Below are 144,179 nucleotides of genomic sequence, written 5' to 3'. Positions count from 1 at the left end.
AGCAGCTCCAAGCGACAAGTCTAATAGATTTCCTCAATCAATTTGCAGAGGCAGAAGATATTATCCTGAAGAGCATAATCTTATGAACTGTGATATGATAATAATGGCTTTTCTGTCTTATTGATCATCTGATACGTTCAGGCTTAGGGAGTAAATACAGAGAACAGTTGGTTTCCATCTGTTAGCTCACGCACATTGGATCACTCAATCTTACAGGACGGCACATTACATGAGAAACTCAGGGCTTGGGATGGAGTTCCTTTTACAGGTTATATATGAAATCAATTATGTTTTAAGGCATTTTACGCTCCGTTAGCCTCTTTTGTGGGTGGAATTTTGATGCAGGCTAATGAATAGCGCTCGAGGAATGTCAGTGGTGAGATTTGGCCAACGTGTCGCTTATTATACTGATGTGGCACCAGCAAAGAAGCGGTTGGTGTTTGTCTGTCTGACCCTTAGCTGAGATGATTTTCATGCTGGTTACACTTTTAATTAGAGAGATTATACTGTAATTGAGCTGCGAAGGGGCCGCCGCATCCCCCCGCTGCAGAGCGCGCAGTGCAGCTCAGGATACGTTGCCCCTGGAGACCACGGGGCAAATGCTCCAAATCCCCTCAAAGAAATATTCATGCCGAAGACAAAACGTAAAAAATGGGGGAAACAGAGAAATGGCCTTTGGAGAAGGGAGAAAAGCGAGGCACATGTAATTCCATGTGAAGTCTTGTACTTATTTCTATCAGGTGGCTTGTAAACTAACAGCTCCAGGGGGCAAAGAAGATGACAAATATTGTTCATAATGGTTGAAAACTAATGAAGCGTGAGATGCCAGCGAGAGCTTGGAGGGGGCCAGGGGCGATCTCACTCTGTTGTTTGTGTCCCTCCCGTTTTCTTTACACCCCCCTCCTTTTCTGCTGCTCTCGAGAGCCGTCTCCCTCCTGTTCTTCAGCTCCTTTCCTTCATATGCAGTGTTTCTCTCTTTCAGCAGACTGCTGTATAGAGCATGGGGCACAACAAGTGAATGGAGCATGCTCTAGACAGCAGGGATTCGCTTGCTACCAAACAAAAACCATGAAGTTTTTTTATTATTATGATTAATGTGGCACCATCATCTTTCCATTGGGATTTTTCAAAAATGACAATTGTGTCATCATTTACGTACCTTAATTAATGCATTTCTTTTTCTTTGCAGAATGCAAATGTTTTTGGCCACACTATGAATAAAGTCCAAAACAAAAAAAAACAAAAAAAGAAAAAAAGTCATGCATGTTTGGAATGAAATGAGGGTAACAGTAAATAATGGCAGAATTTTCATTTTAGAATGAACTTTCCCTTTAAAGAGCTTTAAAGGAATAATCACCCGCAATTGAACATTTGCTGAAAATTTATGCATCCCCAGGCCACTCAATATGTATGAATTTGTTTCTTTATTGGAAGAGATTTGGGGAAATTTAGCATTACTTGCTCACAAATGGATCCCCTGCAGTGAATGGTTGCCATCAGAATGAGAATTCAAACAGCTGATAAAAGCATCAATAATAAGTGATCCACACGACACCAGTCCATCAATTAATGTCTTGTGAAGTGAAAAGCTTTGTAATAAAGAAATTCATTAGAATGTTTTAACTTCAATCCCTTGCTTCCATCTAAAAAGTCCTATGACTATTATAGCTTCTTTATATATATATATATATATATATATATATATATATATATATATATACACACACAATAAATACAATAAATAAAATTCAGGAAGGAAATATGTACAGATCAAGTCCTGTTTACAAGTAAAACAGTCCAAAACTCTTCTAAACATATGTTGATAGAAGCATTATTATGGATTATTGTGATGTATTTATCAGCAGTCTGGACTGGACTGGACTGTTCTGATGGCACCCATTCACTGCAGAGGATTCATTGGTGAGAAAGTCATGTTATGCTACATTTTTAGAAAACTCTTCCAGTGGAGAAACAAATTCATCTAATATTCCTTTAAAAGATCTCATCCACAGTTGATTTTGAATCTAGAAATTTTGTAGAAAAAAAATGCATATATTGACATATGCTTAATTTGCTTCATGATGTTAAAATGGATGATTTCCTGTTGGACATTAACAGTAGGCTGTCAAGGAAAACATTATTCTATTGAAGATTCAGAAGGGATCTGTGGTCTGGCTCCTCAGCTCAGCTGCTTGCTCGCCTCCCTCACATTCTGACTCTTGATCAGTGAAAAACAGGATCCATCACAGTGGTGCTGAGACCTCAAACGATGTGCAGGGCAAGACGTGAGTCTGTCAGCTGCAGTACATAAGCTGTCATGGTAGACGAATTCTCCCATGAGAATTAAGCATCCCTCTAGTTAAAGTACTGCACACTAGCCTTTTGGTTCACTGTCTAGTGGAACAAATTTAAGGGTCAAGTGAAAATGTTGTACAGAACAAAGAACAAATCTTTTCATGAGCATTATCCGATCATATCAGTATAAATAATAATTGAGATGATTGGCATGTGTTAAGGAGGGTATTGCACTTTTCTTACCAGACTGTATTGCTTCACTTTACAATAATGTTGAATTTATGCAGTAGATATCTTAAGCAGTGAACAATAACTGAACAGTAATTTTAGGACATTTATAGATAATGTTTCTACATACAGACTAATACATTTTAAAAAGTTTACTAATACATTTAAGTATATTCATAAAAAAAGAATAATAAAATAAACACATCATTTTAAACCAAAAGTTGATATACAAAAAAAAAAAAAAAAAAAAAAAAAAAAAAAATATATATATATATATATATATATATATATATATATATATATATATATATATATATATATATATATATATAATATTTGAGCTAAATTAATACTTTTATTGCAAGTTTAATCAAAATCACAATTTTCATTTAAGTAATGATTGTTTTTGATACACTGTATATATATATATATATATATATATATATATATATATATATATATATATATATATATATAATCATATTTGTTTATTTATATTTTTTTTATTCTTTTTTTTTTTATCCTGAATTTCAGTTAATATCAATCAACCTGCAGTTGGGTTGTTTTGATTAAATAGTAATAACTACAAAAATACAGCTAGCTGACACAATAAAACATGAGAACACACACACACACACACACACACACACACACACACACACACACACACACACACACACACACACACACACACACACAAAACTCATTTATTATAATTAATTAATTAGAGTTATCTGTTTTTGCAAATAAACTTTTCATTCTTTGCCACCCCTACTTCATTATCAGAGTATTAATATAAGATTATATGTTCTATCATAGGGATTTTTAACTCTAATTAATTCATAGAATTTCTGGTTAACATTTGCTTAGTGTCACAAGGATTACACATCCCTGTGGCCCACAGCCTCTGCTCTTACAACTTGTGCCTTTTCTGGTTTCCACCCCCTACTGTTGCAGATTTTCAATTCACGCCTGCACTTTAAAAAAAAAAAAAAAAAAAAAAAAAACACTGCTCAATATGACAAAACAAAGCTGACTTTCACAATTCATTCAACTCTGCAGGCTTCAGATGCATGTGCAATGAGAGCTGCCTGTGTGTCTTGCACCTCAATAGCTAGGTGCATCGATTGACTGATTAATTCCATAATGTTTCATAGTTTTCTCAGAATAGACTTTGCGATGGACTTGCATTTGATATGATCTCACACAGCATTACAACGTTATGACAGGTTTTGTATTCTGTGTGGCTTAAAAATCTAATTGCATTATTTGGGTCTGGTTTCTTCAAAAAGTAATTGAATTATCTATCGGTACCTTAAGACAAAGAGAAATAGAAAAACTGTAATGCATTATTCATATTTTTTCCCTGGAAGCATATTAAGTAAAACAGACCACACCATGTTTATGATGGCCCTTTTTATCTGTAATTATGTATGAGCTTCTTGTTTCCAGAAAAAAATATAAATAAAAACCCACTGCAAAATGCTAGTTACTGCACGGTTTTACTTTTCATTCATCTGGAACTCTTAAATTACTCTAATCACACAAATTGGTGTTTGGTAATAAAGAAGATTGTGTAAAAGCTATTAAACCAAAACAGTGCTATACTATATGCTTTTGAGACATGATTGTGGCTTTAGCTTAACAGTGTTTAAGTGACAAATAAAGCATGCTTTGCCATTCATGAGAACTTCAAACCTTGCAGCACTGCCACATCCCAGTGAGCGACAGATAAACCACCGTATGAATACAAATGGAAGAGTTGCAACCACAAGGTTGATTACACTAATTTGATCTGCTATTCATAAACAGTTCTATCACACACTCTTGACAAATTGCTTTATAGAAGACAAGGGGGAAAAAAACACCTAAGCAATCAAAAAGCAAGCCACCTACACAATAGAATTGGAGCGCATAACAAAGGCTTATGCTACAGCTGGGTGATCCAAAAATACTGTGCATGTGTGTTTGTGTGATTCTTCATTGTCATGACTCAAGCTCGTCTTGCAGAGATGACAGAGTTTCTGCTTGAGGTCACGAATGAGTCAGAGCTCAAATGGTGAGCTGTTGGAGAAATATTTAACACAGATCTGAAGATCTGCAGCAGACTGACCAACAGCACAAATGACAGAAGAACCGCTAGTTTGAGGGTCAATGAGACGTACTCTAAAAGTGTATGATTGAGACACAGACCTGTGTGTCAAGATTAATAGGGTTTCATTAAATCAGATAATTTAACCTTTTTATCAACGAATTACCAATAATTATTAATACTGTGTACACATATATGGGCACTAGTAAGAACCATGGATTTCTGCCAGTAACTGAAAACACCTGGAAATAAATAAAATTGAATCTTGTCATTAGATCATATTAAATTTTAAAATACTTGTTATTAGAGTTATGTTTTAATTGATTACTTGATTGCATACTAATCACACCATTATACATTCATATATTCTTATTCTTATTTTTCATCTTTTAACTAAACTGTCCTTTCTAAATTCACAATTTTTCTAATTAACATGCAATGCAGGGATTCCCAAAACTTTATTTATTTATGTTTTTTTTTTTCAGCTGAACCTCTTTCACATAATTTATTAATGTGAAGCACCCTTAAGATTTTAAGGCAATACTATAATTAATAATTATTTTGTTTTTTTACACTCTTATAATTTGATTCTAAGCTTTTCATTTAACTCACAAACTCCCTGCAGTTCTTTCATGAACCCCATGAACCTTGATGCAATGTAATATTTAATCAACTTCATGAATTTAACCAAAACTAATGGAATATGTTTTCTTTTTGTTTGTATCTTTACATCAATATATTACAAGATTATCCTTAAATCAATACGTTGAATGAGTGAGGTCAGAAGTACACTTACCAAAAAAGTGTATATATATAAGGTTTTCTTTTTTTCTTACTTTTTTATTAAAGTAGTTCAAGTATATTTTTAAGTATAGACATACTTTATGTAGTAAGTATGCAAATATCAGTGCACTAGTACACTTGTAAGTGGACTATTTCAGTAATCCTCAGGACTACATTGGCCAAATGTATAGTAAATAAAAGTACACTTGTAAGTATACTTTAAGTATAAAAGTAGCAAACTTTTAGTACACAACTAGTTTACCTCTATGTTTTTAGTTTGTACTGAAACTACACTAAAAGTGGAAGTTAGTACACTTTGATGTATAGTCTCAGTAATCTACTAGTTCATTAATTTTATACTGCAAGTATACTTAAAAGATTTCTTTAAGTGAACTTTACATAATGTATTCTACTATGTCCCTATTTATTATTTAGTATATATGTTTTAGATGAAAATCTGAACATTCAAAACGTCAAAAAGAAAGAACAGGGTATCTGCTTGTAAACAATAAGATTTTATTCTAGCTTCATGCATTCTTTTTTATAAACACTTGGGTGTGGGTAAGTTCATTAAACAATTAAACAACAGTTTAAACTAAAAGCTGGAAAAAGTCTATGAATTGGATTCAGAATGAAAGGTAGATGGAGTCGATCAACACCCCAAAGCTTGACAATCATTATTACTTCTTTAGGGGTCAACAATTTGTTCTATGATGTTAGAGTTATGATGCTGTTTTTTGTCTGTTGATCATGTAAGATTATTGCTGCATCCAAAAACTTAGGCAGCTGACTTGCTGCCTCGCTGCCGTATGAGGCAATGACTTTGCAGGAAGCGTTTTTGCATGAAGGCACCTCATAAAACTGATTTTGGACAGACTTCTGAGGCAGCGTAACAGTTTAATGATCTACAACAAAATAGAACGAGTTTTTTTGATAACTAAAGAAATATTTAAATACTTTAATACTGATTTGTCACTAGAACTAACATCAAAACTACAAAAAGTTAGTCAGAAATATACATTTACACAAAAACTGACCACCATACGCAACTTTCAGATGCTAAATTTAGAGTATAAGTCAAGTATACTTAAACATCACTTTAAAGGAACACTCCACTATTTTTGAAAATAGGCCAATTTTCCAACTCCCCTACAGTTAAACAGTTGAGTTTGACCATTTTCGAATCCATTCAGCCGATCTCCAGGTCTGACGGTAGCACTTTAGCTGTAGCTTAGCAAAGATCATTTAATCTGATTAGACCGCATCTCGCTCAAAAATGACCAAAGAGTTCCTATTTAAAACTTCACTCTTCTGTACTAACATCTTGTACTGTATACATATATAATATGTAATATATATTACAATTATAATATATATATATATATATATATATATATATATATATATATATATATATATATATATATATATATATATATATATATATATATATTTATTTATATTATTTTTTTAGCACATTTATGCATTTTCACCATGCCATTTACCCATGAATGTGTTTTATTTGCAGGACATGCATTTAACCATACAATATAGCCATGGTAAGAGACACTTCAAGATAATCACTGTTCAGGCTTAAATGTAACATAGCTGCTATTACAATCTTAAATATTAAAGTTTTAAACATAATAATGATCTATCTAAATGCATTACTGAGGCTCTGCTTGCTTGGCTCTGGTAATAGAATTCGTCTTGATAGAACCTGGCTGAATGATGCATGAATATGGATTGGCAGGATTACAGATCAGAGTCATGCTTACAACCCAGGACACAGATAGCCGTAGATGTGATTTTTGCAACCTCATCCTGCCAGGAGTAATTCAGATTCAGAGTATAAATGCAGAAATCTATTTGCTATTCATAGTTCTTGTGGGCACCTTTGCCATCGATATCAGCTTGACAACTTTTTGGCGCTGTTACAGCCAAGGAGTCAGAAATGTCCCATAATTCTATCCTGCCCCTTTCGTTGACTTTATTAAGAACTACTATATAAGTCCTGCTTTTCATGACGCTGAGAGAAAAACATGAGTGCAGCAGTGTTCACATATATAGTACTGACAGTTGTTCTACAGCGCTGTTTTTGTTTGCAGCTGAGCTCTAGACAGATTAAGACAGCACACTTCCATTGTTAGAGAAGAGGAAGAACATGCTTCTGCATGAAAAAAAAGATTGCAATAATAATACTCAGTGCAATAACTGTGCTTCATATTTACCTGTTTAAACGCTATCCAGCACTTGTTGACATTACGTAGAGTTTGTCTATTTTAAATAACACTGTTTTTTGCTTCAGTGTCAGTGATTTTTGTGTGATATTGTGTTATGTTTTTCTACTATAAATTACATTTGTTTTTTGAAAACTACAACTTATGCTGTGCAAATTAGCATTAGTCACAAAGAGTCCTGTTGTTTCTTCCTATCCCACATTCTCACTCCCAAATCACATTTGGACACTTGGCAAGGATTCATTGGCATCACTTTTTAATGCACTAGATACCCCTTTAAGGTAATTTTTCAAGATGCGGGGAACCCCATTGCTTTCAAACTGAAAACCTTTGGTGGTGAAGGTCAAGAAATTAATCAAGAAATTCAATGAATAATACTGTCATTATGATATAATATGCTTTCAATTTGAACATCCATGAAAAATCTACATTTGCTTACACTATTTAGACATTTCTGAGCACCTAACCCTACCCCATAACCCCAAACATAAACATAAAACACAGGATATAACAGGCAGATGCAACTACAGTAGACACACTTTATTCAAAAATGACACATTTAAAATCTTTCAAGGCTAAACAATTGATTTATGTGAGGAACAGAGCCAAACACAATCACTATATACATATATGGGTTTAAAAATTATAATAATTTCTACCTGTACAAATGCATGCAAAAAATTAAAAATGGATCTGATGCATAAGGCTGACAATTAAAATCAATGAAGTTCCCTGCACCTAAAAAAAAAAAAAAAAAGAACAATAAAAGGGTATCCAGTGCATCAGAAACAGTGCATCTCACTGGGAGGCCCAATCCCAATTCTACCCCTTAGCCCTTCCCCTTTCCCCTACCCCTCTGTACCCCCCTGGTGTCTCAATTATCTTTTAGTTGGAGGGGTAGGGATAAGGGGAAGGGCCAGATAGCCCTTCAAACGAAAATATTTGGGACCACACTTCAAACGAAGGGGTATGAATTATCTCGGCAACATGGCTGCTACAGCGAACAAAAAGACACATAAATGTAAGCTTTTTGGCATAAATAAAGATTTTAACGAAAAGTAATCATTTGTTTTATGTCACATTCAATTGTGAGTTCATATTAACGGTCATGTTACTCAAAGAAAAGTTTGCAAAAAATCGCTAATATTTGCTGATGTCACATCATTACAGACTGCATGATAGTGCACAGCATATGTCTGATTATGGCGATAACCGACATAGACCTTGATAGGGGCTAATCACCCCAATAATTAGAAATCGCTAAACCATTTTCTCAAATATTGCCTATTTGAGAGAGAAAGAGAGAGAAATGGAAGTTGCGTGTATGCGCGTCTGTGCGTTTATCTTTTTAGAGTGAGTTTACTTAAAAACAGCGATTGTATCCTCTCGTCGCTGGAAAATATAATGTAGCGATTCAGTATTTAAACTGTATTTAATAAAAGTCGTGGGGCAACTTTGACAAGTTTATTTTCTCCTGGATGTGTGAGCTGCGCGATTTCCGATATGTGTGTGTGTGTGTGTCAGTAACCAGCTAATTAATACAAAACGATAATTAAAGGCTCTAATGCACACCAGTATATTTGTGTATTGTAAGAGCTAGAAGACGAATGATGACGTGTCCCAATCCTTAGGGGAATATTTTCACCCCTACCCCTTGACACTTTGTTTTAAGGGACAAAGGGAAGGGGTAGGGGAAGGGGAAGGGGTATAAAATAGAATTGGGATTGGGCCGGAGTGAAAATGTGTTGGTGGGCTGTGCATTATTGGAAATGTAAGCATCCATTTAAATTTAGTGTATTAATTTGTTTTGATAATCAAACACACTTAAAAAAAATCTAATTCTTTACATCAGTATTCCCAGATTCCATCCATTAGTTCTAAAAAGTAAAATAAACAAACAAATAAATGCCTTTATAGTCAAACAGCAAATAATTGTAATTATTGATTAAATAAATATTCATAAAACATATGCTATCAATAATAATACAAAAGTGTAGTTTTGAGTACATCAATCAAATTATAATGGCCATTTAGGATAACGATTTCATCCCTGATTCTATTTTGTAACATTGTACAACCTCCCAACTTGCGCAAGTGTATTTGAACACTGCATTTACAGTTCTCATGTCAAAAGAAGTCTTTGATGTTTCTACTTCCACTACTGTTTAAGCAAAATGAAGAGAAATTGTGTGAAGTTTTTGTGCATGACAAGCTAATGGTTGACTGTCTGTGCTACTGAGATATGGAATTTCTCAAAGTTCCTCTATTTAAAAATGATTCAGAAATTGTCTATGAAAGTCTCATCATTTTCTTTCATCCAATAAGGTCTGTAGAACAATCTGTTCAGGCTTTACTAAATACTGTTTTCCACTCATATAATATTGCTAAGCAGCTGAACGTATCGAGTGCATTAAGTAAAAGGCATCGTACAGGCATTTCAACATGGACTGATGGTGAATTGCCGTCTCCATTTTCGAAACCCTGAAAACAACCAGGCTGCACGCCAGACATTGTATTGTCTGATAGCAGATGTTTACAAGAATACTGAAACATCTTGACATGTCACAGCTATTTCATCATTTCTCTGTGTAGCTAAATCTGGCCAAGAATCACCTCCTGTGCCTGGAGAAACAGCCTGACAATGGAACTAATATATAAAGTCCTCCAATGAGAATGACAAACATGGAATATCAAATCTTGTGTACTGCCTCCACAAAAGGTGCGGCAAGGTCTGCGAGGAGCTCCAATGTGGCTAGATTGGAAGATTGGACAGGAGACTTGTTCAGAGCAAATTTACTGCCAAGATACTCAACAGAGGGCTTAAATTTGAGCGTGACGTGCCACAGATTTGCCAAGCAAATACCATTAGGTGTTGAGAATTAATTGCATCTTTTCAGGAGGGAGGATTTTCAAATGCAAATGTCAGCTCATTTTAGCAGGTAATACAAAACTGCCAGAAGGCACTCGGAACGCTGTCTCTCATCATTAAACCAAGCTGCCGGATTTATTCACATTCGCCCAGGATCTGCACTTCCCCAACAGCAGCCGCCGTGATCTCCCTTGTCATTTTCCATCCTTTTCCCAAACACGCTACTCTTACTAAATTGATTTAGCTCGCTCGCTCCCGACTCTTTGTGCTTCATCATTTAGAGCGATAAGTTTAATTTGTATGTTATCACATTAGGGGCCTTATTATCACCGCTTTTGGCAATTAGTTCACATAGTCAACGTGAAAAGACTGAATGGAGCACAATATTGCTTCGCTATAGAGCTCATGAAAAATTACACCAGTTCACCTGATAACTAAATTATGACCCGCATCAAACTATGAGCAATGCACATTGATGCCTGCACCTGATTAATAGATGTACCACATCTGTTTAGACATTGTGCATGAAGAATTCAACCACTGACAGTCACACTATTGGGTCGCTCTCCGAAAGATCAAGCCTTGACTGCTGGGACTGAGACAGTCGGAGCATTTTATCTGCCCTGGCTCACAGCCAGCGACACGCTACAGATTCATTTAGGAGTAATGGCTTAGCCAAAGCGTGTGTGCGTGCCCGAATAAGGGAGGGAGGAGCCCCTATGACTGGAGAGGAGAGCTATCAGTTTAATCTCCCTTTTCATCAGGAATCGATTAACTGGTCCAATAAAATTAATTACGTCCAGACTTCAGCGTAATTACCAACATGATGGCTGTCTCCCGAAATTTGGATTGAATTTCCTAGATACAAAGAGAAACGCAAATTAGAGGGGAACTGGAAATGAACATATATGTAATGTACTGATGGGAACGATACGGGGGCTTGGCCCACCCCAGCTGCAAGCCACACGAGGGACACTTACTGAATGTCTGAGAAAGTGACACACACTCGTTATCATATCAAAGCTGTCTTTTTCACCTGTAATCTATGCAAATGTCTATGTGATGTGACAAGCAGTGCTAGATGTTTGCACAATGCATTATCACAACAGCTGGTAAAAAAAAATCCTGATGTGGTACTGGATGGGGTTTATGCAAAAATGTTGATGATGTACTGATAAGCTGGTTTGATTTTGAAATTAATTATAAAATGAAGTGAATAATTGCATTTTAGGCTTTGTTCAAGCATAGGGTGAGAATGGGGCAAGATGAGCCTTTTTTAAACTTATATGGGTCTCAAAATAAGGGAAAAAGAGGCAGAAGTACAATGAAATTATCTAAAATAATTTCAGGATGTTTCCTATCATTTTAATTATAAGAATGTTTCTGTGAAAATGGATAAAAAAATATGGCTTCTAATATTAAACTGTTCCCATTGCTCATTTTTCCCCAGGTTTTATTTACACCATCTGGGTGTAAATTGACCATCTAACTGAATCTGATTCAAACCCATGTAAAATTTGAATGAGAATTTTACCTCTTATTTACCTTTTACAAACACTTGTAATTATTTATTTTATGAAATCTAACGTAAAATAAAACTAACCAAAGTTATAACCTTACCAATAACAGACTTAACAGAGAATTTGTTTAGTAAAATTAAATAAAAAACAAATTAATGAATGAATACATTTTACTGAAACTAAAACGTTTTAGTCAAAAGTTTCTTGGCATGGTAGCTTTTCTGCAATATCGAACAAGCTATCAGGGACTATAGGTGGAAACATTTAATATGATTATGATGTGGTGAAAAGTACGTTCTGAATTGTGTGTTCTTGGACCTCATTCATAAAATGATGACCCTCAAATTGATCATCTCTCAAATATGCGTACATGTGATTCATAAAATGAACATATGTACAGAAAACCTAAGTACGCCTCTCTTTCAGTTGTGAAATCTATGAATCGCAAATGATCTTGAACTTGCATGCAAATTAATGGTTTCTGCCTTGTAAATTACTCCTAATTAATGTCATTAACATGTGAAAGATCATCCAAATCATTTAATTTAGAACAGAGAGCTGCACGAACAGCTTATATTTATAAAACCTGCAGTACTCGAATAAGTGCAAAAGTCTGTACGTCTGCTCGTACCCTATCGTGACACTAAAGATCGTCAAGACGTCAAAGATTTAAGAGTACACACTCAATCAAATCTGAGTGCTTTATAAATGAGCTTTATAAAAGTATACAAATAAATGTAAATAAAAAATTAAATAAAATAAACAACAACATGAGTCCCACATTATATAGTGTCTGTAATACCTGTGTACTTAAATAGTAACTAGATGTGTATGTAGTATGTAACCACAGTGTAAATACACATTGGTACATAGGATCTACAGCTGTAATGTTTGTGTAACTAAACACGTAACAACCTACTGAATGGTGTGTGTAAGTACAAATGTGTATCAGGACATTGGGAACAAAATTTTTTGGTAATGAAAGTGTTACACTTTATTTTAGATGTATCATGTAATTACTCAGATGTTATACAGCAGCAGCCAGTAAGTTAGGCTTTACATATAAATTGTGGTTGGTGTCCAGAATGGTAAACTTTATATTGAGTGGACAGTTCCTGAGGAGTCACCATGTGAGTACACTGGCATTACAGTGGTGCACCAACTCAAGATCCAACTCCTCCCACTTTACATATCCCTAAACCTACCCATCTCCACCCCCTGAATCCCATTTTCACCCCAAACCTACCCATCTCCACCCCCTGAATCCGATTTCCCCCTAAACCTACCCATCGCCACCCCCTGAATCCCATTTCCACCCTTAAACCTACACATCTTTACCTCCTGGATCAAATTATTCCAATTACTCATATATATATAGATAATTCAAAATGTAGTTCTATAATTCCTGTTACACAAGTACTAAGTGAAGGGTTGCACTTTATTTTACAGTACGTGTACTAACATGTACTTATAGTGTACTTACAGTGTATTTATCTAAGAAAGTTCTGGTAATACAAGGTAACTACATGGGGTTGGGTTAGATTTAGGGGTAGGTTCAGGGTTAGTACCTAGTTATTACATAGTTATTGTAATAACTATAATAAGTACATAGTATGTACACGAGGAACAGAACTGTAAAATGAAGTGAAGTGAAAAAAAAAACATATTTGTACTTACACAAACCATCCTGAGGGTTGTTACTTGTGTGTAGTTACAGAAATATTACAGCTGTAGATACTATGTATCAATGTGTACATACTCTGTGGTTCCATACTACGTACAACTGTAGTTACTATGTAAGTACACAGGTATTAGCAACACCTAATATAAACTGGGACCAAAACATGTACAAACCAGTTACACCTATATGGTGTCCAGAAATGTAGTTACACTCTTAAAAATAAAGGTGCTTAAAAGGTTCTTCACAGCGATGCTATAGAAGAGCCATTTTTGGTTCCACAAAAAACCATTCGGTCAAAGATTCTTTAAAGAACCATCTCTTTATTTCCTTTTTTCGACACAAAGAACCTTTTGTGAAACAGAAAGGTTATGCAGATGTTAAAGGTTCTTTATGGAACTATTTGGTTCTTCTATGGCATCGTGAAGCACCTTTATTTTTAAGAGTGTATGTTGAAGTAATAAAGGGAATACTAAATAAAAACAGAGGGATATTTTAGCCATTTGTCACATAGATCTATTTTTCTCATAATAGTTCATGATAAAGAATGCTGTCAAGCTCCTAGCAAAGTATTATCAAGAAACCATACTAAAAGTCCATAAATGTACACTTTTCTCAGCTTTGCCATGTTGCAGGACATGGCCATATCATGTCGCCAACGGTTGTTGTTGCTCATGTTGCCAGCTCTCATAGAAAATGAATGAAGTCATGTCACACTGGAGACATGAAGGGGGCTAAAGGGGTTTGGAAAGAAGTTGAAAAATGGTCACATAAAACTAAATGATGACTGTTTTGGATTTAAGGAATCATTGATTACCATTATAAAATCCTATAAAAGTATGATCCAGCTTCATGAGTTCTCAGGCTAAAACAAAAGCGTTTTGTTTGAAAATATGTGGGTGGAGTCGATAGAGAAATTTTAGGGCACTTCTTACAGCTTGCCAGTAACAGCAATTATGGCACATGGAAATGATCACAGTTCAAGTGCATGAAACAATGCCATAATGCTGTGTTCCTGATTACATCTCTCAACAAAGCCTGTCCTGTTTGTTTATTCACACCAGATTTTGGACTGAAACAAGCAGTTTAATTCAAGACCACAAGCCACCATGTTTCTGTGAGTATATTCATTACATCAATGAGGAAGTTTAACCAAAGGGCTGCTGTTTATGGTCATAATTCACAACCACAAGCTGTCATGTAGGAGGCTGCTCATTATATAAATGTGTGAGTTAGACTGTAAGAGAGATCGTTGCAGACACCTGCAACAAAACCCTGTTAATTATATTTCTCCTGACAGGAGTGTAGGCTGCAACATCAAATTAAATTAATAGGTTTTAGAGCAAGCTGTGAAAACAGCAGGACAGGATCTCAGACATGGTCAACACACACCTACACCTGAAGGAGGCTCAACTTCATTCACTCTTCCCACAGCAAGTGTCAGCATTAGTACCGATATACAAAAGATCCAGATTTAGTGCTTTGCCCAGCAAAACAAAATTCCATTTTATAATGTGGGTTTGGGGTTATTCAGTCCTTGTTGACAAACAACACAACAACAATGTGTTTCGTAATTTGGGTTTTAGGTTATTCAGTCACTGTTTTATCTGACACGTATAGAACACCTAAAGCAAAAGTCCAGTTAAGTCTTTGTTTTTTCCTCTACAGGCTGCTACAGATTGCACATGCACAGTCAAGTGTTGCTGGATATACGAATGTGTTAGGACATGTGACCAGATACTGCTGTCAAAGAGGCATGCATAGACGCATGCATGCGCTCAGGCAGCTGATGATAAAATATTTGTCACACACACCATGCTCGAAATATAACAGTGACATGAGGATTAACCCGGGACAGCCAAATAAAACAAATATACTGTATTAATAATAATAATAACAACAATGAAAGTGAAAATGAAAATACAAATTAAAGTGAGACAGAACGTACTACTAACATGATTAACAGGACTGGACTTTTGGTATCTAAGCACATTTTAAAATAAAACTTTTTTATTTATTTATTGGTATTATTTAAATTTGTAATAGCAGCCATTTAGCATTTCATTCATCATTCATCACCATTACATTTGAAAGAATTTATATAATTTGACTTCGATCCAAAATTAGGCGTATGTTGAAACATCACACTTCACTGCCTACACTGAAACATATTTGGTGTAGAACCAAATTTTCATTTAGAAATTGATAGTATTTACAAAGAAAAGGCATGCGACACAAACATCTTTTTTTACATCTTCTCATTAGTTATTTAAATCTTATTTTCCATTGGAAAGTTCTAAACACATCTCTCAGTCACTTCATAATATTTACATAAATTCACAATTGTTCATACTCTGGTGTCGCCTAAAACAGCTCTGACACATTCAGCCATTACTAAAGACAAAGAAAGAGAAAAGATATATACAGTACACAATTATTTACATTAAATGCCATATTATACTGCCATTACAAGTGTTTGTTTAGAGTGTTCTATTTGAGTAAAGCACTCCTAATGTGTATCACAGAGGAGCAGAACCAGTGCAACACAAACAATTTCATGTTTTATAAAAAGGCAGTTCAGAGCCAGTTCTCTTCCTTTTTTCTTTTGTTCGTTTTTCCCCCCAAGCATGTTTACCATGGCTACAAAAGAGTGCAGTACTGCACACATCTAAACACAGACTTGTGAAAGCTGCTGTGGACGCCTGCCCCAAACACTGATGGAAATCAAAAAAGCCTTATGGCGCTTTCCCGCCTTTATGGTACATCATGTATTATGAGGTAATGAAAAAAAATAATATACAAAAAAAAGAAAGAATTCATGCCTCAAAGCTTGTAATAAAATGTTATGTGCATAATATTTTCCACTGAATATCAAGTTGAAGCAAAGGAAGGGTGAGCGATGTCAGTAATACACGCGGCCTACCAACATCCTATCCCTAGAGGTTACACTTGTCTTTTCTGATGTTGCTGTTGAGTTGCAAAGGCCCTACTCAATTTCAGCGAAACCATTTCGTGACCACAATGTCAAGAGACAGCCATTTACCATTTGCACGTTTCCGCAGCACCGTAGGCTTCAAATAGATGGATAGACAGAGAGCTGGGTTTGACAAGCTTTACATGTGTCGCCGTATTCAAAGCAGTAAGTTCATAGCATGATAGATGGCTTAAGACTATTACACAATGGGCATGTGTGCCATATTAAATGGAGCTTCCTATTGGGGCTTCACGAAATTGTTTTTTTTTTTTTCACACTCTGTGCCTGGTGCTCTGAGCCTGTTGACCTTCATTATTTAGCTTCATTCTAATATCCATTGTTGATCTCATGAGCGATGCAGCCCAACTGCCCAGAGGACCAATGCGAGTGTAGCCTTAGCTGTTCCCACCTCCCACAGCTAGGTTCAGTTTATAAGCACTCATTATCAGCATAACACATGCATGACTCAGATTAGTCAGTTCACGGTGACAACAACTTAAGACACAATTAATCCAAAGAAGCTGATGGGCTGTGCCAGAGGGATGACAGTTTAATGAAACGAGAGGGTGCGGCGATACATCTGTCTGAGCTTGTCTGGTCCAGTTCAGTGAGAGTGGCGCTCCTCCTTGAGTCAGGCACCTAGTTTTCACTCCTTTTATTTAGAGGCTTTAGGTAGGGCTGTTAACAGGGTTAGACCCTTTCATCCTCACGAGTCTGTCATCACCTTTTACTCCCTGTCTCTTCCTGCTGCTCTCCTGCGAGCTATCCTACTTCTAACAGAAGCGCTGTGCACATGCCTGCAATCACACACACACACACACACACACACACACAGGCTTTTGTAGACAGATGAATGTCTTGCACTAGTTGTCAAATGGAGCATCATGACTGCTTTGACCTTCATAAGAGAAAAAAAAATTACATCTAGGGAATACAAATCTAATGTAGCTTGTCCATTATTAATGACTCTATGCAGATACTCTTTAGTCTATGAGAACCCATGATGCAATGGGAATTGAACATATGTCCAAAATATCTTTAGTGTCTCGGGAGTGAATGGACACTTACAAAATATAACAATAACAAGTTCAAGTGCGTCCTTCTTGACAATGAGATATAATAACCATTAATTTAGAAATTAACCAAAACTTTACAACGAAGTAGCATCACAATATTCAGACCAACAGCATGATTATATCTTTGCATTTATATAACAGTAAGTTAAAGTAAGTTATTATTGGTTAACTAATATAGGAAGCAGCTGTTGATTTTTGTGCCACCAAATCAGAAAACAAAACAAAACAAAAACAAATTCAAGGCAGAAATGCTGCAACACACAGTAGTGGCAAATTATTTGGTTGAGTGAATTCTTTAAAGACTCACTCATAAAGACACTAGGTGTATCGCAGTTAATTATTTATAGTTAATTATTTAATTAATTATGCCTATTCTATGCTGTTTGGTAGTATAAATAGTGTGAGTAGTGCGTTCACACTGTAAATTCCACCAATATGAAGTGCACTTGAAATACCTGCATAATGCACTTAATTTACTGAAGTATGAATGTTTTTTTCTGAATTTGAGTGCGCACCCGCGAACCGTACCCAATCTACCTAAAAAAGTTTGTCTTGGGTACGATTCATCTAAACTTCAATACAATTTGCTTCTGATGTGAACACGATCAAACTAATGATGACATATGAATTGGTCAAACTGTGCATTTACACATATATTCTTATTCCTATGAAGCGTGACTGATGCGCTGTTGCTGAGAGAATTGACATCTCATTTCTGCTCGCAGAGAGTGACTCCTGTGTTCTTTCGAACATTTGCATTACAGTCATGAGTCATGACAAATAGATATTCTGTGTTGGCGCTTGAAATTAATCAGAATTTTTAAAATCCCAAGTGTGAAAATGAAGCGAGCAAGGATACATTCATTTTGCTGTCTTCTGCATAGTCGTTTTCCAGTAACACCGGCAAACAGCTGCCACTCTGATGAAGCTAAAGTACTGTGGTTCGGAACCCCCCCACCCCCACCAAAAAAAGGGGGAGCAATCAAATTAAGTGTCGGATTAGGCAATTGAATTAATTCAAAATGTGAAACGACCCTAAATGTTTAAATGGATAGTGTATACTGTGTCACTTTGGACACGACCACCTGTTTCATTCTTGAATGAATCAATGTTCAGAATTATTTGTTTCAGTGAATGATTTCCAAAACCAGTCAGTCACTTGTCGCCACCTACTGGCATAACGAATATAACTTTGAGAAAGGGTCAGTGGGAAAAATCCCACCACTAATGCACAGATTAACAGCCTTTTGAGAAGTGCAAACTCAGACAAGCAGACAGCCAAAAATAGTGTAAAGGACTGTATATCAGCACTCTAGGAAATCCGAAGACTGGAACGAACTGTTTTATGAAATAAGTTATATAATCAAAGTATGCCTTCATGAATAATACCTCAGTTGCAGGCAAAAGCCATATTTCTTCCATCATTCCTGGGCAGAGGAGCAGGATGCTAAATTTAGGTGGATGTTATTGATGGATGAGTCTTTATGCGTCTGGCCTCTGAAGACATGCCTGGGTTCGACACTGAACCAGTCGGTTAGCGCTGACCCACTTTCATTTCTTATTCCAATAAAACATTGTTATTATTATTACTAGCATCAGTATTATCTGCATAAATCATCTGCAGGGGACCCTGTGGCTGTCACAGACACATACCCCATCGAGTGATGTAGTGCTCCCCACAAAACAAAACATACAATGACCCACTTAGATATTCAACAAGAAGCCATTCTGCCTCAGTGTGAAACTGCAATTAAGTCAGGCCAATTCAGCAGATACAAGCCATCAGAGATTAAACAGATGCGGCCATGGCTGAGAGGTGCAAATGTTGTCATTCCAATTATGATTTCGCTCGAGCCATGGCAGAATTTGCAAGGCCTTTCTTATTCAACAATTAGAAGATTTTCTGACCAAATTATGAGCACTGTGGGCTACATTTGGTTTGAATATTAAATGCATTCCTAAAAGTGAAAATTAATTAAAGCTATATTTTAAAGAAATGGCAGTGTCTAATTTAAGGCCTAAAATCACCTCCTTTAAATTCGGTGTAATTTGTCATGTTTAAAAAAAAAAAAAAGTATAGCAGTGTTGTCAAGTAAAAAATACCTCACAGTTTTTTTTTTTTTCAGGGGATGCATCACTTCACCAGACTCTCATTAGCGAAGGAAACTGCCACACATTAATTAGTGACAGTTAGCATTAACATGAAAAGGAAAAAATCATTAATTAATACCAGAAATTATCCAAACCTCAGGAGATTTCTGTAACCTTACTAAGGTTTTAAATGTCTCCTTTCCTTTCTTTTTTTTTTCAGAAGCCACCCGGTCTTGTGATTTGCTGAAAATAGCAGTCTCCTTTCCTCATCCATCTACTCGTGATTAGTCATTTACGACAGCGAGCTGGATGAGCCACATGGCGTAATGAATGATGAACAAACTGTGTGGATACATGATTGGTGTTGTCGCTGATTGAGTGTCTTCACTACAACATCGCTGATTCTGTAAACAATAAAATAATTACTTTTGAGGATATTGACAGCACACATACAAAAATCCGGCACTTGTTTATAACATTGTTGATCTAGATGAACTGATCCAAATGGAAAACCAAAGTACTGTATGAGTTAAAGATTGTTGATTATCATCATTTTGGGGGTAATGCAAATGCATATGACTTCTGATAAAAAAAAAAAAAAAAAATCCCAATTAATAGTAAATCAAAGCATTTTTACTATAACTTGTTCTCTTAATAGCATATACATGTTTATATGTCTAACTAAGAGAAATGATTGTTTTCCCAGAACTCTCAGCCTCTCTAAGCTGCTGATGTGGTATAATGATCATGTTTGAGCAGTAATAGGAAGAATTTGGTTAGTGCACAAGAACACCTAGAATCAACTGGAGGTCAATGTCCAGATGCAGTGATTGAAGTGTGTAATATCTTGGCCATTAGCAGCACCAAACAGAATTGCTGTGTAAGAAACACAGAGTGTGAGAGTACAATAACATTACAAAAAAACATATAATTTTGTGTTTGTGTAGTTTATATTCACTACTTTGTTAGACAGGATTTATTACTGTCTAGCTAAGGGAGTTTAACTTGAGCTATGTGGCAGTTTAATTTGTTATCAATGACTGTGTCCCTGAAAGCTTTAATGTTTAAACCCATCGACAAAACAAAGGTTATTGTCCTCATCGCAGCTTCTTGTTGCTTAATGTTTTGTATTTTATCTCCACAAGACCCTGCTCACATTATTCCCGTTGTATTATTTTAATCCATCGTTACATGATTCATAAAAATAAACGTTTGCCTTCTTTTTCCCTTCTCTCAATTCAGAATATACAATTTTCATACAAATATGTCTATGATTCACATATTTTAGTAGGACAGCACATAATCATAACGGAGAAATGGAACGATTTTAGAATAACTCTGAATTCTAATAATTGTAGGTTGAAACTGTAAGCGAAACATATGTTTCAAGAAAAAACTTGAAAATGTTTGTTTTTATGAAACAAGCTTCTGGGAAAGTTAATGGTGGCCATTTATAGCTGAAGGACTCAACTAGGCGTCTTTGGCTTGAAAACTCATCTTTTTGGCCTTCTGTCCACACAAAGACTGCATTTTGTCCTGCAAAAGCTTTTTAAAGATGCTCTCCCTAATGGATTATTTAAAAAAAAACTGTGTTTTTGCATTGTATTGTGGACTGCATGTGAAAATGCAGGTAATTGGAAAGATGACATGCTCATTCATGCTTATTCAATCTTCATATTATAGTCCTGCAAGAAGACCAAAAAAATTACTTGCAATTGCCAATGTGCCAAAAACATGAGTGCAACTGCATTTTAGACTATGTGTAATAGCGATTGAGTGGCTTTGGACACTCAAGTAAGTGGCAAGATCGTTCACTAATAAAATGATTGTACAAGAAGAATAGCGACGTTTTCAAATGTATCTGGATTAATATAGACGCATGCGTTGAAATTCTAATGGAGCTCAATTATGCAATTCTATGGCAACACTATCTACGCCAAAGTGTTTGTGACTTGCAGACCTCGTGATTACAACTTGTGAGCTCAGGATGTTCTGAAAACTATTACTTGGACCATGTTAATCATTTGGTACGATGCACTTATTGTGTACATACATGTTTTCAACTTGTACTTATGTTTTAAAAATCTTTAATTAATTTCACATTCATAATTACACTGTTGACCCATCCCTTACACCTTAACCCACCCTTAAACATACCCATACCACCACACCTGTCCCTAACCACACTCATACTCCCACCTCGACAGCAGTGAAAGTGTTTTGCAATACAATATGAACACAATGTAAATTGTACTTACATTTTGATGTAAGTACATAGTAGTAAAGGCCACTTATTATAAAGTCAGACCAATAAGTAAAAAGAAAATCAAATGAAGATGTCACAACAGACCAGATGTGACACAATCACTGGATTCAGACTCTCTCGTTCCTTTCCAAAGTCTGTATGCTGCCTGCGGAGGCAGCGTTTTTTAGTTTTTGGCTGTGTTTGCTGACACCTGAGTATATGAAATGGGTTGATTAGTAGATCCAGGTGCAGTAGTAATCAATGGACATGCTCAGGTGCACTGTAACACAGGTGCAGTTCTTTTGTACGGATAACTAAAGCCAGGGCTTTCGGGTAGAAGGTAAAAGACATCCAGCTGGTCAGAGAGCAGTGTGTTGCTATAACAGGTGCTTTGACAATAGTGATATACAACATACCTGACTTATAAGAGGAGTCGAGGTTCAAACTGGTCACCAGCTACTGTGACAACCAGGACGTATATCAGGGTTACATTTGTGTTTGACTTAATGGGCAATCCCTGGTAATTTGCATCCTCGTCTAAATCATTAGTCGGGGCAATTAATCTTAATGGTTGACCTCATAAACTTAGCGTATGAACCACATTATGACTTTTCACAGTCGAAAGCATCGCACTCCATGTACTCTCTGACCCCTACTCGTCTATAATAATGGAGTGGCAATGAAATCAATTAATAGTCAAAATTAAATAAATAAGAACAAACCTCGTCCTGCGATCAAGCATGTGATCATTTTCATGTCTACCTTGGAGAGAACTATAAAGTCATGTACTCAGCAAGCATGCAAGCACGTCTCCGGAGGAGCCCGATTTACAAAATGGCATAAGATCAAACACAGAACTTGAGATGAGGTTCAAATGCATTAATTAGATATGAACTACAGAGCTTTCATTGAATATTCAACATCTCTCAGAAAAATTGTTGGAATTATTCAAGAACTTATTCATGGTTATGTCCCACTGATATTAGATGTACTTCTCAGAAATACAGAAGAGACAGTTCTCACAAAACGCACTTATGTTGAACATATTATACGACAGAGACATACATGACTGTCAGATATTAAATTTAGTTTTGGGCTGCGAATCACAGTCCAATCATCGCATCTCTTGACATGGTCTTTCTTTGGCCATTTGGGTCAGTCTGTGTAATGATCCACAAATACAGTCCTTTGAGCAAACTGACCGCTCTGTCGACCAACCACAAAGACAGTGCGAGTATTACCACAATGGTAGCTAAGACACACTGTATCTTTTCTTCTGTGTCCAGAAGAGAATGAGAGACACTCAATATTTCTTTATATCTGAATGAGAAGAATTAGCAGCTACACCACTGAGCTTCCATAATAGAAATAAAAACTAAATATATTTTTGGTCTGAACAGTTTTATTACATTCGAACTATACTTATCCTTAGACAAAAAGTGTCACTTGGAAGATTTTCTAAATATGTCAAATAATTTGAGTGTTAGAAAGCAGCATTGAAGTAAATATAATAGTATTTTCTTGTCAAATGTGCTCCGACAATTTTTATTAACAACTTTTAAGCATCTGTCCTATTACAGATTATTGAAAATTTCATTGCAGCAATGCCAGTGTGTGCTCTTGTATCAAAAAACGGTGTGTGATATCTCTCATCTCAATGGATAAAAGCAACTTCTAAATAAATAAATGTAATTATAAACTAACGCTGATTTCATCAGTGTTTAAGAAGGCTGAAAATCAGTTCTATATTTGTAAGTGAGTGTGTGTGTGTTTTTAAATCAGAACTATTCTCACAGTCTTCCGCCGATGCGAATGTTATATGTTTGATGACGTTGCAGGATGCTCCGAATTTTGTCAGGTGAAGTAAACCTCAACAGACATCCTGTGCTCAGTGAATATGGCTCAGAGAGTGAATACTGCATAGGGACCCTATGAGTCGGAATGCAGTTTCTGGCACTGTATTCATGTACACCATTACTAAATCTACAGCGTGAGACAAGACAGCATGATTGTTGAAGTCTGATTACAGAACAAATGATTTTATCAGTCTTTAGAAAAACAAGTACATACCTGTACAATGCCAGGGTTGTTATCTTAAGTTGTTATGTCTCTCTTGAGCTAATTTATTTTAGTGAATCAACACATCCAGCTTTCAGTTAGAGTATCTGTCTGGTTGTTCATTTGACAACAACTATTTACAATTTGCCAATGAAATATTTCTACAATAAGACTTATATATAATCACTGTAAAAATGCCTGTGATTTCAATGGTAAAAGACTGTAAAAGTGATACAGTAAAAACCTGTTAACTAGTTAACGGTATGTTCCCCTACTACAGTATGTACAACGAAAAACTGTTTTTGACATCTACGGTAGTATACCATTTGTGAAAAAGAATGTATAATAAGAGTGAGAAGACGTTATTCACTGTAATTTCCAGTGAATAACCGTAAATTGGCATTGCCACAATTCCTTGCGTTATTTTTCACATTTGATGTTCTTTCATTGAAATAACTATGTTTATTCTTTTTTTCTCATCAGTTGTGTACATTGGGGATGTATGTTGCATCTAATGTTGATAAATCAGTGTTCATTGCAATATTTTACTTTCATGTGTCTTATGATGTTGTTTATTGTGTGTGTGTGTGTGTGTGTGTATGCGTGTGTGTGTGTGAATGACACTGTGCATTGTCTACATATGTAATTATTTAAAAACTGCTTTTGATGTACTTTGGTTTCATGTGACTTTCTCATCATCACCTGCTTTTGGTGGTTGTCAGTGTATTACAAAGGTACAATATAGATTTCAGTACTTCCATAGTTTGGTATATTAATATTGTATCAGCTGATGCAATTACAGTATTTAAGTTAAATCTTTAAAACCTAAAATGTTGCTGTTGCATTTTTTACCGTAAATTTCACGGGATTATTTTACAATGTGGTGCAGTGATATTGTCCAGACATCCAAACTCATACACTGCATTTCAAATAGAACTTTTATGTGTAACTACAGCCCAAATATAATAACCGGCACTGGGCACTTTCTTTCAGTAAAGCACAGCCTGTAGTATTTGAAGCCTATCCCATTTGCTGCACTGGTTCCAGACGGTGCTTCTGAAAACTAAGCATGACTTCCTTCGATCTCTGTATACTCTCTCTTTCCCCTCTTCTCTCTTTTGGTTGTTTGTGCGATATGATGTGTTATTGAGATACTGAAGTGCAGGGAAGTAAATCTTGCCATGTGATAATGATCAGACTCCCAACCTAATATGACAGAGGGGGGCATGACAGGCAGCGTGTGTGTGAAGTGAGGGGTTGATGAAACCAAGTACTTCCTCTGCAGTCATACACTTCAATAAACAGATCAATAGTGTTGTATGAGCATCATCGAAAATGACATGCAGCCAAAAAAGCATTGTTGATTTTTCTGTTTACACGATGAGATGGTGATGCATCCAACATATGGTCGATGACCTTTGAAAGCGTGCCCACTAAAATATTAGTGTCTCCGACTCCAGCTCATGTTCCGCTAAAAATCTGGCACAACAAGGGGAGGCCGGTAGAGTTCAGCATGGTGACAGTTATATACGAGTGAATCATAACCACTTTAGGGAGTAATTTTCTCAACTTCGGCTTTAGCTGAGATTTCATTCTGCTGTCTTAATTGCCAAGCGGCACCACTTACATTAAGTGCACTGTGCCCTTGCCACAGTAGTGCTGAGGCCTAGTCACTCTGCGTGCATACAGGAACAGTTTGATTGCCATTGTTATTTCTGACTCTCTTTACCAACCCTGTATTCTGGCCACTACTTTGCTTGTGGTATAATCAGAGCTTCTGAGAAGTGCTTGGTAGACAGTATCATGCTGTGCGTGTTTTTGGGCATGTGCGCTTTCTTTTTCTCTCTCTTTCTTTCTCTTTTGCTCAGGTGCGCCTTTGGTTTGTCGAGGTTATCAGCACTCTCTGTTTACCCCCCTGCAGAACTGCATCTCCACCTCGATGCGACTGGCCTCAGCTTGCCAAAGACCATTACAGAGCCTAAGCTTCAATTTCTCTCAGTAAACACCTGAGACCGCAATGTGTTTATATTCCCAGCAGTGTGTCTAGTAGTCCTGGTTGTTGAGCTAAATGCTCCTCACGTTTAAACAGTCAACAGGGCTGTCAAATGTCTTCACGTTTTTGCAAAGACATCTTTTTTTTTACATGCAACTTTATGCAATGACAAGGACTTTCCATCAGCTTGTTGTGGTAAATCAATTTGCTGTGTGGTAAATACAAACCCGATTGTTTTCGAGTCAGACATACTGACAAGAGCGCCATTAATCTTGAGGCTGCCAGTGACTAAATGTGTGAGTAGCGAGCCGACAGTTTTGCAGGAATAGGTGCATTTTCTCCTCGCCATGTCAGAAGTAAGAAAGAAGGAAAGCCCTGCAATGGAAAATGAAGTTAGAATATGAGGAATGTAAGACCTAGGCAAGGCAAGGGCACTTAAAAACCTGGAATTCAATTTTTTTGGGACAGATCTCCCTTTTTCTTGACTTATTCTAATCCAATTTCTTTTATTCCAGCACGACGCTCTCGTTCCCTCTCTCCTTTTGTCATACACACATTAGCGTAGTGGCGTATGGAAGGCAGGGATTATGGAAAGTAATGATTTTTCAGGGCCTGATTTTCTCCCGCTGGAGTCCGAGAAGGAATTAACTGGCATGGGGTAGTACGGCGGCGAGGAGAAATACTTGCCTACAATGACAAGCGCCGGAGAGGTGACCGCATGGGGATTTCAGGACGTGATTGAATTGCGGCGTGTGAAAAACCTAATGGTGCACATTTTCTGTGTGAATGATCCCATAAATCCTGGGAAAGGATCCCAGGTAGAAAAACATGCCTGGCACGGACGAGCGCAGGATTGGATATTAATGCTGTAGTAATAAAGTGTGTCTTTCCTTCCAAAACCACTGTCCTTTCAAAGTGTGCAATCTTCTCATGATAAAGTAATGTCTATAAATCTGAGGGGAAAACATGCTGTTAAAGTGTTGATGTTGCTGTTGATCTTGTACTGCAGTGAGATGAGAGTGGGTCAATATGTAAGTCAGTTTCTGCCTCATATAAATATACAGTGCCCTCCATAAGTATTGGAACAGTAAAGACAAAATTGCTCTGTTTGCTGTGGAGTCAAGAAATCAGAAAATATGATTAAAAGAAGAATATGAGACAAAATTACAGAATATCACATTTTATTATCGGGTGATTCAACACAAAGATGTTTTACCAGCTAAGAAGATCAGCACTTTTAGAGTTTCATCTCCCTATCTTATCTGAGCATGAGTATTGGAAGAGTTGCCTCGCAAGTCTTTCTAAGTATTCAGCTGTGCCCTGTTGCATTCATTCTTCAGATATTAAAAGCAGGGAATTTGTCTTATCAGTTATATCCATTGCTTCCGCATTCTAAGTCTTATATTAGATGATGACACACACAAATGAGGATGAAGACGAGGAAGCAGACTCTGAAAGAAAAGCAAGCAATTTGGATGCTAAAAGAAAAGAGGAAGTCAATTAGAACTATAGGAAAAACAAAGGGCATGGCGAAATCAAGAGTTTGGAAACTACCGGCGACATCAGCAAACCAACGACGACATGATTGGCTGAGAAAACAACAGTAGTGAAAATGAACCCTAAAATACATGTCTTTAAAATCACCAACAACCTCCAAAAAGCTGGGGTGATGCTCTGTCAATCTACAGTCCCAATTTGTCACAGAATTACAGAAGCTGCACAGCAAGATGCAAACATCTGATCAGAACCAAAATTAGAAAGGCAAGATTCTTCACACATGTGAGTCAGTAGAGTTTTGGAACTGAGTTGATGGACCGATGAGACAAAGATTAATCTTTATCTAAGTTATTGGAAAGCAAATGTGTGGAGAAAAATGGGAACTACAAATGATCCTAAGCATACAACCTCTGTAACCATCTGTAAAGCTTGTTGGAGGTGGTGCCATGGCATGGGCATGCATGGCTGTCTCTAGAACAGGACCTCTTCATTTTAATGACGTAATGTATGATGGCAGTAGCCGAATGAATTTGGAAGGGTACAAAATCATCTTGGTTGCCAATATTCAAGACTCTTAAATGTTCATCCTTTTTGTCTCCATGCTCCTTCGTCTCCTAGTCTCTGCCACAGTACGGGAATCGTGACATAGCCAAGGTGACAAAAAGTAACGCCAAAAGAAACAATTACTTTCAACAACATTACTTTCCTTGAAAAGTAACTCAGTAACACAAATAGTTACTTTTTTATGGAGTAACACAATAGTGTAATTCACTACTTTTCAAAAAAAGTATAACTTTCCCCAACACTGACTGTGATTTTGTCTCGCAATGCGACTTAATGTCAGTTTAACATATGAATCTCACAATTTGTCCCGTTTAGTGAGTTTCAGCTGCTGAATCAGTCACATATTCTTATTCTAAGGCAACTTATTTATGTTGTATTTTTTTTTTAATTTTGTGTACATTTTGAGACTTTTTATTTAGAAAAAAAAGTTATATCTATAAAGATATGCATTTGTTGTTGTTTTTTTCAATTGCATTTTTATTTCTTGCAGTTGGCTCTGTTTCTCATAATTGTGACTTCTCACCATGTGACTTCATATCTCCCTTTCAACTATATCTCACAACATCCTATTTATACTCTGAGGCAGAAAAAGACTTCCACAGATCTCAGGCACAATATAGAGCGAGGGCCTATATATAGGGAAGAAAGGAAAGAGCTAGCTAATAATAGTTAAGTGCCCTTTATTTATCTGTCTAGGATACTTTTTATTAACTATGTCTTTATTATGATTTTTTCCTCAGAAAGGCTTTGCTCTTTTCCGACAGCTTCCTATGGCACCTTCTGAGTCGTAGGTGGAAGTGTGCGGTAAATCCTTTCCCTGGACTCACTATGCAGTCACTACTTTTTCTGTGAATTTAACAGGGAAACTTGGAATAGATAGTAAACTGAAAAATGCGAGAAAAAAAAAGAAGAAAAAAAAGTGATTTGAAAAAAAAAAGTCACCAATCAGTTTACAGGAATGTATCCGCATCACTGAAAGCATTACAGACCTAGCGTGATGCTATCAGATTTCCCCAGCGCTGGCAGTATGCTGGTTCTGTGTGAAGAATTAGGTCAGTGTGACCACAAAGGTTCATGTCTTTATTGCCACGGTGACTTTCCCCTGAGAATATTGCTAGCCATGCACTTCAGAGCATTAGCTAAACCCCCAGACAAGGCCAAACTGAACGCAGGTGGTGTCACAACTGTGCTGACAACATAGTCTTTTCCATCTGTTTTCAGGAAGAGCAACCGGAACATTCATTCTCTTAAAGCCACCTTACGCACTTCAAATGAGCATGAGATATTAAAAGCATTTTACAGCCCAATTAATTGCCTTCACATTGTAATAAGTACAAAATGTATCCCTCTGGATTTAGAGGGACCTAGTTAGCTGTTAAAACTAAAATTAAGCAAAGCTATTAGAAACAGTTCCAAAATTATCTTCAAACTGCACATTGAGTGAAATAAACCTAATTCTGATGAGTTCATATGGCTCAGGGAACAATGAAACTAAGTTTAAATCTCAAAATCAAAAGATATTTCCAAGAGCTGCCACTTAAGAAGCCTAATATGATCTCCGCATATGGTTTTCCTTCAGGGTTCCTTCAGGAAGCATTCACCCCTTGAACACAAGTAAAAAGGTTTCTTCCTTCAATAACAAAATAAATGTAAAAACACATTTATAAGTCTTTTTAAAGACTACTAAGGATGCCGTGGAAGCAAATCCTCCCTGGATTTCTTCATTCCTCCCAGCCAGGCAACTTCTAACAGAGCAGAGCATAAGAAACATACACCGCCAGTACTGTGGTAATGAGCACCCTTTCACTAGAGTGATTTCCGGTTGTTCACATGTTACTGTTGTCAGTTTATTTCTTGTAGTGTAGATGTTGCTGTCCGGGGCTTGACAAGGAAAGCAGTCCAGAATAGAGGGAACAATTTAAGAGTTTCTTAAACAGGAAGTTCAAGTGCTGAAACTTAACAGCTGTTCTACTGTGGAAGTCAGAGCACGACTCATTATCCAACTGTCTACCGAGAGCGTTGTTGGGGAATTATTGGCACTGGCATATCATTAACAAGGATGCTTCAGTGCAGTGCACTTCTGAAAGACACATTCATAAGGGCCTTCAGTCTTGCTGAATTCATCCTGCCTCTGCATGGACATGTACAGTACATATCAAAACTTGTTTACTGGTACCTATAAAATACGATACCATTCAAAAGTTTGTGGTCAGTATAAGTTTTTAATTTTCAAAGTAATACTTTTATTCAACAAGGATGCATTAAATTGATAAAAAAAATAATATAAAAGTTTGACATTTTAACAAGTTTTTGATGAATGTACAACATTTATCACAATTTCCACAAAATTTAGCAAAAACAAACAAACAAACAAAAAAATTGTGCAAAAAGTACAATTTTTCTGTATTTGCAATCATATAAATGATTGGTGAGCATAAGATACTTTATTCAAAAACACTGAAAAAAAAAAAAAAAAAAATCTTACTGACCCCAGAATTAATTTGAGGCAAGTATTAGAGACAAGATCACAGACAGACAGACACACGTTTGATTTTTTGAATTGTGGGGACTTTCCATAGACTTCTATTATTTTTATACTAACCAAACAATATTTTTTATCCCCTAAACCAACCCTAACCTAAATATACCCTTTACATAAAACCTGTTTGTATTATTACACTTTTAAAAATGATAAACATAATTTAATATTTGTAATATTTTCTTTTCATGTCATATTGCATTTTTTGTTTTTCAGGTTTTACTAGCATAAACAATTACACACACGCACAGTGGAGTTCATTAGTGTCACTTAGAAAATCTGGAATACTGTAGTTTAATTTAAAACTTAAGTGTTTAGGGTTTTGAAGTTTAAAGCAAATATTATGACAAAAAATAACCTGAACTATTTAATATTCTGCTTAATCTTTACAAGTAGGCTACTTTGTGTAATATATATATAAAAAAAAAAAAAAATCGATATTGGTATGCACATTTTAAAATACGTCTTTAAAATGTCACCATCATCGAAGATGAATTAGAAGCAGTAACACCTTTTGATTTTTTCTCATTTCAATAACAAATTATTTGTCCTTTCATGTAATTATGTTTCACAGATGTTTTCATTTGGGACCAGATACTACCACAACTCTGAGATTTGTGTGGAGTTGGATAACCTGTTCCAGCTGTTCAAATCAGCATGTTTTGTCAGTATTAATGCAAATAGAATCTTACCAACCCAAGCAACCAACGGCGAACCGAGCCTGTGTGAGTTTCAGGCAGACAGTGCACGGTCTGCTGGGAGTACTAACAATAAGAGCTCAGTCCCAACGGACCCTCAAGATGGCGGCATTAAGTCTGTGACCACACAGTGTACAATGTTACCAGGATGTTTCAGGGTTTTAGTCATTAACTCAAGGACTGAAAGCAGAACGGGTAATATTTAATTTGGAACTAATTATGCTTATAGTTTACATCAAATGTTTGTGGAGAAATTTAAGACAAAAAAGAAAGAACTCAAAGAGGCCAGTCACTGCAACCCAAATCATTTAATGCAAATTTCAAGAATATTGGAATCTGGTTTGCAACCGTCATAAGTGCATATCTGGTTGTAAAAAACAACAACAACAACAAAAAAAAAAACATGTTCAATATTATTGTAAGGGTTGTTGTGAGACTGACAGACTGACTTACTGTATGTTTACAATATTATCCTGACATTTTATTCTGAAACAATACAGAAAAATCTTTAAGCTTCAATATCTTTAGAGTAGAATATAGCAGAATAGTAGACAAGATAGTAGACTCTTTTACTCAATATTAATAACAGACATAGAATGTGACATAGCAAGCGAGTAAAATAAATAGTTTGCATAAACCATGTTGATCCACACCAAACACCAAAACATAAAAACCCAGCATATTACCTTTTATGAGTTCTTCTTGATTCATGAAATACAAATTATAAAGTAATAGACAGTGTAGGTTTTTTTTTATTTTTTTTTAAGATAATTATGTAGGTTATGTAGATAATTATAAGAAATTTGGATAAAAAATTTTTTGGTTTGTAACCAGCCTACCAGATTACTTTAAAGGTATTCCTTTGTTTATAAACCGGGAAAATGCATGCATAGATGTATTCAAATCTTATCTGATCATATCAATCAAAAAAATCATTCAAAATGAATCCTATCGTATTTGCAAATGCATTTAAAAAAAATGTTTTAAAAAGTACAATTTCTTTATCCCATGCAGTTAGAAAGTGTTATCTAAATGTGTGCAGTAAGACAGCGAAGACAGAATGTACCAGTAGCTGGGTAAGGGATAAAAACAATGACAGCAGTTGAAATGATTTTCCAAATGTAAACATCAGGCTTAGTCAGCTAAGTTCATATAAGCTTCATTATTGTGTCTGCTAGGCCCAGTTAAATGTCAGGTAGATTTCATTATGTCAGGATTGCTGACCATATTGCTTTGTAAGCCTAATAATAGCAAATAACAACAGATTGCTCTTTTTACGGATGTAGTTTCATTGCTTCATTTTCCCCCCACATCTGTTCTCCACAGACCTGCAAACACAAATTTGATTGTGAGCTGTATATTAACAGACACAGAATGTATTATTCATAATAATTATCATGTCTCCATAACAATCCATCTTCTTTGCAAACTTCCAGAATGGTTTTTGCGGCAGAATCTCTATTCAATTTATTGACTCATAAACTTGTACGTAATAATGAGTTAAGACTTAGTGCTATTTGAAGCCATCTGAGAGTATGATGCCACCTAAACATTGTACTTTTTATTTCATTTTTCTCTCTCTGTATACAGTTTTTGATATTTCATCATCCCCTTAGCACCCAGATAATGTCACCTACCCAGACTCATTGAAAAAAAAAGAAAAAGAAAAAAAGATCACATGCCTATGGCATAATTTCTGCAAAATGATATTATGTTGCACGTTTCATGACACATTTAAAATCAAATGTCCAGTGAATGGCTCTAAAAGCATGTCATTATATGTATCACGACAGTTCGGAAAGGAAATGCCCGATGAGTGGCACTGAAAGGTTAATTATCTATTGCGCTTGAAAACTAATGTGCCACCCACACTAAAAGTAACCGACAGTTTTAACAAAAGCAAAAGTGAGATAAAAAAAAAAAAAAAAAAAAAAACACTTGCTGAAGCAGCTATGAGATTTTATCTTGCATCTAGTCATTGAACTTTCAAATTGAGATGTGTGTTTCATGGGACTCTTATCTGGTTGCTTCGCATTGCAAGTTCAACACTGTACCAGGTGAGCTACCAAGCAAGTTTACCAAGTCGGAAATGCCATACAACATCAAAATGTATTACTTTAGAAACGCATACACAATGATAAATGGGTTTGATCTTGCTCAGTGGCCTTGTAATCATAATTTGTGCTAAAAGGAATAAAAATGTTGGTGTTTGCTTGCACTAATTTTCATTTCAACTGTAAACTGCAGTAAATTACATTTATAGGTATGTTTTTTGAGTTTTGAAAAAAGTCATATTAAGTAGGCCCATCCTTCTTCACTCTTGAGTGTGATCACTTGTCCTGCAGTTAAGCCAAACTCAGTAAGCTCCACTGCAGTGCCTGGGGCTGTAGTGGGATCTGCAGCCCAGGTCAGTGCATGAAAGTAGAGCAGAAAACAGTGAGAGATAGACAGGTACTTACACACCTGTTTGCAGAATAATCGTTAAGTGAGGAGCTGAGTGTAATGTTATGTGTGATGCTGAGTAGGCAGCCCCTTTAATTACACACTCTCCTGAGCATGTCATTCCCATTCCCTAAGCAGAGGCCAGTCTGCCCTTTATAGAGAGCACCTCCTGTACCTCTCCATGTCCTCACCTCAACCTCTGAGGCATATTGAAATGCAAACGCACACACTTGCCCAGAGACAGACGCACACATGGATAAATATGCAGACTTCTCCCACATTGCCCTTTATAATGACAGATTATATTAACTCCTTAGCTGCTAAAATTGAGCTTCCGTCTGAAAACTGACAGATCCACCAGCGCTTTTATTAAAGGATGTGTCTACAGAGCCTCTCTCAGGATTAATCTATAAAACATAACACAGCTGGATTAAAAGGTCTTTGTGAGCGCAGAGAAATGTGAGGGATATAAGGCACAAAGGCAGACACATATTACAAACTTCACACCACTTGGCTATTTGGATCCATTACATAGCTCTGCAGGAATACTTGATTCTGATTGGTCAGTTGCGGCATCAAGCGGTCAGATATTTCCTAATATTCGCTGTTGTCCATGGCAACACTGTGCATTAAACCACTTATTCTGTAATTTTAATTTGCATTGTATCATGTCTCTCATATCACGCCGCATACTGCCTGTGTCTAATATATATTATCGTAGTTGATTTGTTGCCAGTCTGACTGTTTTAGAGAGCACTGTAAACAGACAGTTTTTTTTTCTTTTTTTCTTTTTTGTCTAAGTGGATAATATACAAGTACAATTGTAAAATAATTGGGAAAAATCTATTTCACATAGCCATGCATGGGATAATGTACTGCACAGACAGTTTGTTATTATCACAAAAATTTATGGCAATGGGGTATTGAGGTTTTGAAATGTAAACTAAACTAAAATATGGAGCAGAGTACATTAAACCTGGCTCAATATATTACTTTAGGTCACCATCTCTAAAATGTGCACATTGTTGCATTTAGCCTATTAGTGGCACAGAACTTTTAAACTGAATGTGAACCAGCTGTTACCATTCACTTCTTTACCATGTTGAAAAAATCAATAATGAATGTGTACTTATATCCAGAAAACAAAATGCTTGCCAATATCTCTTCATCCCTGCACCACTCTATTCATAAACACCCAATTTAAAAAAAAATAATTAAAATGTTAACACTTAACTGCTAAAATATTGGTTATTCTCTCTTCAGGCTAATGGATTTAATTAGGATAATTTGCATCCATTCAGGTGGTTGCATACATATATGTAGCTCAAATTGCATACAAACACAAAAGTTCAGATATTTGAAAACTTTCAAAGCTCAAATTACTTCCCCAATTTAAAATTCAAATATTTCAACACATCCTAAGCTCAAATCAATCGAGAAATTCCACATATCCATATGGCCAGGACTCCATGCAGCTCCAGTACTACTTTAAGTGTACTCAAGGCTTTATGTGTTGTGTCGTATCCATTTCCAGAACAGTTAAATGTAAATATAAAGCACTCATCTGACATATTTTTGCACTCTTTCTGTGTTTATAAAGTGTATTTTGTGAACAATTTGAGGTAAACTTAGCCATGCCATTTAGATTAAGGAGATGCATTAAAGAGAGTCATTTGATTTGCCATGCACTTATTTATGTACAATATAACTAGCAACTAATTAGCCCTTTGTGGTAAAAACAGTTATTTGACCTCAAGCCTAATTAGCAGTGTTGCAAAGCATGTGATCAATTATATGTAAGTCAATCTTATATTTGGTAACCTTAGGTTATAACACAACACATGAACTGTACATGAGTCAACCTCTTCATTTATAGTTATTACTCACTTATTTGCAGGCACATTCCTTGGCAACTTATCTATTGTGATCGAAGAGAATAGCAAATATCACAATCAAAGCCGTTTTGTTATCTTTGCATTGGCTAGTCTAATTGTCAGTGTATTGAACTTGAGAACCCAATAAGTCCGACTTGAATGACTCCGTGAGACTGCTTTTGTGAACTAATTCATTGAAAAGGTCTATCTAAAAAGAATGAACATTGGACGTTTCTACTTCTTTCTTGAACATGGAGCGCAATAGTGAGTTTTGGTCTGTTTTTCACCCAAATCTACCTAATGACTTAAAGCTATGCCCATTTTTACAATATATTTGTTTTTGAACTGCATGGAAAAGCGAGACTGGCAAAGTCTTTAGAATTTCTTCGTTTGTGTTCCATGAGTCACAAGCTGTAAGTCACACGGGTTTAGAACGACATAAGGCTGAGTAAATAATGACAGAATTTTTATTTTGGGTGAACTATTCCTGTAATGGTAAGAATGTAATTGCTTGCTGGTAGTGCAGTGCAATTGAGAATAGATAGCTGCGGACAGCTTGTCTTCCTACTGTGATTGACATTTCCATTATAGCTAATTAGAGCTCTGCTGCTCAGACAGGTCTGGACAGATAGCATTACCTTCCTAATGATGAGACACTAAAACCACACCCAACCCACCAATCTAGAACAGATAAACAAAAGCACAAAATAAAAAAAGAGAGAGAAATGGATGAGCAGGGTGAAAACCCACCAATTTACAGTAATTTTTGAGTTGTCACTTGTGTGCCAGAATTGTTCTTCAACAGCTCATACTCTTAGCAAGAGCCTGTGCAGATAAGCAAATATTTACTGAACAAATTCTTGCAAATGTGCTAAACACTGACTTGATATTAAACTCTGAAATTAATCCAAAATGGTTAGTTAGAAGCAGAAATATAATTGGGTCCTGACAAATACTAATTAACACTATTCTGCACAAATCCACAAGATATTTACCAGTATACAGAGGATGCTGAAAAATTCTAATAGCATAAATGTTTGAACTATTAAGGCATTTCCATATCCTCTACTGGACATTCAGTGATGTTATTTATCATATTTGTGCTCTGTTCTTTCTAGCTTGCTGCCTTGCTGTCTACATAGGCACCATCCTAATTAAGATTAAACCTTTTACGTGACTTGAACTAGTTTTGCATGTTACTATGCTAATGAGACAATATAAAAATATGTTCCTGTGGCTTAGTAGTACATTGTGTTAGCAGCGCAAAAGGTTGTAGGTTCAATTTCCAAAGAACACACATACTGATTAAAAAAATTATAATAATTTATAGCCTGAATGCACTGTAAGTCGCTTTGGATAAAAGTGTCTGCTAAATGTATAAATGTAATATTAAAGATACTTGTACTGAATAATACATATATTATTAGTCGATATTACTGTAATTTAATCCACTGTTTTGGATAATTTTTCAAGCTTGTTGCAATGTATTCAGAGAAAGATAACAGACCAGAATCAGTTGCATTCTAAATGAGGTGAAATACAATATACTATGCCATATCTTATAGTTAAACTACATTTCTGTCATGACAACTCTCATCTCTGCAAGAGTTTAGCATGGTAATGTACATGATGATATTAATTTGTCTGGTCTTGTCATAATAGATCTGCAATGCTGCTGCTGTGGCAGAGCAAGAACCGGGGCTTGCTATTGCATATATATCCACAGACATTCTGCTGTGAGCATGTAGGAAATACTGTTGCTGCACATATAAGGCATTCATGTACATGAAGCCACACTGTAAGCAGATCAATAAAGGTGGAGCTGGGGAAGATGGAGGGTTCCTGTAGAATTCTGCAACTGCTACAGCAAGCACTAGCTGAGTATTTGAATGTTGCAAGCTCATTGGCTGCTAATGCAAAAAGAAACCAATCAGCTGCATCATGTGAATGATGATGTAATTACTTCAGATTGAGTTAGAACATATTGGCCTGCACCATGACAAATCTTTGTATGTGAGCTACATTTTTGAAAAAGTAAACTGCGCACAAAAAAAAGATAACAACATTGCACAATACATAAGTGAGCAATATATTGTGAATATATTAATATTATGTGCTTAAATCATTGACTGAGTGTTTGCTACAGCTACATTTTAGCATTTAAAATGTTAGACATATATTTCATGCAAAGCACTGTGTGTGCATACAGATTAGCAATGAACTAGCAAACATGTGCCACCAAAGAAGTTCAAGAATATGTTACTGAAATGCCAGTCATACCATTAAAATCAGTGACAAAGTCTGAAATTCACACTGAAGCAGAGGGGGAATAGCCAGCATAACCTTGATTGACAAAACACCTTTCCGGAGTTCAATTTCAGCAGAAAAGTTTCAGTCGCAGAACCTTCAGCACCACACTTTGTCAGACTAAATCCCATCTGAGCTGTAGGGACAGATTTAATAAGGCAGGGATCAGAGACACGGACTGACCGCCGCACGTGCCGCACGCGCCACAGGAGAGCTGAAACATGAGCGCTGTGAAAGTGGGATTATATTGGCCTGATGTTAAATAATGCATGTCATTATCTGACTACAGGGAGTGATTAAGAGCCGGTGTCTTGCCAAAACAGGACGTCCCTCTCCCTGCCGTCACCTCTGCCCCCTCGTCATCATAAATCACTTCCCAAATCTGATCATCCCTATGCACCCTTCATTATTTAAAAATGTTTATCATCGGGCACAGAGGGTGAAATGAGGTGAGTGCAGCGATGTGCACAGAAGGGCTCGAGCCCCCTTTCCCCTTTCAGTCCACAAACTCAAAGTGACCTTCCGGATAGCAAAAAAGATATACAATATATAAAACATAAATAATATAATATTAATATTTAGATTTATGTATAAATTATATATTATTATATAATTGAATATGTAATAACAAACCCATAATATGCCATAAATGCATAGTAATAGTAATAATAATAATGATAACAAGATTGAGATTCCTCGTTTGTACACGCACACAAATTTGTTCCAGCCCTCACTGCATTATCCGGATGAATCCGGATTATTTTGAATGGGGGCGCATGAGCAGCTGGTAATTAGCATAATACATGCCCAAATCATCTCCATATAAGGCATTTCTGCATAACCTGCCGTCTACAGCCATTTGCCACTCTCCTTATGATCAACAAAGCTGTATACTGCAAAGTGTAACATATAAACAGTTTATCGATTATTATGGTGCCATTTTTGCACCATTAGTCTCTTCCAGTGTCCAAGTCCAAATTCTGTGAAAAGATGAAATTTGTTTCCTACAAAGATTGTCACTTCAGATAAAAAGGTTGATGAGGTCAGAATGGAAGCAGCAGAGAAGAGAGAGGGTAAAGATGAACCTGTGAGCGAGGAAGAAGAGGTGAGAGAAAGTACAAGACGACAGATGAGACAGATGAGACAGGGGAAAAAATAAAAGATAACTGAGAAACGGGGAAAGGAAATGAAGAGAATGTGAATACTGAAGAAGGTTCTGAGCAACAGGTCCTGTGCCATCATTAAGACTTTCAAAAATAAATAGAGTACTGACTGAAAGAAATTGAGGAGGTGTAATAAAGGTGTAATAAATCACCAAAACCCCGCTTTACAGCTGATTCTAAAGATTTGATTGGTCATCTCAATCAGAGTGCTGATTGTCTACACAGCTCTGAAACAAATATTTACCCATATCCCTAACATTAACCTCAGCATATCCTGGCAGCATCCATGATTTATGACAGCGTGATTGAGTTGAAATCACAAATTAAATCAGCTGATTCACAAATCAGAAACAAAACACATAAGCAGCAAAACAATAAGAGTGGGAGACTCACCACACAATTGACTTAAGGTAAAGGTTAGCATGTTGCTAAATGAATGACTATGCTCTAAAAATATAGAGCACACACAAATAGTGAGTACATTTTTTTTCAAACACACAGACACACACAATCAGTGAAATGTTCAATAAAAATTACTACTTTCATTGAGCAAGGATATGTTAAAACGATTAAAGCAAAGATTTTATATTGATTCAAAACATCCCTATTTCAAATAAATGCTGTTCTTTTGAACTTTATATTCATTGAATCTTAAAAAAAAAATCACAGTATCATGATTTTCTTAAAAATACTAAGCAACAATGTTATTTTTTTTTCAACATTGCTTATAAAAAGAAATATAAGGCACCAAATCAGCATTTTAGAATGATTAATGAAGGACCGTGTGATACTGAAGACTACTTTGCCATCACAGAAACAAATTGCATATTCAAATAGAAAACAATTATTTTAAATTGTAATAATGTCTCATATTATTAATGTTTTTGCTGTACTTTTTGAGTTCAAATAAATGCAGATTTGGGGAACATAAGAGGCGTCTTTCAAAATCATTAAGCAAACCTTACAGATTGCAAACTTTTGCATGATTAGTAAGTAGAGCAAATGCGAGTTGTAACGGTGTAGAACGTTACTTGGTTTTGTATATTGTTTTTTGTTGTAAATGATGCATCTGGGACATGTTACCACTAGCAGCCGCTTGAGGGCGCTAGAGGTAATTGATTACCGGATATAAGCCCCGATCATAGACGAGCAAGTCAGATTCTTTGGTAGAGGGAAACCTCATGGTTGAGCTGATGGCTGGCTACCTTCTTTCTCACAAGTCCTGTTTGAGAACTGTTTAAGTTTACGCTCAAACAAGGACTTTTTTGGACCTTAGTGGACTCTTTGGACATTTGATACCTTTATTGTTCCATGCTGCATGTGTTCTCCTCATTTGAGCACTATTTACCACACAATCTTCTATAAGCAACCTTGGTTTGTTACTACAGATCTACAGTGCTGCTTATCTCCATTCCATTCTCACTGGTCTCATAACATTGCATCGTCCTCAAATAACCGTTTGGATCTTAATCATCTCATCAGCATCATCATCTGATTCATCTAACATTGAACTAACATGATAAGTTTCATTTATTATTGACTTTCCTTAAATGCTCATAAAAATGCTCAGTTATTCATGTTGATTATCTATCGTGCACTTGGGAATAAAACCAAAAAGAGAAACGTATTTGTTTGGTAAAGTGGTTTTATTATTAGTACCAGTCGAATTCTGTTGGACCCCTCAGAATGTATCATCTTACATTAAGGGAGGTGTTACAGAATGGCGCCCGAACAGGGACCCGCTTAAGCATTTGTGGGATTCCTTGTAATTAAAAATAAATTTCGACGGTACTGAAAACCCTTCACCAACAAATATTCCTAACAATCATCTGCTATGGAAGAAAGGGAACATATCTCAGATTTTTCTGATGTAGCTTTCATACAGCGAAGGGATCCGGTGGCAAATTTGATAGATACTTTTAGTGGACTCTTTGGACATTTGATACCTTTATTGTTCCATGCTGCACGTGTTCTCCTCATTTGAGCACTATTTACCACACAATCTTCTATAAGCAACCTCGGTTTGTTACTACAGATCTACAGTGCTGCTTATCTCCATTCCATTCTCACTGGTCTCACTGGATTATAACATTGCATCGTCCTCAAATAACCGTTTGGATCTTAATCATCTCATCAGCATCATCATCTGATTCATCTAACATTGAACTAACATGATAAGTTTCATTTATTATTGACTTTCCTTAAATGCTCATAAAAATGCTCAGTTATTCATGTTGATTATCTATCGTGCACTTGGGAATAAAACCAAAAAGAGAAACGTATTTGTTTGGTGAAGTGGTTTTATTATTAGTACCAGTCGAATTCTGTTGGACCCCTCAGAATGTATCATCTTACATTAAGGGAGGTGTTACAGAACTGCTAAGAGAAGGTGGAATCAAGAGAAAAGTGAGGAACAGAAGAAGAGCTCTACTGGTGAGAAAAGTCAGTCTAATCGCGTGATGCTGATTGATCCTGCTGTTGGCTCTCAGTGTGATAATGTACTGCAAGCACCCTTGATTTTAAATCATTCATTCTTCAATGCTGTCATTGATACGGGAGACACTTTTTCTTTGATGCAGCAGAAAGTATGGCAGAGACTAAAGAGAAAGGATGAGCTCTTGACCAGAAGTGATCAGACATTCATGCTTGCTAATGGCCAGAGTCAAAAAAACCCAAGGTAAAATACTCTGGGAATGTGAGATGTACGGATCAAAACATGAGGTCACATTCTATGTGATGAAGGATGAGGATTTGGCAGTACCTATCATCTTAGGTTTGAATTTCCTTAAAGAAGCCAAGGTCACCATCGATTTTAATACTTCACGTATATCTCTGCCTGATACTAACTCTAGTCATCCCATGAGTTTTAATAAGACGATCAAGCACCCTGCTGTACGATTTTATGCTGCCCAAGGAGAAGTTGAGTTGATGTGCAATGAGAAGTTGAAGTTAATCGACCAAGTCGTGGAAAACTCTCATGCTCCATTCGAGGTAAAGAGTCAATTGAAAGCTCTCCTGTATGATTGGCCTTCGGTATGCACCACAAATCTAGGACGTACAAGCCTGATCAAGCATGAGATTAAAACTATTGACGAACTTCCTATAAGAAAGAGACCGTACAGAGTCTCGAAAGTCAAGAATGATTTTATTGAAGAGCAAATTAAGGAGTTACTTCAATTAAAAATCATCAAACCTTCTACGTCTCCATGGGCCTCCCCGGTGGTAGTCGTAGATAAAAAAGATAAGGGATCTAGGATATGCATTGATTACCGAGGTCTGAATGCTAAAACACACCTTGACGCATACCCCATGCCTCAAATCACAGACATTCTGGATTCTCTCCAAGGAGCCAAAGTGTTTACCACGTTAGATTTAAAAAGTGGTTACTGGCAAGTCGAAATGGATCCTGCAAGTGTACAAAAGACTGCTTTCGTCACAGCTTCAGGTCTATATGAATTTCTATGTCTTCCTTTTGGCCTGAAAAATGCCGCTGCGTCATTCCAACGACTTATGGAACAAGTCTTAAGGGAGCATAAGAACATATGTTGCATGGTCTATATCGACGACATCATTATATACTCTCCAGACATCCAGTCTCACATGCACCATCTCAAGCAAGTGATCCAGAGTTTACACACCGCCGGTCTCACTCTTAACCTCACAAAATGTAAGTTCATTTGTCCTTCACTGGACTACCTCGGACACACCATCACTGCAGACGGAGTTAAGATGAATGCAGACAAAGTGGATGCGATCAAGACATTTCCTACACCTAAGAACTTAAAGGAGGTTCAGCAATTTCTGGGTCTTGCAGCTTGGTACCATCGTTTTATCCCTGATTTTTCTAGTAAAACAGCACCCTTGCATGCACTGAAGAAGAAAGAGGCAAAGTGGAATTGGACTGAAGAGTGCCAACGTTCATTTGAGCTGATTAAAGATGAACTTACTAAGGCACCGGTTTTAAACACACCTAACTTTGAATCTTCTTTTAAAGTACAGACTGACGCAAGCGATGTGGGTCTAGGAGCCGTGTTAACGCAGGAGGTGGATGGCCAGGAGAAAGTAATTGCCTACGCGTCACGATTGCTCAGAGGTGCTGAGAAAACGTATTCAACATCGGAAAAAGAGTGTCTTGCAGTAGTATGGGCTGTAGAGAAGTGGCACCATTACCTGGAGGGTAGAGCTTTCGAAGTGATCACAGATCATGCTTCCCTAGTCTGGCTATTCCAGCATCCAAAACCAACATCTAGACTGGAAAGATGGACTATAAGGCTACAGGGGTATCATTTTACTGTAAGGTACAGAAGAGGTCAATGTAATGTAGTGCCTGACGTATTGTCCAGGAGGTATGCAGTGGAGTCACCAGCAGTGGTGTTACATACACCAGCTAATTGCGGTTTTAATCCCGTCACGTGTGATCTACCAGTGGATTTGTCACAAATTGCAACAGAACAAAAACTAGACCCAGAGTGCCAAGAGTTGATGGTTAAAGCAGAGAACCAGAAATCCACTGATTTGAAGAGAACGCACTATGTTTTCAAGAACGCAGTTTTATTTAGGAGTGTACTAGACTCCAAAGAAGGCCAGAGATTCCAAGTTGTCATCCCGGCAAAGTTGAAGGAAGCAATTTTAACTTATGCACATGACAATCCTCTGAGTGGACACTTGGGCAAATTTAAGACACTGATGAGACTTTTAGAGTTCGCCTATTGGCCTTCAATTCGCACAGATGTATGGCAGCACTGCCGGAATTGTCAGAAATGTCAGCAACATAAGCCGACCAACTTAAAACCAGCTGGAGCCCTACAAAGTGTACCCCTAGTCGAGCCCGGTTATATGCTGGGAATGGACATCATGGGACCATTTCCCAGAAGCACCCGACAGAACGAATATCTGCTGGTTATAGTGGACTACTTCTCAAAATGGGTAGAAGTATTTCCCATGAGAGCTGCCAAATCTGCTACCATTGTGCGAATATTAAGAGAGGAAAATTTCACGAGATGGGGAACACCAGCTTTTATTGTGTCTGACAGAGGTACGCAATTCACTTCCAACATTCTTGACCAAGTATGTAAGCAATGGCACGTAACACAAAAACTCACCACGGCATATCATCCGCAGTCCAATCTCACGGAAAGAGTCAACCGGAACCTAAAAACGATGATTGCCACATATGTTGAACAAAACCACCGTACCTGGGATCAGTGGATTTATGAGTTCAGATTCGCTCTAAATACTGCATGGCACGAAAGCACAGATTATTCCCCTGCAGAGGTAGCTTTAGGCCGACAACTGAAAGGTCCTCTGCAGAGAGCCTTACAGATTCCTCCAGACCCTGATCAACCGTCATATAGTACCCTTGAACGCCAAAAAAGTTTGTATGAGTCAGTAAGGGAGAATGTTGAGAAAGCTCAAACTAAAAAAACAAGGTATTATGACTTGAGAAGAAGGACTCAGAACTTTGATGAGGGAGATTTAGTTTGGGTAAAAACTCATCCCCTCTCTCGAGCAGATGATGCCTTTATGGCAAAAATTTCTCCTAAATGGAAGGGCCCAGCCAGAGTGGAAAAAAAGCTAGGACCTGTTAATTACAAGGTGGCTATGTTGTCTGATCCGACTCAGATAGATACTTACCATACTCAGAATTTAAAAAATTTCCATTCCAATTCCAATTTTTGTATATTGTTTTTTGTTGTAAATGATGCATCTGGGACATGTTACCACTAGCAGCCGCTTGAGGGCGCTAGAGGTAATTGATTACCGGATATAAGCCCCGATCATAGACGAGCAAGTCAGATTCTTTGGTAGAGGGAAACCTCATGGTTGAGCTGATGGCTGGCTACCTTCTTTCTCACAAGTCCTGTTTGAGAACTGTTTAAGTTTATGCTCAAACAAGGACTTTTTTGGACCTTAGTGGACTCTTTGGACATTTGATACCTTTATTGTTCCATGCTGCACGTGTTCTCCTCATTTGAGCACTATTTACCACACAATCTTCTATAAGCAACCTTGGTTTGTTACTACAGATCTACAGTGCTGCTTATCTCCATTCCATTCTCACTGGTCTCACTGGATTATAACATTGCATCGTCCTCAAATAACCGTGTGGATCTTAATCATCTCATCAGCATCATCATCTGATTCATCTAACATGATAAGTTTCATTTATTATTGACTTTCCTTAAATGCTCATAAAAATGCTCAGTTATTCATGTTGATTATCTATCGTGCACTTGGGAATAAAACCAAAAAGAGAAACGTATTTGTTTGGTGAAGTGGTTTTATTATTAGTACCAGTCGAATTCTGTTTGACCCCTCAGAATGTATCATCTTACATTAAGGGAGGTGTTACAGAGTATTTCAGTATTTATCACAACTACTTGTTCAGTTCTGTGAGACTTTTCAAAAAATAGATACAAATATTTGATATTTGATATAAGATAAATTATTAAATACTGCAAAAGCAGAGTTTGCTATGTATGAGTATTAATTTATAACTTTTTAATCACCTTTTTCTCTATTTCCACCCCATAAGTCTGAGCACACCACTGAACAAGCGTACTGAAAAATGCAGAACTGAATGCTAGCGAAGGAAACAAGCACCTGAGTTCATCTGCACAAGATCTCCTGTAACTGTACACTACAGGAGACAGAGAGGCACACGAATACACAAGCTGCAACAAGCTGCCTGAGGCTTTTCATGTTTGAAGTTGTTGGAAATTGACAGGACTACTAATCAGAAGTGTGGTCAAGCTGTAGGAACAGCAGTCCGGCTGACAGCTCACAGAACTGTACGTGATGCTGTAGCTGGAGAGGAAAGGCAGAAAGCGGGTTTCCTGAGTGCATTCGACAATCTTTCGGCAGTGCCTGCGCCTCTCCAGCAGTGATCCGCCCCTACTGACTCAATAATGGAGATTTAGCATCTGACCTCAGGTTAGTCAATGCCTCGGGAGAAAAAATAATGGCTGCATCGCCATAGCTGTCTTAGCATTGCCTCCAGTGACAAAGTTTTCTTTCTAATTGGTACAAGGTGGGAGGAAGATTTGCAAGTTAACAAATCATCTGCTTGAAAACAACACGATCAATATTATTTGAGCAGAAAACAAAACAACAATCAGTTAATAGTTGTTTCAAATAACTGTAAAAATGTTTCACAAGGTCGATGCTTATAGATTACACATGCACACATCGCAGGGATCTTCTAGAACAGTGACTAGTGTCAGGCACGTGCACAGGTAGGGCTCAACCTGTGCAGAGCACATGCCCTTTTTGCCCTTACACTCCGAAGTGCCCTTTTTTTTTTGGTGGTGTTTTTTTTTAATTTTTTTTTATCAATGCTACTGGTCACCCTTTACGTCTGTCTGTCTGTTTTACAAATATTTAGCAAATGAAAGTTCTTAAAACGAGCTTGTGTAAATCTTATTCGATCCTCAAGCTGTCAGTAAGCTGATAACTCCGCCCCCTCTATATTCATTAAATCAACTGAAGTTCCACAGCAGCCGCACAGTAGACAACAGCTGAGCTGAACAAAGTTTTGCGAAGGGTAAATACATATCTTGTTGTTTTAATAAGTACTACTAAACACTATATCTATAAAGGCTCATATTTTATTTATTTGATGTCTGACTGACTCACTGACTGAGACATGTGGGACGTCGCCTGAGAGAGAGGGCTAGCATTTGCCATCTAGTCATAGCCAACACTTAAATAGCCTGTGCATACAGTTGCATTTCATCTTTTATAAAATGCTATTTTGGCCAAATGCATTTTACCACAGGAAAAACTGAGCGCTCCGTCTATATAGCTACAAAAACTAGTTTGTAACCTGTAACATTAGATGAAAATGTAATGTGATGCCGGCAGGGGCAGGCGCCGTCGCCGTTTTATTGACGGACAAAAAAAAAAAAAAAAAAAAAAAAATCACATTTGCTGGCCAAAAACAATATATTGATTAGCAATACAACAACATATAATTTTTGTTTCGTACTGGAACTTACACAAAGCGACGAGTGATCCTCGTCACCTACATAACTATATTTCTAATAAATTTCTTCTATGATTTATGATTGCTGATACACTTAATTTATTAACATTTAGGCTAATCACGTGATGGTATACTCTCCGCTCGTCCTCACATGTATAAAACGTTGTAAAACATGGTTTTACTACAGTAATGTAGTAAGTTAGTAACTAAAAAAAAATTACAGAAGATCACTGTGAAATCGTTATATTTTATCATGCAGAATGTAATTCATGATTCATTCCAAGGGTTCATTTATTTGATCCAAAATACAGCAAAATCAGTAATATTGTGTAATATTTTTACAATTTTAAATAACTGTTTTCTATTTGAATATATTTTAAAATGTGATTTTATTTTTGTTATCAAAGCTGAATTTTCAGCATCTTTACTCCAGTTCAGTTCTCTTCAGTGTCACGTGATCCTTCAGAAATGCTTTTCACTGCAACTGTAGTTTTCACACTTTTTATTTATTTTTTTATTGCTGGCTTATTTTAGGGAAAGTGTAGTGAATAAGAGACCTTCAAGAGACCAACATCCCTGGTCCACCACAGTGTCAAATTTTGCCAGGTACATGGCTCACAGAAGGTTGATGTTGTAATTAGGGTTAAAGAAGCCCTTAAAACCCTGTTTATCTATATTATCTAATTATCTAATATTATTATTATGGTTGTTATTAATCGTGAATAAATCTAAAGCTTTTGAGACTATTATTTTGTGTTATTGATGTTGTCATGAAGATGTGACCATTTCTTCCTTTTATGCAGGCTTACTAAATAATCTTGATATAAAAAAGGGAGGGGGGTGCCCTTTTTCAGTTTCAGCACATGCCCCTCAAAAGGTCTGTGCACGGCCCTGACTAGTGTGCAATCAGCAGAATATAATCAGTCCAGTAAAAATAGACAATAACATTCCATTACCCTCTGGAATGGTCTGCTTCATATAAGCAAATCATCAGCTGTATCAGACCATACACTCACCTTATTCAGTAGCATTGCATGACCATGCTTTCTGATTTGAAAGGGCACGCAAGAAAAACCACTAAGTATGATAATTTGAAGTCTAAGCGCCATTTCAGACCAATTTGACACAGAATTAATATCTATTGTCCTGCACTGCAAATCAATCATCTCAGCAGTGGTTACACCTGATATGAATCTACCATCCAACAGAGTTTAGTTGCAGCCTTGTTCAGGTGATGGTAATTTTAAGGTGTACTGGAGACTGATTAGCTTAGTTTTGGCAGGGGGTCAGGCTTTGGCTGGTTAATCATTTCAGCTTGTGCCCGATGCTAACTGAATATTTCTTGATTGATGGACATTCAAAAATAGCTGCGTATTCTATTTATACTGTATTAAATTATGCTAATCTAGATGTATTCCTAGTTTTTTTTTTTTTTTTTTTTTTTGGTTAGCATTAACTGGAGTTGTTCTTTCTGTCTGCATTTTTAAATCCTCCTGGTATGTTCAGTTTAAAAAAATAATTTGTGATGAAGCAGAAGTAGCATTAGATCTTTTCTGTATATTGTGACATACATCTGAAACAATGTAGGGATGGCCTTGTTTCAATTCATAGGTTGTTAATTGGATTTTGAGATGTGAGCATTGCATTTAAAAGTAGAGACGGATGGATGTCCGCTTGCAAGGGTGAGGTTAAAGATGACTACATGATGAGGCATATGTTACTAGAAAGAAGTCTGACATTTTCAACTGAAAACTGTCAGCAAATTATGTGAATATGTATATGGATGAATTAATCGTAATTAGATCAATAACTTGTATTTAGAAAATACACAAGGTGAAATTTATTTTCACGCCTACTTTAAGTGATTTTGGTTTGGCTTAAATAAACGTTAAGTGGCAATTTCGTATTTATCTCTCAGTCAAGATTTTAGCACTTAACGCAAAGCAAGCGCAATAGGTGTGTAATTGAGTTTTCATATTTTGTCATCCTCATGCTCCAACAGAATTATGGGAAATTGAGTGTGGTGTGATGGCACGTCTGTCTCCTCATAAAGATGTTATTTACACATTTCTCTTGTTTTGTATATTTCATCCTTCAGTCAATAGAGAATATATACATTGCAATAGAAGGTGTATTTTCCGTGAATTGTTGCAAGTGATATTAAACATACACAATGTTTTGTAATCTTTTGGTGTAATGAATTACAATTTCGAAAACACCCAAATACATTCGCGTGATCAGCATGTTTCACACTGAAATAACAACCTTGAGAATGCCACCAGAAGGTTCTTCTTTCTTCTGTCTTTTTCAGACTTTGGCTCGTGTTCCTCAAGACTTACAGAGCACCAGCAGAGAAAAGATTACGTCGTTCTTAGAGTTTCATTACAATGCAAGATCGGTTTAGCACTCTGGAGGATTACTGTGGCCCAAGCCAAATGTGGCAACCAGATAACATTTTAATACATTGTACTTTTTGTTTGCTTTCTCTTTTGCACTCTACCCCAATCCACTAGAACTGAAAACATCTAAATCCAAGGCAGGAGGTACATATGAAAAAGACGATGGGGGTTGAAAGTTATTTTATTTTATTTTTTTCTCAAGGATGGCACAATGTTAGTTCTGATAGAACATTTATTCATTTCCTGGAGGCTGATGGGGAATTCCCAGCTAATCCAGACTCTCATCCTACACAAAGCTCCACTCTTCCAGCTTATTCACCTCAGTCAGGAATAGACCATCCATGTCAACACTCATCCAGGAAGGAATATTACTACATAATGTAACTTGATTAAAATTACTTAATTCTTCTAAATATACGATGACACATTTTCATATCAAATGTATTTTTCATTTGAAACATATTGTCATTTCATTACAGCTTATACAAGTTAAATGGCAGAATAATATCAGGGCAAGTATGTAAGAGGTAACCATTATAAACACAGAAGGCCATTGTATACATGGCACTTTAAAAATTCTTATTCTGATTTGTTGGTTGCAGCATTCATCAGTCAAATATATTATTTTCTCATTTATTATTATTAGTAGTAGTTGTAGAAGTAGTAGTAGTAATGTACAAAAAGTCGTATTCATTTTATTTTTCAAAGCAAGCTATTCATGTATATGTATGAGACTTTTCGATTAATTAGCCACTGTGCAATGAAAAAAAAAATCATTCAGAAATTTCTAGTACATTTCACAAACAATTACAAAAAAGGGCAGGTAACAACTTGAATGAAACAATTTAAGTAGAAAAACTGAAAAACTATTTACTTTTAAAACACTCCAATAATGTTTGTTTTAATTGCATCTTAGAATCTGCTGTTAATGGTACAACTATCTGGTTTCATGATTACACTAATAAATAATATGATAACAAATACCAGTTTGCAACATCAAACAGTCTAACAGTTTTTTGTACAGCGGACACTGGAAGAAAGGCATTCAAGTTAATGGTTACTTGTTTGTACATTAAGAATAAAGTGCAAAAGGAGTGCAGTAAAAGGTCAAATTTGCACTACAAACCAGTGTGTTCATAAATAAAGGTGCCATAAAATGCAAAAATCATTTTTATAAGTTGTTTTAACTGTTCAGGTGTGTGGCTGCAGTGTGTGAAAACAACCAGCCTATGATGGTAAAAATCCACTCACTCAATGTTTTATAATTCCAAAAACTCATACACCGTCGTGACGAGTGGGGCGGGGCCGAGGGACGTGGGAGGAGCGAGGCCGGTGGAGTGATTGTAGATGAGCTACACCTGTTTGACCCACCGCTCTCGAGGCCCACGGAGGAGATGGAAGGATATAAAACTGGAGCGACGACAGTGAAGGACGAGAGAGAACCAGGCCTGGGCTTTTCATTTATTTTTTATTTTTCGTTTATTTTGTGATTATTAAAGTTTCGTTTTGATTGTCCGCCGGTTCCCGCCTCCTTCTTCCCGATGATTATGGAGATTTCATTATTACAACCGTCTCTCCACATGAGCAGTTCCAGACTATGATGACATAGTCGGTGAAAGTCCCACCTATTTGTGACACTCTCTGCCCTATTAGCATATACAAAGCCCTGAGTGAGAAGCTGCGGTCCGCCATTACTGTTCTCTTGCTTAGGTGTTGGAGGTACAATGTCAGCGCCAAAGAGCCATTAAAATTGTTGCGTTTAGGGATGCACCAATGAATATAGGAGTCTCCATAGACCCCTGAGGACATGGTTGTTAAAGGTACAGGTTGTAGGACTAGAGGCAGAACATTAGAGATATTGTTATTATTCAGCTGGACAAAATATATAGCCTAGTGGTTTTTGGATATTTTACTGCAAATATCTTATAAATTGTACCTTTAACTTTCATTTTCGAAGAAAATGTCCCTGAAATACCCCTATTCGGAAAAGTTCTATACGTTTGTGCTAACATTTTACACCGGAATTGACTGCCTCACAAATGAGGGTCATTAGAAGGGAGGCGGGAGCACCAGCTCATTTTCATTTAAAAGGGACATACACATAAACAGAGCATGTTGGCCCATACCCTTAAACATCTTCAAATATGACAATGCATGCACTGTCTTTGATTGAAATGATGTAGAAAAATAACATTGAAGCTAACCAGAGGGAAGAAAAAAAAAGAGGTCTCTTTACCATTTCAAATATTTCTCTAAGACAGAAATAAAGTTACCTTAAGATTAAATGGAAACTTTTGCTTGAGTCTCCTGCTTCGCAAACACTCTCACAATTTCTTCTTTAAAGCTTTAGAAAAGATCTCAACAACTTTACACAAGTTGCTCAGCTTTTTCTCCTGCACAAAAACTCGAGAGCTCTCCTATTTGTCTCCTCTAAATTTCAGAAAATTTAAATAAATATATTTAAATTTCTAAAAAATCATTTCTCCAGAAGTGCCTCAATATGAGCTCAAACATTTATTCCATAAGTCTCCTCTAAATTTCAGAAAATTTAAATAAATATATTTAAATTTCTAAAAAATCATTTCTCCAGAAGTGCCTCAATATGAGCTCAAACATTTATTCCATATAATATTTATTAATAATCAAATTAGTCAATTAATCATCAAGACTGAGTCATAAGCCATTTATGTGCCTTTCAACAAAGAAAGCTCCAGGTTTACATTTTCTGTAGATCAGTTTTGATTCAGGCATCACTATGCCCATCAACAAATTATGTGCCTAACTACATAAACATTGTCCTATAGAAAGTAACATGATCCTTATTCCTGCATAATTTCTCTCTCAGTATAGCCTGACTTGATGCACACTTTGTGAAGTTCTTGAGATCCCTTCTAAAGCATTACAGGAGACAAATATGAGACCTCCAAATTATTTAGCTTTAAAGAGAGAAATCTAAGCACAGTGTGTGATGTTCTTGAGATCTCTAATCTAAACTTTGGATGAAACATATGTCAGAGATCCAGAGTGTCTAACAGGAGAAAAATCTGAGCACAGTGTGTGATGTTGTTGAGATCTATTCTAAAGCTATAACGGAGACAAATGTCAGAGATCCTGAGTCACTAGCTAAGGAGAAAAATCTGAGCTCAGTGTGCGATGCTGTTGAGATCTTGTTTGAAACTTTGGAGGAGACAAATGTAATTCCATTCAATTCAATTCAAGTTTATTAGTATAGCGCTTTTTACAAAATAAATCGTTACAAAGCAACTTTACAGAAAATTATGTTTCTACAATATTTAGTAGTAGCTAGTAGTTTGTGCACATTTGACAGGATTTTAGAAAAAATAAAAATAATAATAATAATACAAGACGTAGTCAGCTAGACGATGAACTATCAATATTATTAAGTTATTATATGATTCAGTCACACATTTAGCAATAATTGTTAGTTCTGTTTGTTGATTCAAGGTTAGCATCATCTGGGGTCCTCTGAGGGTCAGCATCATCTCTTCTCAGGTGTTCTGGATCCAGACTGGAGCTTGTTTAAATCCTAGTTACCACGGGATGTAAATCCTGTGGCGAAACATAGAAACAAAATACAGACATCATTAGCATAGCTGCTGATCCAACAAAGTAAAATTAGTTTAACCCAAGCTAATGAATAAAAATGCACCTTTGAACAGATGCAACTACACTCACAATTAAAAAGATACATTATTCGAATGCTTGGCGAAAGAGATGTGTTTTTAATCTAGATTTAAACAGAGAGAGTGTGTCTGAACCCCGAACATTATCAGGAAGGCTATTCCAGAGTTTGGGAGCCAAATGTGAGAAAGCTCTACCTCCTTTAGTGGACTTTGCTATCCTAGGAACGACCAAAAGTCCAGCGTTTTGTGACCTTAGGGTGCGTGATGGGTTGTAACGTGGTAGAAGGCTAGTTAGGTACGCTGGAGCTAAACCATTTAGGGCCTTATAGGTAAGTAATGATAATTTGTAACTGATACGGAACTTAATAGGTAGCCAGTGCAGAGACTGTAAAATTGGGGTAATATGATCATATTTTCTTGACCTCGTAAGGACTCTAGCTGCTGCATTTTGGACTACCTGTAGCTTGTTTATTGAAGAAGCAGGACAACCACCTAGAAGTGCATTACAATAGTCCAGTCTAGAGGTCATGAATGCATGAACTAGCTTTTCTGCATCAGAAACAGTTAACATGTTTCGTAGCTTGGCAATGTTTCTAAGATGGAAGAATGCAGTTTTTGTAACATTGGAAATATGATTTTCAAAAGACAAATTGCTGTCTAATATGACACCCAGATTTCTGACTGTAGAGGAAGTAACAGTACATCCGTCTAGTTGCAGATTGTAATCTACAAGATTCTGTGTAGTGTTTTTTGGTCCAATAATTAGTATCTCTGTCTTATCCGAATTTAATTGGAGAAAATTGTGTGTCATCCAATCTTTTACATTTTTAACACACTCTGTTAGCTTAGATAATTGGGAAGTTTCATCTGGTCTCGTTGAGATATATAGCTGAGTATCATCAGCATAACAGTGGAAGCTAATTCCGTATTTTCTAATAATATTACCAAGGGGCAACATATATATTGAAAATAGAAGGGGACCTAGGACGGATCCTTGTGGCACTCCATATTTTACTGATGATAAATGAGATGACTCCCCATTTAAGTAAACAAAATGGTAGCGATCGGACAGGTAGGATCTAAACCATCTTAGAGCCTGCCCTTGAATACCTGTATAGTTTTGTAATCGATCTATGAGTATGTCATGATCTATGGTGTCGAACGCAGCACTAAGATCAAGTAAGACTAGAAATGAGATGCAGCCTTGGTCTGACGCAAGGAGCAGGTCATTTGTAATTTTAACAAGTGCAGTTTCTGTGCTATGGTGGGGCCTAAAACCTGACTGAAATTCTTCATACAGATCATTTTTATGCAGGAAGCTGCTCAATTGAGCAGAAACAACTTTCTCTAAAATTTTAGACATAAATGGAAGATTTGAAATAGGCCTATAATTTGCCAGTACACTAGGATCTAGTTTTGGTTTCTTAATAAGAGGCTTGATAACCGCCAGCTTGAATGGTTTTGGGACGTGTCCTAAAGTTAACGACGAGTTTATGATATTGAGAAGCGGTTCTTCGGCTACAGGTAACAGCTCTTTCAGTAATTTAGAGGGTAGAGGATCTAATAAACATGTTGTTGGTTTAGATACAGTGATAAGTTTATTTAGCTCTTCCTGTCCTATGGTTGTAAAGCACTGCAGTTTATCTTTGGGTGCGATGGATGAAACTGAAGTGTTAGACGCTGTAGAATCTACATTCGCTATTGTATTTCTAATGTTATCTATTTTATCAGTGAAGAAATTCATAAAGTCATTACTATTTAACATTGGTGGAATATTTGAATCAGGTGGCATCTGGTAATTTGTTAACTTAGCCACTGTGCTAAATAAAAACCTTGGATTGTTTTGGTTATTTTCAATGAGTTTGTGTATATGCTCTGCCCTAGCAGTTTTTAGAGCCTGTCTATAGCTGGACATACTGTTTTTCCATGCAATTCTAAAAACTTCTAAGTTAGTTTTTCTCCATTTGCGTTCAAGACTAGGAGTTAATTTCTTGAGAGAGTGAGTATTACTGTTATACCATGGTACAGTACGTTTTTCTCTAACTTTTTTCAATTTGATTGGGGCAACAGCTTCTAATGTATTAGAGAAAATAGTGCCCATGTTGTCAGTAATTTCGTCTAATTCGTGTGTATTTTTGGGTACAATTAGCAGTTGAGATAGATCAGGCAGGTTATTTGCAAATCTTTCTTTGGTGGCTGGAACAATAGTTCTGCCCAGACGGTAACGCTGCGACATATAGTTAATATCAGTTATACGCAGCATGCACGATACAAGGAAATGGTCTGTAATATCATCACTTGTAACACACTGGTGTCTGTTAACAAACTTATTTAGAGAAGGTGCTTAAGTTTTGAGCCATGTATTATATCTATGAATTAGGCTACAACTATTACTATCTTGTACCCTGCAATAAACATTTATTTATTTTATGAGAATCAGCCAAACATTTCGTCCAAAAAAAAAAAAAATCCTGATTTCTAAATATCGGCATCAACATCGGCCAGAAACAAAAACCATATTGGTTGAACTCTAGAAGCCAGACACATAAAATGTACAAATGACTGCACCCACACGGAAAAACTTATATGAATAGAATAATCCAGGCCCTCTCATTTGTGAAAACTACAAACACTATAAATAAAAATATTTGTAATGTTTTACAATAAATAGTAATTCAGTCTTTCTACTTAAATTTCCAGTTTCATTAAATGTTTCATTTGCCTCTTATTTGTAATTATTTGGGACATTTACTACCAATTTCTGACTGAAAATTGTTTCAGAGTAAATCCTACACCAATTTCAGTGTAGTTGTGTTTGTGTTCTGTCTTTTAGGAGCAAAAGTCAAAAATAGTTCTGTGGTTGTTGTACAAAAATATTTGACCTTGTTGAAATGCCTGAACTGACCAATCAAAATCAAGTACTCCATAGAGCATATATGTTCTCTTTTACAAAAAGAAAGAAAAGACAAAAGCAACAATACATTAAACGGATCTGGATTTTGGATTTCCTTGACAAACTTAGAATTTGGCAAGAATTCGTGTGACTCTATCGGCATTTCCCTCTGTGTGAACAAAAAAGGACAAGCGGGCAAATTCGTAGCCCTCGTCAATCCAAAAAACCTCAGAGAGGACTCTCGTCAGCCTTTCAAAGGCCTTTCATCCAGTGCTGTTATTCAAGGACCATTGTTATTGTCCTCCACTGCATTTCATGAAACACTTCCTGCTTACTAAATGGCATTCTCGCTCTAAGACAAAGCTGAATAAAGCGCTGATGTTCAGAAAAATGGGCCATGCTAGAGCATGGTGCGCTATGTAGAGTGGCGTTTAGCTTTAGAAATATTGCTAGAGAGCAACAAAAGATTCTAATTTCCCTGTGGCGTCGCAGAGAGTTTTCTTTTGTTTATGATGGATTGGCATCTCAGAGCGGCAGGACAGCGTTTGAATTATTAATAGTGGAAAACACATCAAATAATTGCTGTAATGTGTCATATTAAGCTCTGAGTGTTCCCAAAAACAAGTTTGCCCTTCTTATTTCAATGAGACTATCTGGGCATTCAGAGCCTCAGAACTCTCCGCTGAGCAACTAACACGATACATTTTGAAATTTCAATTTGTATGCGGTGACATTGTCATGCAGAGAATGCAGATGCATCTAAGGGAGTCGTGGATACCCAGGAGTTTTTACTGGGTACATGCTTGAGTGTTCGGACTGTCAGGACCGATTTGGATCATGCTTCATTGTTAAAATTTAAACAGTGCCAGAATTTCATTAGAATTTGAATTGTCCTGGAATAACTGTGAAATAAGGTGCTGAGAAGATGGCTGACACCCGATGTTCAAGGCATTTATTTTTTTTTTTTGCATATGTAAAGCTCAATTAATTACAAGAAAAGGACCAAGTTTGCCTTTGAAAAATAAAACCATGATTACAAAATAAAACTATGATTACAAACTTCCCTGTGCAATCGGTTCATTAACCTCTTAATAAGACGCTGATATATTTAAATGAGAAAGTTAGACTGTGAAATACCAAAAAGGATCTAATGGGAGGGAAAAAATGACAGCTAAACCCTCTTGACCTTTCACTCAGCCCATTAAAACGGACTGCCAGCACCTGCCCGGTAATTAATGTGCAAATGTGACTGTGTCCGTCGCCTGCACCCCTCCCCCCTCGACTCATTCTCTGACTGCACCAGCCCTCTATTTTCCTCCCTCACTTTCTTTCAATTAGGCTGGAGCTTCTAATGGAGATTCTCATTACTGAAAGCAAATTGGTTTTAAATTCCAAGTCCATCAAAGACTAAGTTATCTCAAGTCTATACAGGAATACAAACTTGCCACAGTGTCATCCTGAAACTTTTTGGTCATTGTTGTTTATTCGTTTGCTTACTATATAAAGTACTTATATCCGCTTTGTTCCATATGACTTAAACAAGTTTTTCCATGAGCTATAATAAACACAAAAGTAGATTGTTAGAACAATGCTATAATTGTTAACTAATTAACATAAAATGTCAAATTAAACACAATGCACGTAAATGCTAATCATAATAACGCAATACTGTTTAGATAAAAATGAGCAGAGCTGGGTAAACAAAAAAAGAACAAAAAAAGTTTTCAGGTGTAGCAACCTCCCATCCAATAAATTGCAATAAGCTTTGTCCTTTCTTTCTTTTGTTATGAAACGAAGACTCAGATTTCAAATTCTGACTATTTTATTACAGTGTTCCAACAATAGATACCGTTTTAGTGCTGTTTAATGTGGAGTGACAGAACACTAAATCACCTCGGTTCAAGAGAAGCGGCAGCACTAATGAACTGATCATCACTTTAACCAGTTATAGCACAAAATAAACATGCACAAACATCAGAAAGCATGTTAAAAGAAATAGTATAACTTACAGAAATCACATCACATAATGTCACATTTACCTCATAAAAACATATTTAGTAAACTTTTATTCATAAACTTAGTCAGCTAGAAAGATCAACACCAATATGCACCATATAACACATTCATTATATATTTACTGTTCTTCAGTGTTTAATTTAAGTTTGAATAAATATATCACATTTTTATGACAGCACTACTTAAATGTCTCTATAAAAAACAAAAAACAAACAAAAAAAAAACAATTGGAGTAGAAATTAAAGTAACTTCATAATTATAAAAAAGTAATTTAAGTGAGTTAAATTTAAGTGTTTGTATACAAATAAATTTTTTTTTTTTACCTTCAATATTACAGTAATGTAGTACAAACTGACTTTCATGTATATTTTACAGCAGAAAATTTGCCATGTACTGTGCCTGATAAATATCCCAAATAATCAATATCAAATCGTATCGCAAACTTGTGAATTAGTGTCAAAACCCAGCCTTATAAAAATGTTTAAAAATATTACTTTGGTTATACGGTAATTTAAAACTTTCATAAAATTCAATTTTACAATATTTTACAGTAAAAATACATGCAGTGTTCTGTTTAATCTAACATAACATTACCTACAGTATGTAAAGTCAAAAAGGTGACTTTGTTTTGTCTGGGTGTTTTAAAAACTGAGTCATTAGAGAAAAAAAAAAGGTTAAAAGGTTTAATAAAAAAAAATACATTTTAATTTAAAAGGTAATTTTACCATTTTGTGGGAATTAAAAGGGTTAGTTCATCGAAAAATCATAATTATGTTATTGATAACTAATAACCCTCATATCATTCCAAACCCTTGAGACCTCCATTTATCTTTGGAACACAATTTAAGATATTTTAGATTTAGTCCGAGAGCTCTCAGTCCCTCCATTGAAACTGAACTCTCTCTCACAAAAGACACGGAAGAGAAGGCAATGCTGAATAAAGTTGTCGTTTTTGCAAATTTGTGGACCAAAATGTATTTTTGATGCTTCAAAAAATTCAAACTGACCGTCTGATGTCACATGGACTACTTTGATGATGTTTTTCTTACCTTTTTGGACATGGACAGTATACTGTTCACACAGTTTCAATGGAGGGACTGAGAGCTCTCGGACTAAATCTAAAATATCTTAAACTGTGTTCCGAAGATAAACGTAGGTCTTACGGGTTTGGAACGACATGAGGGTGACTAATTAATAGCATAATTATGATTTTCCGATGAACTAACCCTTTAAATTAAACTGTCTTATCTATATCTACACGTAATATATTAAAAACCTTTTAGACTCATATGTATTCAAGATGCAAGGGAAATATTATAGTCCCTTGTTGCAGTTGCTGGTAAAATCACATTTTAAAAAGACTGGAATCATTTAATCAAATACGAATTGAAAATCTATACAATAACATCATATCTACTTTATCTCCTCATATTTGTCATTTTCATCATATCATAGATCCTTATATGTCACTTATACATATGGTAATATTTTTAGTGTACAATATTTTCATTGATTGTCTGTGAAAAATTCATGCGTGGTATATATGATGAAACCGTTTGTTTTAAGACGCACTGTCAGGAAGCAGTCACAAAAAGCGCAAACACAAGAGGGAAAATGGATCACTGTGTCCTCACTAAACCTAACCCTCTGTCTACTTCAGTATTGTCTCCTAAGAGCAAAATATAAAGAAACAGTGCATTTTACCCCATCTGTTTCTGACAGCTCATATGTTTGGGCGGATGTGTGAAGAAGGGGCATAGCTAGAGGAAGAGGTTGATTGAGAGGGATTTAGCTCTGCTGATGTTCCATCACTTGCCCACAAACTTCCTGAACCAAACACCCTCCTCAAAAGACACTAAGTTAATCCACTCTAAACAAGGATGAGTGTTCTTGCCAGTAAACTAAGAGAGTGCTCTGAGGATATTTCATGTCTTGCTCCATCCAGCCTTTCTTTTGGCACAGGAGGATAAGCAGAAAAGGCTTTTGAAGAAACGGATGCCTGCTATGGCTCTGCATCAAAGATGAAACAAAGCGGCCGAGAACTTTTGTTGCTAAGTGTCTCAGTGATTTCTGCACCATAGTTGATATCATGTGAGACTTTTTTAACGAAAACCAGCTTGGCACTGGTTTAACCCCGTTCCGCATGAAAAGAATTCTCCTCATATTCTTTTGAAATCACAGATCACCCCATGCATGCACTTTCTTTTAACCCTTTCAGTAGTGAGTTTAATACATTCTTGTGGTCCCCCCAGAGTGGCTTTTTTTAAGACGACTGTTATTTTAGAAGGTTTCCTCTCACTGTTTCCATGGCGATGCATCATGCTCGACACGTGACACACTGCAACCACAATAACACAGTATGACAGATGGATCGCTATTATTTCCTTTTTCCTTTTTTTTTTTTTTTTTTTTTTTTTATATTCACAAACTTTCATACCATGTCATGAACTATCTGGTATTCTGATTCACAAATATGTGTAAATGAGTGTGTTTTGTCATTTAAAAACCTTTCTAAATTATCTAGTGTTCCTGTAGCTCAATTGGTAGAGCACTGCAAGGTTGGGGGTTTGATTCCCTGGGAACACATGATAGATAAAAAATGATAGCCTGAATGCACTTTAAGTCGTTTTGGATAAAAGCGTCTGCTAAATGCATAAATTTCAATCTTCATCGTGATCTGGGTGCCGCCATGTTTGTTTGCGCTGTTATGTGGTTAAAAACACTGCATAATTGTGGTAATCAGCACAAGCTAGAAAAAGAAAAAAAAAAAAAAACACTGTGAAAGCATTTGAATTTGACATTTACGTGATGTCACTGAACGTTTCTAAATCCCATATGTGGGACAGTACTCTCAGAGGCACGGAAATAAAAATTGCATATGTGGGACCGCAGCACTCAAAGGGTTCCTGCACATTATTTTTTGGAATGATTCATCATGCATGTTATTCCAGAGGAAAAAAATATTTAACCAAAAATGAAACAAGTCACTCTTCCTCCAAAACGACTTTCTTTTTCCACTGATGTAATTTAGGTTCCATTAGGATACAAACATAATCTATTTCAAAGGAATGATGTTCTTTGAAGTTTCTATGCATCAAAGAAGTATAACATTTTCCACTAAAATATTGAGCAGCAAAACTCTTTTTGTTATTGATAAAAAAAAAAATATGTATATATATATATATATATATATATATATATATATAATATTTATTTAGCACTAAATCAGAATATTAGAATGACTTCTGAAGGATCAAGTGACAAACCCCAAACCTCTGTACCGTAGAGTAATTTTTACTAATCATTATGAATTTTACCATCCTTTTCAAGTGAATTGAATACCTGTTTCAAGGAAACATGTCACATTACAAAAGTAAAATGGGGTGGCCAGAAATGATTCACATTGACATATATCTCAAACATATCTGCTCAAGAGTCTGTCAGATATGTTGTAGGCATTCTGTCAGTCCATTAGTTTTGAACCCCATCAGACTTACCCTGGAATCCATACATCTAAAATTCATTTAATGAAATATTCCCTCTTTTCTAGCATGGCCTTTTCAGTCAATGCAGCTACGCAGAAGAAAAATGATTCAAGTAACATACGGCCCTTACAGTAGCACAGTAATATACAACAGTCCAACAAGTGCACGCATGGACTCTTATCTGATCTAACTACATAAATGCTCATGCTTAACTGTATTGTTCTCATGTAAACCCCAGCCAACTATGGCTAGATCATAATTTATAGGAAAACAATGGATTGAATCCACGTACTAAATAGAAAGATGGGACGACGTTTTCTCACAAAGCTGTTGGCGTGATCTGATGTGGAGCTCAGATTATAGCGAATATTTGTTGCAGAGCTTCAATCTCTGTTTACGTTGCGAGTCAAACTGTCACAAGCCACCAAGCATTTAGAGTCGCATGATTTGAGAAACAATAGAATGTATTCGCTCACAAAGGCGTCGAAAAGACTGAATGCCATCACATCTTTTACTTCAAAGGCTGAAAGGTAACAGCTGAAAATTTCAAGTGTAATTTACAGCGGCAAACTAATTTCAGCAATACACGGTCTTTTGAATGAGATTGCAGGAGAGAAAGGCATAATAAAGCCCATTCAACCTCTCAACTTTCTTTTTCAAAAGCACCAAAAGGATAAGTCTAATTAATTAAATCATTTACATATCAAAACATTCATTTCTCCATGATAATGGAGGAAAACTTGAGTCGTCTGAAGGGGGGAGGGGTACCTGGCTGCGCATAAACTCTGGACTGATGACACTTTTTGTGAGGACGAGGAAATAGTAGAAAGATCAGACTAACCTTTCTCTTTATCTGATGAAACGGGTCTTAAGGATGGCTTTATAATGAGCATCATTACTAGGACATAATGCTACAGTCTATAGGGATCTGGCATGTCAAAGTCAGGTGAAAGGAAACAAAGAGGTAAATACACACTATGTGGATACATTTGGCCTCTCTGCTACAAATGCTGCATTTAAATATGCAACAAAGAAGATGAAGTGTGACCTGTGCACATGATAAAGGGCCGTATGGCACTTTTCACTAATTTGGTTATATTGCAGATAACCTTGGTAGCGGTTAATGTCTGTTTAGTTTCTGTATAAAACAGATGTTCAATCATTTACCTTGCCCCTTCTCGGTCACTTAGCAGAATAATGTAATGCCTATGAGCACCTGAATAACTGAAGTTTGTCAGTTAATCTAGAAATCAATGCTACACTTGATGCAAAAAAATGTAAGGTCTAAATTTAAGATTTATTTATTTGAATTGCATGAATTGCACAGTTCCATCCATTTTCGCATTTATGTGATGCATATTTCTCAAACATAAATGAAACAGATAAGATTTCTGTAAGCTAGCCATATTTTCATACTTTTTAAATGTAACTGAATAAGTTGAATACATTTAACAAAAAATAAATATATGTATAATTGTAGGCTACATCGTGTGCACGATACTAATTCGTTCCGTCACTGAACTAAAACGTGTACACGATTGCTATTGCGTTCCCTCAAATTACTATTTCGTTCACTCGATTTATAAATTGTGCACACGATTTACTAATTCGTTCCTTGGATTTGCTAAATCGTGCACATGATTTACCAAATCGAGGGAACACAATAGTAAATCGAGGGAACACAATAGTAAATCGAGGGAACGCAATAGTAATCGTGTGCACGTACAGTGAGGGAACAAATGAGTAAAGCGTTCACACTATTTTTTTTTTCTTGCATGTCATGTGCGGGGCTCCGTCATATACGGACTCTCTTAACAATTTGAATAAATGCATTTTGAAAATATGATTATTTAAATAAAAACTAATTGATGCCAATAGTTAATAAACTATGACATGCTTGTATAGGCATATGCGCATATTTTCAGTAGGTAATGTTTATATTTATATTATATAATAGTAATTTTAATGGCTGGACATTTTATATGCAATTCAAATACAGAAATCTTACATCTAGTTCTAAATATTTGTATGTCCTGCATCGTGCTCTATCACATTCAATAATAATCACTATCCTCAAATACTCTTTGAAAAGTTTGACATTACCCGATTCACTTCAGTTGTGTTCTTTCTAGAAATCTGTTGTTCTGCACAGTCAATAACAAAGCATGTTTTGGAGCATCCTCATTATTCATATGATGAAATGGTGCGATAAAAAAGTGTGCGTACTGTATCTGAATGTGTCAAAAGACTCACACTGGCTCTGTGCTATAGGTGTGGAATCTACAGTACTCTCTGTTGTGCAAATCAAAGCGATGGCTGATGGTGAAAGATGGAAAGGCCTCTGATGCAAAAACCAAGCCTGCTGATATCAAAGTGTGGAGATAATTCTGATTCGTGCCCCTGTCGAACACTCCTTTTTGGGTATTTTCCTGAAGCCCAGCTTGCAAGTCGAAAGGCAGAGCTGGACGTCCACATGTTGCTTTAATCTAAAACAGTTCAAGAAAAATGTCAATATCAGCCCTTAGGTGCTGTTTCATCACCAAAAACAAGAACAGGGCAAATCGTATGTGTGGATTTGAAGCGTGAGGGCAGGTTCGCACTGTCAGACCTGTCTTTTCTTTTTAAATCAACGTGTTAAGGAGTTTATCAAGAGACTACAGTAAATTAAGTGTCAAGTGATACCTGCAATGCTCAAATCAAATTAAACTTACAGTTGTCCTTTTTAATCGATGTTCAGGGTTTCAAGAGCACTGATACACAATCTAAAAAAAAAAAAAACTGAGATTTTTCACAGTTTGAATCACTCCGCATATCTGTGTTTGCACCCTTCAGACAAATGTGTTGGTCTGTGTACTAGTGGTAGAGATTTTCATTCAGAGATTCTTTCTACTGCTTATACACACTTCTAAGTGTTTAGCAGAATATTAATGCTTTGTCCAAATACCCACATTTGTGTTCTTTGCACTTGACTACTTATACTGTATGATGTACTTCCTGTGTTTGAAAAGTATGAAAAGCATCATCAAAATAGTCCATCTGCCATGAGTGGTTCAACTGTAATGTTATGAAGTGACGGGAATACTTTTTGTACAAGAAGAAAACAAAAATGTTGACTTTATTAAACTATTTGTCTTCTCCGTCTATCCCCACAGTGGAGAATATGAGCTGGACACAGGCTGCTTACACTCTTTATGTAAATAAAACCAAAAATAACATTAAAAAAAACAAAAGGCCAAACAAAAGTATCCCTCTAGTTCAGCCATCTCCTTTGCATGAAGAGTGATAAGAACGCTCTGTTTTCTTTCCAATCAAATGTATGCATTTAGCAGACACTTTTATCCAAAGCAGCTTACAGTGCATTCAGGACATACATTTTTATATATTTTTAACCAGTATGTGTGTTCTGGGAATCAAACCCACAAATGCTCTACCACTGTGCCACAGGAACACATAAAACAGTAAATACATGTAGAAAACGTATCATTGTGGTGCAGCTAACACAGAGGAGCGTAAGTGCTATTGTGCTATTTGGATTTTTACACAAGTTCACAAAAGATGTTTTTAGATTAAATATAACACCGATAACATTAAATAAATATTTTTCATCAGGTTATATATTTATTACTATTAACTCAAACCACTTTAAGGGCATCTCCACTTATCACAAACATCTGCTGTGCACTTTTATTTGTGTTCGTAGTTCGGAAGAAGCCTCTTAAGCACAATGGGTTGTGGGCAATTTAAGCCGTTTAAGTGTACATGGATCCACAATTCAGAAATCTATAGAAATCAGAAACTTTTGGAATAGTCTTTTCAAAAAACTATGTTTTGGGACACTTATTCTAACTTTACATACTATTTAGCATAGACAGTATGCACATTGGGGCAACTTTAAGTGTGATTTTGTTCAAAACACAGATTCTTTCAGGAAGGAAACAGAAGACTCAACAATTTTAGAACTGCACACTTCTCTTACTAATTTGACCATATTTCTTTAACAGAAATAGTATTAGCTGTATGTTAGTATATGGTTTCTGAATTCATCAACTGTTTTTATGAGTGAGTCAATGAATCATTCACTCAACTGTTTTGTTCATGGTGACTCATCACTAGTGAAACTTTACATGAACTGACATTTTGTTTAAATTGTAAGTTAGTCAAATCTGGTAAATAATAATAGTAATTAAAACACTATGCCTATCACACATACAGTAGTGCTGTTGGAACATCAAACTGGCATGTGTGATGTTAATGGTACTAATCTTAATTTAATGAGGAAAATGCTTCTCCAACTACAAAGTGATAAAAAAAAATATTTTGATAAAAGAGACAGAATTAAATGTTAGATAAGACATCTTTTTTTCTTCTTCTTCAAAATAATGTGATGCTCAAAACCCTGCTGCAGGACTTCAAACCACAGGGCAAAATGTATAATTTGTGTATTTCCCCCCATCAGATTTCTTCTTTATTGCTCTGTGAGTATTTCAATCTCTTGTCCTTGAACAAGCAACTAATCTGCCTCAGAAACGGAGTGGTTATTGTGAATTCTTTCTTCATACTAGCTGTTTAAGGCCACGCATCTTCACTGTTGTGCAGCGTGTTTCGCTTCTGTTTTCTCTTCTAACCTTGAAGGTCCTTTCTTTAGGATCAAGCTCCAGCATCAACATGTCACTCATCTTTTAGCAACCATAGCGCTTAAGGGGAACATGTGAATATCTACTCTGATTTTTTTTCCATAGATGCAAAGAGAAGTCAGCCTTTGAAGTGATAGCAAATATTTGGATTTTAAATACGTTAAGATGATGCCAGCACTTGGTTTTTAATTCAAGATGAATTCTGCTACCCAAATGAGCTATTTATTTTCAGCGTTCTTGTAAAGTTAATTAATTTTGAAACAATAACATTTGTCATTGAAATATTTCTTGTTTTAATTAATCAACCCACAAAATGAAACACTTCACTTTGTGTTTCTTTATTCAAGTATTTGTCATCTTTTGCTTTAACCCAACAACCTCTTCAAAATTGTGCTGAATCTCCAAGACAGTATTCCAAAAATATCAAAGTTAGGATGGCAATATGTGATAGATACAACTCAGCTAATGCAAACCCTGCTCTATATCAGTCAGAATAAGCATATGCTGATGGTATGCAGTCAGTGGTGCCTGTCAATCATTTCCTATTCACAGAGCTCAAAAATCCTTCAGATGTCGCAGGCTGAGACTTCAGCACAGAACCATGCAAATACAATATGTATAATTTAATGGCAGTGACTTAAATCAGTATAAACAGGCCTCTTGATGTTTGGACCGGGTCAAAGAATCTCCCTGCTCTCAGTCAACCAGTGATGATGTTCAAGAGAGACACCAAAGGCATTTGATTTTTTTGTAGAGATTTGTGTGTGTGTTCATGTGTACGTGTGTGTAAACAACACTACAGACTTTGATTTCACCTCAAAGCTGCTGTAAATACACACTCCTTTTACCCGCACAAACAGATGAAGACCATAACATTTCTCCTCTTCAGCTCCCATGACGCTTTCCTGGGTGGCATATTGACAGTTCATTTTGACGCTTCTCTGCTATAGTTAGTGCTGACACTTCCCACACCCCTCGCTGTCCTAAAACTGATGACAGACCACCTTTGCAAGCTGTTTTCCATCAATAAATGTCCTTAAATAGAAACACTACACTGTTAGAAATGTCTGTAAATGTAACAGTATTTAACTGTAAAATGAACTGTATTTTACTGTAGGACAGTTATACAGCATATTACTGTATTTTAAAGTAACATTTTGGGGAATACCCTCTTGGCGACACTAAATTACAGTATTTTTAATTTACTGTAAATTTAAATACAGTAAAGAAAAAATGAGCGCGAAACCTGACCAATCACAGATCAAGTTTTATATCCCACTTGGAGAAAGAAGAAAACAAGACACACAGATGCGAAAAGAACCAGTCAGATGCAAAGGTGGGTACAAATATTACTTCTTTTACTTTAAATATATTATATCTTTGATTTAACTAAAACAAAAATATAAATTAAAAAAACGCTGCCACTGTATGGCGCGCAGTCACCTCACATTTATGCTGTGAAGAGAGCTAGAGAGTTGTGGTGACACTGTGCAAACATTCATATTTCTTTCCTTTCTTTCCCTTTACTGAACGTTTCACCGTCAAAATATGGACATTAACGGGTCTCTGCCTTGGGTTTGAGCACTCCAGGAGCTGGTGAGTGTTCATGTGAACTGTTAGCCGAACAACAAAGCTTTCGTGGATTTAGCTTAAAGTCAGTCGGATTTTTTCCCGCTATTATCGCTTGCTGTTAACTGATTACCCCATATAAATGCACGTCATGCTTGTAGTGCTAGAGTAAAACCCGCAATGTTCGTGTCGTGTGCAAACACTGGCGTCTCTGTGGAGACATTATACGCCTTTATTAATCATGCCAAAGGGCATAAAAACACGGCGAACTTAAGGTTTTCGTGTGCAGTTCCTGAATGCTCATACACTTTCCAAAGCCTCTCCGCCCCTCAGTCTCACATTTAACGTTACCGCAAACACATAAAGTTAAGGAAACTAAACAACCAAGAGAAAAATATGTCTACTTCAAATGTAACATTTCTGTACATCAGCATCGGGAGAATAACATAATCTCGTTCGCGAAAATGCGCCGCAAATGGCACAGAACACAATGGAAATGTTTTCAGGGGACCCCAATAAGTGACGAACCCGACTGTGTGTACATCCAATGCGCGATCAACGGCTGTCCGAATTCATTCACAGCTTCAAGTGAACCGTATTAGTGGACTAATGTAGAAATGAGTGAATGAGTGTTAAGGGGGCGATTTCGGATTTAGCCAACGTAATTTCCTCATTATTTTAACCTGGGATGTTCTCGTGACAAAGCAGCATGGTGTCTATCAGCTTAATAGCTGTACTTAGGACATAAATGTCTTATTATTGCTGTTAACATAACTGTTGCAAATAAATACATTTTATACAAAAAAAGTTTTCGTAATATGCTTTATTTATCTGTGTGTGTCTCAACTTTAAAATTAGCTGTTTCATCTTTGGACCCTACATTACCTTACATTTCTTACCTATGAAACTTATTTAAACATAACATTAAATTTTTTTTTACAATGTTACTAATGTATAGATTAATATCTCACCCTCATGTTCTTTTTACATTTTTTATATTGTATATAAAGTTGTATGTCATAAATATGTAATCTCTGTATTTTTTGCAAGAAAACAAAAGTAGACATTGAGTACTAAACATGCTCCATCCGGGTTCGTCACATATTGGGTCCCCTGGAAATATTTCCGTTGTGTTCTGTGCCATTTGCAGTGCATTTCTGTATTTGGTTGTGTTGTGAGTATTTGGTTGTTTTGTTAGACATTTTTCACATCAAATGATCTAACTTTTTTTTCTGTTATGTAAAGGTTAAATGATAACCCTGACAACAGCAAGTGCTCCTCAAAGTTCCACGTCATCAAAAGAAGTGGGAAGATGGTGCAAAGGAAGAACTCTGGTCTGAGCCCTCATGTATCCTCCTTCATTAAAGGGATAGTTCACCCAAAAAATTAATTCACCCATTAATAACTCACCCTCATGTCGTTCCAAACCCGTGAGACCTCCATTTATCTCCTCTGTCCCTCCATTGAAGCTGTGTGTTCGGTCTGGTGTCCATGTCCAGAAAGAGAAGAAAAACATCATCAAAGTAGTCCATGTGACATCAGAGGGTCAGTTAGAATATGTTGAAGCATCGAAAATACGTTTTGGTCCAAAAATAGCAAAAACTACGACTTTATTCAGCATTGTCTTCTCTTCTGTGTCTGTTGTGAGAGAGAGTTCAAATCAAAGCAGTTTGTGATATCCTGTTCGCGAACGAATCACTCCATGTAATTGGATCCTTTTGAACCAGTTCACCAAATCGAACTGAATCATTTTAAACGGTTGGCATCTCCAATACGCATTAATCCACAAATTACTTAAACTGTTAACTTTTTTTAATGTGGCTGACACTTCTGAGTTCAAACAAACCAATATCCCGGTGAACTGCTGTGAGGAGAGAACTGAAGATGAACACCGAGCTGAGCCAGATAACGAACAAAATACTGACTAGTTCACGAGTCAGCCACATTAAAAAAGTTAACAGCTTAAGTAATTTGTGAATTAATGCGTATTGGAGACGCGAACAGTATAAAACGATTCAGTTTGATTTGGTGAACTGGTTCAAAAAGATCCAGTTACATCGAATGATTCATGAACTGGATATCACAAACTGCTTTGTTTTGAACTGTCTCACAATAGACCCGGAAGAGAAGACAATGCTGAATAAAGTCGTCGTTTTTGCTATTTTTGGACCAAAATGTATTTTCGACGCTTCAAAAAATTCTAACCGACCCTGTGATGTCACATGGTCTACTTTGATGATGTTTTTCTTACCTTTCTGGACATGGGCAGTATACCACACACACAGCTTCAATGGAGGGACTGAGAGCTCTCGGACTAAATCTAAAATATCTTAAACTGTGTTCTGAAGATAAACGGAAGTCTCACGGGTTTGGAACGACATGAGGGTGAGTTATTAATGACCTAATTCAGATTTTTGGGTGAACTATCCCTTTAAGGAGTTTCTGGATTTCAGCTGGCAAAACTATTAAGCTACTAAGAGCAAATACATTCTACACAGGAGTTTTCTGAATTTGTAAATTTTTAAGATTGTTCTTATGACTGAATCTGTTCATGTCTGTTGTTTTAAAATGCTCTTAATATGAAACTTTTATGTATAAATGAAATGTATTCAAGTTTTTGGAAAACTGAAAGTACAATCTGCAAGAATATTAAAATGTTATTTCAAGTATTACAATTTAACTATTAAACCAATAAAAGAAGTTAAACAGTCTTTTGTTTCTTTTTATAGTTTTTACTACTGAGACATGAGACCTGTTGAAATACAATAATTTGTAAAGTTTTACAATACATAATAAAAGTGAACCAATTACAGTAAATTTCACAGTGTAAAGTAATATTTTACTGTATTAAAATATATAAAAGGAGAAAAAAAACATAATTGTGTTTTACAGTAAAAAAATATATTACTGCAAATACATTTACAGCAAGTTAAATGGTACTGTTACTGGCAAACTGCTGCCAGTAAGTTACTGTAATTTCTACAGGAAATTTTTTACAGTGTACAACAATGGTGTATTACATGTACATGATTAACTTAAACTTAATAAACTGCATTTGAGTTCCTTCTTGTTTTCCAGTAGCTGTGACCGATGATGGCGTCTAGGTGACAGGGCAGTCTGGAGAGTATTTGAACACTGGTGAGTTGTAATACAGTCGGTCAATAAGAACTGCAGTATATCAACACCTTTCTGAGTTGGCGGTAGAAGTATATGAAAATATATCAAAGATTTACAGGGGGAAAAAAAACTTCTGACTCGATCGTATTAATTAATATTAAATTCAGGAATTAACAAATCTTGTCAAATTTGATACATTTAAATAATAAAGCAATAATCCCGAAGAAGCCGTGGTTTTCAGTGAATTTATAACAGCTATGGGTTCGTTGTTAGGCACAACATGAAGCGAACCCCCTTAGCTGTTATAAATTCAACCAATTTTGTGCTTAATGCACTTTAATTTTGCAGAAGTAGTGCTGAAGTCCAACTAAAGATTTAAATATTTAAATATCCTGTATGTCATACAGAGATCATGCAATCCTTATCAATATTGATATTAAAATACATTTTAGACAAAAAAAAAAAAAGAAATGTGCATTGCACGATAAAGATGTAGCCTACTCTAAATAAAGTTTAATTATAATTTGCAGATCCTGAGGATTTGCCTTATACAACAATAAGAAAATTATACCCTTCCTATCAGTGCAAGCTGCACAACTCCTTGTCCAAGCTATTGTTCTCTTCAGACTGGACTATTATGATGCGCTCTTGGTGGGCCTTCCTTGCATGCACTATCAAGCCTCTGCAGCTGATCCAGAATGCAGCAGTTAGAGTGGTCTTTAACGAGCTGAAAAAAGCTCACATTACACCTCTCTTCGTCAATTTACACTGGCTACCAGTAGCTGCTCTCATCAAATTCAAGGTACTGATGCTTGCCTACAAGACAAAAACTGGTGCTGCACCAATATACCTAAACTAACTAGTTCAAACTTGTGCACCCTCCCTCCAGAAGCTAGCGTTCTGCAAGTGAACCACGCCATGTGGTGCCATCCCAAAGAGCCACAAAATACTGTGCTAGACTAACCGAGACTTGTCAACAGCAACATTATACTGTTGCTCTCTCGTTTGTCTGATTGCTTCTATTGTTCTCCTTATTTGTAAGTCATTTTGGATAAAAGCGTCTGCTAAATTATTAAATAATGTAAATGTATAATTTTAAGTTATGTGTCAATAAACATGTTAATGGATTGGAAGTATACTTTATTATTATAAATATTAGGTTGGGGAGCAGTTTTTTAGTATTATGAAGCAATATTTATATTTCTTTAGTAATATAAATATAGTTTTCATTACTATTTTTTACAACTTTTATATTTTTTGTTCCTTTTAACGTATATTTTTATTACATATATACTATATATTTATATATTTTTTTATTAAGCTTTAATATTTTTTAATTACAAATTAAAAAGTTTGAAATATTTCTATTTAGCATTTCTTTTTATTTTAGCATTTAGTAATTGTACTTACGATGTACTTATACAGCAAATAGCAGTTCTGTATTTACCCTTTATTTACATAGCTGACAAGTGGAGAGCTGTTTCCAGGCTGTGCACGGCGCTTTATTATAATGGTGGGGTGTTGAAGTTACGAGGTTTCACTGACAGTTTGAGGATCTAATGGCATTACAAAGTTTAGTGGTAAGCTCATTTTAAATGCTTTCCATTGGTTAAATGTTTGTGAAACCAATAGCACAGCTTTATAATAATTAATAACTATAACATAATAGAGATAAGAAGTTTGGAATAATTTTCCAAGGCACACCTGACTAGGCTAGGGTATACTATGCCATACGGAAACAACTCTGCAACTCCTGTTTGTGGGATTGATTATGACATAAACACTCTGTTTATGCACGGTTATGGGAACATTATATCAAAGACACATAGCACACAGAAATAAATAAATAAAAAATACGCTGAGTTACAGACTTCAAAACAAAATGCATTGCAAAACTCCTGTTTGAATAATTTAACAATATCAAACCTATTCTCCCTTATTCGGCTGCAAAGATAACCTTTTCCTCAGCCCATGGAGTCTCAGTGTTTAACTTACCTCAGCCCACTTAGAGCCAACTATGTGGTGCGCCCCAGGATGCAGAAATCCAGCCTTAGGCACCCCAACCCCCTCACCGCCTGCCACAGGGATAGACGTACCTGCATGAATGATTCCCGGGGTAGAGCGGCTGGCATGGTCCACTGCAGCCCCAGCCTGTCAATCTCAATTGGGACAGGATACTCTGCACAGATCATCTGCATGTTTGCTGGCTCCCGCCGGCAAGCCTGGAACAACAAAGGATGTGACTCAACTGCCAGGAGGCAGAGAGGAGTAGGTAAACAAGTCAGACACAGAGAGAAGCAGCTAATGAGAGCTGATGTACTGTATGCACTTGCACTGTAGATGCTATGCATGTGACAGAGAGATTGCACAGAATAATGTGAGGCTTTGGAGTTTGACAAACTGTTAAACGCTGGTTTGAAAAAAAGCAAGGAAATCTTGCAACTGTTGTTTAAATATTCATGGCTTCAAAGTAAATACTTTTTTTTCCCCTCACATTTCCTATTGTATTCAAATATTATTACAGTTTAGACCATTTCAGACTCTTTTAAGGAATATTCTTGGTTCACTAAAAATTGTGGCTATAATTGCTCAATCATTAAAAAGAAAATTGAGTAACTGCATCGCTATATTTTATTATATATCATAATAAAGTATCCTGATAAGTTTTTGTCTTTATAACTCATTTTTTAGTGAAGCTTTCTTGGTGAGAACAACATAATTTAAGACATCTCATATCAGCTTCCCATATAGGTTATATATTTAGACAAAATGTCAGTATGCATTTCTATGTCAAATGTGAAGTAATGCTTTACTCTGAGACACACCTGGCAAAATTTAAATAACTCCCTGCTGTTGAATATAACCTCAAGCTTAAAAAAATGTGAAATTCTGCCATGGCTTTGTATGATACAAGAGGGTTGCAGAATGGATACAATATCACACCGTACAGTGACTGGCCACTGTATAAATATTAATCCAGCTGTTTCTCTCAAGTCCAGCAGAGCCCGAACATGATCCGGATGCTTCCATTCACACCTGCACAAGGTGAGGGTGATGGGATCAGCTTGTGAGAGCCGGTTAGGTGTGAGATGTGTGAAGCCACAGGTACAGAGGAGGATGGCACTGAGATTGCAGCAGACGTTTCTCCAGAGAGCTCTCGGGCTGCTTTTAAGCCAGGACACTAAAGAGATTAAAATGCCAAGAGTCATGTGTTGTGATGGCCAGAGCTGCTATATATTTACTGACGTACAAAATGACCAATATCATGACTCAACTCACTGTGTCAGGTGTGACTACACAGGTTAAAAAACTATAATTCCCTATCCACACCTTTAAAGCGTGAATCTTTCAGCCTGCCGGTTTAAGCAAGCGCTCTGCCACTAAAATTCCTTCTGTCAGCTTGCTTTGGATCCATTTGATAAAAGGAAAGATGCAACTTCAGTGTGATTTTGGACTCTGCCCAAGGAAAATCCACAGAGTACAGTGGAATTCACTTCCAATGTTTACTTTTTATGTATAGGTGCTCAGCCTTAGCTGATGCTCTCCTCTCACCTGCCCACAAGATCTATGAGGGATACATTTAAGTTTATATTGTAACAGCTCTGGATCTTCAAATAGCTTTAAGCATAAACTGTAAGCTGACCCAACTCAGTCCCTCTAAACATATGAGCAATTGTATTCATTGATCTAATCGCCTTATTTTGTGTTTCATGTCTCAGACTGGTGTGTCACACAGAGGGAAAAGTCTGCTCGTTTCATGTTGAAATTCAGTTTATATATATATATATATATATATATATATATTGTATATTTCAAAATGCAATTTATTCCTATGATGGCAAAACTGAATTTCCAGTTCTTCAGTGTCATGTGATCCTTCAGAAATCATTCTAATATGCTGATTTTTCAAGAAACATTTCATCATCAGTGTTGTAATCAGTTGTGCTCTTTCATATTTTTGTGGAAACCATGGCACATTATCAGGATTCCATCAGAATAGAAAGTTAGAACAAAAAGCTTTTACTAAGAATATAAATATTTTTGCAACATTAAAGATGGGGTTCATAAAGATTTACTGAACTATGAACATCCCCCCCCCCACACACACACAAATTATATGATGGCATGCACCAGTCACTTTGTGCAGCATTGATCTGCTTACTACCTCATTCAGCATGGAACTGACATCATTCCACTACCTCATCAGTCAGTTAAATAAAATAACTGCTCTTGAGCCCTTTGTCACTTGTCACTTTAATCAGACATAATAAGGTTTTTTGTGCACTAAATATCTTTTATCTGCACTGTTGTGCCCTTCATTGATTTGCACTACTGTATATATTTAATTTGCCTTGTGCTGCTTTATTTAACTTTATTTTTAATTTTATTATGTCTTTTTTACATTCCCTTATTGTATAGTTGTATCTACATTTTATATTTGATCTAGATTTTTAGGCTTTAATGTTAATGTTATCTGTATGCACCGGGGTCTGAGAGTAACGCAATTTTGATTCTCTGTATGTATGTACTGTACATGTGGAAATTGACAATAAAGCAGCCTTGACTTGACTTGACTTGATGTCTTTAATGTTACATTTGATCAAATTAAGGCATCCTTGCTGTAAAGTACAACACTGATTCATGTCCTCAGTCCCCATAACACACACACACACACACACACTGAGTTGCTTTTAAGGAACTCAGATCCTTAGATCCCTCAGGACTTTCACCACACACACAAAGTACAGAATCAGTCTTTGCTGTCTCTGCACCTTTTGTTCATACAGCTGAAACTGATGTGGAATTCATGCACAATGTCAGCAAGAGTTCCTTGTCCTACATCTAATGGCAACAATGTTCCATATGAATGTTGATTGTGGCGACAATGGCTCATCGAGTACACTGATGTGATGCAACGCTCCATACAGAGGACAACTAATGTGGCAGAACTTATGTGGCTTGTGTCTGAACATGTTACCGCAGCTGTATTTCACCCTGCACAGTCACGCGCGCCTTAAGAACAGCTCCCCATGCGCAGATTAACCTGATTATGGCTATTCTACGTCCGTGATAATCCTGTATGGTGGGTTAGAGGATATAACCGCTCTGGGATGATAAACAGAGCTGTAGTCGTTCGACAGCAGGAGCCCATTCGCAGACAATAGGGTGGTGATTGGTGCTGCTCAGCATTAGCAGTGAGAAAGCCCTTGAGTATGACAGGCACTAAGAAGAGCTGAAAAAAACTGACAGTGTATATTAAAGTCAATAGTCATTCTCACCGAGGGCTAATGAAGGGCTGTTCCTTTTTTTCAATAGCGATCCAATCAAAGTGACTTTGCGGAGGGTCTTTTTCTCTACAATGTCATTTGCGCTGCAGATAGAAGGTAAGATTTAGAAGGAGACATAAATGGCATCACAGTCGAGAGGCTTCCGTTTCTCACTTATGCATTTTATCTAATAAAAATAAGAAATAGTAACATCAAGTTGCTGCCTGCCCATTCTTAAACATTGTCATCCACCAGCTTTGAGGGTGATTAAACTCTAAGGGTTTTTGAATTCCTGTAGGAGGCTTCAGTCTGGCCGGCTAATCCATCAGACCAGCCTAGATGAGTCGTGTGGATCTGTGCCCTAATCAGAATGAATGATGCCGCAGTGATCAAGGATGCAGGTCAATCTCTTTCCAAACTTCATTTACATGAAATGTTCCAGCCTCTTGTACAGCATTCAAACACCTGGCTACAAGCACAGTTTACCAAATATCTTGCGCCCTTGAGATGTTGTTCCTGTTGATGAAGATGCAGAAGTCAGCAGAACGCCCACTGGATCATTAAAATTTGGGCATTTGAGTATGGTACTTCTCATTAGCGCATAATTTCTAAGTGTAGAAATCACCCTATATGTGCAAATTCATATATATATATATATATATATATATATATATATATATATATATATATATATATATATATATGAACATTTATATCTGTTACCTTAATTTGCAAAATACTTCCTGTAGTCCAATAGATTAGAAATCTAAAAATATTTTAAAAAATATATAATTAAATAATAAAGCTGCGTTTTCAAGATTAATTTAATTTATTATTTTAACATATCATCAATTATATTAGTATACGCTAATGTTAAAAAAATTGGTTGTGTCTCGAGAGCGGTGGGTCGAGCAGGTGTCACTCATCTCCAATCACACCAGCCTCACACGTTCCCATGGCCCTCGGCCCCGCCCCACTCGTCACAGACACTTCTTGAAAGTATATTAACAGAAAATTTGGCTGAGCAAAAACTTTACACTATAATATTTGAACAAAAATGATATGATTGAAATAATTAAATTAATTAGTAAACATCATTCTACATTAGAACTCATTAATCACTCCTAAATTGGACCATTTGTAAATGACATCATTGCTTGTGGGTGGAGCCTCAGTTCAGCAATCACAGGTATAAGTCTCTTTACCAACTGTGGATCGGTTTTATACTTTCAATCCAGGCAACAGAATCAATAGGAGCTCAGAGTCTGCATAGGATGTGAAGTGGTATGACAATGTTCACATTCTCTTGTGGCTCGCCAACAATATTCTTCACAAAAGAATGGTCCATTTTGTGGTATGGCACTTCACTTTTTTAACATCTCTTTTGAAGATGCAAGAAGATGTATCGTATAATGACATGCTTTTGATATGAAGTGGCAGCATTTAACAGAAGGAAAGCGTAGAGAGCTGGCTGAAGAATGATGACAGAGTATCAAAGCAGATAGAGCACTTAAGACTCAACTCTAACTGAGAGCTCTTACAGCTCTCCTCAGATGAGCCATGATCTAGATATCACATTCCCGCCTGCTGCCCCTCATAAAAGTTTTTCTGCCAGCCAACACAAAACTCTGCAACTGTGACACACAGTTTCTAAGACACCTATCTCCAAAAGATAATTGAAAGAGTTTACGAGACTTGAAAACTAGTTTTGCTCTGGCAGTGTAGAGAACTCATTTTGTGAGTGGCAATTTACAGTTGATTTGCGGACACTTAAGAAAGGCATAGATGGTCTGTCTTATCCTAAAGTTGTGCAGCCTGAGGCCTGTCTGTCCTAATCTGCAGATTGAGGTTCTGATAGCTTTATGTGTGTCTGATTGCTCTCGGTTCCCCAGAGGGAAGCTTCCCTCCCCCAAGCTACGTCCTCCTGCTCTTGATTGGCTATTTTTTTTCCTCCATCGCTGTTCAAGCACCCTATTTTGATCATAACAATTGACTGAGAAGATAAATACAAATGAAAATAGAAGGCAACCACACTGCAAAAACCGGTAGCTGTTCTTTTTTTTTTTTTTAAGTAAACGTGAAATTGAAGTGCGTGTTAATGATCTGCTATTTTTAAAGCAAATGCAAGAATTTGAACTTCTCCCAGCTCTGTGCTGTACCGTGTTCTTGTGAGATGTGAAATTTGCAAATGTTGCTGTAGTCTTAATAACAGGCGCTGAGAGCAGCTCTGGGACTGTTTTGGTTAGATTCACAGTATCAGATAAATTTAATGTAAAAATAAATAAATAAAAAAGTCTATATCTTGAAAACATTTCCAGAGATGTGTGATATCTCATTTATTCATCTGAGGACGCAAATGTATGCAGTTGCACAAATAAATAATTCTGTCAATAACAGCATATTGTCTCAGCTTTAGAGTGATGAAAAAAGTGGTAATATATATACATACATATACAAAACACTATTGAATATGAAAAACATCTAATTTTCGGGAGCGGATATTCCAGTCTTCACTGCCATTATATCCCCCAGAAGTCATTCCAATGTGCAATATATATTGTTTTATGTTAGAAAACATGAAAAGGCCAACAACTGAATGATCTACAGAGTTTAGCAGCTCTGAATGGAGTGCTGGTGCACCAGTCAATCACATAGTGAATTCTGCAGAAAGCTGACCTGTATATGGGAAAGTGGCACAAAAGGCACCATTACAGGCTCGTCTGAAGATTGTCAAAAAGCATAATAGAGACTCCATTGCAAAGTGTAAAAAGATTTCATGGTTAGATCACACCAAGATAGAGCTTTCCAGCCAAAATCCAAAGACATGCATGTGGTGCTAATATAACACTGCCCACACCTCCAAGAAGCACCATACCTTCAGAAAAGTGTGCTGGTGGCGGTGCATCACACTGTGGGACTGGACTGGGCATCTTGTTAAAACAAAGAGAACATTAGATGATGCAAAATGCTGAAAAATGCAGAACCGTTTTTCCTCCTGCTAGAATTCGTGAGAGCATTTTTCAGCAGGACAAAAAAAAAAGAGGCTAAATTAACATTGGAGTGGCTAAAGAACAAAAATAAAAATGTTGAAAAAGCCCAGTCAAATCCTGATCTCACTCCAATTGAGAATCTGTCACGCTGCTTGAAAATTGCAGAGCACAAGCATCATCCAACCAATTTGAACAAGCAAATCTGGCCGTAAGAAAGGCTGAAATAGCACTTAAACTGTGCACACAGCTGTCAACTGCTGCAAAAGTATTTTTTTTAAATGTGCTTTTTTATAAAATATTAAAGAGCAAAGTTCCTTCAGAAGTTTTTTTTTTTTTTTTACAGTGAACAATGTTGTAATTTATACTGTATATACTGAAAGCAATGCACTGTATATAGACAAAGCAAGCAAGAGAAAGAGCAACACAAAGAAGAGGTTTTTATGTACGTGTATATATGACTGTTTTGACAGAATCGACACTTCAAAGCGGAGCATCACAGTCATCCCAAGGTCAGTTCAAAGCAAATAAAAGGCACACTCAGCAGTGTGAAGATATGTGCATGGGACTACAGCATACATTAAACATACACAAGCCACAGAGTCAACACTCAACCCTGGGTTTAGCTTTATGGACAAACCCACGCGAATGTCAATAGACGACTTAAAAACAGCAGTCTGCACCAGACAGCTCTGCATTTGTTCGCTGCTGGATGGGCCTGATTGTGAATACAGATCTAAGATGTGCTCTTTAAAATTATAGATCAGAGCGCCATTAGAAGAGCCCTTAAAGGCTTTGCTTTGCATATCTCTCTTATTATTTTGTTATTACAACCTTGTTTTAAAACTAATATACATGGTATTCAATCTCATCCTGAATCCCGGATGTTTTCATAACATTTGCGAATTCTTCGTTAGCCGTTTGCTTGGTTTAAAACAGCCATTGCTTGCATAATTATCCTGGCTGTTTTAATGAGTTTTCCAATGGCTTGAAGCGGTAATTGGATTTTCCTTGGAGCAATCTTGTTAAATGCATAAAATCGTATATTTAATTTAGAGAGGAAATCGATGGCGAAGTGAGTGTCGTTGGCAACGCTTGGGCCGTTGTGGAAATACAACAAGCGCCGCTGAGAAGAAGGAGGCAATATATTAACACGCACACTAACATCTTGTTACTGTAATGAAAGCTGTAAATCCAAAGCATGAGCTTTATAAGTGTTTCATGGGAACCGTATAAGCAAGAATTGGGGATTCTGTTGTGTTAGGGAGACTTTATTAATGTTGTTAATTTTCTAAATGGACCACAATTTTTCACAGAAAGCCTGAAGCCGTCATATTTTAGTCAAACAGGAACGGACATTTCCAATCAATATTGCTGAGCTCCGTCTCTGACAATTGTGTCTGTCAAACTGATTTAAAATCTGTGAGGGCAGTGAAAGTGTGGGGGCCGAGCCTCTGATACCTCTACTTTCTTCCAAACAAAATGCTGTAGGCTACATATTCTGACAGTATGCCATAGCTAAAGCCCATTGAGTGCAGCAGTCAGGTTCTAGAAGTAAAAATCCCATTCATTTTATCAATAGGGTAATTGATTTTAAAAGTTAACTTGTAAATCATTAACAACATACCTTCTGTGAGCTACAAGATGGTTAATCAATGGTTTAGTCTCTTGTTGAAGACATCAGTCCATATTATTTCAACTTATTTTTTAAAAATATATATTCAATGGAGAAAATCCTAGTGAAATACTACATTACCCAAGAAATCTCCATTAATCAGACAACTGCGAAAAAGAAATCAGACCATTAGAACACCCACAAGTGCTGCAAATTATGAAGATTTCCCCCACACTCTCAAAATACATGCTTATTTTACAATAAACATAACATATATCGTTCATATATATGATCAGCATGTTCAATAGCTTTATTTGCTTCAAATCTAAGTTTGCAATGTTGTGATTAACCTTAACCTAGCTGTTTTTAGTTTTTAACTAACTTTTAACTCTTTTAAAAAATACTTCCATGTCTGTTAATATCCCTTCCCGTTTCATATGAAAAACATCACTGTGCACGTCAATCAAAGCAATTTAATGGTATAAGTGCCATTTCAAAATTACTTGTTAAATCATGCTAATCAACTACTTCTGTCATGTTAAACTCATTTTATAAGTCATTTTAATTCCAAATAATCAGCCACTGGACTGGAGTTGTCATTATCACACTTTTAAATCACTCCACAACCAAGCAGCTGAAATGACCTCGCGTTGTACTCTCATTGCAACAGTTTCAATTATTTTATTAAACATTGTACATAGAAATTGAAGAGGGTTCCATCAACAGGTCCCGTTGTACACCGTGTTTGAGAAGAAGCTGTTGAATATCGGGGCATTGATTGTCTGCCACAATAAAGATAAGCCTTCTCCTCCGTTCCGACAGGACAAACCACTTAGACATCCAAGCATTCACTCCCAGCCTGACACTGAGTTCACATTACTTAATGAAAACAAATATATGAAGCCATTAAGAAAAGACATAACTCAATGTGAAGTAAATAAAAAAGAAACAGAGGACAAGATGAGCAGGCTTTCTATTCAGAGCTGTTCTTTTAATTATTCTGAATAAATTATGAATGTCTGCTTGCGAATGAATTATTTTTCTTTTCAGTATGTTTTAGCTCCATTTCGTTCACCGGCCACTTGTAACAAGCCCAGCATTCCTCTCATGTGCCTTATGAGATCATTCACAAATAATGACCGTAATCCCGAATCAAACAGCGAACAGTTCGGAAAAGTACACAGAATCAAACTCATGAAAAGAAAAAGGCGACATTGATTTCCAATCCCTTTGATATATTTGTTACAGAGTCTCATGTCTGTAAAGAGAACAATGATGGGGTGACCCTATCCTCCTTTGTTTGCATTATCTGCTCGCTGCAGTGACTTGCTTAATTAAAACTGTATTTATTATTACTTAGTGCCAAGTCAAACGAGATTTCAATTGCCCTTTTAGTTTTCATTTAGCGAGCCAGTTAACAAATAATTACATTTGCTTTCTGATAGCAGCTTCCCTCTAATGATCACAGACGGTATTCTCAGTCTTTATTACCCTTAGTCAGATAAACAAACAAAATGACAAGTTATCGCTTGTGCTGAAAGCCAAATCCATTATTGATGGCATAAAATGATCACTTTATAATCATCCGGACTGGACAAAAGACAATGTATCCTACTGAATTCATATTGAATTTATATCTCCGGCTTTGACAGGCACAACAACAGTTGATACGGAGCGTGTGAAGAAAGTTACAAATTGAAAGCGCATATTGTTTGGACACTGAGATTCAATCTCCAAATGCTTATGCCATCTGAAAGACAGTTTACAGCATCCATGCGAATGCCAGATTTGTTGGCGGAGAAACCAAAATGGAACATGTTACATGACTCAGGCAAGATCACAGCTATCTCACACTGCGATCGCGGAGGCCAGGCTGCAACAGGCATTTGCAGAAAAACTGCCATCTTTACATGTCAAGCTGTGTTCGAGTCAGACAGCGAGACTAGGTTCAGTCTGAACGCACTCATTGGAGGGATCTAACTAGGCTGGGTGAGACGATTTATAGGCTAAGCTTCGTGTCCGACCGTGTCGTCGCACACCCAGTCTTCCCGCTCTTAGACGTGTGATCGTATTTCTGGATGTATGCTTGCATTCGCTAACTGAATCATCAATCTCCTCTCTCTGAGGCTAATTTAGCCGAGGCCTTTTAAATGCTCTGACAAGCCTTGTGTCATTCATCAAACTCAAGGCTCCGTTGGCTCTCTCGTCTAGCCTTGATTACACATCATGTCTGTGTGCAAACCACCCTGTTCCATAAACAAAAGCAGCCAATTTAGCAGTGAGATCTCCATATCTAAATATGCACCACTGTCTGGCTGTCCGAATGAATGAATGAATGAATGAACTCAGTCGTGAGGAAATGGCCACACTGTGTGCTGCGATTTGTGTGCTTTATTACAAAAGTATGTACAAAATTTCTTCTCAGCTTTAGCACTGAGCATGTGTTACTGTCATTTCATATCGTTACAATTTGAAATCCTGAAAATAACCTGTCGGACAACAGCTAAACATTGAATATACTGTAGTAGTAGTAAGGTCTGTGTTGTCCGTATGTTATACACCATTTCACACGTTGCCGGATATTATTTAGGATAATGTCTTTACATTCTTTTTTCCCTTACATTTTTCCACTCATATCGACTACAGGCCTGCTTTAAAACAAACAGCTCTCACAAGATATTCAGCAAGAACCACTGCGAAAAAAAAAAAAAACCTGTACACGGGACAGCATTGAGCACTACAAATACATTTCGCTGCTTTGAGTTTTTCCACTGAGACTGAGGTTTTCGAGAAAGGAATAGGCTTAATACAAAAGACTCCCCTTCAAACGCTCGCTGTCATAAGGGTTCGCTCTACAAACTTACAAAATAACATCTCAAAATAACTCAGGTTGACAGCCTCAACTGAAAGGCAAGTACTATACATTTTCAATGATTAAATCCACTCCGGCCTGTCCTGCTCGATACATCAAAGTCCATTCACTACAAGTTTGACTTGTATTTCGGTCGGCGAAGCTGCAGGATACTTCAGAGGTTGTGATAGCGATGCGCCCCGACCCAAATTTTGGCGTGGAACTAAGGCCTGATAACAGACGTGAAGCTATGCGTAAAGGATATTTTACAAAGCAACAGTTGCGGTTCCTTGCAAAGGCGATGCGTTTGGAAAGGATAGCGGTTGCTGAATTCGTATTGATTTTTTTCGAAGAACCTATGAGTCATAGAAACATCTGATAGAACAGAAACATTGATCTTTCGAGCATCGCTGCTGGATGGCACTGTTCTCATTTATAACCATGGGGAGAGCGCTTCAAATGTCTCTTTGAAACAATTGGTATTCCTGGACCAGCTCACATGGCCCTGCGGTCCACTGTCCATTATTCTCTTGGGCCTGAAGATCACTCTTTGGGAGCTTGCAACCACACCCCGAGTCCAGTCTTGGCATCTAACTGCAATTTAAATAGAAGTGCTTCCTACTCGAATCCCCACTGTCTATTGGCTATCAAAACCGCTGCTCTCTGCAGATATAATTCCCCCCTGCATACTGAATGTTCCCCTTTTTTGCTCCCCTCTTCTGTCAAGCATCAATGAGTCAGTGGTATTCTCTTGATCATTGTTCATTTCCATTATGCCCTTGATTGAGCAGACCTTGGCAGGAATTCTAATCCCGGCTAGGAGGAGAATATATTGCTGCTGTCGCCGTGGCCGTACAGGTCGGCTAGCTTCCTGAATCGAGGTCCCCAGTCGCTCAGATAGTCATAGTTCTGCTCTGAGTCTGTGCTGAGGGAGTCTAGGGAGCTAAGGGATTCGGCCACTGAGCCACTGCCCTCGAAAGCATATGTCTGCAGGGAGTCGTAAGGAGGTGCGGAAGGATCAACGTCGGCGTCTTTCAGGCGGTCCCATATAAACTCCCTGAAGATCCCGTTGTCTGGGGTGATTTTATAAGGTGGAGGGCGGGAGCAATAAAGAGTGGGCACCTCTGGAGTGACGTCTCGGCGGGCTTTGCTGTCTCTCACTACATTAAGGTTTCGCAAGGCCACCATATCAAATGCCTCAGTGTCTTCCTCACCTCCACCTTCGTCGTCGTAGCGCACAATATTCTCTCGCACGTCCCGGTCTTCGTCCAAGATCAGAGGCTCCTTCTTCCTCCTCCTCATTGTCACAATCAGCAGCACCAGCACTGCGGAGACAAAAGAATCACATGCTGTTAGTAAAAAAACCAGAGCTATCATCAGTGACACAACCTACTAGCATTACAATACTGTTCAAAAAGAAATGAATACTTTCATTAGGCAAGGATTTACTAAGTGATAGTAAAGACATTTATAATGTTAGAAAATAGTTGTATTTCAGATAAAAATACTGCTCCTTCAAACTTTCTGTTCATCAAAGTTTCCTGGAAATAAATATCATGATTTCCACAAGAATATGAACCAGTGCAGCAGTTTTTAAACACTGATAATAAGAAGCAAGGTTTCTCTAACACTAAATCAGCATATTGCTATGATTTCTTCTGAAAAATATATACATATACATATATTTTACATCATACATTTATTATATTATATATAAAAATTGAAAACAGCTCATTTAACTTGTAATAATATTTCATAATACAGCCTTTCTGAACAGAAAGCGAACCCCAACCATTTGAATGACAATGTACATATTATATTACATATGCATAGCCAACTATTAACTTTTTTAAAAAAAAATTATAATATAATATATAGTAAAATTGTGTGTGTGTGTGAACCATTATATTATATGCTTAATAATAACATATTCTTATGTAATATGATAAAATGCATATGTTTTATTTCCTATAGTAGAAATAGCATAAAAGTTTGTTTTTATTGATACTATTATATAAATGTAAATATATACACACTGTAACAGTCAGATTTTTTTTTCAGAGTTAAGTTGTAAATAAAACAAATATTTTTTTATTGGTAATTCTAAATAGTATTTAACAAGAAAATACTATTTCAGTTTTGCTTCAAATTTGTATGTTTAATTCAGTATGTTACTTGCCTGTTCATTTGACTATTTATTTATTTATTTTTCTTTTTAATAATAGAGATAGTAAGAGTGGATACTGGATAGATAAGTTGGTATGCAGAATTACAAGTCAGATTTTAAAAAAACAAACAAAAAAAAAACAAAGATTTCAAGTCTGCTTCTCTGACAGTTCATTTGTTCCTAGTTATGTTGGTTTCCACCAGACTATTGGAGTGCAAATAGCTCCACAGTGCTGTTTACACCTCGTGCAAATAGTCATTACGATTAAACAATTTGCTAACAACACAAACAAAAAAACTTTTATATGGGAGTAGAGTGTTTAATAAATTGCTTCATTACAGTTTCATGCCCCACCACCGTAAACAACAATTCCATGAAATATCAGGCACCAGGTAAGATTTAGAGGCACCAAAGCTTTAAAACACACACACACACACACAACCACACACCTCCCAAGCAGTCCATTTACCCTCCATTCAAGATAAGCAAAGACATAAAAGGTGTAGAATCAGATAGCACTGGACCATGACTGTATCTCTACAATATTTATGACACCGAAACAAAATATTACTTTCTCATTGTTTTACACTCTATAGAACGATCGTGCCTCAAGGCCTGACACTTTAAGCTACAACATGAGAGATAAGCTCAATTATCTCTACAGTTCAATTAGGGCAGATCTGGTACATTAGTTTTATCAATAAGTTCATCAGATTTGGTTGTAGAGATTTTAATAACGCTGCTGACAAATCCTGAGCAGGAGGTGTTTCATCATGGGGGGTGCTCCTGGGAGCGGGAGGTGTTAAAGGAGTTACATTCTGATCTAATCTCATCCTGCATGTTTGTTTACAATGGTTATTAACTGTACAGACCCATATCCGTGCACAAAACACATGCACGGCTGGGAATTAAACGCATGCTAGCACTTTCGTCTTCTCACTTTTAGCTCTGTCATGTGTGAACATAAGCAAACAGACAGAGATGAACACACAGAAGCACGGAGAGCGAGATTTAGAGCAGGATGTGTGCTGTAAATATGGGGCTTTAACGACCACTTGCTTCCTTCCCGCTCATGCACAAGCTGCTTATTCAGAAAAGGCCAGCATTAAATCCTTTTAATGAGTGCGGCATATGCCTACTGTACATGCAAAATAAGACTGGATTATATGTCAGTCAGAAAATATCACCCTGCCCTGAAAGCACAGACCCCGTATACAAGCACATCAAAACTATCAACGAGAGGCAAGGCTGTACCGCCGCACAAAAGATGTGTGTCTCGGCGATTCAAACCGGGGATCAAATAATGCACAGAAAAAGATGCTGTGAAAAAGACTGAGAAATTCTGTCAATACCGAAAAAAGGAAAGGGGAAGCGCATAGCGAGAAATAACTAACATAACAAGACACATGCACAAAAAAAAGTGAAATAAATCCATTTTTTGTGGTGTGTGCAATGCAAAAACCAATCCTCCGTGTTGCCGCTCTCAGACCCATGAATGCGAGGGATCTTGCTGTACAGCCACAACACCGTCCTCCCACGGGAGTCTATATCTCTCTCTCTCTCAATGTAGATAGCGCATATGTGTATTTGGCTGCCAATACCAAGCTCGAGGGGGAGGGAAGGGAGCAGATAAAGTAGGGAGAGAGAAAGAGGAGGTGTAAGTGGGAGCAGGCTGAAGTGAGAGAGCAAGATAGAGTGGAGGGAAAAGGGAGGCAAACGTCTAATGATCCATCCTTCAGGCCTGCCACAGCGAGTATGAAATATGGTGCCAAAGTCTCATACTTCATCCTCAGGCCTAGAGTCGTTTTGCAGGGGCAGACAAGCTGGGCGAGTGGGCTGGCGAGGCAGCGGCTGCACGTGTGCAGTCATAATCACAGCACACACACACACACACACACACACAGGATGATATAAACAAAAGCAAAGCCAATATCGACCTTAAATTCAAGAGCAACAGACTTACAAGGTGGAAACAAAGAAAATGCTATAAAGTGAAGATAAAGAAACAGAAAAATGAAAATGTTCTTCCTTCTGTGGAGCACAACAGGATATTTTATGGAGAATGTCCAAACTGCTCTCTGCCATACGATGAAAGTGAAGGGTGATACGTACAGCTATTTCATGGATGTTAAAAGTTTTTTTCTTTATTTATAAAACCATAAATACCATAAAGAACTTTCAGATTTAAGAGTGTATCTTGTATACCAAATACAGACAATTCTGTATGATAAGACAATAGCAGAGAAATCTCAAAAAATATAAAACAAAGAGTTTCTACAAAAGTTTGAGACATGGCTATCGGAGTTCAGTTGTGTTGAATAAATAAGGTATGACATTTCTGGATTTTTCCAGATCTGGGAATTGTTTTTTAGGAACCTTGAATATAATCATTGGTTTCAGTAAAAAAAATAGCTCAGGTTACTTTGGATATGATTTCCAGGGTATAACAGAGAAAAAGTATCTTTAAGTGCACTGCTCCAGTGACGAGTTGTTGTATCCCTAAAGAGAAACTTTTTTATTTTTCTGATAGTGCAAGGTTAGATTTTTTTAAGCCATTCTTATGTGATTACAAGGAGTTATATAGGTCTAATGCAGTCTTAAGTCTTAACTGCTACAAACTGCGCCCACTTTAAGGCTTGATTTACCCTCTCTGCAGTTTTGACACAAGATGGATGTTCATCGGGAGTAGCAGATCAATTTAACATTATCCTCAATTTGCAGTAATTGGATTGAGAAAACAATCCGTCATCCAGAATCAATTAAACAACAAGTGGGATATTTTGTGGGGGCCTCGTTCTCATCGACCTCCTAAAAATGAGGCAGCGACTACTAGATTATGCACTGCCCTTCATTCTCTCTTTCGCTCCCTCTCTCTCTCTTTCTCTCACTCTCATGCGTTCCCTTCACATATCTCAACTACTGCCAATAGCCCGGGGCAGTGAAGACTAATCAAGATATACTGGCGATATGCGGATCTATCTGGCTGTTGACATTTATGCCGCTGCCCAACACAAGGTGTTTGTGCTTTATGACACCTGTCTGTCCCTGGGTTTTCACAGTGGTGACATTATCTGCGAAATAAAATATGATTTATTCTGGGTGATGCAAGAGCACACTACATCGCCTTAAGGGCCCTCATAAGTATTACTGACTGCCGTCCACTTGCACTAACGGAGGCCATAGGGGAAGCACGCCTGGAAGACAAGATGCCCTGCAATCGTTCGAGCAGAGATTGAAAAGGTGATGTCACCGTTGCGAGGGTGACCCGTGGACATGAATGTATCGGAGTGCCTCGGGCTTACCTGACCTCTCTGTGTTCCTCCACCTAAGCCTGAAATAATGAGCACAAGGTTCCCCTCAGAACAACTAGAGCGAAACAGCGGCTGTCATCATGTGATATGTCCTCCTGAAATCTTTTAGATTACGTTATGCAAACACTGATAAATAGCTTTGTGTTTACCACAGCAGTCTGGTCGGATCCCTCCTTTTGAACTCCGTTTTCTTCCTATCAAATATTTTATGAACCATTATCAAGGTTTGGGCTTGACAGCGCCACTGGGATGTTGTAACGACACTAGGCAAGCAGAGTTTGGCTGAAAATCTGTCATCATTTACTCGTCCCATGTTGTTTTAAACATATACGAGTTTCTTTTTGTGTGTGTGTGTGGAATTCTAGAAGAATTGTTTATGGCAGAACATGCTCTTTTTCTTTTAATGAAGGTGAATGGTGACCAGGGCTTGACATTAACACCCGCCAAATGCAGGTGGATTTCAGACATGGCGGGTAACACAGTCACTCCCACTAGCCACCTTGGCAGTTTGAATTTTATATACAGTAACAATGAACAATGCTCGACAATGCTCATCACTGCAGTGATGCTGCTGACGTACGCCGCTGCTGACGTGTTATCTTTGTTATTGGGCGCGCCAGAAAACACGTCAGCAGCGTCATACGTCAGCAGCATCGTGAATGCGATGACCCAACAGACCCGGAAGAGAAGATAATGCTGAATGAAGTCGGAATATTTTTATTTTTGGACCAAAATGTATTTTCGATCCTTCAACAAATTCAAACTGACCCTCTGATGTCACATGGACTACTTTGATGATGTTTTTATTACCTTTCTGGACATGGACAGTAGACCGTGCACACAGTTTCAATGGAGGGACTGAGAGCTCTCGGACTAAATCTAAAATATCTTAAACTGTGTTCTGAAGATAAACAGAGGTCTTACGGGTTTGGAACGACATGAGGGTGAGTCATTAATGACATAATTTTCATTTTTGGGTGAACTAACCCTTTAATGCTTGTCTGGGACAAGTGGATTTTTTTTTGAAGGGGCACATGAAGGAAGATAATTTTCCTTGCCCGACAACTGATCTGATTAAAACATCCAATTAATTTTGGCGCGAATGATTCTGATTCTATAAAATTTTGGTGTAAGCATCAATTGTCAATGGATAATCAACAGTAACAACAAGGGATTTTTTGCCCGATTTGGTTAATTAAAAAATAGTTGCAAACAAAGATCACAGCAGAACAGTCGCACAGTGTTTCGTTACTGAATGATTCACGTTTTCTTGAATTTAAATCATCGGAGTCAATGATATATATAAAGTTCCCAACAGCAAAATTGTTCCCAGTAAAAATGCAGAATGGCTAGTAAATTTGGATAACCACTAGCCACAGTGGCTGGTGAGCAAAAAAAAGTTAATGTCAAGCCCTGATTGCGACCAACTGTCAATGTAGGATTTTAAGTGGATATTGATTTCCTCACATACAGCTATTATGTGGTTTCATTAGCCTTGGAATATAAAGTATGTCATGTACTAATTTTATGATGTTTTTTGGTCTTTTTGGAGCAAGATGTCTAGTCACCAACCACTTTTGGGTTCCTTAAAACCTGAAACTCTTTTTTTCTTCTTAGTGTAAAGAACATTTTAATTCTAAAGAACTTCTGAAGGTTCTAAAAGAATTCTAAAGAACATTTTTCCGCTATAAAAAATATTTTGTGCAATGGAAAGGTTTCAAATTACATTAAAAGGGTCATATTATGCTTTTTTAAAGATCATTATTTTGTGTATTTGGTGTAGCAGACTATGTTGACATGCTTTAATGTTCAGAAAACACATTATTTTTCAAATACTGTACATTATTGTCTATGCTACGCTTCTCTCAAACACATTGTTTACTACAAAGTCTCTCCTTCTGATAAGCGCAGTTTGCTCTGATTGGCCAACTGACCCAGTGCATTGTGATTGGCCGAACACCGCAAGCACTCATCAGAAATTAAATGTCCCTTTCCATAATCGTGGGCTTCATCTTTCAAAATAAATGTAAAGACAGTTAATAATGTACTTAGTTTCACCATCTTTTTAAGCCTGAAAGGGGAACAGAGTGTCGTGATAGACATTGTGAATACATAGAAGACATAGAAGCTTGTATGTGTTTGCAGTACACAAGCCACTGATGGTTAAGACAGCTGATTCCACTGTGACTCCACACACACACGCGACACTCAAAAAACTGCATTTGAACATTTAAAAGCAAATACTTAAACTAATAACAAAACATACTTACAGTAGCTGATTCCGAAGCACCAGATTGTCATTGAAAAGCCAGAATTACCTTCTCTCCTAGATTTACGAAATGGTCGTCCATAAAATGCGTTGCTGTTCTGTTGTAAGAAATCTTAAAGATTCCTAAATGCATCTACTTTCAGAAAGCCAAATAAAGTGTTTTTACTTTCACCTAGATACACACAGCATCTCCCTGACATGGCTGCTTCAACACTAACTGTGGTTACTGAAACCACACCTTCTTTCTTTGCGTGAATGTTTGGACGGCATTACACAAATATTTACACATTGTGATGTAGACATATGGGTGCGTGTCTGAATTAGTGGCAGAGTCTTAACTTTGATTAAGAATATTTCTTAGGATTTTAGACTTTTAGTCTTTGCAACGTTACAGATCTCCAAAGAGAAAGATTAAAAAAAAAAAATTTAAAATCTCATCATATGACCCCTTTAAAAGTTCTTCATGAAAACATCGACAACAACTTAATTGTAAAAAGTTATTTTTAAAAGTGTATATGCAGCATGAACATTCTTTTAAACATCTTTTATGTTCAACGATGGAAAAAAAGTCATACAGGGTGAAATTACACTAAGCTGAGTAAATAATGGCAGCATTTTCATTTCTGGGCTAACAAATCCTTTAATGGAGAACGTCATTTGTATGTTATTAGATAAAAAAAGACAAAAGACTTAAAGCTGACATGTCCTTGTGTATCATTCATTCCCTGGCATGGTTTTAGTTGTGCACTGCTTTGATAACTAAAGCAACAGCAGACAAAAAGCTTGTTGATTCATTACTCCAAAAAAAGAGATAAAAGCAGAAACAGAGGATTCTTTTTTTCTCCGCAGTTCTCCTCCTCTGAAGCCATCCTCCTCCGTCTCCTCCTCCCCTCAACCATGAGTGAGCAGTCTCGAGCCCCTGGGGCCAGACTCTCTTTGCCAAAAATAACTGCATTGCTCAGATCAGGCAGTGCAGTGGTCTAATCTAACTCTTGTAGTTCGGGAGGAGAAGGGGGTGGGGGTGGCGGCACTGGAGAACCCTACATTCACACGAGACGGCAAAACCACAGGAATGACTATTCCACATCAGTTGCAGCTGTTAGTTGAGCTCAAATTCAGATGATAAAGGCTTAGAGACAATGATCAATCAGCACAAGGATGGAGTCTGTTACTGCTGGCCACAAGCTGTGCTCTTTAGTTTAGATGCCATTTTTCACAGACTAATGTGTATTGTTTGTGCTGTTGAGTAAAAACATCCAATATGTCTTTAAAAAAGATCCAATGTGCAAATAAAAAAAAAAGCTGTGCAAGATATTAAAGTGTTTTCTTATATTCCGAGTATTTCTCTTGAATGACCGTTCAAACGTTTGGGGTCAGCTAGATTTTTTCCAAAAGTGACAGTAAAGACATTTATAATTTATTTTTAAAATAAACAGCGTTCTTTTGCACTTTATATTTATTAAAGAATCCAGAAAAAAAACACAAATCACAGTTTATAATTATAATAATAATAATAACAATAAATTGTGAGAGATCGCGAAGGATCGTGTGAGGCTGAAGACTGGAGTAATGGCCGCTAAAAATTCAGCTTTGCCATCACAGGACTAAATGACATTTTAAATTATATTCAAATAGAAAAGTACTAATATTTCAAAATACTACTCTTACTTTTACAGTACTTCTGTTAAAAAATACTACTGTTAATAATACTAATATTACTGTATTTTTGATCAAATAAATGCAGCCTTGGTGGGTGTCTTTCCAAATCTTGCAGATGCCAACATTTTAAACTGCTGTGTAAATGTATTTTTTAACCCCTGTTGTTTTTCTTCAGTATGTTTATGCTAAACCATGAAAAAAGCTGTCTGGCAGTGGGGTTAGAAAATTAAACTCTGGAATCAAGTCTTAATGCCTCATGCAATTTTGAAAAATTCCTCTTTTTTTCCTTTTTAACTGGAAAATAAAATGATTTTTTTGAAGTGATGTTATATATGGTGCTCCAAGTCATTTGTGAGAACAGCAGAGTTCTTAAGGAACGTGAAATTGAAACGTATTGCACTCTGCTTCACTGCGGTGTATTATTTCAGATCTACCATTTAGTTGCAACGTCCCTATGGAGATAGAAATGAACTAGTTCATACTTAGATGTAATGGCACCAAGGAAGCAGAAAGAGCTTCCTTTGTTACTTATTCGTCATCTGTGCAGTCAGTAAAAAAAATAAATAAATAATACAATTATAGTCGTCAAACAATGGATGGGAGTAATCACACAATGGAAATTACTGAGGCTCGGTTCAAGATGTGTGTGTGTGCACAAATTCCCCTCTTGCCACAATAACAGCACTCTTTTTTAAGACAGAGACAACATCTGTCAGCAAATAGACTTGTGGTTGTGTCCGTGCACAGATCTCCACACCGCCAGCACAGCCAGAGAGACAACCTATCAATGGTATAATCAAGAAATCAATCAAACCATCAGGACTGCATTCACTCCCTCTGTGCAGTCTTCAGGTCACCAAATCAACACAAAGACTCGCCAGTCAACCAATCAGACCAAGTGAATGGTACATATTGGGTAGAGGTCACTCATCAAACAATCAGCTAATAAGGCTCCAAATAATAAGTAATCATACAGACCAGCAGCCTCCCTGGAGAGGGTAAACAAGTCAATTGTGGCCAAGCAGTCCTCTCAGTGCACACCACGTCCCAACTGTTGGAGCTGTCGAGCCAACGCTTCAAAAGTAACGGCAGCCCGACTGTGTGCTAAATGTCATTAAGGGGGAGGTGGAAATGCACGAAAGCTCTTAAAAATGGTTTTGAAAACAATAACAAAAATTGGACAAATATCCTTTGATTGCAGGCTGCAGCCAGAAAGCACAGTAGCTTTGTCTTAAAGACAACATGAAATCAAAATCAACCCTATATGCTTTATTAATAAATGTTCCATCATATTAATAAAATAAATAAATAAAAACACACTACTGTTTAAGTAATAGAAAGTAGTAGTCATTTTTTTTTTTTTTTAAGAAATCTCTGCATTAAAGCTGCATTAATTTAAAGATAGATTAATAAAATAAAATGTAATATTGTGAAATATAAAGACAGATTAAAATAACTGTTTGTTTATTATTGTTTGTTTATGATTGTTTATAAATGTAGTTTATTCCTGTGATGGCAAAGCTGAATTTTCAGCAGCCATTAATGTAGTTTTTCAGTATCACATGATCCTTCAGAAATCATTGAAACATGCTGATTTGAGGCTCAAGAAGCATAATATTATGTTATTATGTTAAAATCCATTTTATTTAAAATAGAAATCTTATTTTGTAAGGATGTAAAAGTCTTCACTGTCATTTTGGATCAATTCAATGCATTCTTGCTGAACAAAAGTTAGTGACCCCAAACATTTGAACAGTAGTGCATTTTGAAAAAGTATTTTCTTTATGTTTAACAAAATATAAAGTTTCAGCCCTTTTCTTCAGTCAAATCAAACCCAGATGAACAAGCTGAAATCATTTCTTGCTGAATATTCAGTTTTTACTCTAAAATAATTCACATTACAAAAGCTAAATGCTGTTTTATAAACACCCATTTGTATGTTGATTTGCTCATCTTGACCAGCAGGACAAAGCTACACTGGTTCAACCAGTGGTGTGATTTGTGTGATCTGGGACTGTCCCATAGATGTCCATTTATCACATCTATGGGCAGACCGAGGAAATGTTTGGCACGCAAAGAAAGAAATGCAGCACTTTGTCAAACTCTGTTCAGGCTTATTAAAGAGATAATTCTGTCTCATACAAAAAGTCATACAGGCTTGGAAATACATGCGGGGTGAGTAAATGAGGGCAGAATTTATGTGTTTTATGTGTTCACAAGGTTAAATGTATTTCCTACCAAGTAAAGTGATGATGCAGGCCAGGATGGCGACGAGAGCTCCAGTGCTGAGTCCAGCTGAAAGCGTGAAGGCCTCTGTGCCACAAGACTGGGGCGTCCCATCAGGATCACAGTCACACACTCTAATAGACAGCGTGTTAGTGCTGCTGAGAGCAGGGGTCCCGCTGTCCATTATCAACACCGGCAGTCGATACATAGACTGATCCCTCCTCTGAAAACCACCCCTCTTAGTTAGAATAGAAGCCGTATTGTCTGCATAGAGAAAGAGAAAGATATCATGTGAAAAGTGAAAAATATGACTCATACGAATAGATAAAAAGTCTTTTTGGTCTTATAAGGAAGAAGAACAGAGTTTCAAGGATTCGCTTTAAACTGTCTTAATGAAATCACGTACCTTTATTGTCTCGGAGGGTGAAGTTCATGTTCCCTGCTGTCTCTGCAGTGAGGGAGAAGAAGAAGCGATGCCCGCTGGGCGGTTCATCTTTATCCACCGCACTTATGGTTTCAATGACCTAAGACAGTGTCGAAGAGGGAGTAAAGAACAGGAAGATGAATACAGCTGTTATTGCCTCGCTCCAGACAAAATAATCCAAAGTCCTCGCTCTCAAAACACTGCAGTGTTGCCATAATAATGAATGTTTGGGATTATAGTTAAACCTCAGTATTTTATGACTGGACTCAATTACTTAATATGCTTATTAATTAGTAAAATAATAACTGAAATTAATAGCATATATCAATATCCCCAAAAGTGAGACTATTTAAGACATTACAGGTTGAAACCAATAATAAGCCAATTGATTATGATTATTGAATGAACTCATTAATATTTTATTTCCATATAATTGAACATACAACATACATTGAACGTACAAAGATATTCACAGCTTTGTGAAGAAGTTATATCTACCTGACCTGAACATTACTGCTTTTGTTCATGTACCCTAATGTAATCAAACTGAACCAGTCAAACATACATTATTTTATTTTATTTTTTTACTTGCTTTAAATATTTAGATGCTACTGAATAGTTCTAGGGTATTTTTACCATCCACAGCAACCCGTTTTGCAAAAATAAATTGTTTAATGTACATAAACAAACTTCTTTGGCTGTTTTGTTGTGTCTCGGGGGCTTTTTAGAATCTTCCACAATGAGAGCCATATTTAAAGACTGAGAGACATGTTGAATTGATGTCCAAATTTTATGTTTTAACACAGTAATAAATTCAACCATCAGCTGAATTTAATGTGGTGAACTTGGAGGAAAAAAAAAAATAGACAATTTCAAATCATGCTGAAAAACAACATTAGGAGGATATACCAAGCCAGGAAGCTATCAGTGTGAGACGATGCTCATACGGTATCCTGGGATTTAGCAAAGTAGAGGGCCATCCCGGTCTAAATCTGGACCGAAACCCCTAAAGCTGGGTAAAGTGCTGCGTTTAAGAGATGAATATCAGGGTGACCCATCAGGTGGTACACTAAGAAGATTCTCATGACACACTGTTGTGGCCTAATCTGTGGGCTTTGGCTGGGTTAAATACTGTGTGCACAGCTCTTCCCTTGCAGTCAGCACAAACTCAATCTGCTTGAAAAATCTCCTAAAACCTTACGCACAGGATGAATGCAGTGGAGCGGTGGCTAACGGACACTCCTGTATCATTTCCTCCTACGTCCCAGGAATATGACCTTGTGCTCACCGAAAGCTTTTCAGTGCTTTAATTCTCCACTCAGTTATTTTTAACACCACCCTCCATTTACACTAAGTGAGTATTTGGCAATGGGAACTCTTGACGGATTTATCATTTATCTGTAAATATTTTTGAAATCGTAAAATGTTGCGCTATTAAAAACCCGCATAAATGACACAAGCAGAGCGGGATGTTCTCTCAGCACCGAGCGCTGATTACAGTAAACTGTGACAAAATTAATTACAGATAGTCCATTAAGGCGAATGCAAAGTGTATTGATAAAATCACCGAGGCACTGGGTTCATTTTAAAATGAATAAGAACATCTTGCCAAGGCAAAAACTTCTTAAACCAAACCTGATTCTGCATTTACCAACCTACATGGGAAAGTAAATTGTTTTTAGAATAATAGTGTAAAAATACTAAATGACTCTTGTGCAGCCAAGAAGCACATTTTTATGGAAAAATATGGGTGATTTAAACCTTTTTGCAGTACATGTAAAAATGGCTGGAGGGCAAGGAATGTCTCCTGTGCCACCTGATTATACAGAGGGGAAAATCTTCACTTTAGTGAGACCGCCCATGGAGACTTAGCAGTCACGAGCGCTTTAAAACGCCTGCCACCGCTGACCATGTCTCTGAGGCATAAAGAAACAAGACAGAATATAGACGACCTTAAAGAGACAAAAACCCCTGGGAAAACACTCACTCCTCATAATCTAATCTGCTAAATCACCTGTAACAAATCACCTGGCTCATTTAGAGACTGCAGCTTCAATTCATATTAAGGTTCTATTAAATTCAAAAAGCCATATTAGGAACAAAAGAGAAACCAAGGGCACAGAGAAAAGAGCTTTGCGCTGGGAAACGAAGTTGAAGACATACGTTTTGTGCCTGTGACCCCATTACAGACACTTGTTGGATGGGGATCTGGGGACCTTTTTCAACAAGCCATCTGTTTTAGACTCGGATGCAATGATGGGGAATATTCCCTGTCGTATCATGTACATTGGGGATGGGTGATTATGATCGCATAGTCATCCAACAGCTGACTTCATCTAGATATTTTTAGGGTTTCAGAATTTTAGAAGCCATTCTTTAAATGTCACGGAATCATCAACAATTGTGAAGACAAAAATGCACTATTTAACAATACTGCCAATGAAAATAAGATATTAACTATACGCTCTTATAACGTTTACAAATAAAATAAAATAAAATGATGAATTATGATTTAAATAATCTAGTCATAAGTAATAAAATCAAACTTAGCATTTTAAAAATACTAAAGGTGAATTAATATTTTATTATTAAATTTTTTAGTGTCTTGCATTTTTATATTGTAACAAGTGAAGGATAGGTAAATGTATTGTTTTATAATTATTATTATTATTATTCATATTGAGACCCTGTGTTCTGGTTGGATACATTGTGCTAATTGTTTTTAATGCAAGATCACATGTCTGATTGGTATCAAGTGAACACAAATCTATTTGATCGCTTTGTTGACTAGTTTTTGATGCAACCCCTACTTTGAAATGATGCAATTTTTGCTCTCTCTGTGTAGGAAACAAGCAAAAAAAATAATAATCATTTGCACTCAAAACCTGGTTTCATTCGCTCTCAAAACCTGGCAACAGGCTTTTCACGCAACTATATGCAACGATTCATTCTTCCTTCGAGCAATTCTGAGGAGTTCATTCAAATTCAAGAGCTCCATACAGTCTGGCTTCTTGATGGAGCAGGTGTGAAGCTCTAAATATACAAATGTGCAGATGAGGCATATGAAAACAACATAGTGAAGATACACTCGTAGCTAACAGTGTAACAACAGGCACAAAGGTTGGCTGAAAAAGAGCCTATTTCGCCTCAGATGCAAATAGGCAAACAGCATTTGTGACTATTTTGCAAGGCACTGAAGTGACAAAGAACGTTAAAGTGCCATCACTGTTTGTTGACGATATTATGCCTCATGGCAAACATTCTGTCTGATCAAAATTCTTTGTCTAACAGCTCCAGAACGCCTCACTCAAAGGCTTTGACTTTCAGATTCGGTCTCCAAAAGCACTCCAGGATGTCTGAGAGCCTCAGTTTTGCAGGTACACGGTTTAAGGGCCATTATAAGGATAGACTCATCGTGCTAAGACTCACAAGAGAGATCCGTGCTATCGAGACAGCATTTGACTATCACTGCAGCATCGCTCAAGTGCTCCCATGGCAGATGATATGGAAGTGAACATGAATCACATGGGAAACTAAATCATTATGAAAACATACAAACACTTTCATCTCTATACAGAGAGAAAGAGACCGTTCTACTGTTCCTCGGAGAGGCGGGAAAGTAATTTAGCCTCTAATATGAGAGAGAGCTCTGAAAGTTAGAAGTGATGGAAGTCTGGGGGTGTCCAAAACACACAGAGTATGTCCTTGAGGGAACATGGTAATGTGTTTCAAGGCTGAGATAGCATTTGTGAAAAGAGCCCACCAGCACCTTTTCACTTAGGCAAAACAAACACGGTTCCCTGCGACTCTGGGACACAGGCAGGCCAGGACTAATTGTTATGGCCCAGACAATCATGCCACTACAGGGGATTGTATCTCATGCTCAGTAAACCCTGTAGCCTTGTTCTGTTCTCTCTTTGTTTTGAGAGCTCTTGTGGGAGAGATTATTTTTCTTAAGAAAAAGAAAAACATCCTTCTGTATTCTTTCCCTGCTCCCAAAAGAAATGGTCAGATCAAGTCAATTTCTTACACACTAATAAAAACAACACTGTAATTGAGTGAGTAGGAATTTCAGACACCTCTGCACATGCTTGACTATTTACAGTCCTCTAAACAAACACAAAACAATTACAATTACTAAGTAGTAGTAGGTTTCTATGGAATCTTGTTTCTTATTCTGTTTCTGATGATTCAGTTTAAAAGAAACACACATGGAAATTAAAGTCACGATTGTTAGAAAGCTGGAATTGTGAGAAATATTCACAAATGTGAGATACGAAGTCGCAATTGTGAGAAAAATGTCAGAATTATTGTGTAAGAAATAGTCGCAACTGTGAGATATCTTAGTTGCAATTGTGAGATAAAGTCTGAATTATTGTAAAAGAAAGAGCCTCAACTGTGAGATATTAAGTTGCAATTGGTTGGAATTATGAGAAATATGAAGTCACAATTGTGAGATAAAGTCAGATCTATGAAAAACAGAGACCACTATGAGATATTAAGTTAAAGTTGTTTGAAAAAGTCATAATTATGAGAAATAGTCACAACTGGGAGATATTAAGCCGCAATTGTGAGATAAAGTCAGAATTGTGTCAAATAGTCACAACTATTCTGAAATATAGGGATCTGAAATATGCTAAATACTGGGAGATGTGAAGTTGCAAATTAAGGGAACCAAATGTGCATTTTTGAGATATTAAGTCAGATTTAAGATATATGTGAGATATAAGTTGCGATTACAAAACAATGAAATCAGAAATTAAAAATGTGAAATAAAAATTGTCTTAATTTAAAAGAATCAGAACTTAAAAATGAAAATCTTTCCATGCAGCTTTTATAGAATAACAGTGGTAATTCTCTCAAAAGGAAAGGCACCTCTAGCTGAGCAGAATCAGTCATGTTTTCACCACTGGTTTTGGTCCTCTGACATTACCCAGCGCTTTCAAGATCAATGGTGCATCACGTCACAGAATTTGTCAGTGGCTTTTATCATTCCCATTAGGACTGAACAAAGGTCCAGAATGTTTCCTCAACGCAAGTGTTTAGTATGTGGCATTCGTAATGCCCTTTATACCACATTCATCTTAGTAATGACATTCTGACAAACATTGGAATATGAATGCGACAGAGAATGTGTTTGAATCGGGGCATGTTGCTGACTTGAAAATGAGGAACCCATTGGTTTGCCTGTGTGTGTGCTCTGCAATTGCCTACAGAAGGACTTCACATTTGGCTACTTGACACAATGCCACGCTCCCCAACAAACCAATTTCATGCCACAGTCACCTCTGTCTCATTTGCATCAGAGTAAAGCTTTTTCTGCATGAGTGCACAATGTTTTGATCCTCTGATTAGAGTGATCTGCAGCAGAAAGCCACCAGAATCCTGTTGTTATCATTTTGTCCATCTGTGGCTCTTGCTGCTCTTTGCTGGCTATGGATCCAGGTCCAGAAACTTTCTAGTTGAGCTTCTGATGAAGGATAGCGAATGATATACATATAAACTAATGAAAAATAAATAAATACATTAAAAGACGCAGTGCTATAACCTTGGTTCCAATCAACAAGCTGCACACTGCAGTACATAATCTGAAAATGAAATCTATTCTCATTTATTTCGATGCTTCCAACAGTAATACTGCACAATTAATTTCATCCAGTTTCAGAAATGTTGTGACAATAATATTTGTGTATCTTTATTGGACTATACAGGTTTGAAATCACATTGATAAGAAAGCCTTTCTTATGAAGAATCAAGAGCCACAATACCTGTCCAGGTCCAACACTTTCACACAGGAAGGTCTCATACTCTATGGCAAAGACTGGTGCGTTGTCATTAATGTCCAGCACTGTGATCAGAGCCACTCCTTTCCCAACCTGCGCTGGATCCACTGAAAACACAGAGAAAAAAAATATGCATGCATGAACAGGCTGATAGATTAAAAAACATGAGGGCACAAACACATTTATTTCAATATGTTTTATTTATTTATGTGTTACATTATTTAATAGGTTGCATTTATTTAAATATGTGCCTTGCCATTGTTCCGGCCACTGTCGGTTTGCTCACTCTGGGCATTAAATCCTCATTTTCTGCAATTCTGAATTTAAATGATTTGTATTATGAAAAGATTTGAAATCACAAATAAAAACAAAACAAAAAAAATATCTGAATCAGTTAAAAATATTATTAAAATAATAATACATTTAAAACTAATAATATAAAATAACATTAGCATTATAATGAAGTACACTTATTATGTTTTTATATTTATAATAAAGGTAGAGAAGAAGCTTTTTGGTGGTGGGGTTGGGTGGGAGGTGGTTGTTTCTGATGCATGTCACAAAAGTAAGCTATAGTAAGTAGCCTTTTAGCTACACTTGCATTGAGACTGACAGGATCAGATGAACACGCTTCTCCTGATCTTTAGAGCTCAATTTAAATATTCCCATTGATGTTCTTACAAGTGATTGCAAATGTGTTTCTCCTACTGCCGTTGCCTAAACTTTGTTCACTTGACTCATTTTATCAATGGAAAAAAATCATTTATATCTGACAATGGTTCAGAAGCTAGAGTAACATTAACAATTTGACCCTTTATATGTATAAAAGGACAGAGCCGCAGTGAGGAGTAAATGTTAGAAATGAAAGTCATGACGATTGATGCAATACGAGAAACTGAAGTAGGAATTAGTTGCTGGGGTTCTTTTTGTGTTGCATGAGGACCATAAAACGACTCCCGGAAAATTACTGCTGCAATACACGCGATAGAGTTTTATGTGACTTTGAATCAAATTTGAGCTGTCAAAATAAACAGGCCGATTGCAGTATCATCCCATTTATCAGCAATCTGATCCAAAACAGCAGACGTAAGGGCCTTTCTTGTAAGTCCTCTTATCGTGACAGGCAAAAAAAAAATTGGGCCCCGCTTCCTTATTAATAGTCCTATAAAATATTACCACCCCAGCAAACAAAGATATTTCGCAATCAGTGAAAACCCTTGCAGTGTTTTCTATCGCATTAAGCACTTGCATTCAGTCAATAGAAATCAAATGTCTTAATTTGTTTGAGAATGGAGAAAGACCATTCCATAAATAGGCTCCAGCGTCATGGCCACATTACCACTTCGGGAGTGCATTATTTCTCTAATAATTTGAACAGCCTGGTGTCACAACCACACCTCAAGATATTATTCAGATGATTTATTTCAAGATAAACCTTCCATTGTAAATTCCAAAATGTCATTTTAGCTTTAGAACAGAGGTTTGGGCCATTGCTAAGCAGGCTTATGCAGTTATTAGAGAGAGAGAGAGAGAGAGAGAGAAAGAGAGAGAGAGAGATTAAGCGCATGTGAATATGTTCATCTGTGTGACTCTCAGCAGTTTTCAGCAGCAGAATTTACTAACAGCAAATTTTTACATTTAACTGTTTCAAGAACCTACTGAGAAATGTCATGTAGCTTTTCAGCTGCGAAAATATTTTACTGATAAATTAGTGGCACAGCGCTGCTGACAAGTTACTGTTCGCATCTCTGCATGTGTGCGCGAGTGCGTGTCTGAACTCTGTGTGTCTGTGAGAGAGACCAGGAAAAAGAAAGTGTAATTTTCATACATAAAAAGAGTAGAAAACATGAAAATAGTTTGTCATTTTTTTACCCTCTTGTTTATTATATTTATTTGCTGAATGTCTTCTGGTGTTTTTGTTCTTTTACTGCTGTATACAGCCCATAATATAACAAAAAATATGATATATCTCTGCATTGTGTTTTGGTCCCCCTGGACAAGCGAGCATAGGCCTGTCCCTAGAATGCCTATGTGTAAATCTGGCCCTGGACCCGGGTATTACGTAAGCATTTAAAACACACATCTGATTTGTGTTTCCATTCTACTTTTAGCAAATTAGGTGATATTTTCAACCACCAGGAATGCTGCACTTGGCAATCACCAAATTAACAGACTGCACAAGGGCGTGAGGTTATTTTTGTTGTGTAACCACGCAATGTAGATATTTCAAATGGTATTGGCGCTTAAGCACAAGCAAACAGCAAACACCTGTTGAGGGCATACTGTCTCTAGTCAACCAGAACAGACACAGCTGCTAGTATTCTTTGAGTAGAATGACTCCTGTTTGCTAGTACATTCAGTGCATGCTCACAATGCACTACAAAACCAATTAAGAGCATTTCAGTTGTGTGCTAATCGGCAAAATCGCTAAGAATTTTTGCAAGCTGTCCTGTCATTATGAGCTTTCCATAATTTTGGCAGCGGTGATTATATCGAGGGCATTGAGGAGGACAAAACGCAGTCATGGTCTTCGGCCAAATTAGGTGATGGAGTGCAAAAATAAATCTATTCTGCAGGTGTGAACATGCAGCGGCAGTGGGCTGGAAATATGCTGGCTCATTCAGAGTTGATTTCCATCGAAAACCCAGTGATTTATTGTATGTTCTACACTAGCATGACTGTTTACGTAGCTAGCAGAATTCAGCTTAACTGTCTAATCCAAACAGTGCTGTGGTTTAGAGAAAACACATATCCCAACAAAACCGCACTAGTAAATATATGACTCACGCCTCCCAGTATCTTCAGCTCAAGATAAATAGAGCCCATCTGCCTACATGCCATACACACCTGCAGGAAACCTGCTGAGTTGCAGGCGGGGAAAGAGAAACGGCGTGCGCTTTGAGCTAATTCATCTATTAATTTGACTTTTTAGAGGCTGAGGGATCTACCATGAATTAAACCCAGGCAGACTGGATGAGTATCGTAACTTGCTTTACAATGCTCTAAACAATAAAATGGGTGATAAGTTACCTCAGCGTCGATGGCACGGACAGTGGCTGTTAAGCACATTGTCGTGGCGGTGGCTATAATGTCACAACTGACGCCCCTGGGCACTGGCTCATAATTCGCCATGTTAAGTGCAGTCACAAATGTAATAGCGCCGCACTTTTTTGACCAATGAATTTCCTTGACTTTTCCCAGACCTTGCCAGTCGATTGTGATTACTAGATAAAAGACTGTTTTGAGAAATCATTTTAGAGAGATTACTGGGCTCATTCCAGGTACTAAGATTTGTCAGGAAGCAATGATATTAAATCTCTGGTCAAGGTAATGCAAGCTGTTTTTATAAATATAGTGCTATGATAAATCAAAAGTGCTACGATAAATCCAATCTTTAATAAACAGTTCAAGGTATAATTAATAATTAAGGCATATTAACATATACATTTTACATTTTATGCTGCTCTATATGAAATCACGCACCTGATGGAATTTACCGCTGATTAGAGAACAGGCTTTACTGACGAGATGCGCATTAACGATCGGCCGATCGTGATCGGTGCACCCCTAGTAAAAAATAGTGGGAATATGGACTATGATAAAAAAAAATAAAAATAAATAAAATGTTCAGCATTTAAAAAAAAATATGTATATATATGTGTGTGTGTGTGCGCGCAGATGCACCCCCTGATTAATTATTTCCTGAAAAAGAAAATCATAGTGCAGTATGCATTACAGATAAACAAAACATTGTAATGTAAGTTTTTTCAATATTGTCCAGCTCTAGGAACAATTAATGAGCCATGCTTCGGTAACATAGTCAATTCTCCAAACTGTGACCGTTTACAGTAACTAATATAGCAAATTGCATATTAATATAGATTAGGTGGGCACATTTATAGTAATTTCTCTTCTGCTTCTGAAGAGATCCTGGCACACATAGCAACTTTATTCTCAATGTGCCTTTCAAATATAGTTGCCCTTAGAATCTAAAATATCCATTTTCAGAAATTAAGATTTCCTCCTTTATGATTTTCAGGGCCATTAACCCCTTACCTTACATCGCCTAAAGACAAATGACTTTGAGGCTACCTTTTGGTATCTAGCAAGCCTCTGTCTTATTCTTACAGACAAATAAAAGAGGACATTTCAATCTTCTCTGCCAAAACCCATTTTAGAGACTGTGGATGCCTCTGACAATGACTGATTGTCTATGAGGGCGAACCTGCAAACTTTAGTTAAGTGTGTCCGCATTTATGGATATGGGTTTAAAATGTAACCACATGATGGATATTATTTCCCTCTATCACTCAAGTCAATATGGTTATGGCTGTCTGTGGAAAGACTGCAGGGGATGGAGAGAACATGCACTTGAGTGAAGGTCACGGTGAAAATCAGCATCAAAAGTTGGACAGGAGAGGAAGCTGCAGTTCTGGCCATCGGCTACAATCAGGACAAGACTCGATCAAGCTACACGGATTCTGGAGATGCCAGTGGACAGCGGTCACCTTAGCTGCGCAGCATCTGTTCACAGCCTGGCCAGAGCACTTGCGTGGATTGAACGCTTATGCTATATGTGCCGTGCGGAAAGATCACACGCGACATAAATGAGGGACACGGTTTGAAATATTGATCACCCAGAGCAGCACTAACTATTAGCCCCAGCAGCCTTGGGATAATGATATTCATTGTGAAATTAAAGACTCAAATTTGATGAAAGATTTCATCCTAATACAATCTGATATTGCAAAAGCTGCTCAAAACTTCTCCATACAAACCAGGAGTAAAGGTATCTTTCAATAAAAGAACCCTCTGAATGGCTCACTTATGAAGGACAAATCAAGCAGTAGCAGTTTCTGTAACTGACAGACCTTGTTTGACAATAAATAAAGAACACCACAGCACATCTACTGTATATAAATCAGACCTCTTTCACATATCGTATTTTGTGTTTAATTTTTTTTGTTTCCGCCAAGAAACGTAATTATTTTCAGTGTAACTTTCACAAATGTTCAGAAGACCTTCAAACCATAACAGCAACCATATAAACCAGTTCAACAATAATTTGAGGTCACTCACAGCTTTTAATAGCCAGGATGGTGATGTTGTGCACAGCATTGGCTTCTCTGTCTAAAGGCTTAGCCGTGCTGATGACTCCTGTTGTTGCCTCGATGTTGAAAAATCGCTCCAAATCTGTGTTTCTGTCTATTGAATACCTGGGGAAAAAAAGTTTAAATGAATTTCAAGCTTTGACTTTTAAATGAATTCTATTGATATGACCTGAAGTCACATCCCCAACAGCGATCATTATTTTCAGTGGCTCTTAGGCACAGAACAACTTAATTATGAGCATTTGTCTTTCCCACAACTCATTTACAATCAACATTTGCATCCACTCATAAACAAATAAAATAATTTAATGCAATAATAATAGCACTAATGACTTGCATATGTATCATCTTTGGCCTGTTTTACATTAACATGCATTTATGTGGTTGGTTTGAAATGAGATAGCACTTGACCCTATTAAATGTGTAATGTAATGTGTAAGTATACTCAAGACACACTGTGACACATTTTCTTTATGCATCTATGTGAAAAATATTATGGCCACTACAATTCAAAAGTATGTGATCAGTAAGGTATATTTTTTTCTAACATTGATTATAATAAGATTATTTTTTCTTGAGCAGCAAATCAGCATATTAGAATAATTTCTGTAGGATCATATGACACTGAAGACTGAAGTAATGGCTCCTGAAAATTCAGCTTTGCTATTACATTACATTACATTACTTTTTTAAAATAATGATTAAAACAGAAAACAGTTACTTGAAATTGTAACAATATATCACAATATTCCCAGTTTTATTGTATTTTTTTATCAAAGTGCAGTGTTGGAGAACAAATCAGTCCAAAACGTATAATCTTACCAACCCCCCAAACCTTTAAACAGTAGAATATGTGAGTTTTTGCAAGCCATTTTCCACAGATAACTGTGATCAGATTTCTATCCGTAGACATTTTAGACTGCAAGGGGAGAATGCAATTCAGTTAAAGTCAGACTAGATATTATCTCGACACCAGAATCGGGTATTATTTTTTATTAAGGTTTTAAAGCTTTAATTAAAAATGATGTAGTCTTTCTCGAGATTTAATCTTGCCTTCATAAAACCAGTATCATTGTGGTTTAAAGTCATTCCACGAGGCCATGTCCTACCTAATGGGACTATTGGTGGAGTCTGGGTCCAGAGCAGAGACGGTTCCTATGATGGTTCCCACTTTAGCAGCTTCAGAGACCACCATTTTGCTGAGCGGAGAGGAGAAGATAGGAGGCTCATCTACATTCTCCACAGTCAGCCTCACCATCGCTGTATCACTGAAAGGTCCTTGAGACAAGAACCGTGGGTCTATGTTCCTGTTGGATGCCTCAATTTTCAGAGTGTAGCTTGACTTTGTTTCAAAGTCAAGATTCTGAGGTAAAGAACACAAAAGGAGGGAGGGAGAGCAGAGGAAAAAGTTTAGAAATATAGTTCTGAAATTATAAACAAGGGCAGAGAACATGTGGTAAACATCCAGGCAAGTCATAAACAGAGTTCACATTTGAAATCTAGCTGTGATGTGTGTATGTATATAATGCGTCCAAGAACCCTTGATCCACTCCTTTTAGCTATCATATTTCATTTAAGTATTGTTATCGATTGACAGGACAGAAAAGAACAGTGTCAAAGCAGTACATTGATTTTAAGACAGAGATACATGATGCCGAAAATGTCTTGTGGAATACTTTCTCATATAGTCATTTATCACTCCTGTCTGCCGTAATATGCAGCACATTGAAAACTACCTTCCGAGCCTCCTTCATATCACTGACAAAACATAACTTCCCTGAGGGTACAACAAAGCCAAATCCAGTACTTGCGAATGTTTAGCTACACTTTTAAAATGAGAAGTCAGAGTCAGTTTATTGTCAGTTCTATACTACATAGTTTCCCTGGAAACCACAGTTCAAATATAAAATACCGCACTTTATATACAATATACAAAGTTTTCAAAAAGATTATCTTCGTATTCATGCTCATTGCATACTTTTCTGATAAAGGTTTTTTACAAATATTTCAATGTAATTTCTCTATGTAAATGTCAAGTGGTGTAACAAAGTAAAAGTAATAAAATACTTTCAATATAGCTTGAATACACTTGAGTGCACAAATCTGGTCCAGAAAAAAAAGATTGTTTTCAAGATATAAAAAATATTTAAAGTTTTTAAATTTGGGGATTTTGGAGTTTATTAATATTTTATTAAATAGTAATATTCTGAAACAGAACTGATGCATACTAATGCATATTTTTAAAGAAACAGTAATAAATGAATTTGCCAAACTCCAATGTTTTTCCCCCAAGCATTACAGCCTTGGAGAGGCCACCCACCAAAATGTATTCTTATTCAGAAATTTAAAAAAAGAATTATAATAAAGATAGCTGTGAATCATCTTGATTTGGGAACAAAATAATAGTGTCACATTACTGACACATATAAAAACATATACATACATATGCTAGAATCAAAACACATTAAACTATAATATATATATATATATATATATATATATATATATATATATATATATATATATATATATATATATATATATATATATATATATATATATATATATATATATATATACGCCTGCAACAAATTCCTCTGTATTATTATTTTTTATATCTATTAATTATGATGCATAAGCATGGGGTGGGAGTAAGGTGGGTCAAAGCAGTTGAGGAGCATGATAGCCTGTGGGAAGAAACTGTTCTAGGGTCCAGTAGTTCAGGAGTGTATATGCTCCTGAGGCTTCTCCCAGAAGGATTAAAGGAATAAAGAGCTGAAGGCCAAAGTATTGTCCTTCATTTTGTTACTACCCTTCTTTAGACACTGCTTCAGGGGAAATAACATGCTGAGCAGTCTGCACTGTAGGGGCTTCCAGTGAGAGGAAGAGCAGTTTCCAAACACTGTTGATTTCCTGAAGTCAACAATTATCTCTTTTGTCTTGTTGACATTAAGAGATGGTTGTTGACTCCTCAACATTTTTCTAGATCTCTCATCTCCTCTCTGCATGCTATCTCATCATTGTTATTGATGAGCCCTTGCACTGCGATGTCATCTCTAAAGTTGATGATATGGTTGTTGGGGTTGCTGACAACCAGGCTGAGAGTCAACAGTGAGAACAATAAAGGGCTGAGGACACAGCCCTGGGGGACACCGGCAGTCAAGGTGACAATTTTGGAGGTCTGGTCATGGATCCTGGCTGCCCAAGGTCTGTTTGTCAGGAAATCTGACAAACAGCTATGAATTTCATTTTTGAAGAAAAAAAAATGCTATGCAATATGTGTTATCATAAAAAACAAAACAAAAAAAAACAATCAAGTCAATAAATAATGAATTGTAAGATAAGTGTTATTCATACTGGACAGTTTTGCCTTTAAGCAAAATGTCAGGAGTCAAGAGTAGGTGGGCTGGAGATCTTGGGTCATGACCAACCGCTAACATCATTACCATGTGTGTAAAACAAACAGGATGATAGCCATTAATGCATGCTACTGTTGAGTTCTTCAGCATTCTTTCGCCAGACAGGCACAGAGTAAATTACTTTGACAGAAACACAAAGGGCTTTTATATTAGAAATGATCCCAGCGGTTTTTAGTGTCTTCTATACACATAGCCTGAGATTAACCTCTGATAACATCTAAAGATACATACTTTTTACATCTAGCACATTTTCTTTACAAGGGGCACCCCCTTTACAGGCATGAAAAATGTATTGCCTTCAATTATTTCCTGTCATAGCAATGGAGACGCAAGTACATACGTATAAGGTTTGGACTGTCTCTGGCCTACCTTCTGTAGAGTTATGACTCCTTCCTGGGTATCTTTGTCTGACGCGACCCTGAACATCCCAAGGCCATCGCCCTCTATAATTCTGTAGTCCATCTCAGCATTTGGTCCAATGTCAGAATCCAAGGCTTTTATCTTGGCCACCACCGATGCCACAGGCAGGGATTCAGGCACAGCAAACTGATAGGATTCTGCAAAAGAGGCCCGGCAAACACACACACGCAGAGGTTATTGATGATGCTATTTCTCTTTTTTCCTTCCTTATCGCCTAGCTGTTAGGGCCAGGTCTGAACTAATAATGTATCTCTCTGCTCCGTAGCAGGTAAGACACTCTCTAGATATAGCAAGCACGAGGACAGACTAAGCTCTACACAATCCCGGACACATACTGATGCCGATGATGGTATCGTGCAGCTAAAAATAGGGACAGAAATAACTGACAATGATCTAAAAGTCCTCTATTATTAAATAAGATTGTTCCATTCTATTCAAAAGATCATCTACCTGATAATTACACAGCAACTACAATGAGCGTTTGATCCCTATAATACAAGATCAGCCTGAGCCATTAAAAATCTCAGATTGCTTGCATGCAAATTAAATGGGAAAGCAGTATGCATTAATGATGGATCTTCTAGGTTTGTTTTAAAACCAGTGGAAGAATCATACTCCGTGAAAAACGGGGTGGGTTGTCGTTAACATCTGTCAGCGTAACCGTCACCGACGTTGTGCCTGAGAGTCCTCCCATCTGACCAACCATGTCTTTGGCCTGGATTACCAACAGATATTGGTCCCGTGCTTCTCGATCCATGTTGGGCAGAGCCGTCCTCACAATGCCTGCACAGAAACATTTTTATTGTTTTCCTAAACGTCCCGTTGATTAAAATGTAAGAAACATTGGCGGTTGTTGGTGCATGAGATGTACTGTGTAATGATAACATCCTCCTGGCCTGTAAAAGCTGTGAAAAAGCATCTAGATTACAAAATGGATCACTAACCCTCTGTATTATAGGAAGATTGAGTGTGCATCAATTAAAATAGGATTACCATTTAATAATCTAAATAGCAAAGACCTTTTCCATATTTGTAGGCCATATCATAATGGATCTCTCATCGATGAGTCAAATTCACTGAAGCCAGTACAGGACTGTAAATCAATTTCCTCTCCAAATCATTGTTAGGTTTGGAATTATCATTGCTTGGCACATCCGAAGGTGATTAAATAGTACATACTTCCTTTTGAACACAGGAAGCTATGATAAAACCTAATCAATAAGCACTGCTATTTGCTATATCTGGCTTCATTTTCCTCCACATGTTGTGGTGGCATCTCTAAAATTAGCCACACTTTAAAAGAAAAAGGAGAAAAAGTTTAATCAAGGTTTGTAATTTACCATGTTGATTGAGTCCATATGTGGAAATGACCTCAGTTACAGCTAGAGTGCTGATTACATTAAGGATTTCATTCCCTGTAATCAGGTGGTAATGTGCGCCAGTAACTTCATCACAAGTCCCATCAACTTTTTCTGTCTTTAAGTGAGTCAATCAAAATAGCGGTCTCTTGACGTTTGCATGTTTCCATTACAGGAATTTGTGGTTACCGCTTTGAAAAACAGAAAGCGTGTGGTGCTTTTCTTTTTTTTAGAAATGAATCTGAATTAGATATTGTACAGTTTACCTAAAGAGCTCGACTCAAAATCTTGCTGCTGGAAAAGATTTTAGTGCTTAAATATTTTGCTGCAATGGAATAAGAATGTGTAATTTGTGCGTACCTGTCTTTGGTTCCACTGAGAAGTAGGGTTGTCCTTCAAGGATGCTGTACACGACTCTTGCACTGTTTCCATATGTGGGGTCATCTGCGTCAGTCGCCTTAACCTCAACTACAGATGTGCCTGGAACGAATTATCCACGCAATTTGGTCAAATGGTACCAGACATGCACTGGCATTAAGCCTCACTTGATTAGAGGACTGAAATCTGATGTAGCCTATCATGAAAACAGGCTCAAGTAAACCAATAAAGAAATATTAGGATGCACATAAGCAGATGTCTATTGTTCTGTTCCAGCAGATTTTAAGAAGTCTCTCCAAGGCTGTATTTATGTGATCAAAACGATGGTAAAAACAACAATAAAGAAATATTATTACAACTTTAGATAAATGTTTTCCATTTTAATATAGTATACACAATGTAATTAATTCCTGTGATATGCATTAAAAGAGGCTTTTCTTGTCTCCCTGAACAATCTGACACGCTGTCAGTCACAGAAACGAGGCATCTGCTGATGATGGCTAGCATACATGAAGTTCATTAGAGCATTTTGTAAGTAATTACATTGAATAAAAGAGCCACAGTGGCTTCCCTAGTGACAACAACTTTAATTTTCATTGTGCGTCAATTTCCCCAGAAAATACGATTATGCTCTCTTGAACACATTGGATGGAAACGCTTCTTTTTCACATCTTTTGCATAAATAATGAACAACATTACTCAGATAGAAACATTTGTAGTGTTGGCTTCTGCAGTATCATGTGCCTTTCACAGAGTACAGAGCTGGTGTTGCCTCAGTTCTCATTAAGCCATGCATCCTTGCAAAAAGCTCAGAAGGACAAAACAAATCTAATCATGAGCCAAACAACAACAACAAAAAAGCCAAAGCTGAATGTTCATTAGCCATTACTCAGACTTCAGAAAATGTCTTATTATTATCACAGTTGAAATCAGTTGTGCTGCTTGATATTTTTGTGGAAAGGTTATAGATTCTTTGAAGAATACAAAGAAGAGAATTTTGTATTTATTTCTTTTTTGGTAAAAATAAAAAAAAGAGAAAGCCTTGTAAATGTCAGTTTTAATGCATCATAGCTAAGTGTAAATAAGAATTTCTATAAAAACTTAAAAGGTAGTGTAGATTCTATACTTTATCATTTAATCTGTAGAACTGGAGCACAAAGGGAAGTTTAGCTCTGCTTTACTGGCTTACTGATATTTCCCCCAGATTTGATTTAACTGTAAAATGGCTAATGGAAAGTGCCAGGCCTTCATTTGAGTGCAATTTACAGACCGGTCCAGACTGCGGTGTTGCTCAGAAACGCAGATTATCCTTAAATGTGTTTGCTTGTAAAAAAGTAAAGGAGACATTTAGGGACAGGCCCAGATGTTGTCATATTGGTAACCTGAGCATCTGGAGGCACAGCTGAATGTACAAAAATGCAGCACCATGGCAACACCTCACCACAGGGACCGAGGCCAAATTAGTGTTACTTTTTATCTGATGGCGCAATGTGATTACATCTCTAATAGGTAACCTTGTACCTCTGCAGAATCATTTCAGACTCTTTAGATTCAATAGGCGGGTACTTTTATAGCCAGTTAAGGACACCGGCATATGGTCAGCCCTTAAATACACATCATAGCGAAACCGCAGTGTGTGAAAATGATTGGATGGGAGTATAAGGCATATGTTGTGAATTTCCATTGCAGCCTCATGCTGACGTCTGGCTTGAGGGAGAGGTGTCTGGGTTAGGTTGTGGTCCTCAGACTTGCAAACAATCTCCTGTTTCTTAATTACCAAATTAAATTAATCATTTTCTCGTTAATCAAATTCATTCATCACCGGTTGACTGCTAATGAATTTAAATGGATCTATAAAGCAGTCATTGAGGACAAGGGTCGCTCGCATTCACAGAGGCTAATGGCTTTGTTCACGCCGTCGGACAGACAGTGGCAGCCAGCATGTTAATTGCTCTTATAAAAAAGCATGTCAATGCTTGTGTGATTGTCAGCTACTACGCTCTGTGTGGTCGAACTAACAAACAAGTGGCTCGTACCGAGGGCATTCATTATGTATATCACTGTTCTTAGGTGACCAACAGCAACCCCTCAATATCTAATCAAATACGTGACACAATTACCAATAATCACCATGAAATTGAATATCAAAATATCTGTTATGGATGCACCAATATTTACCCTGGCTAATATGATAAACTGATATTTGTTTAATCTCTTAAACTAATTATTGATAAATGTTATAATATCTTTTTTTAAAATAAAACATAAAAAAAGGTTATTCATTTTGAGATTTGCTAAGGATAAAATTAACAGCTATTGTTATTAAGGCAAGACACCCCAGGTGAATATAGTCTTTTTTTTTTTACTAATAGGTATCGCCTTCCTCAGCTTTACATGATTGATTATATTAAAACCTGCAAAATAATTTTTGTATTGCAATTTTTCTGAAATTGAATGTTTAAAAGTGCAAAGGAGGCATTATCTAATTAATTAAGAACTAATTTGAATATATTCCCTAAACAGAAATCTCAACACTTGATAAAGACAAAATTCTTGCTTTCATTTTGTTGACATATTCGAGTCAAAGGATTTTGGATATCTCTTTTTATCACTCCATAAATCAGAAAATACTGTCAACAGCTATAAAAAAAGGAATAAACTAATAAAATATTGTATAAAACCAGGCAAATCATATATGAACAACCCCCTCTGTCAAAACCTTTAGAGTACAGATATAAAATTGTAAAGTATGGTGTATGTAAGCGCTGCTCAGTGCTAATTATTACTAATTATTTACACTACACTACACTACACTACATTACACTAATTATTTATTTTAATTTAAATCTGCAGCCATAAATAGACAACGTGCAATCAAATAAACACTTAAAAGTGTATTCTCAATGTTTTCTTTCTGCTACAACATATTATGACAAGCTAAAATCTCAAAATTTACAAGAGAATATATATATATTTTTTTGCCTGTAGGCGTTTTGCCTTAAATTTATATTATTATTACATTTTATGTTTAGATTACCTTTGCCATCATCTAACGCTCACTTGAAGAAAATGAGCAAGCACAATTGAATGTCCAAAATATACCAATACTAATAAATCATTTACAAAATCTGCAGATATACAGTATTGTGTATTCCTAAAATTCCTCTTTGATGATTTGTTTTGTATAAACAAATCGAAGGCACTTACCAACAGGAGACATTTCAGGTACTTGAGCATTGTAAGGGCCATCCAGGAACTTGGGCTCATTGTCATTGATATCTTGCACTTTGATAACGAATTCTGACTCTGGTTCTACTGGCAGGTTGGTGGCCCGGTCTCTGGCCTGAGCTCGCAGTGTGTAGTAGGCCTGTTCCTCCCGGTCCAGACGCTTTGTGGCATGTATGTCGCCTGTGTTCTCATCAATGGTGAAAATAGATGTTGCACCTTCGCCGTTGAGCACGTATTTTACATTGCCCTCACCTTTGTCCACATCGGAATGAAGCTACGGGGAAAGAAGAAATGAGAAAACAGTCATTCATTTCTATCCTTATTGTAACAGTTGTCGAGTTAGCATAGTAATGAGATGAGATGTACTCACGAGAAAGTACTTCTGCAGTGTTTTAAATAATAAATGGGGATAAACCATCTCCAGCAGATTTGTGAAAGTCAGCAAAAAGGGAATGGACTGAACAAATGTCAAAACTCACAAGTTATTCTTCCTTTTCTCAGAAATCTCACTTTCAGTCGTTCTTTCCTGTTTAGTCAGATTTGCGAGTATACAGTTGTTTTGTGAGAAACCTGAGAATTTTACATGGTTTGTTGTTTTATATTAACCAGTATGCTCAAATAGTGCCAAAAATGCACATTTGTAATAAACCATAAAAACTGGCCAATTTAATTCATAGTTCAGATATTCTTATCATGAGCCCTTTTCTCTTGCCGTTACCATTTTAGGGCAACTGACTTGGTATTTCCATCACCAGTGGTGAGTGATTTTATTTACTTGTTTATTTCTTGAAAGACTTTATTTCCTTCTCTGGGGGATTATAAGCCAAGTCCTTAGCTCCCTTTCCTCCCTTTGCTTTTCTTTCCTTTATATAAATAAAAAAAAAATGTTTTCTTCAAATCCACATTTCTCAGGAGACTGTCTTTCACTGTGGAACAATACTTTCATGTGCAGGATCTAGCCAGTATGAAAAGACAACTTGTTTGCTTCATTTAAGCAGTCCTGTTTTATTATAAGTCTTTATGATGCTGTTTTTATCAGACATACTCTGTATTAGCTGTATTACTTTCATGGGACAAAGTGAACCCACGACTGAATTTGGGAAAATGGCAAGCAGTGTCCTGTGGTGTGACATGCTATAATTTATCTAAAACCATTTTAAATAGCATTATTCTAATGATTGTATATTACACATGCAGTTTATGACCACATTCTCTATATGGAATTGCATTTTTAATTCATTTGTCACACCACAGGACTGCAAAAAATAAAAATAAAAAGCTCTCATCTAGTCACATCTGGTTTAGGTTGCCGTTTACTTGCCAATAAAATAGCGCTGCTCCACATATAATGTCAGTTAATCAAAAATTACAATGGTTTCAGTGCAGGAACCGAGTGTGCTAATGACTTTTGAGACTAATTAATCAAAGTGAATGTGTGTTTGGATGTCAGTGCTGGCAATTCTCCAAGGCCAGCTCCGGTCTGATGACTGTTGTGTGGCTCGGCTCTGCATTTATTTTTTCAAATGTTTTTTTTCTGACCATAATTCACCATGATGATGACTGCAGATCATTAGATTCTGTGTGCTCAGCTATAGCACACCGGCTCGCAAGCTCATCTAAAATGATTACGATATATATATATATATAATTTTTTTTTTTTCATCTGAATGAAGCTGTCAAACGTATTACCATCGTATTACAATTCTCAAAAGTTCAAAAAGTTTTCACATTAACAACATTTATAATGTTACAAAAGATGCCCTTTTTTAACAAGTGCCATTCTGTTGAGTTTTTTATTCATCAATGAATCCTGGGAGAAAAAATTACCAGTTTCCTTCACGATATTAATAATAAGAAGAAATGTTTCTAGCTGACTAGAGTAATGAATCCTGAAAGTTTAGCTTTGCCATCAAAGGAATAAATTACATTTTAAAAGTTATAGATATTAGAGAACAGCTATTTTAAATAGTAATATCATTTCATAAAATTATAGTACTCTTTAGCTGTATTTTTTTTATCAAGTAAATACACCTTTTGTAAGCATAAGAGCATAAGAAAATGAGAAAGGATCAGTGTACAATGCCAAGGTACTCCTACAAGTTCACAAAATTGACTTTCAAACACATATACAAACTTTGAAATTCTGAAGCACTTTCCTATGCAGGAATGCAACTCTGAGGTTATCTCTATACTTAGTCGTCTACATCTTGGCCTTTGGCTCTTTTCAGCACAGAGAAAGAGATAAAAACTAAATAAGAAGTGGAGAGAAGGAGAGATGAAAAGGTGCACGTTAATGGGCTGCTGAAAACAAGAATAACAGGCTAAAACCTGAGCGAGAGGAAGGAGGAACCGAGCCTTAGGAGGAAACTGCTGGAGGAAGCCAGTTAGGACCGTGAAGTCTCAGGATGGGCGCTCTCCTTTTCTCTCTCAGCCTTTAGTTAGACCTGCCGGCAATTTTGCCGCCCCTAACAAAGTCATGCTATGTCTAAGTGTGTAAATTAGCACTGTGGGTTGTTGTTGATGGCTATGATAGCACAGCGTAACGTTTCCTTCATCTGGACCGGCACCAGTCTCACGCTGCCAACGCATTCCACCACAATAAAGAAGATAAATGAAGACTGTCATTACATCCCTGTCATCTGTCTCTGGCAAACCAGTGAGCCCAATTACGTTGTGAGATTACAAACGCTGCCTGTTTTACACACAGCTAATTTATGTTCATCTGCCTCCTTCTTGGATCCTGCAGGGGTGCCCTTAAATGACGCGCCGTCTCTTTCCCGCTCTCACTCCCTCCAAATACGGAAAGATTATGGATGTGGCAAACGCAGAAGTGTCTTGCCTGCCAGCGCACATCAATTACTTTCCTCACAATCCCACCTAATGAGTGACTTTCAAACTGAAACGAACTTCGTAATAAATAACACAACCGATATGAGCGCCGTTGCTGGAGTGATCGGCACTGGCGAGGCGTTCTCTCTGATTTACTGTAATTTCTCCATAGCGATTCAGAAGCTGTGACTAAAATTGCAGAGCAAGATATATTACAGATGGTGCCTCCCTTAATTAAATGCATCTACTCAATCAAAGCAATGAACATGCCTCTTGTCTGTGAATTAAGCACTGCAAAATAAGCCGCATCATATAGCTGTGCAGATATTATACGTTTTATATATACAAATACAAATATATAATACAAAATGTGAAGCAGCAACTTTTAATTTCACACTGATAATAAATGTTTCTTAAGCACAAAATCCTCATCATGATTTGATTTGACATCAGAATGATTTCTGAATGTTCATGTGACACTGAAAACTGTTGTTGTTTCTAATAATATAAATTAAAAAAAATACTGTACTTTTGATTAAATAAACGCAGCCTTGTTGAGAATGAGAGGCTTCTTTTAAAACATTTTTTTTTTTTAAATCTTATCAACCTCAAACTTTTCTGTGGTATCATATATAAGCAGTATGAACTGTATGGAGACTAATGCACATTTACTATATTTTACCATGCCATGTTGCAGACTTGTACTAAAAATTGAGAAAGAAAATATACTGTATTTTGCAAACATCGTTTTTAACTGTATTAAGGCTACCAGTGCTCACAAAACAGCAATGCTTACTTAGGCCTATCATTAGCATATTTTCAGACAATAGCTTTTTACTATACAGATAGATAGATAGATAGATAGATAGATAGATAGATAGATAGATAGATAGATAGATAGATAGATAGATAGATAGATAGATAGATAGATAGATAGATAGATAGATAGATAGATAGATAGATAATTTGTCTACATTCTACAGTCTTTATAAAAACACCACAGTCAGATATTATGCAAGACCTGTGGTAAATTATCATAAAATAACTCTGAATGGCAACAGTAGGCCTACTTCATGTTCATGTTTCTAGTCATATTAGCTTCAAGTAGCAGATCAAACAACCTTCATACTTTCTGTCATTTCCTGGAGGAGAGGGTAACCTATTTTTGCAGTGATAGCATGATTAGCATTGCTCTTTGAGGATGACTGCGCTCTGTTGCAGGCTGACGAGCAGGGGAAACTCCCACCACATCAAGGTTAGCACAGTGACTCAGCATCTTGTTTGTTTAAGAATCATCTACGAGTTTTCCATATGGCTGCTGGTTAGCACTATTGCAATTAGCTTTCGTGCTTCATTAGCATCACCATTCTAAAGCTAAGGGATTTAGGCCTAACTGATTGGATGCATTAAAATGTCATTATATGTTTTGTATCATAACATTTTGTTGGGAAAGATTAAAAATACATTTTTGTTTTTTACATCTGATGCCAGTCTGATATTATTTCCATGTAGTCTATGAATGAGAAAAGATCATACTGAAAATTGTCAACAAGAGTACCACCATGAGTGCTAGGCAAAGCTGTAGCTAGGTAATGTCTCAGAAATGAACTATTCATATGTTCATCACCTTGTATTTACCCCTAAAACTTTAAGTGCAAAAAACAGCACTTGCATTTGTCTGCCATAAATGCATTGCAAGACACGCAAAGGAAGTGAGTTATCTTGAGACGATCAGAAATGGGAGATGTGTTATACTACAATTAGCATTTAACAGGTATGTGCAAATTATACATTAACAGGGCTCCATACTGCGACTAAATGGTTTGCTTTTTGCGACTTTTTCCTGCAAGTTTTGTTAGAGCTTACAAGTTGCCTTGCTTTCTTAGATTATTCACTGCTATTTGTGTTGTGTGTGAGAAAAATCTAATGACACACACTTCAAAAACAGAAAGAAACAGCACTACCTTTCTGAGCTGTTTATAAGTTTGGGCTAACATGCAGTGCAAGCTTAGGGCAAGTGTATTATTTTCAGATCGACCTCATGACATCACTGTTCAACTGTGCTGCGATTTACTGCATTAACACTAACTATAACCATGGTACTTTTGCGGGGGTGGGATTGTATATTTATAATTAATGTTGTTTTATTATTGAGATATATTATTCATATATATATTGTATTAAATGTGTAACATAAGAAAGGGAATATAATATATATATATATTATTCTACAATATAGACTATAAGTAAATTTACCTTGTGTAATGAATGTTTCATTGTCACATTACTAACAACATATGCAATTTTAATAGTATCTGCACTTGGAATGAAATATTGCACTTGGAATGAAATATAATGAACTATGGAGTAAAATATTAACATTGCGAGTATGATTTGTTTTTGTCCCTACCCCTCTACAAAATCGAACAATCAAAAAAAAAATAATTATAATAAAAAATTAACTGGGACATAAGAACATAATATTCACACCAACCAACTAAACTAAACTTTGATTTGTGTTCACACTAAAAGCTCTTAACACAGACCTCTAGCATAAAGGACGGAAGTGAGGCATGTTACAAGTTTGTCAGCTGTCATTAATAGCTGTGTAAGCACATAAGCATAGACCCGCATGGTCTCATTAAAACAACAATTGCCTTAGAGATACCCTTGGCTCACCATTTAAAGGTGAAAGAAACCCAGCTTGGCATTCTGTAGCCGTTCGTACGTCAATGCTTTTTGTTTGTGACTTCTAACGGCTAAAGACAGAGCCGGGACGCCCATTGTCTTCCCTGTTCCAGGCTCAAGTGATGAAAAGCTTTCCAATGTCATTTTCCTTTGCATTTAAAACCATCTTACCACCCCGGGTAATCAAGAGCCAGGCTAAAATCCGCTCTATAATAAAGGCAAACGACTGAATCTGTGAGGAAAGGTAGTCATTTGTACTTGATAGCTTTTTACATACTGGATCTATTTGCCAGTGCCTTTCAATATGCTCTTGTGGTGTGGGATTCTTCCTCCCGTTGTAATATTTCACCTGAATCAACACCTGCAGAGTGCTATATAAATGCAAATGGTATTTCATTGTGTTGCCGAGCTGCTCTTCACCGAGGAAGTGTGAGCCACATCTTGGCCTTATTGTGGAGGATTCCTTATTCCCTGTCATTAGATTCAGTGGTGTCAGCTCATATCACTCTCCAAATGAGAAAGACTCAGCCAGATTCTATTAAAAAGCATCTCTGTGACTAGACACCCTCTATGCCCTCAGCCTTAATTGTCTGAAAAGACATGATTCACTTTCTTCACCATCTCCATTTGTGGGCGTTCAGGTGCAAACCCGCACTCAGCAGCGTATATTCACGCACACGCACTTGCAAGGTTGGCACCGGAGCCCAGGCCGTGACTGCCAACGCAATGACTTTCATCTGCACTGATGACAAATGGCCATGGCATGGACAAGTATGGACTGGAAGCAGATGAAAAGCAGCCCATCTTCTCCAGCGCTGCATTTAATTAGCCAGCATATGTTAGAAATCACTCCAAAGAGGATTTGGGGAACGCTTGTTGATCCGCAACATGAAAAGAGCTCTTTCTCTTCTGTTTCATTTTGTTTAATTCAGTTTGCGCAAATCATTGATGTGGTGGGAGGGCGGGCTCGACGGAGGGCACGTTTAATCTGCTCAGCCTGGCTGACGAAAAAGCTTCCTGGTGGCCAGAAGGGGAGAGAAGTGTGGATCTCTCATCCTCGCCACAGGGTTACGGCGGCACTCCTGGTCTGCTTCTCATTAAGTGCGCATTTAGAAGGTGAGCTACGAGTTGTTTTTGGCAGGCTAGGAAAAAGGAAATGCAAATGGGCTGCGACGGAAGTCGGCCTGGGAATGCTCTCCTCCGCTTGTGCTATTACACAGACTGCACCATCAAAGGATCCCCCCCAATTAAGGCTGAATTCAAAGCCCTTTTCTCTGGCGCACTCAGTGTATATATGCAGAATCTGATCGGACATTGAACGCCCAGTTGAGGGACTTAAACCAACGGGCCCTGCACATCTTATGAAGCTCAAATACAGGAATGGGAGGACAGCAAGCAGCTGAGAGGCCTTGATACAGTTTGGCGAATTGTCAGAAATCCATTCCTGTGATTCTGAACTAGAGGTGAGATTATTAATTGCGTAGCAAGATACAAGTCCAGGTAACTTAGTGCGACAGAATTATTAACGACATCGGACACTTGTTTATGCTTATTCCGAAGTGAACTCACGTGGAAGTGCTGTAATAAATGAGCACTTTCAGTGGAGACACTGGGGTCATTTCTAATAATTGTTGATATTACTGAACTCATCCTAGAGACACGGATATGCATTATTCATCATGCTCTCTTTGACATCCCTCTCGTTTGAGCATTTTATTCAAGCTGGACCTATCATATCCATATTCATCAGGCTGCAAAGAGGTCACCATGGCCAATAATACCAGTCACTGATAATGACTTTATGAATTTCTTCACTGATAAAATAGATAACATTAGAAATACAATAGCGAATGTAGATTCTACAGCGTCTAACACTTCAGTTTCATCCATCGCACCCAAAGATAAACTGCAGTGCTTTACAACCATAGGACAGGAAGAGCTAAATAAACTTATCACTGTATCTAAACCAACAACATGTTTATTAGATCCTGTACCCTCTAAATTACTGAAAGAGCTGTTACCTGTAGCCGAAGAACCGCTTCTCAATATCATAAACTCGTCGTTATCTTTAGGACACGTCCCAAAACCATTCAAGCTGGCGGTTATCAAGCCTCTTATTAAGAAACCAAAACTAGATCCTAGTGTACTGGCAAATTATAGGCCTATTTCAAATCTTCCATTTATGTCTAAAATTTTAGAGAAAGTTGTGTCTGCTCAATTGAGCACCTTCCTGCATAAAAATGATATGTATGAAGAATTTCAGTCAGGTTTTAGGCCCCACCATAGCACAGAAACTGCACTTGTTAAAATTACAAATGACCTGCTCCTTGCGTCAGACCAAGGCTGCATCTCATTTCTAGTCTTACTTGATCTTAGTGCTGCGTTCGACACCATAGATCACGACATACTCATAGATCGATTACAAAACTATACAGGTATTCAAGGGCAGGCTCTAAGATGGCTTAGATCCTACCTGTCCGATCGCTACCATTTTGTTTACTTAAATGGGGAGTCATCTCATTTATCATCAGTAAAATATGGAGTGCCACAAGGATCCGTCCTAGGTCCCCTTCTATTTTCAATATATATGTTGCCCCTTGGTAATATTATTAGAAAATACGGAATTAGCTTCCACTGTTATGCTGATGATACTCAGCTATATATCTCAACGAGACCAGATGAAACTTCCCAATTATCTAAGCTAACAGAGTGTGTTAAAAATGTAAAAGATTGGATGACACACAATTTTCTCCAATTAAATTCGGATAAGACAGAGATACTAATTATTGGACCAAAAAACACTACACAGAATCTTGTAGATTACAATCTGCAACTAGACGGATGTACTGTTACTTCCTCTACAGTCAGAAATCTGGGTGTTATATTAGACAGCAATTTGTCTTTTGAAAATCATATTTCCAATGTTACAAAAACTGCATTCTTCCATCTTAGAAACATTGCCAAGCTACGAAACATGTTATCTGTTTCTGATGCAGAAAAGCTAGTTCATGCATTCATGACCTCTAGACTGGACTATTGTAATGCACTTCTAGGTGGTTGTCCTGCTTCTTCAATAAACAAGCTACAGGTAGTCCAAAATGCAGCAGCTAGAGTCCTTATGAGGTCAAGAAAATATGATCATATTACCCCAATTTTACAGTCTCTGCACTGGCTACCTATTAAGTTCTGTATCAGTTACAAATTATCATTACTTACCTATAAGGCCCTAAATGGTTTAGCTCCAGCGTACCTAACTAGCCTTCTACCACGTTACAACCCATCACGCACCCTAAGGTCACAAAACGCTGGACTTTTGGTCGTTCCTAGGATAGCAAAGTCCACTAAAGGAGGTAGAGCTTTCTCACATTTGGCTCCCAAACTCTGGAATAGCCTTCCTGATAATGTTCGGGGTTCAGACACACTCTCTCTGTTTAAATCTAGATTAAAAACACATCTCTTTCGCCAAGCATTCGAATAATGTATCTTTTTAATTGTGAGTGTAGTTGCATCTGTTCAAAGTTGCATTTTTATTCATTAGCTTGGGTTAAACTAATTTTACTTTGTTGGATCAGCAGCTATGCTAATGATGTCTGTATTTTGTTTCTATGTTTCGCCACGGGATTTACATCCCGTGGTAACTAGGATTTAAACAAGCTCCAGTCTGGATCCAGAACACCTGAGAAAAGATGATGCTGACCCTCAGAGGACCCCAGATGATGCTACCTTGAATCAACAAACAGAACTAACAATTATTGCTAAATGTGTGACTGAATCATATAATAACTTAATTAATAATATTGATAGTTCATCGTCTAGCTGACTACGTCTTGTATTATTATTATTATTTTTATTTTTTCTAAAATCCTGTCAAATGTGCACAAACTACTAGCTACTACTAAATATTGTAGAAACATAATTTTCTGTAAAGTTGCTTTGTAACGATTTATTTTGTAAAAAGCGCTATACAAATAAACTTGAATTGAATTGAATTGAACTGATGGTACGATATCAAGATGGCAAAGACATATTCATTAAATTCATTCTGGTATAATTTTGCAGATAATAACGGGTGGGAAGATTGGTCTTTGGTATGTTCGACTGCATGTTTGGTTGAGAATAAACCTCTCTATTCACTTCTCTGCTCTTTGTTCAGAGTAACAAAAAAAAAAAAATCTTGTTTTCCAGCATGAATTGCAAGTGAGAGACAATCGATAAAGCATAAAACCAAGAGCAGAAAATGTTATTTCAAGTGCTGAGTAGAGATGGAAATTAAAGGTTTCTTATGTTTCCTGCAAAGAGAATTTGAAGCCTAAAAAATAAAAAAAATAACAAGAATGTAAATGACAAGATTGTGTATATGATGGAGATCAGTGATGTGAAAATTGCTTCAAAAGGTTCTTCTCTTTTACTCTCTGGAAGCGTCAAAGTCCTTCAATCAGCCTCGAGTATTACATTTCTGCCTGGAAAGTATGTTTGTGTCATGTATATGAGAGCATTCCGCATCTTTCAACCTTCTGCATGAACATAAAAATTATGTGTTAGAGGTTTATGGTATCATCAAGCCAACTGTTGCTTACAGGGTTTAGTCTCTGCTCACTGTTAGGGCAGGATCAAAAGGTCAGAATAATCCACACACAATGTATGCCTACCAGTGTAAACATCTACCTTGTATTTAACACTTTCATGATACGTTTTTGCAATATGCATTAAACTGTATATTAAACATAGACAAAAGTTTTAGGTCTCCTGCTCTTCTACTCGCCTGAAGAATATGATAGCTATTCAATTGTCTAATTGTGGTACATAAACATTAGTGTCCATACTGTTCAAATGTTTGGGATCAGTAAAAATGTATTATGTTTTTGAAATAATTCAGTTATGCTCAACAAGGCATTTATTTTCATTTATTTGATAAAAAAATAGAGTAAAACGAGTAAAACTACATGTTACAGTAAAATGTATTTTAAAGAATAATTTATTCCTGTGATGACCAGACTGAATTTTCAGCAGCCATTACTTCAGTCTTCAGTGTCACATGATCTTTTATAACCATTCTTCTTCCCAAATCAGCAACCAATATGAAGATTTGGTAAGAAATATTTCTTATTATTAGCAATGTTGAAAACAGCTATGCAGCTAAAATTTTAGTGAAAACTGTAATACTGTTTGGCAGGATTCTTTGATCAACAGAACTTTAAAAAGAACATTTATATTAAAATATTTTTTAATTCAATTCTGTAAAATATTAGCTCATTCAGCAAACTCCGTGTACATCTCATAATTCAATTACAATTAATAAAATATGAATTAACATTAAGGGCCCTATTTTAACGATCTGAAACGCAAGTGTCAAAGCGCCAAGTGCAAGTTACTTTGTGGGCGGGTCTCGGCGCTGTTGCTATTTTCCCGGCGGGATAAATGGCCCTTGCGCCCGGCGCAAATCTAAAATGGGTTGGTCTAAAGTAGCTTCATTATTCATAGGTGTGGTTTGGGCATAACGTGAAATAAACCAATCAGAGCATCATCCAACATTCCCTTTAAAAGCAGGTGCGCAAGTTCCATTATGGATTGATATTATTATGGCGTATTTACCAGGCGCACGCCAGGAGCGGTTCACAGCCGAGGAGACTGATGTTCTTGTAAGAGCAGTGAAAGACAGAGAAGTTGTGTTGTATGGGGATGGGAGAATAATTAGCCTGAATAATTTGTAAGCTAGATTTATGCCTATTTTTTCACATCTTCGTGGCACACCACAATGATTACCATCACATGTGTTAATATTTTTTTAGTGTAACAATTTATGATTTGCAAAAATAACTGTTGCATCTGTGTAGATTACATGAGCAAAGTGTATGCGCGTTGTGCACGCTATACATTATGGTCAAGCATGCACCCTTAAAATAGCATAATGAACAACGCGCAACGCGCCACTGACTTTACACTAGGTTTTTTCTGGTCAGTGGCGCAATTGTTTAATGGAACAGCAAAATAGCACCAGGGATTGTTTGCCCGGGAACACGCCTCCTTTTTTGCGCTGAACTGCCCAGGGAGCGCAAGTTCATTCACTAGTTTAGCGACGTGCTTTTGTGGAGGGAAAAGCGCGCTTTGCGCGGGTGCAAAATAGGAATGACACATGCGTCGTGTACAAAGTCAATTGCGCTGGGTGCAAGATAGGGCCCTAAATATGTAAATATAAATCAACATATCAGCTTTCCTGCACCCTGGATATCAGCATCAGTCACGAAGAAACCCATCTTGGTCAACCACTGCTCATATCTTTATTGTTTTGCTGTTAATACCATGAAAAGGGGCATAGGCATAAAAAGAAAGAGAATGTGAAAATGGTCAATAAGATCTCATGGTAAGTTGTTTGTGAGGACTCTGTCTTTTATGTCCGTATTATGTTACCCTTATCCTGATGAATAAGGCCATCTTTCATCCTCACTAGTGATCAAAGGATTGATGTCTACATAAAAGCCAAAATAGGAGAACAAGCAGTCAACCAATGACCATCATACAGAATACATTCAGAACTTGAGACACAAAAGATAATGAAATTTAAAAGAGAAACCAAGAGGAAAATGTTATTGCTCAGAGGTTGCTCTTAATGGAGTTCTCAGTTCCCTTTCAGTCAATCATTCACAACGTCATGTCAGTGGCCAACAAATTGTTAATCTTACCAGAGAAACCAATTCACTAAACTAAACGAGCCAATGCATATTGGCATGCGATTATTGCATCCAGCTGCTGCTAATCACAGCATGAGTATAAATAGGCAGCCGGTGCAGCACACAATCAGCTTTTTGCTATGGAATAACAAAGTAGTGTTATCGTTCTGTTCCTGCCTAGTCTTCTTGTGTGTCGAATGAGTCATTGCTCTCAAAGGACCTTCTCTGTGTGGGTGTGTGGCGCAACAGCCGGTTGGTCGACCTTCGTTGACTGGGTGCAAACTACAGGCTGCACTACCCCCTGTAGTGTTGTGGTGGCCATCTCCCCTGTGTGCTTCGACACAACTAAAAGAGCAATCTTAAAAGAGCATTCACAGGTAAACGTCTTTTTAAAGATGGCATTTCACCAACGCGTCTCTGGATATGGTCATTACCTGGTACCGGGTGATGGTCATGACTGCTGCCTGGGCATTACGCACGTTGAAGTTGTGTTCTCATTGTGGGGAAATGACCATCTCTGAGTTGCAGACCAAGCTCCACTACCTCAAAAGGGTTGGAGTTCCATTGCCTCTGCCTCTGCCACAATCTAGTTCTTTTCCTGGCAGACGTCAGGTGAGAACTACTTCTGGCAGTAGCTCGGATGGTTTGAGGATCACAGTGGCGGCAATCCCTCCAAGGAACCAACCTCCCAGGGACCGCCACTCCTTTTGCACTTTGCAGCCAGCCAAGCTCCCTAAGGAACGTGCTGGGCCCTCCACAAAGAATGTACCATCAGTATCCTTTGGGGCTTCTCACAACGATCGGATGTCGAATGCTGGATTGGAGGGCAAGCCTGAGCTCTCTGGAGAGGAACTTTCAGCTGTGCTGCCCACCTTCAAGACAGTAGCAAGGCCCGAATTGGATCCTGAAAAGACAGGTATGCTTTAGTAGAAACCTCCACTGTGTCCTGAGCCCTTGAAGTTGGGTGACTAGTTTCTCGGGGTGGCCCACGCTGGTTCTCAGCACCCCACTCTGGTGCCATTCTTCAACGGAAGAGCACAATGAGCTGATTTACTCCCAGAAACTGACCTAGTAGTTCTTCCTCCCTCACCACCCTCGATGGTGGAGCAGCCAAGAGGTATACAGAGATCCTAGTGGTGGAGCAGTCTGTAGCGATGCACCTGGTGGGGCAAAGTTTGGTTCCTTAATTCCCCTGTGTCCCAAACCAGCCTCTTCGGCGACACAGTTGAGAGCTTTGCCCAGCAGTTCTTGGCTGCACAGAAGCAGACTGAGACAATCCGATACATCCTGACCCAGCGGGCAGCTGCAACCTCCACCCGTCCCAGCACCTCAGCCTGCTCATTGCAAAGGGCATACCCCTGCAGCTGCCCCTGTGCCAAAGCTGCAGCAGCCTCCAGCTAAGCAGCGCCGTGGAGCCAGTCACAGGGCATTCTCCCCTCCCGTCTCGGCCCCTGCCACACCTGGTGGTATGTGCAAGAGCAAGAGACCCTGAGATGGACAGGGTCTCTCTTCGGGAGATGGTAAACACACCACTCCCTCCACAAATGGATCACACTCGTCCTGCTGTCGCCAGCAGGCAGCAGAGGTTGGTTCGAGAGTGTTACCAAATGCCCTACGTATGTAACCTCTGCTCAACCTTGGAAACAGGTAAGCATAGCCCCACATGCTCAGACTTACGTGCTGGTGCCAGGACCGGCCCAATCCAGGTCCTTGAGTTCCACCTCGCTGCCCCACTCTGGGTGCATCGGTGGCTCCGCTGGTCCCACTTCCATGGTATCTGGAAGCATGGCTAGTACGGTCTAACCCATTTTGCTGGCCCCTTCAAACCATCAGACTTGGCTATCCGATTCAGTTCGCCCTGGTAGCTCACACAGGACACTGAAAGGAGCAATATCCATTGCACTTTGGTAGGGATTCCCAATTTGTTGGTCACTGACGTGACGAAGAGAGTGACCGATTAAATGTCTCAGTTACATATTGGAACCCTCATTCCCTGAAGGAGGGAACGGAGACATCACGTCCTGTCACCACGGCTGCTGTACCTCCGCTGAGCAGCCAGGTCACCACCTCAGCTCCTCAGTGATTATGTGCTGCCTACTTATACTCATTCTGTGATCAGTGGCAGCTGGATGCAATAATCGCATGCCAATGTGATTGGCTTGTTTAGTTTACATTTTAAGTGGATTGGTCACTCTGGCGAGATTCCCAATTTGTTGGTAACGATGAGATGTCTCCGATCCCTGCTTCAGGGAACGAGGGTAACAATATGTAACCAAGATGTTTTGCCCAATGAAATTTGTTTTGGATGTTTCTCCTAGAATTCCTAAAAATAAAAGGAATTAAAGGAAGTCACAAATCTGTCAAATGTTGACATATAACAAGAGTTTAAAACTATAAAATTAAGGCTTTTTTCTCCAAAATTAATCTGAGAAAAAAAAATATCTTTATAGTCCAGGAGAAATATCTGAGAGCTATAAGAGATATAATTTGGAGATTCTCTTTTCTATGGGAAGATAGAGAGATAGGCCACCTCATATTGTACATTACTCTGCTGATCATCATTCAGTGCGGGGGAAACATTTGTGTTCAGTCACTTCTCTTTTGCCCGGATCCCTCCGGCTAGAGTGAATTGGAGATGAGCCAAAATCTAATAAGGTTCAACCTGGCTGTCAGGGTTTGAGTGTGTGATGTTAGAGGTTTGTGTGGGTGTGTGTGTGTGTGTGATGTAGTGGCTAAGAGATAATGTATTGTAAAAGCCAAGGATAGTAGAGCAGGTGGCATGCTGGAGTATTTGGCTCATTATCTTTAAAACAGGAAAGTGTTTGGCTGTCTTTGCGTTTAGCATAGAGCTAACTACTTACAAGCCTGTGCGTATGAAGCAATCACATTGCTAGCAGACTGGAGCCAATACATAAAAGAAAAGATGCTTCCTATTGTGACAATGTTTTTTTTCCTCTTTGTGTGGCTCATTTACTGTAGCTCAAAGTATGACTATAATATCCACATTGTATCAAAGAGGTCTGATCAGACACTACTTGTGATATTCATTAAACACATGATCCACATGCCAAACAGTTCTGATCAAAGCATCAATCTACATGTTAATTTCACACTGGCATTAATGTGAGAAGAACTGATGGCTAAAACACTTTAAAAGCCCAGATTGATTGGACAGCATACGTCAACCTGCATTCTCCTGTGCTTTAATTTGAAGTGTCTGAAAATAAATATCAGACAAAGCTTTTAAAATACCCAAAGAGTAATGTTATATTATCGTATATTACAGATTCAAATATTTACATGTAGGAAATATTCAGGCAATTTTTGTGATTCACTTGGCATTAATGAAAAGCAACACTTTCTAATTGGCTGATACAACACTATTTCAAAACATCAGTTCAGTTCATGACTTTGCCAGATACTTTAGAGAAATAAGTCTGAGCGACTGGACAGCTCTAGTGGCTTCTGGGCACCCGAAGTACATTATCTAAATAAACATGTCAGCTCAGTTAACAGGCAACCACTGGATGAGATCTAAGACCCCGTTTACAACTGGTATTAAGATTCATTTTAGGTGATTTGCTTGAACGGGACAGTGGTAAATTAAAGTGCAAACATTTTTAAGACTCCATTTCAATGTGATCGAAAATTTGACCACACAATATCTGACCAAAAGTGGTAAAATGAGATGAACACCACCATTCAAAAGTGTAGGGAAGAATGGATTATGTTGATCAAAAGTGACAGTGAAGACATTTAAAAAAAAAATTGGAATTAATATTTATCAAAGAAATTCCTCATGGTTCCCACAAAAATATAAGGTAGCACAACTGTTTTCAAGAATGACAATAATAAGAAATGCTTTTGAGCACAAAATCAGCATTAGAATGATTTCTAAAGAATCGTGTGACTCTGAAGACTAGAGAAATGGCTGCTGAAAATTAATCTTGGCCATCACAGAAATAAATTGCATCTTAAAATATTATAAAACAGGAAATATATTTGAAATTATAATAATATTTCACAATATATGCTGTTTTACTGTATTTTTGTATCAAATAAATGCAGCCTTGGTGAGCATAAGATAAAGTTTTCTTTCAAAAACATGAAACAATATTTTGAATGGTAGTTTGTTTTAGTATCAACTGCAGCGTGACTTATCTGACCACTTTTGATCAGATGTTAAGCAGGATCTAACACCAGATCATGACAACAAGCACAGGAAGCCAAGGTTTTAGTACAGAAAATGTATGTCATTAGGTCTGGGTGAGATATATATCAACAAACATCATCAAAATGATGAAAAATATTACAGTATTATAATACTGAGTTGAACTTAACTCAATGTTTTCATGTATTTCTCAGCATTTTGATAATTCCTACATTTATATGAAGGGTTTATTTGCAAAAACAGACCATTTTCTTAAATCATCTTTTTTATTGTGTTATCGTGTTTTTATTGTGCTTTATTGTATTAGTTAGCTGTATTTCTTTAGATTATTATTTAATCAAAACAACCCAACTGCAGCTTGATTTATATTAATTAAAAAAAGCATGATTTTTGAGTTATGTTTTTGAAAATTAACTAATATCTTTCTCCTTATGTGTTTTCCTTTTTTCACTCAGCCCTTTTTGTCATAATAAATGATCTCTGTGCACTTGATACATAGAAAATATCAGAGCAATTTTACTTTACCTTGCCAACATAAAGAGGGTCATCTCCCGTGTACTCCTCCAGGACAAAGAATTGGTTCCACACCCAGTTGCGCTTGTGTCTTTGAAGGGATGCACCCACACTAGCTCTGAAGGGCCTGAGGGAAGCCGGGCGGAGCGGGATAGAGTTCAGAGTCAACCCCCAGCAGCCCACGTCCCACTGGGCTAACAGCAACATAGTCATTACAGTCAGTCCAGTCCACACTGCAGAGCCTACGTGCATCATTTAGATTAAAGGATGAAGGAAAAAAAAAAAAAGAAGAAGGAAAAATAAAAAATACACTCCTTCGTATTGAACAGGCACCAAAGATCTTGAGCCTATAAGGTGGCTCCTGGGAAACTGTGCACCACCCTCAGCACTGGCGTGGGTAGCGGGATAGAGCAGACCGTCTGACCGGTGATTGATGGGAAAGACCACAGGAATGAACGATGATTGTAGCTCAAGCTCTCAAACCTGTGGTGAGAACAGACATTGGGGGAGAGGATGAAGAAAATCAGTGAGGGCGAAAACAGTCAAAGAACTAAGCAAAAAGAGAGAGTCTGTCAGATGCAGGCTTTATTTACTGTCATTTTTATAATAGCACTACACATTTGAACCCCAGATTAAGACAACATGACTTTTGGCATTTCAGAGGTTGCCATCCGAGATGCAGGTGCAGGTAGAGCGCTACAGGTGAGCAAAACGGACATGAGGCTCTTTTCTGTGGATGGGTATTTGACAGCGCTGCTGAAAGTGGAGCACATTAATCTTTAGGGCTGAAGGGAAGCGGGAAGGGAGGGGGAAACAGACAGAGGGAGAAGTGTAGAAGTCCAATGCAAAGGTTTGGAGAAATAAAGCAAATATGTACCATCTCAAGTTCCAACAAAGGAAAAAGCAGCTCCATTATCATACTTGGCTTATGCAAGACAGCATATGGGTCAACGTCAAATAAAAGTAGCATTTTCAGTTTCAAACATATATACTTTGTATTCATCTTGGTTTTATATAGTTTTGAAAAACCTTTACACCATTTTCAAGAAAAATGTTCGTTGTCGTCTAACCATCAAGTAAAATGCAATAACATTTTCTGTATTTCTTGAATGCAAGTTTACACGTATAAATCATTTTCAGTATACCAAAAAATGTAAGAATGAATGAATAAATAAATAAATAAAAGATTTTAATATATTATACATATATTGAGTTGACTTTTTTAAACAAAAGTAATACGTTAACATTCTAAGTATATATTTGTAAAAAAAAATCATAGAAGTGCTTTTGTGTATTAGGTATACGTATGTAGGAACTGCATTTGTACAGTTTGCAATTATATTTGTAAAATTTATTTTTGTAATAAAGAATTAATAGTTCCAAAAAAAAAAAAAAAATGCTAATCAATGATTCTTTAGCAGTAGTTATTTACCAGTCACTATCCAATCCCAATGTGACTTATGGTATTTTTGTACTGTCTGAAACTCACACTGGGGTTGGTTAAGCACCAATAGAAGTGGCTCGTTTATGGCCCCATCTAGGGTTTGAACCTACAACCTCTAGCTTAAGAGCTGCTACTAAGAACTACAAAGCCTCCCCACACCGTAAAAGTGTGTTATGTAAAGTGACACTGGATTTGTTATAGTATATAAAAAACCTTCATGCTCCAAATTGCAATGGAGAACTACAATTTAAAAGTGTGCACTGTTGAAGTTGAAGTGACAAAATTCCAGGCACAAATTTCTCCTAAGGGGTCCCTGGAGCTTCTCGGTCCGAGAGAGCCTTTTAGGTGTTTCTAACATCCTTTTAAAGTCAAACACTTACAAGTCTGGAAAAAAAAAATAGTTCAAAAGGGATTTGGATAGAGCACATATACGTTCTCTGGAGAAATCTGTCCTTCCATCAGTTCAAAACCACAGCAGCAGGATTCACGCCCCAACAGCTTATTCTGATGTTGAAGAGGATATCGAAATCTCCACGGAAATCCGTCCTTGTCCAAGAAAAGATGAGATCTGACCTATGGTTTACAGACAGAACAACTCCCATATTGGGTTTTGAGTCCATGGCAATTCGAACCCTCGCAATTATCGCAGCATGTTCATAAGATTTATTAAGATATTTAATGCAGGTTCAGAAGGGCTTCAAACAATGATGCTAACTGAAAGTGTTAAAGCATTAGCATTATTAAAAAATGTGTATGGAAAAATAGGGTTTAAATAAAAGGTGTTAAACACATCCGAGACATTAAAGCTATATGACAGATGCTGTAACTGTGCTAAATAATAGCATACGTGAAGCTAAGGCTCTGAAGGTGAACAGAAAAGTAAATCACAAAGCATCCCTCAGGGAATCCATTCCCTTCTTGTATTCTCAAAAGCACCAGCGCTGCTGGAGGAGAACAGAACGTCTTGCGCTTTTCTTCAGAAGACCACAGTGCCAGGACCCCTCAGTAGGGAAAAGTCTCATCTAAAGCCTGTAATCTCCATCATAAGCTTCACTTTATAGGGGAATTACAAGTACTTAGAGACTGATTAGATCTCTATGCATTTGACTGAGTAGATCCAACAAAAGTTTGACGGGTATCAAGAAAACACAGTTATAGCAAAACAATCAGCTACATGTCTCAATTATCTCCAACCTCGAATAGTTTCACTGAAGTGCTACATGACACCGCTGCTAAATAAAAAGAGCTTTGAGTGTGGAATGCTTATAGCATAGCGCAGACTAATAAAGAGAGCTGGAAGGTGATATGGATCATTTATCAAGCTTGCATTAAAACTCAGCAAACAAGGACATAGGAAACTAGCCTTGGTATTTTTTTAATGCGGTGCGTCTGAAGCAATATCTCAGGACATGTTTGCATGACAAAGCATTTTTCAAATGTGCCCAAATTGCTTAGGTTCCAGTCTATAAGGAAAAAATACATAGGAAGTTACAACAAAATACACAAAGAAATACCATCTGATTTTTCAGAAATTAATGTTAGGACAGCATGTCACAGTCTCAGATCCTTTGCAACATCGACACAGTTAGTAAACTGAATTGAATCTACATTGAACTGACTTGAGCTGTATAATGACAATATTGCCTTCTGTAGAGTTAGTTACAGCTGAATTTAACTCAATTTATAACTGATAAACTGATGCACTATAGAGTGCATTACTGCCTGTCGTCTTTTCAGCAGCATTTGTTCTGTTTGTATTATTCCCATTTATTTTCCCCATAGAGTCTGTTAACCAAGCTTACCAGCTACAAGGTGAATAAGATTACAGACTTTTATTTGACTAAAAAAAAAAAAAACTACAATCCAATGAAGCACTGCAAATGACAATAAAATTAAAAAGAATGGAGAAATATAAAAAAATATATAAAATTTTAAGTTGCTGATCATATCTATAGAAACAATACATTTGAAGATTATTTATTTATTTATTTATTTATAGGGTTTTTTTGCCATGAATTTGGTTCAAACAGATGGTTTCCACAAAAGCATATACCACTGATTAAAGCTGCAATGCTTTAGTTTTGCCTCTTTGTCGTTATCTCTGTTTGAACCCTGCAATTGCAGTTATTTTGTGCATTATTTTCTTTATGTGGGTTGTGCATCGGCACGGCTCCTTAGTGCGGATGAACTCAATGTCTTGAGGTGTATTTCCAGGCTGTCTGTCAACGCACCAGTGTGGATATTCACTGTACTTCAGAATTACAAATAGTTAGTCTTTACCAGAAAGAAGTTTTACCAGAAGACGTCATCTGAACAAGCAAGTACCATGTCTGGCAGTTTTGTTCTGACCAACTGAAGAAAAAAAGGTTTTCAAGAAATCATGCTACCAATGGTGATTAAATCGCAAAGTTAGCTCAATCATTTCAAATTGTGTATTTATTATTACTGTTATACTTTGTTCACAATTTTTAATAAACATTGCGTGACTGTGTATATAGTGTGTGTCTGGAGATTTCATTTTCTACAGTCTAATCTCTAATTTTCATATCTTTTGAATGTCATCAAAATAAATTGTTCTTTTAACCTCAAAAACAATTTAATGTTCCTCATAAGCTGTTGTAAAATGAAAGGTCTAATAATTTCAGAAGAGGCTACAAGCTACTAGCCAGGACTCCTTCTGTATACAGCCGTGATGTAATGAAAGAAAGATGAATGACTCAAACCACTCAAATTAGATAACATTATTACAAGCTTACCGTTGTGAATCGGGCTAAGGTAAGGAGATAGCTTTGAACACTGGTTATGTACTGTACTTGCTCAATAATTGATTTCAGATCATTTTTAACCAAAATAAAGTTATGGAATCCAGCTTTTATCACCTTGGAGCTCACAAAAGGTCTGTCTTCAAAGGTTATGATTCAAAATCTGTTTCCCTATGGAGAACATGAATGGAGTTTTTACTTCTGAAATCTGACAGCTCCACTCTATCATCTTCTGTGGCGTCAGTCGTCATCTTTTACAGCTAAAATTGAATTTGTTTCATAATTTATTAATTTTGCAATATTACTACTGTTATTGTCCTGTTTATTACTGTGAAGCTGCTTTGAAACAATCTGTATTTGCACTATATTAAAATGTGACTCGACTGTTAAACATTCAAATCTGTTTGTGTTTTACATCGGGATCCTTCACAAACCCTTTATAGTTTCATTCGACTTTTCACCAATTATTTTAGAATAATCAAACAATGAATCATGTCTAAAAACTGATTTCCTGTAAATTACATGGTAACTATATGCCATGCTATCAGTGTACTATATTTGTTCGTCTTCTATTTCCAGCCCCCCACTAACATTATTCCCCGCCCGAATGTGCTCGCTGTCGGGCTTGGCTGAGGCCCCGGACTTTGTGTTCAACACAGATCGCCCAAATGGTCTGGGACAGGATGATGAAGCCTCATTAGCCCCCCATGCCATCTGACAAGAGGAGCTGAGGCTTCATCGCAGACCGCCCTGTGAGAGAGCGCCCACAGCCACAGCCAGAGATTCAGCTCCAAAAACCCATCTCAAAACACTCTTTAGTCAGAGCCCCCCTGCAGTGCAAGAGCAATTGTGGCACTCACCAGAGACAGTATGCTCCAACACAGAGCAAAGCTAGGCTCCTGGCATCTGGACATCAAACACAGCACAGTGCGGACTGGTAGCATATGGCCTTCTTATTATGGCTGCCCTTCGCTGTGCAGACTCTTGAGGGTGACTACGACAAGATTATGCAAGGATCTGGGCTGGATATGACTGCTTATGAGCATGAAAGATGAAAAATTATAATAAAGAAAACATTTATAATACATTAAAAGACTATTTAATGCTATTTTACACTCATTACATGCTTCATCAAAAAAAAAATTCATAATTTTATTTATTTATTTTTTGCAATAAGTTCTTTGTTTATGCACAAAAAATCTGCATATTATACATTTCCAACACAGACATACTATACATCTTATCCAGAATATATATATATATATATATATATATATATATATATATATATATATATATATATATATATATATACATTTTACAATAAATACTCTTTTACTCTTTCTACTTCAAAATTAAATGTTTTACTCGTTGTTTCTTTATAATTAATTGTGAAATTTACTAGCAGTTTCTTAATGAAAATTATACACTTTTTTTTTTTCGTGTAGAGCATGACTTAGCAAAACTGCATCAATCTCATATCTAAAATTATTATTTTTATAACAGTGGGTCCCATTTTCATATCTTTCCCTGGGGCCCAACAAACAAGTCAGCCATAGTCTTCAAAATATAAAATCTTACTAGGACCTCTATATTACAGGACAACATTCTTGGTCACCCCTCCCTGAAAACAACCTTGTTTTTGCATAGGCACAAACTGAAGTGCATATAGATTCCAACCAGATGTTAAATCGGGAAATAACAAAGCAACAACACAAGAACTAAACATATTCTACAAATGAAACACACACACACCTAAAACCACAATTCATTTTTTGATGTGAGCCACATCAATTTGGCTCTCACGGTTTACTCAAAGCGCCACCTAGCGGCTCACTGCAAGCGAAGTTTCTACTTCGAGCCTCGGTGCTTGTTGTTGGCATTGCAGTGGCGTCCTGACAGGGAGGAATTTGATATCGATACGGAGATGTGAGGAAAATCTGCACCTCTGTACTTGTGATATCCTCCCTTGTTTTGGTATAACTCTACTACACACACAAAAATAAAAACAAAAACCTCTAACTCTCACTGAGGTATTTTCACATCAAAAAGTCTTTCACAGTCACACTACAGACGACAGTATTTGCATCACAAATGCGAGTCCCTGGCAAGATCCCAAGTATTGCTCTTAGGACTGAGAAATTGTACTTCGTAGCGACTCGATTAATATGCTGACTGGCAGACCTTAACTTTTGAACATCACAGATGCTCCTGAGGGAAAAGCGCTGAATATTAAAACATCACAGGCAGTGAGAGAAACTTTCAGAGCGGCTCCAAAAAAAATCTTAATGCTGACCACACAGTTCGACAATATCTGAAAGTGCATAGCCAGTGAATATATGTATTAACTTTATATTAAATGCTATTACTTTTATTTTATTCCATATTTAAATTTCACTTGTATATTGTCATACTTTAACGCAAGTAGGCTACGCTATGTTAAAAACATAATTTCTGAAAATACATAAAAAATAATATCACATTAGACTATTGCCATTTCTCAACTCTTAGATTGCTTTAGTGTGGTTTTGTAGCTTCCTAATGTAAACGTGCAGCGCAAATAGCCTACCCTCAGTCCGTACGGTATTGCACCTCAATAAACACTGCATAAATCAGACTCACCTTTTCTTCCTGGTCCTTCGCGTGTTTATAAATTGTGAACGTTCTTGTGAAAATGCAGAAGGATTCCGTCACGTCGCAGCCGCTCTAGACGCGCTCTTTCCGAGTGAGTGAAGGAAACATATTCAGGAGCATCCCTGCACTACAGGCGTCTTTCCCTCTGTTCCGCTCTATCACTGCGCTGCTCGCACACACTCCGCGCGTCTACAATAAGCCCTATTGAGAAGCCACAGCTGCAGCAAACCTCAGCCAGGGGAGAGCACTGTGGAGAGACTCACAAAGGGACCACAACACTGTCGGCCATCCGTGAAGCATGCCTCGGGAGCCTCAGTCCCCACAAACTCTGGGAAAACAGTGGTTACGCGCAACTTATTGTCTCTAGTGAAAGTGGCTGACAAAATGGACAAGTCTCTGTTAGTGTGCTACAGGAGCTTCGCTCATCGGGGAAACGTTGCACTGAGGGGAGGTGCCGATGTCATTCAGCGTATCCAAGGTGCCTCGGCGATTCTAGGGTTCTAGGGGACCACCGAGGGGCCAAAGCGTGCAGAGAGGGACTAAATTAAAACCTCGTCAAGATGATTCTATGTTCTTGAGATGTGGGTCGAACTTACATTTTTCAAAAAATGAAGTAAATTAAGAAATAAAGTAAATCATTTAACTGGTTATAAGACTCCAAGTACCTCCAAGTACACATTGTACCTTTATTTCTGAGAGTGTATTTATGTGTTCTGTATATGTGAATACATAGCCTATGTGTGTGTATATACAGTATCTATACCTGCCATATACATTGAAAAGTCCTGTACCTATTAAATGTTACCTTGGGTTTCTCTACAGCTCACTTGTTTTTGACTATTACGAGGTGCTTTGGAAGCCTGTCTGAAACCATTTTCCGTAAGCGATGCCTTTATACACAAAACACTACCTGGGAAGTGAATGACTGGACAGCCAGGCAACTGCCTTCAGTTTCGGATGCAGCACTGGGATGTTTCATTGTTTCTATCAGTTCACTTGTCACTGTTCAGTGTGTGCGGTGCTGAGAGGAAACGGATTTGCCTGGAGTGAGGAGTCGTTTTTTCTGTCCTGCAATGAAAGTGGAGATGTGAATTTTTGTCCTATATTGAAGAGGTGTGGGTAGTTAAAAGTTAAATCTTTAGCATTTTTTTCTGTTGCCTAATGATCACTCAAACCAGGGTTACTCTTAGGGAGTGTAACTGGAAAACATGGAGTGGATCGAGGTCACAGTGAAAATCTGTCGTGCCACTCACATAAAATACTCCAGACCGCACTTCAGTCTGTGTGCAATGCTGTGTTTTTGTGTTATCTTATTTTGGATAAATTTTCTTGGACCTTTAAGAAATATACAAACTAACCATTTTTTTGTCAGAAACATTTTTAACAATATAGCTAAAATATTAATAATGCAAAATAATTACAAAAAATGTAAGAACAAAAGACAAGTACAAAATAGAATCCAGGGCCTGAAACCGTATTAAAATGTATGTGCAGAGTAAGACAAACATTTGGACATGAGCTGCAGTGTGTATCATAAATATATGCAAATGATTTGTTTGTGGCCTGTGCTTCTTCGCCGTCGCCAGGGTGTATTTGCATGCTCTGCTCCCTCATGGATCTAAAAACTTCAAGCATGATTTTTGTTCTTTTATTTTGACATACTGGATATCACAGACATAGATTATCATTTGACATTAAATGTTACATTAAGTATGGATATGGCTTATTGGCATGGTTGAATGAAAAGTTACATTAATGCTAAAGTCTACTGTACCTCGTCCTTTCCACCCTCTCTTCAAGAAGAGAGAAATATTCACTGCACCTTTTGTAATAATTGAAATTTCGACCTTCCCTCAGATGTAATAGCTTGCAATTTTTTTCTGACATTGAGAAAGAGAGGAATGAAGTTTGTTTAATGGAATTATAACATGTCAAAAAAAAAAGCTTCCAGTGATAAAGTTTGCTTGTGTCTATCTTCCACTATGATTTAAGTCACATAGCTGCAAGGCTCCTCAGGCTCAATCCCTCTGTGACCTAAAACAAATAAGAGAAACTTTATATTGAAGAGAGTCCTCTAATCCAGCTGCAAGCATTACTTTATGAAAAAGTTAATTAACTGTTGCTGGCTTATGTCACCGTCAATAGACCTATGCTTTCAACAGCAGTGCTGATCCAGTCAAAACGACACAAATGCAACAACTCCTCAATTACATTGGGACACTCTGCGGTGTCACATTGCCCTGGATTAACCAACATGGGCGACAGCTAGAGCCCTGAGCTTCACTGAGCTACTCTGAGTCCAATGTTCTTGCATTTAATCCCACAGTTGAGAAGCGCTGAGGCAGGGAAAGAGTATTTGTTTGAAGTAGTGCATAGTAGACCAGATCTCTAGTCCGTAACTGAGCAAGCTGAGCAAATTTAAAACCAAGATATGCACAATCTTTAGGCAAGGTTTCATTTTTGCTGCTGCACAGTTGTGGCACTGTGTGGTCTTCAAAGAAAGAACCACAGTTTGCCCTTGATACTAAAGGACACTGTCAATGTACGGGGGAGTTTGAGGTCCAAGTAAGTGTCTGCCTTGTGATACTGCATTTGCTTTAAGTGCACAATTTAACAAGTAGAGTCAGTGAGTGCACAGAGTACCATATGACTGCACAAGAGCGAAGAAAACATGTTTAGGGGTTGTCTCAAAGGTGAAGTGGTGTTCTGGAGAACACGATTCATACTCCAAAGGCACACACTTGCCTTTCTGCCTTCTTGAGCAACCTATAAAAGATCCAATTAAAGCATCCACATAAGCTGACAAACATTTTTAGAAGAAAATAACTGTTTGTAGTAATCAAGTTCAATTCATCATGGCCAGTACTCATAGAAAAAAAAAGTGAAACAAACTGTCTAAATCACTCTATTCACTTCTTTATGAAGTGAAAAGGCATGGTCATTCACATGCTTTAAAGCAAGATTCCTCACACAAACAGAAATCATATGTGGTATAACTGAACAACATTTATAGAAATGTACTTAGTGTACAGATGTCTAAAAAGAATGGTAATGCAAATGTATGTTAATTGCTTTTCATATCACTTTATGGCTTTTACATGTTCCTTGTGCTTTGTCACAGACCAACAATATCAACAGCTGGAATATCTGGAATACTAGCGATGTCTCATGATGACCCAAAAGCTCCATTCCAGCCACCTCATCAGTTGACAACATCTGGATTTTACAATACCAAAGCCAACTAGGACAGCCAGTAAGCTGGGGGTATTGTTTAAAAAAAAGGAAAGAAAGAAAGAAAGAAAGAAAGAAAGAAAGAAAGAAAGAAAGAAAGAAAGAAAGAAAACTTTGCTTCCCACATCTTGATGGTCATCAAGTGTTGTTTTATAGCATCAGCATTGGTTTTTCAAGACTGGCACTGAAACAGCTCCCTCCCTCACAAAAGTCCTTTCCCAACTTGAGTGTGTGAAAGTGGCTTTCCAGAACCTTCACTCTGTGGTAGAATGAGTTCCCAATCTCCACCCAATCGACTGAGACCATCACAAGAAACAGCTGAAAGCAAACAACCTCTGTGAGCACTTAAGTTAAACCACAACCATAATCCAAGGTACTTTCTATAAATAAACTCTATTAGAAAGCTCTTTTATTCTTTCTTTTTCTCTCCCATATTTTAATGTTCAGCCTACTACTTCAGCTTGCACTTAAAAGTTGCTGTTTGTGGTACTGAGAGAATTATTGTCTGTTTTACCATAAATTGCTTGTGATGTTTCTTAATGGTCTTCATTTAGATAAATGTATCTAAATGACTAAATGTACTCAGAAATGTTCGCTACTTGTACACTACTTTTCAAAAAATATACATATCAGTGTCACAAGATCCTTCAGAAATCATTCTAATATGCTGATTTGGTGCTCAAGAAATATTTGTATTATCAATGTTGAAAACAATTGTTTTCTTTAGTGACAAACTGATACTTTTTTCAGAATTCTTTGATAACCAGAAAGATCGGAAGAACAGCATTTATTCTTGCTTAAATAAATGTATTATTATTATTGTTGTTGTTGTTGTTGTTGTTGTTATTATTATTTTATCTTACTGACTCCAATGTTTCAGTTCCATTGTATATCTTATTGGTCAGTTACTTTTTAACCCCGTCCTGTCAAATTTTGTCCCAAGCGTGAATAAGTCGATTGTTTCGATTTTCAAAGTCTTGTTCACAGCAAAAATTCACTCCAGATGAGTGAATAAACATTTAGCTATGTTTAGCAACATTGTTAAACCCAGGTCAGACTGTTTGATAAAACTGAGCAATGATTGCTAATGATTGGATGGATGAGTGGATGGAAAGATCGATGGTTGGATGGAAGAATGCATGGATGGATGGGTACGGTGAGTAAATTTGTCTCCACTAATGGACACATGGGCCCTGTCACCTTGGTCCTTTTGGCATCTGCCTGATGATTTATTAGTCTTCTAGAAGATCATCTCTGCACTCAAAGCAATGAGTGTTGTTCATCCAAAAATGAAAATTATGTCATCATTCATTCACCCTTATGTCATTCCAAAACTATATGACTCTCTTTCTTATGAGCAACCCAAAAGTCCCTTTTGTGTTCCACGGAAGAAAGTCACACATGTTTGTAATGACAAGAGAATGAGACCATTTTCATTTGTGGATGAGCTATGCCTTTAAATCATGTAAAGTTCAGTTGATGGTATTGAATATAATTGATCTATCGACAACTGCAGCTTTCTCTTTGAGGTGTAACAGATGTTTACAACCAATTAGAACAGAAACAATTGCTACTACAATATATTAAGGATTAAAACAGTGTATTAAAAATGGCATAACTGAATTTAAACCAGTTCAACAAAGCATATCCTACACCAGTGTCAAGTGCTTTTGTTCCAGCTTCGCTCCATCTCTGTTTAAGTCCACTTGTGTTTGGCTTGTGCCCCCCAGTAGAGCACCACACCAGAAGCATACGGCACCATGGAAACCCTGTGTCTCCGAGGTTAAGCAACAGAGTGA

At 37.1% G+C, this 144,179-nt stretch overlaps 1 protein-coding gene across 2 annotated transcripts; it reads right to left on the bottom strand.

The window, feature by feature from the left end:
- Positions 1-83,212: 83,212 nt before the first annotated feature.
- Positions 83,213-139,549, bottom strand: cdh7a (cadherin 7a). 2 transcript variants are annotated; one of them, XM_052549715.1, is made up of 12 exons: positions 139,138-139,549; positions 132,322-132,792; positions 115,420-115,714; positions 112,195-112,314; positions 111,092-111,259; positions 110,426-110,613; positions 107,747-108,000; positions 106,606-106,742; positions 101,512-101,633; positions 95,726-95,843; positions 95,332-95,583; positions 83,213-85,012 (listed from the first exon to the last, which is right to left on the bottom strand). In XM_052549715.1, the coding sequence occupies exons 2-12, from the start codon at positions 132,562-132,564 to the stop codon at positions 84,504-84,506; spliced, it is 2,406 nt and encodes an 801-aa protein (XP_052405675.1). In that variant the 5' UTR covers positions 132,565-132,792; positions 139,138-139,549; the 3' UTR covers positions 83,213-84,503. The 2 variants fall into 2 exon arrangements, with proteins under 2 accessions (XP_052405675.1, XP_052405676.1); XM_052549716.1 differs by lacking the exon at positions 139,138-139,549 and adding an exon at positions 137,376-137,535.
- Positions 139,550-144,179: the final 4,630 nt, after the last annotated feature.

The sequence above is a fragment of the Carassius gibelio genome, chromosome B2 (genome assembly GCF_023724105.1).
Source record: "Carassius gibelio isolate Cgi1373 ecotype wild population from Czech Republic chromosome B2, carGib1.2-hapl.c, whole genome shotgun sequence".
Lineage (NCBI taxonomy): Eukaryota > Metazoa > Chordata > Actinopteri > Cypriniformes > Cyprinidae > Carassius > Carassius gibelio.
Note: the sequence above shows the minus strand (reverse complement) of the source record. Positions and strands in the feature narration are given on the sequence as shown.

Coding starts and splice junctions, on each gene's coding strand:
- cdh7a (XM_052549715.1), bottom strand. CDS start 132,564: ATGATGCACGTAGGCTCTGCAGTGTGGACTGGACTGACTGTAATGACT. Junction 108,001..110,425: donor GAGTCATAACTCTACAGAAG/GTAGGCCAGAGA, acceptor TCTTTACCTCAG/AATCTTGACTTTGAAACAAA. Junction 95,844..101,511: donor AAAGTGTTGGACCTGGACAG/GTATTGTGGCTC, acceptor ACACTGTCTTAG/GTCATTGAAACCATAAGTGC.